Consider the following 144179-nt stretch of genomic DNA (forward strand, 5'->3'; position numbering starts at 1 on the left):
ACCCAACAGTTGTCATGTGTATACGCCCACCGTAACACTGTTCGCTAAGTTTTTCAAGATAAAACACGGCAAGGTTAAGAGCCCAGCATGGCGGCACCGAACTCCGTCCGTAAAATAGTCTATATATTAGCGAATTATATAGTACGTTTATAAGAAACACCTTTTACGTAAGCCAACGCCGCTATCTGTATACACGTTGGCGCGCTGTAACTTTGTCACGAAACTTTATGTTGAAACTAAGCGGACGTTCCGATGACCGTGATCCCGTCCTGCCAAGTCGTACACTAATGTAGAGTACAAGACATATTACTACTCACATTAAAAATAAAAAAGTTTCAATATATGCCAGACCGCTACATATGGGCACAACCGAAACCCTACTAACCAGTGTACTGACAAGTCCATGACGAGAGCTTAAGTTGCATGCGTAAATACTCGTGCCAGCATTCTGGTAACACTCATATTTGGCCTAGATATAAACTGTCAATCACCTGTGGCGCATACCCGTACACCGCGGCCCGTGGTAAACGAGTATGTGCCACACGTGTCTAGTGGAAAGGGTTTGACGACGTACACGACAGGATTTTACCGTTATTCATGTCATGACCCGGCAATCATATTCGTCAAATCATCTTACCCTCCCATGCAAATTTTGGGCTACACCAAGTTAAGGAGGCGATCATGAGAGCACCCAGACGTAGGCGGCTAGATAGATAGATAGATAGATAGATAGATACGTAGATAGAAACGCTCAAAGTGCCAGAGGTTCGCTAAGAAATGCTTCGCATTTAAAACCGATATTTTTGACCGGAACGAAAACGTAACCGAAACGTTATTTATTATTTCGTTCCGGAGTGAAACCGAAATTTTTTCAATCGTTTTTCGGTTCACGAGAAAATTTTGCAATCCGGAACAACTGAGCTTATGCAATATGAGCATATCTCAGGGTATAGTATTAGCGTGTACCTCAAACAGGAAATCCAAAGCAAAGATATGTTGAAATTGTGCGAAAAACGAGAACAGTGGCAACCAGAGATGTTTATATTAACGCAAGTGGACTTTTGCGCGCCTGTCACGCAGGTCAAAGTGGAAAGGGCATTGTCGGCGCTGAAGTTTGTTACAGCGAAAGCTGTTATGAGATCACAACAGCCGATTTTGGCTCCATAGTTGTCCGCAGCCGCCGGTGTACGTGACCGCTATCGCGTTGTATAAGAAAAAAATAAATGAGAAACAAATTTCTAGGATCCGGGCCCTCTGCGTGGCAGTCGGGTCTTCCACCACAGTGTCACGCTGGTGCTTATAACTCCATCGCAAAAATACTCTACACAGGCGTCATGTCGGGCAAGGAATCGCGTTAAAATATGTAATATAGCAGAAGAGTAAAATAACAACCAGTCATCACACAATGCTAATAGCGCAAAGAGTGTGTGGTTTAATGCTTCCCACCAGTGTTGCGGAGTTACCACTCCTGAATTGGAATGACTCCGGAATCATTCCACATTTTCGCGACCCCGAAATGGAATGGGGACAACGCTCGGAGGAATGGAATGGGAATGGAATTACGTCTTTTTCCGAAAATAGAGGACGTTTTCGTCTACGTGCTGTTTTTCAAGCTTCAAACGTTAGTAAGTCAGAGCCTCGCAAGTTAACACTAAAGCAGTATTTTTAAAAAGGCTTAGCTGATTACAAGCACGGTACATTTATAAGCAACGCGCCTACTACAAACGGAGGCATAAGTTAGTGTACAAACAAATGCATTATCCCAGCAGATACCGAAAGTGGCGAATACTCTATGCACAGCCTGATCTTTATCTCACGAGCAGTTTAGCACCTGACACACGTAAATAACCTTTGCGACAAGGAAGACATTGCATACCTGCGCACAGGCGAACACAGGAAGTTCTCCTCACCCCCTCCATGCTTGCGAGGCGCGCGTGACAAGCGTGAGTGCTGGCCAGTGCGGCCCAGTGTTCCGTATTCGATGCAAAGGTGCTTTTGTCACCATAAAAATACGCTATGTCATCATTTTAGCATTAACAGATTTAAGCTTAAACAATATTGGAACACCACCATTCGTTCAAACATGTTGACCACGCAAATACTATCGGTAGCGGGAGAACTGCCCCTATGGGAATTAGTAGGGTGGTTGTACTGCACGAGATGTGTCACCAAGCTACTATTCCTCGACCTTGGCAGCGTGTTATGCGTACTTTTGCAGTTCCTAATGTATTTGATGACATCAGCTTTAGGGGGCGTTCATTCTTAACTCGATAAAATTATCAAGATGCCTTTCCTACGTTCAGGAATTACAGGAATGGAATCGGACTGCCAGGTCATTCCCTGAGTGCCAAAGGGCTAAGTTTTTTTTTTCATTCCGAGGAATTGAAAGGAATGGAATTGCGGCAAGTTCTAATTCCCCGGAATGGAATTGGAATCGAATGGAGGCGCCCATTCCACAACACTCCTTCCCACCCACTGCAAAGTGCTCAGCCATAATTCTTCATTATCAGCCACAGCACTAAGTGCAGATAATGCCTTACAGATGGGTAGCGGGTACCGCGATTCTCCGAAGAATGAAGAAAAATGGCATAGTGGGAACTTCGCTACTTCAGAAAAATTGCGACAATTTATGACGTAGTGGTAACGTTGCATGTTTACTTGTATTAGTTGCCCCAAGAGATAGCAACGGGCTCTACAAAGTCCGCTCTTCTAGCTTTTGCTGTGACTTGCTGCGTGTTTCACGCAGGCCTGGCGATCTTTTTATCAGAACAGTGGTCTCGCACATCAGAGAGTACACTCAATGACGTGCTGCTTCTGAGATCGTGTTCACTCCCTTGACACAAAAAATTAAGCCAACTAAAAAAATTCGTATTTGTCTTTGAGAAAATAAGTACTATGACTTTGAAATGAATTCTGGTTTGTGCTAGTTGGTAGGAATACGTGGTACAGTTACTTCCGCTCCTCTGAAGAACGTGTTTTACCCTTGTCCCACTTAAGAGGAGGGCAAGCAACTACATCACAAATCCAATGTTTCTTTTAATGGTTGCCTCACCTTTTTCATACTTCCTTTTTTTATACAAAGAAAAAAAACCGTTACGAACCGTTACGGAACGTTTTTTTTTTTTTTTTCGTTCCGGAACAGAACCGAAACGGAACTTTTTGCGGTGAAACGAAACTAAAACAAAACGAAAAACATTTCGTTCCGACACCCTGGCCCGTATTACTCGCGTCCTATACAAATCTGTGCGAAATTGTGACGGGCGAAAACATACATGGTGGTGCCGTACATTTGTATTTCCTGCGCAGAAATCGAGGCCCGAGCTGAAGCACGACCCGGAGCAGGTTGGGAAGGAAATCAGCGTGAGTATGTGGTACCTATGTGGACCACCTGTCATTGGGTGAGAGCACACCGCGCTAAATGGCCAATTACAAGAATAGTTTTCTTCCTCACGCTAAACGTTATTTGGCTTCGGTAAGCTGGTAGTTTGCTTACTTAGTCTTTATATACGAAACCAAACCGCTTCAACAAAGAACAATCGATGTTATGGCACGTAAGTTGTATTCTGTGTTGTATTAAACTGCACCTACAGGGCTGCTCTTGGAATCCCGAACTAGGCACTACAAGCAGCATGACTGCACTTGTAAGAGGCTATTTTTCGTCCCCATTATTACGCCCAGCCCTGTGTGTATTTCCATAACGAAGTAGTTACCTGAAGTTAGAGATATCTTGTGAAGTCCCGTAATGTTAGTTCTCCCCACTTGACGTTTACGGCCTTCCATATTAGTGCCCCATTATTTTTTTTCTGGGCGTACCTGCTAGCTGCTACGATCGCATACCCATGCTGAGAAATTGTGCAGTGGCATTTCCCCCACGCTACTCCTTATTTGCGTTGTCCTCGCTTTGTGAATGAAAAAAGCGCAGCCTCACCCGCATCATCGATGGAATCAGGCTGCCATGAGCGATCTATAATAAGGTTAACGTAAAATCAAGCAGAATACGGGAAAACAAAGCAGTAGAGCTTCGTATAAATGTTTTCAGCACCTCAACCACTTCTTTCAATGCGCATTATCAATAAAATGCTTACATAACACCGTCACATGATATATGTAGGAATTTGAAGTTACTGCGGGTCATCACGGAATGATGAATACCGGGGGCGAATACCAGGACTACTGGGTCAATTACACAGAGCGAAAGAACTGACGCTTGTCATGGTCAAAAGCAGTTAGGATATTGAGCGAACTGTACGACAGATTACGCATCTATCTATGTGTGTATAAGGAGTTAACATAATGACAGATTGTGTTATGTAGACTCTCCTCTTTGCATCCTGGTCGGAAAAAAACTAAGCAGGGGAGTTATCCTACCATAGAATGAATAATTCGGTGTTTCTGAACAAGCGTTACAACTTTTGTATTCAACATTTTTCTCTAGAGTTCTTATTTAAAAAGCTCATTAAGCAATTTTTCTTAATTGCCGAGCTTTGCGGATTGGAAAAAAAATGTTCTGACGCGTTCTATAGGGCTCAGACCAATACTGCGCTAATTGGACATGAGGAGCGCCTATGCTTAATTTTTTATTACTTTGTGTTTTTTTACCTCAAACACCCTGCATATATATAACATTGCTGAATAAATTTATTGTTGCTTTTTCAGGAGTGTGTTATAGATCACATCCCACTTTCGAAGAATATGGGCATGGCTGTCGGCAAGTGGATCTTGAAGATCTTGGGGCACACCGAGTAACTTTCAGGCCGCGTGGAAGTCTGCAAGGAATGAATATTTTGGCAAATCAATCCTTGTAGTGAGCTAATAAAGCCCTTTATGTATAATTGATTCCCTATGGTTTGCCAGGCGTATGCTGTGAACACTGATAAATTCAGCTAGCTGTACACATCCGCTAGGACCACCAATTTAGAAATAACACAAGAGCGTCTACCACAGCATAGACACATAGATACATGCCGAGATGTAGATGGAGGGGGCAAGGGACGAAGTAAAGAGGGGGCCCCGCCATGGTGGTCTAATGGTTATGGCGCTAGACTCCTGACCCGAAGGTCGCGGGATCGAATCCCGGCCGCGGCGGCTGCATTTTCGATGGAGGCGAAAATGTTTGAGGCCCGTGTGCTTAGATTTAGGTGCATGTTAAAGAGCCCCAGGTGGTCGAAATTTCCGGAGTACTTCACTACGGCGTCTCTCATAATCATATCGTGGTTTTAAGACGTTAAACCCCAGATATTATTATCATTAAAGAAATGAGGGGGGGGGGGTAACTCGACTTTGTCCAGTTGGCTGCACAACACATGGGGAGAAGGACTTGGGTAAAGCAGAAAGCGAAAGCGTGATACTAGATCATTCGAATGCATCGAACAACGTATACAGAAACGAGCCCTGAAGTGCTCGTTTCTGTATACGTTCTGAATACCTTCAAGTATTGCACAATGGCTCATATGGCTTTCATGTCTGGCAAGCTGTCAAACCAGCCTTTGACCAAGGGGGTCGGACGAGTAAAAAAAATGCCAGGCCTGCGCGGAAAGCGCAGCACAGTCACAGCGAAAGCTGGAAGAGCGGCATTTCTAGAGCCCGTTGTAAACTCTCTTGGGGCTACTAATACAAGTACACTAGCAAGGTCCCCACTACGCCATAAATCACAATATTTGTGAAATTGGGAAGCACCTACAACGATATTATTCGTCATTGTGCGCAGAAGCGAGGTTCCAGCTACACATATGTAAGGCATTATGTGCACTTTGTTTACGTGACGACTGATGACGATGAAGAATTGTGGTTCAGCCCTTTGTAATGGGTTGGAAGCTTTAAACGGCTCACCAGTTACGTAATTCGCATTGTGTGACGCCCGGTCGCTATTTAACTCTCCCACCATGCAATATAACATACACTGACGTGAGAAAGAGAGACAGAGAGAGGGGGGAAGAACTTTATTGAGACCCTGAGGAAATGGATAATGGGCTCATCGGCTTCCTTGGCAACTAATGCAAGTGCACTTGCGAGGAACCCACTACGCTATAAATCATCATAATTTCTGTGAAATGGAAATGTTTACGTGACGACTGATGACGATGAAGAATTGTGACTCAGCTCTTTGTAATGGGTTGGAAGCTTTAAACGGCTCACCAGTTACGTAATTCGCCTTGTGTGACGCCCGGTCGCTATTTAACTCTCCCACCATGCAATATAACATACATTGACGTTAGAAAGAGAGACAGAGAGAGGGGGAAGAACTTTGTTAAGACCCTGAGGAAATGGATGATGGGCTCATGGGCTTCCTTGGCAACCAATGCAAGTGCACTTGCGAGGAACCCACTACGCTATAAATCATAATTTCTGTGAAGTAGGGCAGCAGCCACTATGCCATTTTTCGTCATTCAACGGAGAGGCGTGGTACCCGCAAAAAACATGTAAGGCATCATGCGCACTTTGTTGGTGTTGTGCCTGATGACGATGAAGAATTATTGCAGAGCCCCTTGTAGTGGGTTGGAAGCATCCAACAGCCCACTCGTTGCGCAATTCGCATTGTGTGACGCCTGGTTACAGAATTCGCGTTGTGTGGTGCGTGGTTGTTGTTTCACTCTTCTACCACACTAAATTACATATGTTAATGTGGTTCCTTCTGGACATGAGGCCTGTATAGCGTCGTTTTGCAAGGCAGTTCCAAGCACCGGCATGGCTCTGAGGTACAACACTGGGCTCCCACGCAGAGGGCCCAGGTTCGAACCCCGTTCCATACTAGAATTTCTTTCCTATTTCGTTTTTTTTTTCTTATTTCGAGCGATATTGATTACGGACACCGGCGGCGGCGGCGGCGGACAACTACGCCACCAAAAATGGCCGTTGAAATGATCTCATAACAGCTTTCGCTGTAAAAAAGATCTTGGACATGGTGCATGCAGTTATGTTTGAAGATTCATCTTGTTCAGGTTCGGAATAAATGTGCGATCTGCAATTCATGACGTTCTCTTGCTCCTTTTTTAGAAGCAAGGGGTTTAGTCACGGGTTTGCCCCTATTTGCGTAACAAGTAGCTGGCGTTCTGCTGTAATCTCAAGTATAGGTACAACCAGTGCTGGGCAGTATCGAAGATACATGTATCTTCGATGCTATCTTAGATACTCTTTGGGTATCTTGTATCTGTATCGCGATACGTCTTGAAAAACGAGTATCTGTATCTGTATTTCCGATACATTCAATAATGTATCGTGTATCTTAAGATACAAGATACTGCTATAGAAACACCGCCGTGCGAAACAGTAAACATCGACCGGAATTCCGGTTCTCAAGCTGATATTGCTGCCATAGAGTTTCATATAGATACACTAGAGGGAACTCTGTCGCTAGTGTCTATGGGAGCTGCAACGCATGGCGCTTCAGCCAGCATGGGAATGGTGGGCAGTACACGGATTTGTCAAGACTTCCTTCTTTCGGCTCCGTTTTGCTCCGCGTCGCCTGCATCCGCTTTGTCGCAAAACGAAGTTCAGCAAAATTCAGCTGTTTCACTTCACCACTTTAACTTTTTTAGGCTCACCAATTCAAATCTGGTCACGAAGTTCACAACGATCCATTCTTTTATCCGAAAGAAAACCAAAACACAGCAGTAAACAAAGCCACAAGTGCGTTCGAAGCCCGCAAGTACGAAGACTAGGCAAATCCGTGTACTACCCATCATTCCCATGGTGGCTGAACGATCGCAGCGCCAGAGTCCCCTCTAGGTAATTTTAGGAAACTCTATGATTGCTGCCACTAAGCCACCTGAATAAACTGACGACAGTAACATCCTTGTATATTCCCGCCAGAGCGCTCCAGCTAGCACAGGCCATAGAATAAAGAACCAGTTCAGAGAAGGGAAACTGTAGCCTTGACAACGGTACGAAAGATAAGCAGCGGTAGCGCATGGAACTACCGAAGGCACCCAAGAGATGGCGCTGCGTAAACAGGAAGCGGAAAACAAAATTTATTGTTTTTTTAGGTAGGAAAAAGCAAATGGCTGCCTTTTTTATTCCGTACCGGGTGCGTATGCGCATACGCGGGTGCCTTTATTCTATCCTTTTTAAACAGAAGTGGACGAAAGAGGCCGGGACTCGCGTAGGCCTACGGAGGTCTCGTTATCTTTCGCCCGCTTGTTTTGAGCGCGTCGATACGCCCAGCAGCACGCCAAAGCGCCCTTCGGAACGCAGTACCTGTGCGTACGAATGTTACATGGAACCGAAAGGCATACATTGGCAACTGGCACCAGTAAGAACAATTCACCAGTGAGTAGAAGGAAGGATAATCTTTATTGACAGTGAGCAAGCGGTAAAAGGCCCTTGTTGAGACATCGTGAGCTCGCAAACGAATAGCCTTCGCGGTACTTCAAAGAGACAAAACAAATTAGACGGCGTGTGTTGCCCGTTTCCACCGTCAGCTAGCGCTCACAATAACCAACTTGTATTACAGGACAGGCGTAAAGCATCAGCATTTTTTTGCTACAGTTTCAGTACTTGCTTTCAATGAGTACGCCTGAAGACCCCCGGGTTTGTTGTCATTGCAACATATTGCGGTCAGGCTGAGAACACCAAGCAGGTTTACGCAAAGAAATCGCAATATAGCGGATGTTGACAGAGTGGCAAAAAACATGAGGATTTCAACACGTGATACCGATGAAACAACCCATAAATGGGATATATGCAAGGCCTCAAAGAGGTGCAGAAATACAGAGAAGGGAGAAACGATTATCTATCCCGGTCATTCTCTTATTGTGACATCGCCACTGGAAAGTAGGCTTCATCAACAGTCTGGCCAAGTCATGCTCATGCCATCGCATAATTCACTCGTTCATTTGAGCCTACCAGACCTTGCAAGTACAAGTGAAATATCAGCTTTGTCCACTCGTGTTAGCATACAACTCAAAAGCGAGAACAGTGAAGTGTGATATGTTAACGAGGTCACAAAGCAGAAAGAAAAACGCTGAGCTTGAAATTACGTGTACCTGCCATCGTCGAGGAACCTGTGGGAACTGACGCCTTCGCTGGTATCGCAGCTCCTGCGGCACCATACAGTAGCACACCGACTGCCCACCATAATTGCAATATGATTACATCGGTGAATTAAACTTTCATGCGTATTTTAGACAACATTAACGATAGAATTCGCAAGAAAACGGGGGGCAACAAACCAGCTGCCAACCATCGGACGATAACTGCGCATATTCTGCGCGTTATCTGCGGCACCCGAGACGCAGCGGCGCACTTTTCGCGCTTCGTCACTGGTCACAGCGACGGCGCGACGGTCCGCTTGCTCGCTACCGCGCGCCGGCCGTCAGCGGTGAACGACAAGGCAGAGATGTTTTCAATGACTAAACAACAAATTTACTCATCATTGAAACATTAAGTTACACTAGAAAAAGCACTTTTATGCGGGAATGATAGCTGTATTTCTCTTAAATATTGCTTTTATTACGGCGCCTCTGGCGGATTTTTTGGCGTCGCCGAGGGCAGATTTGAACGGAGCCACTATGGCTTGTTTTTTAGCTGCGAAGGGGTCGATTTTTGCGCCCTCTTTCGGCGATGGCTGGAACTTGAGACTTTCCGAGGCCTGCACAGGCGATAATGAGTGAATACACATCGCGAAACTACGACGGGGACACAGGAAGGAAACACACACAGCGCTGATGTTTAAGCGTCCCTGTTGGTGGAGCAGAGTCACGTGATGGCGCTCGGGCCATCGCGACAAAAACACTTGGGTGCTATCGCGGAACGATTCTATTTTTTATTCCAATGCTTTTCGTGCTTTTCGCGCTTGGCCATTGGCCAGAACGACGGTCCGTCCGCGTTATCAACGCGATCTGCCAGCTGCGAGTGGTGGATGATAAGAATAGCATAGAATATGGCATTGGAATCGGGAATAGAATCGTTCCGCGATTGCACCCCAAGCGTGCGAACGTCTCCGCGCAGCCTACCTTTTTTTTCCCTGGATGTTTTCTTTCTCTTTAGTTGTGTTGATGTCATGGCACTTGTTCATAGACCCTGCACTCTGCTGCGTACTCCAATGCGTGCAGCATCTTTTGCACGAATTCTGATGCCGCTATACTGTCGCTGTCGAAGTTTGTCTTGCGTGATGCTTCGTTGCAATGTCTCAAGAATGCAAGAATCGGGCTGCTTTGCGTGTCGCGCCTTGAAGAGAAAACTGATATGCATTGAGAACATATTTAGGTTCGTTGCCGGAAAATCATGGGGACCATCCGTGCATTCAATGCTGCAGCTTTATACAGCCCTCTTTCTCGGATTTCTACGTACAGCCTTCCTGCCCTGTCCAACACGTGCAAGACTAACATCCGTGCACTACAGAGCGTGCAAGCCCAAGCACTTCGGACATGTCTTGGCCTTCCAAGATGCTCATCGACAGTTGCAACTATCGCTATCGCACAAGAACAGCCGGTCGCAACTCATATCATCGTTGAGACGCTGAGAGCGTACATACGGCATTTGTCACGGCTACCGTCACATCATTTAGCGTGTTTGCCAGCGCGGAGGCCCCATGCTTCATTCTGCGGTATTGTGACAAAACACTGCGACATATTACCACCTGGCTTCAAACCTGCGATGCGTCCGGCATCTGCGTTGTGGACTCTGCATCAACCTGACGTGTGCTTATCGGTTCCTGGAATCGTTAAGAAGGCACGCATGTCACCGCTAGCCCTGAAGCAGTTGTCTTTGCGTCTGTTGGAAGAAACCTACATTGATCGCAAGCATGTTTACGCCGATGGCTCCACTAATTCCAACAGCTCTACCGGAGCGGTGGTTGTTCCATCTGATGACGTACTGTTACAGTTCAAGTTTTCTCACATCACGACGTCGACAGCCGCAGAGCTCGCAGCGCTTCAAGGTGCGGTCAAGTACATCCTGCAGCAGCCACCTAATCGATGGGCCATCTTTTGCGACTCCAGGTCAGCCTTACAAACACTACGGTTTGCTTTACGGCACGGATTACACGAACAATCCGTGTACGAGATAAGGCACGACTACCACCAAGCACTCGAGGAAGAACATGATATTATATTTCAATGGTTGCCGAGTCATTGCGGAATTGTCGGCAATGATCGCGCGGATGAAGCTGCACGATCGGCTCATGACCAAGATCTGCGGACACCCATACCACTCTTGAGAACAGACGCCGCGTGGCGACTACAATCACTTGCACGCCGTATCACTCTTCTGCAATGGAATACGCCGGGTTTTTCCAACGCGCGCCTGTATTCGATTGACCCAAATTTGCAACTTCGTTTGCCATCAGGGCTCTCAAGACGCGATGCAACTTTACTGTGCCGCATGTGGTTGGGCGTGGCATTTACGAATGCGTATTCGTGTCTCATTGGAATGGCCAGCAGTGCGGCATGCAACATTTGCGCCTGCGAGGAGACGCTTGAACACATTCTATGCCACTGCCCATCATACCAAGCTCAACGACGTAGTATGGAAGTCAAGCTCCGTCACCTGGACTCAAGACCGCTGACAGAAAAGAAGATCTTGGGACCTTGGCCTACGGTCTCGCATACGCGCAAGGCCACGAAAGCCCTCTTGTGCTTCTTGAGGACCACCGGACTTCACGAGCGCCTGTGAACTAACAGCGCGAGTTCGTGTTGTGTAGTTCATCCATCCCTTTCTTGCTCTTCTTCTTTCTTCTTTACCCTTTCTTTTCTATTTATTTCCCCTTCCCCCACCCCAAGTGCAGGGTAGCCAACCGAGCCAAAGCTTGGTTAACCTCCCTGCCTTTCCTCTTCGTATCTCTCTCTCTCTCACACACACATTAGCGATTTGAAAAATCTTGTCGATGCAAGCTTGACTTACACAGTACGATCAGATCGACTTACATGCAAAGGAGATTCTAACAACCGTCCCACTATCGGTGCTGACGTTAGATGCAATAGAACCGGCGTTTACGTAACAGGAAATATTTTGACGTACTGTATCTTTTGCCATCTTCGACAAATCGAACCGGTGCGCACCGGGGCACCCAGGCGCTACGACGATTGGACGAAACGGCGCACCAGGGCGCCCCGGTGCGCACCAGTGCGATTTGTCGAAGATGCCATTTGTTCTTCCTGCTAAATTATTCGAGAAATTCTTTTAATGATCATTTGATGTTAGCATAAGCGCTTTCTTTGCCGTTTTCCGTTTGCATCCCATTACTCAGTCTTCTGCGTAGTTTCCGCCCGTCTGTTTATTGTAATATGCCTTCTGTAACCTGCTGCTAAAATACGTTCTGTGCTTTATTCTTACTTTTTAACTGTCTGCGAACGTGGTTTTATTTCATATTTCACGGGCTTTCTCTAAAAGCCCGAAAATATTCACCACGCAGCATGTACGCTGCCAAAAAAAAAAAAAATTGGGTCGGCCGTTTTTAAATTCGCTCTACGACGTGTCGAAGCGCAGTTGGCCCTAAAGTGAATATTAAAAATGTCGCAGTGTCGCATAATTGACCTTATTTAATTAACCAGTTAAGCTTAGTACAAAACATACCATAACGAGTGCCACATGACGGCAAACCAAATACCTTTGGTTTCATTCAGCGGCGGTTAACCACTTTTTTTTTTTTAATATTGGGTTCTACTTACGTGAAACACCCTGTATTCTTATTCACTTTGATTGTTTAATACAGAACCACCTTGCTATTTGACTTAACCCTTTGCGGTCCGTTGTCGGGCGCTGCCCGACAACGCAACACGGCCGTAGCGGTCCGCTGTCGGGCCCCGCCCGACAAGGGTGTTCGTGGTTTAAATTTTGCTGTTTTCTCACCGCGAGTCGCGCGCATTTTTTGTATACATGAAGGGCCATCTCTTGAGGAATAAGTGAGCTTTGTTTGTTGAGGTTTTACTTTTTTGACACTAGGGTGCAGCACTATGATCAGCACGGGGCCTAGAGCGTACCCACTCGCGCGCGCGGTTCGCTGAGAAGCATGGCCACGTTTTCACCGCGTGCGTTTTACGGCGGTGCTTTTAGCGAAAGCGAGGATGACTTTAGTGAGGAAGAGAATTACGTGCCTCCACCAGACAGTGATGACAGTGATTCGACAGAAGTGAGTGACGAAGACGACGACGGCGGCGGTGGAAACCTGCAGTAATAACCCTGGCCTGCACACAGGGGAATGCTTTGAGCGGTATCATACGTTGCCCAAATATCACTAAAAGAGTTGCCTGCAGAATGCAGGAGCAAAAATAAATATCCTGTGCGTTTCTCTTCCACAGCTTGTGTTTTTATTCGCGGCGCCAGAAACTGGCGAAATAGTTTCGGACCGCTAGAGCCGGAAAGTGGGTAAAGGTTTTGGACCGCAAAGGGTTAAATATATTCGTTTTCCTTTTTTTAGGTCACTTTAAAGTATTCTTATTGTTACAAATCCGCAGTTAAGCAGAGCTAGAAGTGGCAATAGTGTGAATACGTCTGATACGTTTAATGGCGGCTCAGGTTCTCCCGGAGAACAAGTGGCAAAAGATTGCACGTTAGTGAATATGTTGCTAACGAACGCTTTACGCCAACAGATAAGTAAAATATGAAAAATCACTGCAGTTTTATGTCCAATTAATTGTGAGCGCCGACTATGTAGTTCATCGTCTTTACACGACGCGTCACAAACAATATCGCTACCAACGTTGTTGGTGCTGTACACCTGTCGGTGGAGGCGGTATTACGAAGACAATACGCTTGCGGACAAGGTATGACTGCACAGCGGTATTTGTGCCATCATGTGGAGGCACTTGCAAGTAGATGGTAACCAGCTAGCTGGTCGCCAAGTAGGGCAGCGACACCAATAAACTACAGAAGTGTCAAGCAAAAACGACTAACAGCGCAGCAGTTAAAGAGCTGTCATGTCAAGCAGCCAAACAAATCCCAACAAGTCGTTTAGAAATGAAACTAATACGCCTTGAGCAAGAAAGTTTGTATCTTGTGATACAAAGAGGTATTTTGTTAAAATTAAACAAAGCTGGTCGCAGTTCAGATATTTTCAAGTAAACACATTTCTACATAGGCCTCTGCTGCGTTATTATATATATCTATAACAGCAAATTTGGAAATGTATCGAAGTATCTTAAGATACAATTGGGAAGTATCGTATCGGATACAATTATTCCGCGAGTATCTTGTATCTGTATCTCAAATACTTCTTGCCCGAGTATCTTGTATCGTATCGCGATACAATTTCAAAGTATCTTTGCCCAGCCCTGGGTACAACTGATTGGAGTAGAGGAGCAGTGATCAAGTACAACACATCATAGGATTATGGGAAAATACTGTACCAAAACCCATCTAACGATAATTGTCACAACCAGTGCAGTTTCGTTGATGCGGTGTCTCTGAAAGTACGTACCGGCACCACCGTTCAATTGAACGGCGACGCGACAAAACACTTCGGGCGTTGTGAAAGCTCTTCAAGCGTCTCTAAAAGTTGGCTTGCAAGGAGGAAATTCCCCAGGAACGATCAGCGCTACAGAAAACGCGCCAAGCGTCTGAGGCGGTTGCCCGCGGGCCACTCTTAAAGGCGTTCTATTCCACATGATGAGTCATGCCCTGTGACATAGCATTGGGTATTACGTACATTTTTTTTACATTTTAATTTATACGTGCGGCAAGTCGGACAGGTTGGTAACTATGCATGACTTAGAATGAGTAGCACATAAAAAAGGAAGAAAAAGACAGAGACGTAGACAGGACAAGCGCTAAACGTCGAACCATGTTTATTTGGGAACATACGTGAATATATACTAACCCAAATCACAAAGATCTCAGACATCACGCGCATACAATGACACTGCTGAAAAAACCATTATGCTATCAAGGAAGAACCAGTGACAATGCTTAGCAAAGAATCCCGTATACGTCGCCAGCAGTGGCACGCAAAGATGCAATACGCGAAAATAATACCGTAATTATATCATCGAGAAAGCCAGCAAAATCAAACTTCACACAAACGTTACTATTGCAAAGCGCGATATTATTCTTTAGTTACGTTGGTTTCGAACTTAATGCTGGCGTTACCATGACATGTGCGAATTAGGCACGTATGTTAAGGTATGGCAGTTTTTTTATCTATATTTATGCGGTATACATATCGCAGTGCGCTTATGTTACTCAAGAGAGAGAGTGTGTGCGTGTGTGTGTGTGTGTGTGTGTGTGTGTGTGTGTGTGTGTGTGTGTGTGTGTGTGTGTGTGTGTGTGTGTGTGTGTGTGTTCGTGCGTGCGTGCGTGCGTGTGTGTGTGTGTGTTCGTGCGTGTGTGCGTGCGTGTTTGTGTATGCGTTTGTGCGTGTGTGTTGAGCATTAAGAGCATAGTTAGGGGCCAGCCTGTTCTGATATTCTAATCTAAATGACCGTAAAACGTTTTCTTCCATTAGGCAGCCTCAAACATGGGTTGAATTTTTACCCACGTTAAGGAAACCATAAGTTCCCAGAAATATATAGCGGCTAGTGAAGCTAAAAAATGTCAGCTTCATCTCGTGTTGCCGTAGCTGGTTTCGCGGCGACGAGAATCTTGCGTAAGTGGGTAGCTACCTACTAAATGACGCCCAAACGCACTACTTGTTTCATAGAATTATTGCTTCCTCGACCTCACAAAGGAACGCAGCATGTATTTTGCTTCTTTGTCTTGACGTAGCAGCAATTAGTGCGCATTTATCTCAAACATACCGCTAGCCCTTATACGCATCTTATCAAGAAGAAGCTAACACACAGTAAAAGTGATTTAAAATATGCAGATTATTTAACTGATCTACGGCCAAGGAGTGACGAAGATCCGATAGGATGTATCAAGCAACATACAAGTAAATGCTCAAATTATGAAGCAATAGCAGGTTCTTTCTCCTTCGGCTTTGTTGTTTTTGGTGGCAGAGTCAAGTTTCATTTTGCAACTTTCCCCCATCCTGAATTAACTTTTTGCTTGTTTTCGCATGACGCCAGACGCAAGCACAGACGCAAGCAGAGTTACCGTAATGCTCCTTAAAAGTACTGAACGACCTGCTTCCGATAAGTTGCCTCGAGTGGGAATCGGGGCTTTGCGTAAACAAAGACTCGCGGACAATGCTCAGGCAAGTCACTGGCGTGGAAAGTGATACCAGCACTCCTGCTTACGTCGACAACACCCTGTTACCGCACGGACTCCCTCTCTTCAACATCACGTGTGCGCGTAACTACTGCTCCTTCAGTCTCCGCCTCCCTCGCCACGTCTTGTTTTTCAATCCTATGCACCCTTCCGCGTGTGTATCGCAGCGAACTGGACGAGTCTCACTGACCAGGCGTTTGCTCTATTTGCTCACTTCCCTACTTTCTTTTTTTCTCTCTACACAATTATTAGAGCAATTGCAGGCCGTGTAACCACAGTCGTCACTGAAATGTCCCCGGATACCTCCCTTATTCTGGCAATTGGGTGACGAAACTTTTCGGACAAATTGCGCTAAGTCACGCAAAGTTTGGCACAGCGAAGCACGGGCCCTTCGCCGCTCGTACTCCCAGTGGACCGACGCGTCTAGCTTCGAGATGCGCGGTTTCCTCCTCGGGAGACTGCAGCAAGGTTATGCACTGTAGAGCGGAGCTTCGTTGCGGCCTTACCGCGACAAACGTAGAAAGAAGAGAACCACACAGGACAGGCGCTAACCTGTGCGGTTCTCTTCTTCTCTTCTGCCTACGTTTGTTGTGCTACGACCACGATGAAACCTCACCAACTAGCCCAATTTGCAGTTCTCTTAAGAGCGGAGGTTGCGTGCGATGCCTCCGTCGGTGGACGTGGATTAGCTACTGCGCATGCGCGGCTTGGCCAGGTGGGTCGTTATTTGGTGGCTAGACGACGCGATGCTTGCTTCCTCCTTATTTCTCTCTTTTTTGCTCTCTCTCTACTTTCTCCCTCTTTCATTGACCTTCTCTCTGTCTTTTTTTTTCTTTCTGCATTTCTTTTTCTGTATTTCTCTCTTTCTCGTTCTTTCAGTGCTACGCTTTACTCTCTCCCCTACTCCTTTCCCTCCTCCTCGCCATCACATCTCTCCTCCTCAGGCTCACTTCCATTCTCCATCCCCTTGCTACACTATACTATACAAGGCTATGCTATGCTGTGCTAGCGTGCCTGGATAGCCGAATGGTTAGGACGCTCGCTTTTGAATCGAGGGTAAGCGGATTCGAATCCCGCCTGGTGAAGAATTTCTTTTTCATCAATAATTTTTCTCTTTCTCTTTCTTTATATCTTTCTTCCCGTCTCTCTGTTTGTTTCTCTCTTTCTGTACTCATTATCAGGGTTATTACAGACCACGCTGTAGCGGTGATAGCTGGTATTGCCCGAATTCTCTGGCACATACCCGTTCATGATGAAGATAGCTTTCGCGCACGGTCACACATTTCACATTCTTTACGCTGAGCTAGAACAGCTTCGCTGTTAAAACTTGTCTACTTGAGTTTTGTTTCCGTCTGTGTAGTGGCTCAGCATGAAACTAGACTTGATTAACCTGTTCCGCATTTGCATTTGTCACTTTGTCTCTGTCTATCTCAAACTGGCTGTGTATACCAAAAACATTGCACGGAATTTCACGGAAAAGCTTGTGGTGATGGTAGTCCAAACATGTATTAAACATTAAATGGTTGCAGAGAGGTGATTGAGTTGGGGCCGTATTGGCCTCCTCCCTTCACAGTACTAGGTGAAGCCCCTATTCCAGGACTTCATTGGCAACCAACGCCACCCGCGTCCGTTGAACCAGGGCCTTTTGGGCCTTGAGGTCCTGACAGCCGACCAGTGCTGCCTCCCAGTCCTCTTATTTGGGTTTGGGGGAAAAGATGGGTTTAATTGGCACGCCCAGACTATGTGAAAGGTGTGAGCCCCCTCGCCACAGAACTGGTACGCGCCATCCAAGGATGAATTGAAATGCTTTAGCACCGCCGGGTACAGTACAGTGTTGGTGAAAAGTTTTAAAAGGAGGCACTCGTCAGCGCAATCCAGTCCCTTACGAGGGTCCGGACAGCGCCGGTGCTCCTCCTAGTAGCAATCGGTGATGTCTTTGAATGAACGGGCCAAATTGTCTGTTTGGGAGTTGGCTTCCAAAGACAAGGATAGCCGGCCTGATCGGTCTGCTCATTTCCCTCTAGCCCTTGGTGACCGGGGGCACAAACCAGATTACGCGGAGTTGGATCGAGGTATCGGCAACGCTACAAGAGCAGAAATTCTTGCAAATACTATTTACGAGGTATATCTGCAACAGAGATTGTAACGGCGATCGCTCTATGTATCTGCTAGTTTCCATAAAGTTGAGTTTGTTGTCGTCTTCGTATGGATGACTGCGTTCTTTCTTCATTTTTGGTCGTGCTCGTATTAATGGTATGCGGTGATATACCAAACGAATATTTATGGTATGCAGTACGATTTTCGATTGCATCCAATCACAGTAATGCCTGTCAGGGCATAATGTGTTGACTCAGAATTCTGTCTAGCGCCATTCAAGTGGTAATTTCGCATCTAGACAACTTCGCGCACTGACCTAAATACCAGAGAGGAACAAGATTGAAGCGCTTATAAAATTCAGCCTTGCAATCTTCACTTTACATTTTATGAGAACTTATTCGCGTTGTTCGCCTAAGTTACCTCAGATGGTTGTGATTTCCGACAGTTGTCAAAATAGTGACTTTACACTATACTGTTGGACACCAATTATTAAGGCGCAAGTTTTATATGCCTCACCAGGAGTAAAAGGTGGCGTGCTCCCGAAACGGTACAAAAGAAAGCACAAACCAAAAAATACCGATGTTGTCTTTTCGAGCTGTGCTCTCATTTTGTCATTTTGCTAAAAAAATGTTTAAAAGCTAAAAGATCTCCACAAGAGCGATAAAGATACTGAAATGCATCGACACTCCTCGCCTCTACGCCTGCATTGTCTGGGTTCCGGTTCACGAGGGCCTCGAGGGAAATGACGCGGCACACGCCGCGGCCCGCAAATGCATCAACTGGGCTTCTCCACATGAAATTCGAGGCACCTCCCACACAAGAACACCAGCAGAAGAAACCGAATCAGTACCCTTAACCTACCACGGAATTGTTGCAACACTATCGGCTTGAACGGAGACTGTACCCTCCCACCCCATCCCAAACTTTCAAGAGACGAAGGCACGGACTACGGACGACTTCAAAGCAACACATTTACACACGGCTTTCCATTGCATCACCTAAAACTAACGTCATACGACTACATCTGCCCACACTGTAATGTGGCAGACACCCTGGCACACCTTCTGCTGCAATGCAAAGGCAGTAACCCAGCCATACGAGCAGCAGCAACAGATCCAGACCCAAACCTCCTTAGTGAAGTGTGGGAGGCTGCAATCTCCAAGCAGGACCAGGTCGACCAGCGCCAACTCGCCGCGCGGGCCCGGCAGGCGGTCCAGGCCAGAGGGTTCCTGGAATAAGGGACCCTCCCACATTCACTTACTGGCCACCTAGTAAACGTTCTTCTCTCTCTCTCTCTCTCTCTCTCTCTCTGCATTCCTGTGAAGTCTGACCAAGGCGCGCCAGCTGCGCGTTTACTATGTTTCTACGGCGTTCAAGTGAAAAAAAAATGCTGTCTTTAAGAGAATATCTGCGCTTCCACGCCGATAATTTTTTTCTGTGCTTGTCTTAGATGACTGCATTCGTAATCCCTTCCTCATACGTCCTTAGTGGGAATGCACAGCAGCGGCACTTAGCACCAACTCAACCAACTCTATCGCACGTTTGCCTATAGACTATGAAGTAGTGCGAAACGCTAGCCTAAAAGCTGGCTAGTAAAATGCGCGTACAGTAAATGTAGTCGGAGTAAACATAGTTTATGCTTAAAATATTTAATTGAGGATGGAAAGCGCACAGTTATTTTGTTGCCAACCGCTGCCTGAGTTTGCTACAAAGCATATCCAATGACCTCCACACGAGTAGAAAAATGATCCAGTTTCCATGCTGCTGAAACTCAAAAAGATATAAAAGATTTCGGAAATAAATGAGTAAGGCGACTGCGTGCAAGCTCGGCGTTGGCAAGCTGGCTTGTGCAAACGCGATGCCGCTTAATTACCTTGTTATTTCGTTCCTCCTGTGTCGATGCGTACCTTTTTATTCCTTTTTTTTTTCTGAGTACATAGAATGCACTCGTCGGGCATTGGACTAGTGTTGCGCTCATTAGTCATCGAGATGATCTTCCCGCACGTGGCGTGGCCTTCAAATGACAGAAAATATATGAAATGTCCATTTTTAACAACAAAAAATAGGTTTAGTATCCTTGGAAAAACTGTCTCGACTACCGATAATTTCTCATTTCGTTCGTGTACGCTCACAAGCAAAAGAAGCTGCAAAAAATTTGGAGTCCGCCCTCTATCGGGAATAGGGGGCAAAAAGAAGGTTGACGTGTGCGCGCCTGACCTACCACTTCTCTTTCTCTTTCTATCGATCGCATTGCGCAAAGCTTCCTCCTAATGGTTTCCTTTCTCCATGCTGAGAATTTGACCTTCATCCACGTGATTGGCAGCGACACACGTCAGTTGCTGCAGGCAACAGTGAGGGTCATGCCTTCATGTCTAGGCAACAATAAAATATGGGAACGTGAAATGGCAAGTTACTTTGATAAAATATCAGATTGCCATATCAGAAACGGCTGATCGTTGACGAGCCCACGATCGAGAGATCGCATCAAATATTGGAAAACAGCGCGCACAAATACACGTGCGACCGACGCACCTTCGAGGGACGCAGTTCTGTACACCCGCCGGCCCTTCGTTTTTCGACTACGACGTCTCCATCGCAGCCGTGACTGAAACATGTGTAACTCATAACAAGGTTCGCTTGATAAACTCGCCCCTGTTTTTTTTATTAGCAAGCTGCTGCTTGAAAATTTAGCTGCCATACTACGCGAATGCAGAGCGACCACATTAGACAGTCATGATTAGACTAGGTATACCTTAAATAGCAACAGCAGCACACTAGCGGCCGGCCTATGGTTTTCTTCTACCAAGCAGCATTGATATTTTGCGCAGCGTCAGGCAAGACCATTCATGCACTGAGTGGTCACGTCAGACGCCGCACTTTTAAATATTCTGATGATCATTTCTGCCTTGGAAACGACCTCATAAATCAATCAATTATTGGTGTCCTTATTGGTTAAGGACGTTTAAATGTAAAACAACCTCCTTAACTCCTAAACAGGAAATTTAATATTTTCCATTTCCGCATCTTACTAACCTTGTTCTAGTGCCTCGCTTAATATAATGTCACGTCTAGGGCCCTGTGGAAATTACACGTTAATATAACATCGTCGCAAACGCGAGACAAGAGCGTTACAATTTACAAACAATTTCAACAAAATATCCTTGCTTCACTTAATTGCATGTAAGCTATTTTTTAAGCTTTCGAGAATATGTAACTATTTTTGTTGGGTACCGCAATGTTTTATAAAAATGTGCGGTGTTCTGAAAAATCTTTAATGACCCCCCACGGTAGGCATTAAAGACTGCTGACCCGTAGGTTGCGTGTTTCGAATCCCGGCCGCGGCGGCCGCATTTCGATGGAGGCGAAATGCTCGATGCCCGTGTACTTAGATTTATGTGCACGTTAAAGAACCCCAGGTGGTCGAAGTTTCCGGAGCCCTCCAACACGGCGTCCCTAATATTCGTATAGTGGTTTTGGAACGTATACCCCCAACAATTATTATCAAAAATCTATAACGAACTTCGAACTTCAAACACCGAGGAACTTGCTAATTTTGCGTGATTGCTGAACTTGCACTATATGATTAGCATACTTAAGCGTCACGCGCCCAAATGTGAAATTCGCTTCCTCCATGCTGCTCCTTGTTCGAGTGTACTCAGTGGGAATGCAAAATGCAGTGCAAAATAAAGCAGCTCAATTCACTTTCGGCAACTGCGGCAGTCATTCAAATATTACAAGAATTATGGTGAACTAAAGAAGATGAATTTGTGGAGTGGCCTGTTTTGTGTTAGACACGATCGTATGGACCTAACTGATTATGAAGCCATGAAAATCATAGTGGGCGATATTTTCAGCGACAATGTAGCTTCGCCTTGGCGTAAGGAACCGGCATCTAAAAAGGAGATGCTCCTTTACGAGTGCATGTCCTACAGATGTCCCTTAGTCTCAATTCCTGTGGTGTACCCTTATGTCAAGGCTATTGTGTAGACTTGTCTAATTAAGTCTTGCGAAATTCTCTCTTCTTGTTATTAGGCCGTAACAAAACGTCAACGATAACTTTGTTTCTGCCCGTAAACTATGTAAAGACTAGTGCAACACACTACCCGCCGTGGTAGCTCAGCAGGTAAGGTGCCGCGCTGCTCCATTGACGGACGTGGGTTCGATTTCTGCCGACGGTGGCCGCATATTGATGGGCGCGAAATGAGAGAAACTCCGTGCACTTAAACATACCTGTAGGTTAAAGAACCCCGGGGATCAAATGCAATCCGGAGAAACCACATCGTGGTTTCTGCACGTATAACCGCCGAAGATCGTATTGCTGCTTTAAAAAATTACGCAACTTGCTTAAAGCCAATAAAATTAATTTGAAAGTAAAACAAGGCGAGGCAGAAGCTAAAGCAAGCTCGCGGGATCGAATCCCGGCCGCGGCGGCGGCAGTTCGATGGCGGCGAAAACGTTGGAGGCCGGTGTACTTAGATTTAGGGCACGTTAAAGAAGCCCAGGTGGTCGAAATTTCCGGAGTCCTCCGCTACGGCGTCCCTCTTAATCATATCGTGGTTTTGGGACGTTAAACTCCAGATATTATTATTATTATTAGTTAAAGCAAGCAACAGTGCAAAATTGTAAACTGCTGTACGCAGAGGAGTACTGCGCATAAGCGATAACCCCGATTTAGAGAATACCATTCGTTATCAAAAGCCATCTGATGTTCCCGACGCTTTTCGCGACTCATTCCGCATCGACTAACCCCAGCCGACAGCATCTATCGGCTACACAGGCTCGCGTTACCCGCCTTTCATTCTCGGTATATGGCTTCGCCCAATTATGTTTACGCCGTTATCGACAGCTTTAGGGATACAAGCGCTGCTTCGATGAATTTAAACTGCAAACATAGAATTGATAGCGTATTCAAGCTGTGAGGTATTCTGTAGCGTCGTCAGTATGAGACATAAGAAACAAATTTTCTTGTTTTAAGTGCCAAAAGCCCCTTATGATGATGAGGTGTGCCATAGTCTAAGATTAGTCGACATGTTGCACTGATTCTGCTGAAACTGGCATAGCTATTGAGATTTTATTTAAATTTAACCCTTTCTTCTGCTTTGATGTATTCTCGTCCTTTAATTACGCCCTCTTTCAACACCGGGGTTTTAAATTGCATGTGATTGTAGGGAAACACGTATATAGCCATTTATCTTCCGTGCAGTACCTTCACAATCAAGCAATGAAGATAACAACCCTCAACAGTTTAATTTGTAGTGCACTTTGTTTGCTATTTTGGTATGGCGCTCGAACTGTGATAAAATTGAAGCAAATATTGTCGGCCCTCTTATAAATGTGTTTTGTGTGAGAAGCAGAAACTTTAACCGACAAATCAGTTTTCTTATGTATAAAGGCATCGCTTAGCAAAATTATATAATATTTTCATACCTAAACCGAGGGCCAATTGTAGCAAAAGTTTCCATCAGAATCATTTCAGAATTATTTGCGTGCTGACACAAAAAAGTGTTTCTAATTATTTAAAAACACCTTGCGTATAAAGTTCATGAAATCTAAAATATTTCATATTATTCGAAGTAACTGTTTCAAAATTTTCACAATGTATAACTACGCTTCTCACAAGGATGCTTTTCTCAGGTGGCCAGTCTAATATGAAGTCTAGCTTTCAGTCTCATTGGTTTAAGACCCCCTTCTGCTTTTATGCATGTTGTGTGGAATGAATGACACGCATTTCGGTATGTTACGGTACCTACGAGCTGCATGCTAACTCGAGTTCAGTGCTTCACTACATCACCACACTTGAAACAGCCGCTGTTCCGGTGACTGTGCTTTTCTGCGCCTAAATAAGCCTTCGCGAGATATATAAGTTCTTTCTGTGAAACCATTGCCGTTATGTTACTTGTATCACCAAACTCGCGAATAACAGCGCACATCAAAAGGAACCTTAGTAAAGAAGACGTATTCTTTATAAGTCCTCTTTGTGAACTGTCACTGCTAACTTCTAATGGCTTCCAGACACTGTCAGGCAGTGTCGCAGATGAAGTATATATGCCTTACTGATGACCTAGTCGCACTTCTCGCCATCGTGAACAAAGCAAAGAACTTCCAATAATAAACTCTTCATGCGAGTATCGACCAATGGTGACTTTGAGAGGACTTGGTGCTTGATGATGCCCTAGAGGACATACACAGCGTTGGCAGCTTTGATATATTGACGTAGCTGCTGGAAAGCGGCCCCCTCGGGCCCGCCATGGGTTTTCAACGGGCAAGCATATATGTCTTCTTGGAAAATGACACTCTCCTCGGTCCGCATATTTTCACAGCTTTTCCAGACCCTGTGCTGTTCCTGGTTATCTTTGTCTCTACGACCTTCAACGTATTTTCTTTTTTTTTTGTCATTAGAAATATCTCCACTCTGGTGATATTAATGGTCATACTTGTCCTTCATGACAGTGTGATAGTCCACGCTGCGCAGTAATTTGGCCTTTAAAGAGAGTCGCTGGGCTCAATTCGACTACAGTCTGTGGGACGCGAGCAAGAAGTTAAGCACTAAGCGGCGACTTATCGGTAACAATGGCGTCACCCGTGCGGGCACTGGTCGTCTTGCTGTTCATGGGCGTCGCACATACATCCTATGCGCAACAATGCCTTAAGCCACAAGGTAACATTTCTCATTACATTGTCCCAAAGTGCTCATCTTTAATATTCTTCAATTGTTTCAATGTTAGTGAACCCCTTCAACGAGTTACCAAAAGCATGTGCACGTGGCTATTTAGGTTGGGCAACACACTTTATTATCGAGCTGCGTTGACATATGTGAACTCCAGGATGAGTAGAATATAGCTCACGGGATAATGCTAAGCGATAAAGAACTATTGCAATAACTGAAAGCAAATTGCATTATACAAAATATTTCTAGTGTCTTGCATAAGTCGATGTATACACGCGAATATTGTGAAAAAGTTCGCAGAAGCAATCTAGATATTTTGAAAAAGCCCGCTTCTTCCACATCATGAAGTGCCGGAACAGGTTACTCAATCTCTGCAGAAAACTTTTCACGAAAGTTAGATATCAGGGACTACCAAAACGATCAAGCAAGCACAACGTATACTTAAATTCAGGGCCGGTACTTTTTCTCTACTACCAGAAATTTGGGCTCATCATACACACTGAGCAGAAAACCAGCAGAAGTTTTTGTCTTGAACAGTTAAAATAGTATGTGGACGCCTCAGTCCTCGACACTGTTTTGCGTATCGCCGCACTCCCCGCTGGTTATCCCATTTGACACTGCTTCTCAAATAATGGCGCTGGCGCTCCTCAAATTTGCTTCTATTATCCCTACGTATTGTACTCATTAATATTGGAGTTGACCGACTAAAAGCCGGACAGACTATACTTGAACCTTTTCTAAATATGGCGAATGTAACGGACAATTTGGATTGCATGTCCTTCCCACATGTATACTCTGCATTTTCAGTTAAAACGTCTTCAACTCTTCCTGAGGCTTGTAGGTGATGGGGATTTGTATGGCAGATTGTGATGACGACAAATCGTTCGATGTGGGAAGACATTTCAGTGAGGAGTGTGTACCTTTGGCAGAGCTTTATTTACCTTCTTTTTGTTTGGCCGCGGCCATATTCAACACTCGTTGTCGTTTTAAAGGGCCCCTCACCAGGCCACATAGCAAATTTTAGTTAGACGTTGGAAGTTGTTGTGGGCCGAATGAAGAGCAGTATGCCGCAACAATTTTTCAAATCGGTTCATTACGAGCTGAGAAAAACAATAATTTGTAGCGGCGCGAAACCATGATGCGAGGAGGCGAGTTTCAAACCCTTGCCACTCGCCCCGTATAGCCTTCGCAAGCCAAATCCCTTCCCTGCCCTCTTCACTTGACACATACGCATGAACACGTCATGCGCATTCATGGTCACGTGAGCATGACGTGCCCGAGCCAGCCCGAGCACGCGAGCGGCGTTGCACGGTCGCTACCTTTTTTTTTTTTTTATGTAGCGGCCATGGGCGTTTTGTCGGCGTTCTCTGTGGTGTACTGCCTGTTTCTGCGGGACGGGCATGCAAGTTGAGACATTTGTACGGGCACGAGAGTGGCGGTATCTTGAGCCAGTGCTGCATTAACGTTTACTCGGACGCGGTAGAGTAAACGAGCATAATGAGTGCTCGAACGCGCCAGAACATTACTTTCGTTTCCAGGGCTGGCGTCTGCTCGATGCGCGAACCGCGGGGACACGAACGCATGGGAAAGGGAGGCACATTAGCCCCGCATCTCGCTGCGATTCACGAAAAAAAAAAATGAAAAAGACGCACACATTCCCTTTGTGTGTCTCATTATTTCTCTCAAGTTTTATTAATCTATTCAAGCAAAAAATTACACAAACTACACATGTCGTGTCAAATAATTATCGCAGCGTCACGTGCTACTGTTGGCGACGTCACAGCACTACCATCTACGTAGGGCCATTTTTTCATGTACGTCATCCCCTCATTCTCTAAAGCACGCGCTCGCGAGAGGAAGGGCAAGCAGCGTTCACCTTGAAATTTGACCCATTTCCGCGGCGCGTAGCGTTGCAAATTTTGGCAGACGTGATCGTGAACGCCCAGTGTATGCATTGCGCTCGTTAGCTCAAAATTGTCAAACCTGGTGAGGGGCCCTTTAAGTGCACGCTGCCTGCTCACGTCACGATTGACTTGTGGCACCTTTTTCCCGCACACAGTGATAGGAGCCGGTCGGGTTCTGAAAATGCTTGCACATCCCGATAGATTCGCATTGCGGCATCACTATCTCCTGTATTCACAAAATTATTAGGTGACTGGAGTATGTGAGCGGACTCCCTATGTATGTAAGGCACTGCGCGTCAACACAACCTCTGAGTTGTCGTGAATCCAGTCACTTTGGCAACTGTTCCAAATTCCTATACTCTATAACATGGGAATGCAATGCTGCGAGGATGTATCCTTTACCAAATTTGCTGAAAGCCATATTACCAGTCCAAGGAGTGCAAGGTAAGTGTCTTGTAACACACGTGCATTTAGTTTACGAAGCATGTCCGACTTCTCTGCCACTGCACTTTTCCAGCCTACGTGTGCTTTTCTTATTCTGTAGGCTTTCTACAGGCCCATACTTTCCTACTTACCCATGAGAACGTCACATAGGCTGGGCAAAGGAACAACGGATGTCTCTTACCAGCAATTTCCTCACATGAGCGTCTTATAGGGGTTTAGCAGATGCAGTCATTAACTTGATAATTTCCAGGAGAAGACGTGATGAAGAAGGCTGGCCAGATTGCAGCGGAACTGATGAAGCAATGCGTGCATCTCTTGGACAAGCACCCGATGCCTCTCAGTATGATCGCGGATGTGAGTACTGCCATGCTATAATCAAGATTGTTCACTTTAAAAGCATTCCCCTGGGCGACGCTGCGCATCGGCATCTAGTAAGTGAAGTCCTCTAGAACAAAAGCCTAATGAAACTCGGTTTAACTCCCAAAGCTTCAGTGGCGGCCCGTGTGTTCGCTTCTCCTTCTGTTCCAGTGAGTAGCGTGCTTATATATGTACTAGACTATCGTCACGTCTTAACAAGAGTAAACAGTCCGAATAGTCAAAGAAGGAAGCCGCTAGTGCAAGATTTCCTTTAAGTGGGCAAACTAGTGCTTCCGCGGTCGCATCGTCACAGATGCAAGTTATTCAATAAATGGCGTTTTACGTTGTAAAGCTGCTCGCGCCATGAAAGGGACTTCGTGTGTGGTGCTGTGCTTTGATTTTGGTCATCCGGAGTTCCACAAAAGATCTATGTAAATTATTTGTTTTCAATCATTCTTTCATGGAAACGCACCAGCCCCCAGCAGCCTTTTCAGCACCAGGTGCCCAATTCCCACCTGCTCACGCTCCTATCAACATCCCCACATGCGTTCAATTCGAATAGCTTCCTAGCGATTCCTGTTTGACTAGCTAATGTGACAGTTGACTCTCACTTTATTACTTTACTGCGTTTTTCTAGGCTATGAAAACCCTTTGCGTTGACTACGCTGGATGCCATGACAAGCATGCAGCTTCGGCTAATGTGAGTGCAGGTGCCATATGAAAGGCTCCACATAGTGCTCTGTTCTTGCATTGAATGGATGTGAACGATTTACTACACATGTTCATAATTAAACTAGCCTAACACGAAAAACTACAGTCATGAAAAAGGAATCTTCACAAAGTCATTTATTTATTAATTTCCCTACGTTCTGCAGATATTACAAAGTACGCCAGGATTCTCTGCCACATTTTTGTATTTTAGACTTCACAAACGGCCAAATAAGGCATGTTTCGCCACGATGTTAAGGACAAAACTTTTGTTTATTTGCATTAATTAATTGATATTATTTTCATGTTTTATTTTCGTTTTTTCTTGCTTTGTGTAGAAGCCGGATGAGTACAGAAAGCTGCTTATTACTTGCGGTCATCCACACCTCGTAAATTTCTTCGTAAGTACGATGCCAAAACAAACTATTCGCTTCCCAATATAAAAAAAATGTTCTAAAAAGCTCCCTTTGTAGAATTTTTTGATGCTGAGGAATGCTCGTTTCTATGTAAAACGTCTTTTGCTTTCCCGCAGAAAAATCAACCGGAATTCAAACATGATCCAGAAGCTGTAGCGACGGAGATTGGGGTAAGTCGCAAATTTTATATGCAAAGACATTTCATGATTTAGCACCGAAAGAGCAGTAGTATTTCCAACTGTTTGCGCCGAAAAAACACTCACACCATCCGCTACTGTTCTCCTAATAAAACGATGCTAGTGGCACTCTTACTGATGGATTTAACAGTTCTTTACTAGACCTTTCTTTGACTAGATTTCCTACATATGCCACTGGCCTAGTTGAATAACTATGGTAATAAAATTGTCGTTGTTGTTAACAATTACCTTGGTAATATTCTCACAGACTTGCATCATGGACCATATTCCATTGACCAAGGAGATGGGCATTGCGACGGCCTACTGGATCCTCAAGATCATGGGCGCCCACGAGTGAACAACTTTAGTCGTTTGTTATATGCAGGCGGCATGTATACTTGCAAATAAAGCTCCTCGTGGAAGCGAGATCTCAATTAACCGACCGAAATAAAAACTCTACTAACACAATTAATTTTCTTGGTATAAATGCTGTCTTGGAGGGCAGGCCTAAAGGACAACAAAACGTACACAACGACAACAAAAGATTTGTAATAAACCTAGTAACCTATTCACTTGTCTGTCACCATTGTCCAAACTGCAGTTGTCAGTTTTTAGGGGCGAAGCACTTAGGGTCTCGGCGTGTCAGCATGCATCGTGCATCGTCCTCTGGTGTCGCGGCGTGCATCATCATCTGCTATCGGGACTGGTCCATTTGCTTGAGCGCAAGAGAGGGCGCCACCGCCTCAGCGCTAGCTGTGCGGCGAGAGAGAGCGAACGGCGTGTGTTGACTATGGAAACGCTCCTTCTGCGACGAACGCTGAACTACCAGCTCGCAAGGAGCGATAACGCGCCCTCGCCCGCGAGAGACAACGCCGACGCAGGCCGCGTCTGCTAGCGAGTTTCTTGATTGAAAAAAATGCCCCCACCTCCCCGAAGGGAATCGTGAGGAAATGCGAATGCATTTCTTGCGCCGAGAGAGGGAACCGTTGCCGTCAGACATTCGCCTTCACCGACTTCTGCCATCGCCTTGAGAGGCGCCCAGCCAGCGAACGGTCGAGAGTGAGGCGCGAGCGGACGGGAGAGTGGGGCGCCAGCGTTCTTTGCTCGGCGTTGGCGTTTCACAGCGGCTTCTCGAGCGCACATTTCCGGATGTTCTTGAGATGCGCCCAGCCAGCGAACGGTCGAGAGTGAGGCGCGAGCGGACGGGAGAGTGGGGCGCAGGGAGGAGAGAGAGCGAACTGCGAGAGAAGGAGCGGCGAAGCACTGCACCTACCCTCTCCTACACTCTCTCGCACCACATGCTCCGGCTGCTAGGGGCGAGGGCGCCGCGGACAACGCCGGACGCCTGACATAGCCCGACTTAGAAATGCATTCGCATTTAAAAACCGAATACTCGCGCTGCACGACCATTGACCGACCACTCCGTATGTATAGCACTGGATCTTGACCTGCAATGTAGTGCCGGTGGGAGATTTCTCTTGTGCGTAGTTGAACAATAAAGATTCGCAGCGTGCGTTAAATAAAAGCGGACGGCGGGTCTCTGTGTCTCATCTTTCTTCTGTCTCTCACTGCCCATTAGCAGTGATTTTGCTGTGGGAAACATCGGCGCACACTGCATGCTTCGCCCCTCCCCAACTTTTTTTTTTTTAAGACGGGATGTAACACTGTATAGCAACATCGTTATCGTTAGAGTGATATTGGCTCGAAGAACATTTTCTGTTCGTCACAAACATCATGAAATAAATAGTGTTTATTTGCCAACGTTAGTTCTAATCCTTCTGCGACGTCACGATGTCAAACTACACTGGAGGAATTCTTTAGTTTAGCGAAGGCAAGCGTGGTGATAGAATATGTTGGCTATTGTTTTGATTCAATGGAGCTGAGCGAGATTCTTCACGCATATTTAGGCTCAAAGTCCTACTGTACTGTAGTTGTTTCTACGTTGTTTTTGTTGGTGGCGCGATCTCGTTTGGGCATCAGCAGTACACTGTTGTTCATTATTCTACTTCGTTCAGTTAAATGACGAACTAATCAGCCATGAACAGTTGACTGTTGACCTTCAGCTTCACAGTGCTGAGCGCTAGACTCCCTCGTCAGGTTCGCCAACCCTTATTCGCCACACTGGGCGCCAGTGAAATAGGGTCGACTAGCCTAGAGTTACTGTTTATGCTGCCTTTACGTAGCATAGTTGCGCGTAGGTCTGGCTAGCAAGAAAGGCTATGCGGTGAAGTTTTTGCAGGCGTCATGCCTACCGTGTCGCCGACTGACATGTTGGCCGTGTCGAAGACCGGCGATAAACTTGACTGTCGGTGATAAGTGTCAATCCAGTTCGCTGCAGTGGCGGTGTCGAAAACTAAAATAAAAAATTTGCAGTGGCTTAGCTCGGCTATGCCAGGATATACGTAGCGTTAGCTAAGGTTCAGGGCCCGTATTCACAAAAACGTCTTACGTTAAAATTTTCGTACGAGAACATATCAGCCAATCACGATGCGGGACATATCATTAGCGAAGCCGGATGACCAATGGGAAAACGCACTCACGAAAGAGAAGTTTCGTGAATTCGGCCCCAGCTGATTATTCTTAGCTTTCTTGGTTGTCATGCTTCTCCGCTTTTCTGCGCCGCTTAGCAGCATTTGCGCTTTCCTTCTTCGTGGCTATACCACACTGGCAAACGCCAGCCAGCCGGTCTGACAAATGGCTAACCTCCCTGTCCTTCCGTTTTTCTTTTCCTCCTCTCCTACTCGCTATATGTACACCCCTACTGATACTTCTGCGTATGCGCGCAAAATTAAGGGGCTGATATACTCTAGCGTAACGTCAACGCGCGCGCACGCTCGGCACAGCGACGCTACGCTAACCATGGCCTCAGAGACGGAGGGCACGCGGCGTGTTTAACTCCGGCCGTCCCAATCGCCGCGCTCCCCAGCAAAACCAACGTGTTCGCCTCGCGCGCGTCCGGCCTCCATCAGCGCGCCCCGGCTGCAGCCGGCGCGAGATGCGAGGTGCTACATTCCGCGCCGGCGACGTTACCCACACTGCACTGCGTCTCTTCGTGAAGAAGGGACGCCGTGTGCGCAGACAAGGCGTCCTAGCGCATGCCAGCGAGGCACGCTCGCGGCGGCGGCGGCTCCGGTGCGCCAGCTGTGTGCCGTGTGACATCACTGCTCTTCGCGCATGAGCAGCACGGCTCCTGTACGTGCACGCGAAACCGCTCCGGCTCGGCCAGTGTAGCTAACGCTACAAACAAACAGATTGGCCCGAGCATCACCTTCTCCGCAATGCATAGCTGCTAGCGGCATCTGTAAGACAGATGCTCAAGTCTACTACGTAAAGGTAGCCTACACATCAACTCTAGACCAGCCACTGTAAGCTAAGCAAAAAGAAGCGGTCTAATCTGAGACGCCGGCAGCACTCTCCCCACCCTTCGCTCTCCTACGTTTTCCATCGCTTTCCCTAACTTGGCCTAGAACGTCTCAAAGCATGTACTCAAGCTTGATGCGTGAAACAATTGTTATAGGTATCAGAAAAATTGAGTGTGCTAGAGTCGAGTCTCGAGTAACTCTAGCTATATACTACTCAATAAGTCCTTTGTATAGATAGCTTTCATCGCTTTCCGAGACTGTGCTTGTGCCTTAGCATTCAGTACTCGTTTCCATGACTCAGCTAAGCGTGAATGACATTTTTAGAAAATAGATGAAAGACTCAGATGCCACCGAGATAGCAATTTTAGGTCGACAATCCCGTGTTCATTCGATCACACCGATAGCTTAGCTAACGAGAGAACGTCTACTCTGGTATGGCGCTGTAGCGGCTGCGGATGATAGCCTCTCGTAATTTCGCTCACTTGATTTATATTACCTTAACAGCGAAGCTGTTTAAGCTCGCCGTAATTCGACTGCCGGAAACAGAAATGATCATCACCATGAACCGGCACGCGCTCTCTTCTTCATCTTCGTCCTCTTCTGCTGCGCTCCGAGAACACTTGGGCCGATTTCTCCGGCATGGCCTGCAATAACCCTGATGAGTGACAGAACGAGTACAGAGAGAAAGAAAGAGATAGAGAAAGAAAGAAAGATGCATAAACAAAGAGAAAGCGAGAAATTCTTGGCGAAAAAAATTCTTCACCAGGCTGGATTCACACCCGCGTACCATTGATCTAAAGGCGAGTGTCCTAACCACTCTGCTATCTAAGCGCGCTAGCAGAGCGTGGCTATCTTTCTTTAGCATTGTGTAGCAAGGGGGCGGGAGAGGGAACTGAGCATAAGGAGAAAGGAAAAGAGGAGGGGGGAGAGTAAAGCATAGCATAGCAAGAATGAAAAAGATAGAAACAGAGAGAAAGAAATGCAGAAAGAAAAGGAAAGGAAGAGAAAGAATCAAGGAAAGAGAGAGAAAAAAATAATAGAAATAAACAGAGGAAAAAATAGATAGAAAAACAAAGAGAAAAGAGAGGGAAAAAATGAAGAAAGGAAGAGAATATTTGCAAAACTAATCAAAACAGCAAAACCCAGGACTACATATGTGCCATCAGCTCCGCTGTGTCTTTAGCACTGTGCCTTAAGTGCAAGTGCAAATTTTTTATTTTTTTATTATATAAACAAGAACCTGCATGTAACAGCGCTCTATGAGCCAAACTTTGTGCAAAAAGAATGCGTTTATTTTCAGCGCATATGTCACGGCCGAAAAAAAAGAAGGGAATAAAAAGGAACGCTGTCAGCGTATCAATTTCTTGAATTGACACTATTCCAACATCTCAACTTCCACGTTACCTATCAGTGATGGTCACGCTTGCTGTAAAGCACTCCGTCGTATCCCGCTGCTAAGCCTATGTTCATCCTTCATAAGTATACATTCGTGGAGGACTCGTCAGATATTATCGCAGCTATGACAATTGTGAGAGAAAATAGTCTATGCAGTGTGTCGTCGGTATATAAAATAAAGGACTTCCAGCACCGCCTTGTAACTGTGGCTTCATTCAATAGATCTTTAGTTGTGAGGGGTAGGCTTCTTTCAGCTATTTTATCCATATAGGGGCGTGTCTGGCGCTGTGAAATTTCATTCAAGCAATGAAATATATAACACGCTTATTCTTAATCTCCCTCCTATTTGTATTCTATGTTGTTTTTTTCTAAATTTCTCAACAAATCTGCCATCAGAATTTGATGAAAACATAATTATCTATTCGTGTGGTCCTAATGTAAGCTTCCCTCGCACAAATATTGATGATGATGATGACTGCCTTTATGAATGGCTCCCACCCACTCTGAGAGATTGGATTCTTATTTTCTTCTTATTTATTTTCTTCTATCTCATCAAGTTCATTTTTTCCAAGTTTTACTTGTGCGCAGCCATTCGATTCTTGGTCCATTCCTCATTGTGGGTATATACCAAGTTTTTAAAGAGGACACTGAGATCACCATCAGCAGCAGCACGCGCCATTCTTGCGACGAGAAGGAAGACTCGAATCATCGCGATCCAGGTGAGCTGCTACCCGCTCTCGCCGAGAGGATTTTCTTTCATATTTTTGTAGAAAAACCGCTTGCCTTGACGTTCTCCTTGTCCCATCCGCATCTACAGAACTTTGTTTTAGCTTCTACAAAAATACACAGGAATCGTTTTGCTTGCTTCTGTGTTAATGTTCTCACTAGGCCGCTAGGCCTCGTGGCGCGTCACCAGCTGTGGCGCTGTGGCACCAGCTGTGGCGCGTCATACTTGCATCGTAATTATGTGTATAGGCACCTAATTTAAGCTGAGGACCCTAGGTTGTGCTTCACATGCTCGATCATGCCCTATTCTAAGCCCTTTTGATTAATGCAGCTCCTCAGCCGAAACTTCCTGTGTCCAATGTGACGAATATTATCTGTTGCACGTGTAGCGTGCTGCTCCCCAGTTGACCTCAATAACAATACGCCCCCTTTCAAACAGTCCTACGCTTAAGCCATCCTATGGCAATGACAGCACTACGCTATACAGTTGTAGCTAATCTACTTCGGTGCTATTTCTTTCACGCTTTCTCACAGTCCCCAGCGGTGTTCTGCCTACCCTATCGCGAGCCTGGCATCTGAGTACTTTGTCCTCAAATTCCGAGGATCTCGGACTGGGGCGCAGTCATGCAGATGCTGCAAGCGTTGGCCGTCGTGCTGTGGAAGAACCTGTGGGTGCAGCCGTTCCGACACCACTACATCAGCACGGCGGCCGAGATGGTCATCGTGGTGCTGTGCTTCGGCGTCCTGTGGAACCGCGAGAGGCCCGCGCCGGGAACCCTGAGGCGCTCCACCGACGCCCTCGTCTACAACGAGGAACCAGCTCTCGACGAGGCCTTTGTGCATAAGCAACACGTCGTCGTCTACGGGCCACCCTTTCCCTACGCGAACGAGATAATGAGCGCCTTCCAGCCTACGTCCAGTACGTAAATTTTTGATCGTTGCTGCACTTTCCTGTTGGAGAATTCATAACTATTGGCAAACAACTAGTAGCAAAGCTGGAGATTTTGTTCATCTGAAGGCTATGGAAGGTATGGGTGTGGACGTTCTTGTGTGAGCGTTCATATGAAAATGCTGCTCCTTACTGAGTTTGACCTCAAATGGCTGCCGGTAATACTCAAGGTTAGTAAAACGAACATGAGGAGAAGCACATGTGCACCACAGCGCAAATAAACACAGATATGTCGATAGAAAAGAACGAGACCGTTTCCCGTCTTTTTCTGTTAGTGTGCGTGCGTCTTTTTTTTAGTTTTTTTAGCTGCAGTGTATATTTTATCATAGCATCTGGCCCATAAGTCTGTCATTGGGATGGGAGAGCTCTACGACAGGAAACGACAGTTTACGTAAGTGGACTCATGCTGGGCTAGTTTCTAAGGCAGCCCTAGCAGCGTTAGCGATGACATGGAAACCAAGCAGCTATTCGTAGCAACAGAGGAAATGCTTTGCTCCGGAAACCTTTGAGGGCATTTACAAAGACGTCCGTATTATATCAGGCGTTGTTATGTAAGTGCGTTCTTACTACGTAGGGATACGAATGAGGCGTACGGGGTAATCCAGACACGACGCTAGCATGAGGCGAAACATGACGCTTGACGGCCTCAACACGAAGCCGCGTAGCACGCCAAACCTTTAGCAACATCGAATTTTTCAGCTCTTCCACCGTATCGAAGAGGCACGCTCGACCCTTTAAAGTGAGAAACACTCCTGGGTGAGCAGGGCGGGTAAAATAGCTGAGGAGGAAATTGAAGTTGCAGTAAAAAAAAAATTTTGTTGTTGTGGCCGCCTAGCAGACCCTTGGTGTAGAAGCGGTGCACATACTTTTCATTACGCTTCAGGCACGTTGTCATTTTCACTTTTCGCAGGTAAACAACAGACCATAAGCGCTAAGAGCGCGCCAAAACCTCAGAAGAAAATGCGTTACGTGGCTGAAAAAGCTGCCGAGGTGGCCTTGACGTGCGCCGACGTGCGGCGCCAGTTTCATGGCGAGAATCAATCCGTGATTTGCATCTCATTCGAAGAAGAAACCTTGGGTACGTTGCTGCTCAACTACACGGTGTACCTGACCACCCATTACAAGGGAGACTACTCGCCCGGCCTCAAGTTCCCCTGGACGTTCCGCAAGCCACCAGAAGACATCGATGTTTATGGTACGACGATCCCTCACTTCTGTGAACTTGTAGATTTCTGGACCGAGATTATCTGGCAATTTACGCCACCCCGGTTCATATCTTGGTGAGTCAGTCGGGGGGTATACTTAATGTCACGTCCCCACAGGTGCCGCTAATAAAATAAATGCCCAACTTGAAACATCGTCGAATGAATCATTCCTCTAGGACTATCTCAGTAGGACTGCAGTGTTACAGCGTAATTAGCAATTTACAAGCGTAGTAATCACGCTCCACAAAGCATTCAAAATACATCCTTGGTACGACAGTGCCACGACTTCACTGACTTGTAATCCCATGGCCCTCGCTTTGGTACCATCCCCTACGTCGAATTATACTGCAAGGTGCAACTTAAAATGGGACACACCTTTGAAGGAACGAAACCCCCTGATGTAGATGTCGTTAAAAATATCCCTCGTCCGCGATGCGAAAACGTATGTTCGGTATGCAACCGCTGAAACACCGTAAGCCTCCTTTGCGGGCTCTTTGAACCAGACATACTCATGATGTCTGATCTTTGCAGTTACGAACGCTGCTGTACTCATTCGCAGCATTTGGTCTTCAGTGTTATGGGATCGCCCCGCCATGGTGGTCTAGCGGTTATTTCGCACCGCCTGCCGACCCGAAGGTGGCGGGATCGAATACCGGCCGCGGCGGCTGCATATTTGATGGAGGCGAAAATGTTTGAGGTCCGTGTACTTAGATTTAGGTGCACGTTAAAGAAACCCCGGGTGGTGGAAATTTCCGGAGCCCTCCACTTCGGCGTCTCTCATAATCATATCGTGGTTCTAGGACGTTAAAACCCAGATATTAGTAGTGTTATCGGATTACGGCAAAGCTGCGCTAGTGTGTACATGCTCCCTTGATCTTATGGCGAAACGGCTCCCGCTGAGACGTTCTTTCTTCCTTGCCTTGGACAAACATTTCGCGCTTGGATGCTACGTGTTTACGCTCATCTTACCGCATCTGATGAAATGAACATTTCTTCGGATCACTCTGTTAAGCAGTTTACGGATAGAAATTAAGCATCCTCGGCTTGTTGAAATTCTCTTCTCCGAATTCTAGGTGCCTCAAGGTTCTCCCGTGTTTTGGTCACACGTGCACTGAAAGGGAGGTATTCTAAGTGGTTTTCATTATAATTGTGAACAAAATTTAGACAGCCACCTACTGAGCCGCGCATGGCTCACAGCGCGTGTCTGCGTATATATGCAATTGACGTTAAACAAATTGGCCATTGAATGTACTGTGGCGCAAATGACTTTGCTTTTGTTGCATAAGCCGTAATACTTTACAGTCGTTGTCAGATCGCAGAGCGCCCATGGTGCCTTTTATTACAAAGTTGCTGCCACGCTACGTGAATGGCGTGCCAATATTTTAAAATTGATGGTTTCGCTAATGGCGCATGTAAGAGCGTTACGTAGAATTTCCTTGGGCACGCGTCCACTCATAATGTGAACAGCTTCATACTGCTTCGTTGAGGAAGCCAATCTCGCAACCGTGACACAGATCTTGTGCAGCCAGTTATGTGATGGTTGTTAGATAATGGCAGAGACGATTGGTCGTATTAGGATGACACTACCTAATGAATGCAACAGATAAATAGGCAAAGGAGAACATGTGGAGCATTTTTGCAGTTTTTAGTTGAAACGTGGCAGTTACGACAAACGAAAATTAAAAGTGGACGACAAACGAAAAATTAAATGTGGACGACAAAATAACTTGCCGCCGGTGGGGGCGAATTTAAAGCTATACAATGGCAGTCCCCCGCTACCGAAGCAGCTCGCTGCCTTTCCGTTCGGAGGTAACGGGAGACTGCGAATTAATTTTGACTTCCCGGAGTTCTTTAATGTACACTTAAATCCAATTGCACGAGTGTCCCTGCATTTCGCCACCATTCGAACCTGAGCCTTCGAGTTACGCCTCACCTGCTAACCTATCATGCCGCGTGGTCCAGACACGTTATTGTATAACCTGATACTTGGCACTACGATAGCCTGCAGTGCGCTGCTTAAAATTATAGTATGTCGTACAGTTCCTTAAGCAGTAAAATTACGCGGGGGGATGCAGATGTTATCGTTTCTTACGTGGCAAAGTAGCGTCGCGTTTAACTGCGCCATTTTTTTTTTTTTTTGCAGAAACGAGCACCTTCACAAAAGTCACCCTGTTTCGAGTCTATAGCGAATGACGTGAACTTGGCCCAGAGTACTAAAAAATTAAGTTCTAGGATTTGACATGTTAAAACGGCCATACGATTACGAGGCAGGTCATAGTTAGGGGACTCCGAATAATTTTTGACCAGCTGGCGTAAGTTTAACATGCACCTACGATAAAGTACAAGTACACGAATGCTTCGCGCCCCGCCTGTATTATAACCTGATTTCTGTGTGACGTCCTGTCTTATTCACTGCGCAGACCAAATGCAGAAGATAATGGCCGTCGTGGAGACGAGGCACATCGAGCTGCAGACGAACAGCGAATTTTCGTACGACGAGATTCACAACCAACGAGTGCATGTCGATGAGGACGTGGCAGACTCGAGCGGCATCGAAGGGCTCCGGTCGAATATGGAGAACAAGAGCAAGAAACACTGGCCACCTGAGGATGGAGAGGTTGGTGGAACAGGTCTTCCCAATGACTGCGTGACGGGTACGCCCGCCATGTATGCGGGAAAAAAAAAGCGCACACACCAGGCCGCAGGTGGTAAAGGGTGCCTCTATACTAGCAAGCCGTAGTTTTCTTTAGGGCGAAAGTCTTAGATGCCTCATCAAACGTCCTGATGACGTCATGTACAACGTCATCGCGACGTCACACATCGCCAAAATTTGTAGCGTCATTATGATTTTACGTAACATGCTGCCATATTATAACGTCCTCCCGTAGCATTGTCGCTTGGTCAAGGGAGGGCCGATCTTGGAGGCGGTGCAACGCCTCGACAGCCTAAAGCCCCTTTTGCTAGAAGAGTCATACTCATTAATCTACCTACTTGCTAAACCATTAGCTCGCCGGCGCGGAAGTTTTTCACACAGGTATCATTTTGTAGACACCTTAGTGTAAAGTTCCGTTTGATTACGATGCATTCTTGCCAATGAGTCTCGAAACAGAATACAAAAGGGAAAGAAATCATGGTTCAATATATCCCAGTATCTCAATGTCGTAAGCTCGTCTCTCTGCACGCGTTACGAACCTTAATTAGGACCCGTTTTTCTTCGCGTTTGGTTCTAGCGCTTTCGTGCACGTAGGGATGATCCTCAAAAGCAATTTCAAACTTATAGGGGATCATCGCGAACGTCAGCGTTCGCCGATTCCCGCATCCGAGCATGCCGGACGACGTGGACAATTACCGGGCGAGCGTGTCATACGTCCTTGGCATCGCCTTCCTGCTCCCCTTCTGCATGCGCCTCAAGGAGATTGTCCAGGATAAGGAGACCGGCATCAACGTGAGTGGCACCTTTTTGAGCGCGTATGATGATTGCTGATTTCATTCAGAGGCATCTATTCTCGTACCGTGGAAACGTTAGAGATCGATAGAAACTGCAGTAACTTGTATTCAGTCACGCCGCTAGCAATAATCGAAGTTCGCCGAGTTTGAGCGCGCCCACTTTGTGAGGGTGTAAAGCTTTAAGAGCCGGAGAAGCACCGATTTCAGAGTGCAACGAATCTCAGAACCCACATACATGTTCGTTATTATCGTTGACGTTCCCTGTTCTCCAGGTTTACATGTCTTACTTTAATAAGAAAAGACACTCTCACGCCTGCTATTCTGTTAACTAATGGGCTTAAGCAGGTTATCAGAAAACACAGTATTTTGAACACCACCAAAGATCATTGTTTCGATGCTTTAAGTAAACACCCGCTTTCTTCAACGTGTTTTATCACTGTACGTACGTTTATAACAGGACATTTTAATGGTGGTTATCTATGACTTATTAACTCACCTGAATAACGTAAGTACCAAACAGCTATGTAATACGGCATGTCGTAGGGGTATTTAAAGCGATAAATAAGAAACTGTATTATAGTTATGCGAGGGCTATGCACATCGCTAGGCTGTGATCGTATGGGAATCCTATTCCTAGTCGATCACCTTCGATGGAACTCTCTCTCCAACGCACCGTAACGTCCAGCAGCAGCGTATCATGTCCAGCTCTTTGCTGTACGAACGCGCTCAGGACTTTTGAACACTATCGCCAGTGTTTTCAGCAGATCACTAGCAAACTCAATAACAACGCCTATCCCGCCGCTGTATGCAAGGCGTCTAAATAGAGAGTTTTATTATTGGGGGTCCAAAGCTGAGTTGGGTAGGTTGCTCCTGTGTTCGGAGGAGCAGCAGAGTTCGAGAGTTGGGTCAAACGCAGGCTGTGTTGGGTCAAACGCTTGCTGCGCCACACGTGGCGAAATTTATTCGAGACGCAGGCCATACCGCTTCGTGGGCCGCGCTGCGTCCGTGTCGTCTCGCTGGCGACCCAAGATGCCTTAAGTACCCACGCTAGTTTTCGTTTGTTGGGTCTTGGGTCAACGCGAGCGCAAGAGCTCAAGGGCGGCTTCGGTTCTGCGCATGCGCCCTGGCGGCACGCAAATTTCTCGGGTCCCCAAGCTCCCTGGAGCCCCCGTTCTCAAACGCTCTAATATCAACCTAACGCTCGGCGTCGCATACCTGGGCGTCTAAAATGTCCGGACTTCTCTGAGCTCACGCCGCTACAACACTCACTCCAGAAATATCCTCCCTTTCAACACAAGCTGCAGTAAGTGTCCTTGTGCATACTGCCATGTGGAGCAGTGTTGCGCCTACCTGTTCCTTGCGTCGCCTGCGCCGCTATTAATCGAGCTTTATCACATTGTACAAACTGATTTCTAACGCTCCACCACGCTGTGCGAAGCCAACTTTATGAACGTGAAGGTACGACATGACATCCACGTTTCACATCTCTAGCCCTCAGGCGTAGCCGAGAAGTGACGCCACCACCAGCGAACATTCATTCCAACGTGCTAACTTTGGCTCCTGCGAGCGCGAACATTGCCTTTACCGGATAGCCGTGGAACGGAATGGCGGGCTAATGCGCCACTCCGCCCCCGTGTGAGCAGATAAGAGGGATGATAGCCGCAGTAGGCGCTGCTCAACATTTACCCCCCGCCTCCAAACACGATCATGAACCCACCGGCTCATGCCACCAACCCATTCAACTAACATTCAAATGACCAGAAACTATTTGTAGCGCAGGAAACACAGGCACAAAACACAGGAGACAATGTACGGGCGCTAACCACCAGAAAATGTTTATTGAACACCACATGTGGTTATGCGGTACACATCACCGCCGCACATGCGGCATTATTTTTTGAGAAAGGACAACTGTTTGTTCAAACCTTTGTTGGTATTTAGCGCTCGTATATCGTTTCCAGTCTTCTTTTGTGTCCCTGTGTCCTGCGCTAAAAATCGTTTCTGGTGCACAACGAACGGGCCCAAATCGCCACAATTCACATGGCAGTGTCCATTGAACACTGAGACAAGCATTCGGTGAGGACTCGTAGCTGACCAGCTATAGAGGCGAGTGCCAGACGATAGCATAGCAAGTAGTGTTTTCTCCTTGTCTTCCTCTTCTAGAGGCGTTAAAGTGAAGTTACGGCGTCGATCAAGTACAAGCGATACCTAGGTGTATAGTGTCGTCTAAATGTATTTGCAGGATCTGCAGATGATCATGGGCTTGTCTAGTCTTCAGAGTACCCTGGGTCACGTCATCACCGGAGTGGTGCTTACATTGCTCCAGTCTCTCGTCCCCGTGTTCTGTATGACCGTGCTGCCAAGTAGAGGGCCTGCAACCGACCACGCGTACTTGCAGGGTGCCAACGTGACGTTGCTTCTGTTCGTGTTCTTGATGTTCTCCGTGATGCTGTCGTTCCAAGCACTGCTCGTCGCCACCATTTTCATTAACAGTACGAACACAATGGCTTGTTTTGCTCATCGAATTTGGATAAAACGTGAGCAAATAACGTTGCATTGGAGTGATGCGAATACCAGTACGGTTCTTACATCCACCTGTAGCATAGTGGTGGTAGGTTTTTCAGCTTAGTGTATTTATTCCCGACCGCCCCGCCGCCGCGCTATGTTCTCACGGGCGCGTGATACAAGTGCGCTAGTGTGGCCTAAGTGCGTTACGTGCGCATTCAAGAACGCCAGGCAGCCTATGTTTATTCGAATCATTTCACTCTTCCTAGAGTCCGCAGCGGCCACTTTCGGGAAATAAAGCTGCATACTTCTATCATAAACCGTTTTCAGTTAAGCACTCGGAGCACGCGGTCGTCTATTGGAACGACAGCATCCTTGCAGGCTGCGCAATGATAAATAGTTAAATTAATAAAAATACTAACGCATTCCGCGCTTTCAGGGGGTTGAAGCATCCTAGAAGAATTATACCTGACTATGAAGCACACCGTAGGGTTTGTTTTCACCACTCGTGGTTATATAACATGTACTCTATTCGTGCTCCGAATCACTGCGTTTGCCGGGATCGAGCCCACACACTTGCGCAACGAAAGCGCAACGCCTCTATCATGCTTGACGGGTGTTGACTGAAGTAACGAGGCTAGATCGTGCGCGGAGCAAAAATGCTAACGCTTCAAATGTGCTCGTAACCATCTCACAGCAAGCATGGCGATCATGTTTGGCGTGTTCTACTGGGTGATCCTGACCCTGGCCGGGCCGCTGATGATCATCGATGGCCCCGCACCCTCGTTGGCACGTTACGTGTTCACGTCGGAGTTGACAAAGTACTACTCGTCTTACACTCCCTGTCTTGGCACTTACTGGATGCTCAAGATGATAGGCATCGCGGTTGACTTTGATGGTGAGTTCATTACACGTAGTTTACAGTGTCGCTGTGATAAGTTATCAATCGCGATAAATTAGCAGCACCTTACGCAAGGCGTCACTGCAACGGGCACCCGAAACCAGACGCGCCACATTTGAAGGCAGCGCGGATTGTATAATATTGCTCTGAAAATGTTTTCCACGCTTCAGTGATTGATGCTGCTTCAACTGTGTAGACCACCCACCGTGGTAGCTCAGGGGCTAATTGAACAGCTCTGTTCGAGGACGCGGGCTCGATTCCCGGTCATGGCTGCCGCATTTCGACGGGGACAAAATGCATAAACACTCGTGTGCTTAGATCAAAGTGCATTTCAGGAGAAACTCGCGTGGTAAAAATTATCTTGGATTTCCCCGCTACGGCTTGCTTCATAATCGTGCAGTGGATTTGGCAATTGAAGTCACAGAGGAGACAAACCACAGCGCTGCGCTTAATCTCCTCTCTTTTTCTGCCCTGTTTCTCGCGAAGTTTTCGCAGCCAGTCCAGAATTTAATATTGAACTCTATAGGCAGCAAGTATCTGCGTTTCAGGTCGCCATAAGTTGCCGGAGCTGGAAACACTTGCAAAAATTAACGACAAGAAACGCCGTATCTCTCACCTTTGACATCGCATGCTGGCCGCAAGAATGCACTCACTGCTGGTTTGTCATGGTCCTCGTCATTAGACAAGTGCGGAACTAGATTCGAGATTAAGTGCACTTGTTTTGATAGGGGTTGCGTGGTTGTACCATATCATCGTCAATATACTTCTCTAGCCCTAATGGCGGAATTCAAATATTACGGAATTTGGAAGGGTCTTGAATGCGTCAAGAAAAGTCATTGTATTGCGCTATTTTCTCCGTCGTAATCTGCAGATAAGCTTACTGACATTCGAGGACCCAGTTAATTCCTTGTCGGGGGTAACATAGCGCAACACACAGGGCAGAGAGCAAGCAAAATAATACCAACGATAATTAGTAAATATATTCAACTTCTTTTGTGAATTGTATAGTCTGAATCTAATCACTCAAGTTCCTCTGCATTTGATGCAATAATGGCATGTATGGCAAATTTCTACTACGCGCTAAAATGGGATAGCTGCATGGTAAATTATATAGCGATAACTTCGTTAAAACGAAAGCCGCGATGGCAGAGAGCTATACGATCCTGATAAATTTCAGGCTATCGTAAGCTTTTAGCGGTAATGCAGATGTTTGCCTCGTGATTCTATTGAATTAGCGTTCTTCCAGCAAAGTACGCGGAGTTTTTAGCTGTTCGCGATATATTGATAAGTGTCAGTGTCATTCTTCCTTGATAACGTCGGATCCACCCTATGTTGTAATCGTGTAACATGTATCGGAAGCGGATACTTTGAGCTTGCTTTCTTTCAGGAACTGCTGACTGGGATATCTTCTGGACGTTTGCCTTCGGCTTGGACAGCATCACCATCGGCTACGTGGTCACCACGATGGCAGAGAGCTTCGTCCTGATGCTCTTTCTCATATGGTACCTGTCCGTAGTCCTTCCCTGGAACAGCAAGACGCCGCGGCCTTTCTATTTCTTGTTTCAAGTACGTTTCTCCCATATGCCTAGCGTACGGAATGTCGGATTAAGCAGAAACTTTACAAAGAAGGGAGTTGGGCTTTCGTTAGTGCGTCGTCACTGAGCATTTGTTTGTGTTAAACTTTGAGAAAATCAAGAGGATACTTCTATGCACAACAGAGTTTCTGCCTTAACTTCGGTTATGCATAGCATCCATAGTTCGAACGCTCTTTTAACATACTCGAATGTGAGGGGAGGTAAATTACCTGATGGTTCGGTGAATGTTTACGCAGAAGCAGCTAGAAGAAAGTTTCACGCTAGCTAAATAATCGCATGAATTAACGCACGAATTACATTGTTTGCAGCAAAACGCTTACGTAAAAATGCTGAAGGGGATCGAGCCTTTCAGGAGTCTAGTTTTCATAATCCTAAATTTCAAAATCTCTACGTAGACTGGTATAACTGCCGTGATGCTATCTGTTCAGTTGCCTTCATCTCGTCTGTAGAACTATAGAATGCATTTTCGGTGTAGCGTTAGGCTGACCCGCTGTCCTTTCTCAAGACGTCCATGACTACCCATAGAAAGTCGGCTTTCTAGAATAAGATGTTGTTCTCAGTGCCTCATCGATACGCCTTGCAGATCAGCTACTGGATTCCCACCGAGCAGAACGTGAGCAGCGTCCGGTCCAAGTACAAGAGACCGCGCACTCACCATGAAGAACCACCCGATACTGCTTTAGTGGTGGCCAGTGTTCGGGCGGTGACCATGGTGAGCGCTGCGACGGGGGGTCGCGATCAGTTCCCCTGCTGACAAGGATATGGTCGCGTTATATTTGGCACATGCATGTTTATCATGTCATGGCCAATAAGTAAATTTACCTAGGCACTCTGTGTGAACACAAGCGTGGCACAGTAGGTTTGTCAACTTTCACACTTTGAGCAGCGAACTATAACGCGATTTCTTGCTGCGCAGAACTTCGGCAACTTGATAGCGCTCGACTCCGTGGACTTCAAGATTCTCGACAAGCAAATCACCGTCATCCTCGGTCACAATGCAGCAGGAAAGACCACGATACTCAAGACATTGGCAGGTGTGGACGCTTTCATTTTAGCTCACTGGCACTGTAGCAAGCATGATGTAATCTGGAGAATATTTCCCTTGGAGGTGGTTTCGCTAAGTGGTGGGATCAAATTTTTTATTTTTTACTTTCTTATTTTCTCTCTCTTAATCGAAATTTTAGTACATATTGATCTTTTATCTGATTTACCGATTTTGGCCTGCGATACTTCGGTGGTGCAGGCAGGGCATAGATATTTTTTTTTAATTTAAATTGCATTTTTTTCGCCCAACTCCACTTTAATGTAATGTAGCAAGCATGGACGCTAAGAACGAACAGTGAATTCGACAAACGTCATGCGGAAATATTATTCACGGGTTTAAAGCAGTGTTGAGAGTCGCCGTAAGCAAGCTTAGTGTTTCATTAATTATAGCACGACTGCGAGTGCATTTGGAATGCATAATGCGCAATCACGGACAGGTGGCCTTTTATAACCTACCTCGCAACTTTTAGAACTTTCAGAAGTCCACTCTTCCCACGTTTCTTTATATAAGTATTTTTTGTTTTTAGGGAGGTTGTAACACGTGTAAATGAGACGTTAACAGGATTACATAAACTTCGCACGAATCCCCTATACGTGTTATCGTAGTTCATAATGAAGTTACGTCCTACATACGCTCAAGCGTCGAAATTAGGCGGAAGCATTTCAATTAATTGCACAATCGTAGAGCACATGGTAACAAACATGCACCTTGCCATTTATTGTTGATGTTCACGATGCTACTATTGGATATTTAACTACCTTCTACCATGATAACAAGGAAAGTGTGATGCGGTACAAGCAGAAAAGGAAGTGCTTGTAGTTTCACTGTTGCCCTATTCTAAGGTTTTCCCCCTCTGAAACTGGCGGTTGTACATGACCGCACAATTACCGACTTGTCGGTATAACTATGTGACCTGTTGCTCGTAATCAAATGTAAGGTGCTTTGTGATTACGTTTCGAAGACTTCAACGATGCAGTCATTACGCACGTGTTCACGCGCGCTGTAATCTTAATTTTCGCCCTTTCGTTTACGCCGACGGTCCGCTTTGCTTTCACACCTGCGCAGGCATTGTGAGCCCCACGAAAGGTTTTGCCCAGGTGTGTGGCTATGACGTAGCTACCCATCCATCCATGGCCCGCAAGAACATCAGCTTCTGTCAGCAGGACGACGTGTTCTTCACCGACCTCACTGTCTCCGAACACCTTATCTATTTCGGACTGGTACGACTGTATTGTCCAAGATAACTGTTCTCAATAATACTGATAAGATATTGAGTTATTGTCCTCGATGATACTGCTTCTTCGCAATTGCATTCTGCGTCTATGAGAAATGATTCGATTATTCTTGTGATTAGATTCGAATTCAGCTCATGTTCGCCTCATAATTATAATAACTTTGGGGTTGTATACGTCCCAAAACTACGATATGATGAGGGACGCCGTAGTGGAGGGCTCCGGAAATTTGGCCTACTGGTGTTGTTTAACGTACACCGACATCGCACATTACACGGGCCTCCAGCATTACGCCTCTATCGAAATGCGACCGCCGCGGCCGGTATCGAACCCGCGACCTTCAGGTCAGCAGCCGAGCACCGTAACCGCTACACCACCGCGGCGGACTTCGCCTCATAATTAAACCTCGTGCGAAATATAATTAGAGATTTCGTGTCAGAAAACAAAGAACTCACCAACAACTCTAGCATGCTCTTCCACAAGATATTAACATGCATAAACAATGAGCCCAACGCCGCGTCAGATACACGGCCTCACAGGTCACTCGTGACAGCTGCCATTTGCAGCCCGAAGACTTCATTCAGAAATAGAACAACGTTGGTAGACTGGCGCTGTGTGTTACCCAAGTTCGCCAGTACATATCACGTTTCTAAATGCTTCGTTTTAGCTTATCTGTGCATTCTCTGCGCCATGACGTTTGAGCGCAGCCTTGATTGACGCAATCACGGCAGCACTGAATGGGTCTAAGCAACCATTTCTTTTATCAAAATAAACAGCAAATGACCTGAGTGAGTAATTCATAATGCATAACTTGTTCGTCCATCGCGGAAACGTGTAATAGGTACGTAACACAACAGCCTCGGATACGCCTTTTTGTTCACTGCGGTTCACTTGAATCATTACGAACTTCAATTTTACAGCTCCCCAAACGTGACGCGCGCCAGTTCTTGCACCATGCAACACACGTTTGATGTTATATTTGCTGTCAAACTTCGCTGCCACATTCTTTTGTGGCATCGATATTCTGCGCAGCTCAAGGGCGTTCCGTACTCGCTCATCAAGCAGCGAGCCGAGGAAGTGCTCGACGACCTTTACCTGACAGACTGTCAATATGCGTTGCCGAGCCATTTGTCCGGAGGCGTGATCAAGAGGCTCAGCGTCGCCATTGCCGTCGTCTCGCGACCCAAGGTAAGCAAAACCACCCTGCCATAGAGCGTTCCTTGTGGTCGTACATCATGCTACCCTACGTCCCGTTTGTGTTTCGTCGTGTTAAAGAAAGTCAACACATAGGGAGTAAGAGTTTATTCGTTCAAAATACAACCTTAAGTTTCGCGTTGCCAATGTTATTTTGCTCGTTCCAAGAACGAATATCTCAAAATCTCGTTCGTGTAGGTGATGAAGGGGATGTGGAAGATTGTGTGTTTTGATGTCTATTACGAATCAACCTACTTAACTAATATGCCAGCTTGGTAAATATTCGCTTCCTCTCGTATTGTGCTTTAAACCGTCTGGTCTTTATTGATTGCCTATAAAATTCACCTCAGATGCAACACTGCGGTTTCTTTTTTCGTACTAACCAAATCAAGAGGATGGCAGATTGGGCGAGTTGGTAACTGTTCATTTTAACGCTAAGTGCACATGGACAAGGGTGGAGCAAGAGAACCGGAAAACCCTTACTGACAACGGAAAGGTTTTGGACAAGTGAACCTGTTTATCGTCCTACATTTTTGCTCCGTCGTCCGCTCGCGCTTTACGTTAAAGTAACCAAACCATCGCAACCAATATCAGCCCAGAAGTTCGGCCAAGAGATGGCCTCAAGGACGTATATTACTAGCTCATAATCACTTTAGACAATCTAAGATTCCATTAAGCAGGAGCGGCAGTGGCTCAAGTCCAAATGACTACGTCAAAAGCTCCAGTGTTGACCACGCACAGGTGATCCTCATGGACGAGCCTACGGCAGGCATCGACCCCGAGAACAGGGGTGACGTATGGGACCTGCTGCTGGACCTTCGCCAGACGTGCGCTGTGGTCCTTAGCACCCACGACCTGCAGGAGGCCGACGTGCTTGCCGATCGACTCACTGTGATCGCATACGGAAGGGTGCTTTGTTCCGGATCGCCAGCCTTCATTAGAAAAAACTTCGGTGCGGAACGTCAGACAACCAATCGGATAACGCTGACACTAGGCCATGCTCGAATCGGGGCGCAAGCGCGCCATATTTTAATGCGAACCGTCATGTTTCTGTATATGACTCACTATACTTATTAACGTCATCGTAGAAAACGACGATTATGTTAACTCGCGCATGAAAGACTTCACGACAGCTTCAAAATATTCCTGAAAGGAATGCGCCCCGCCTGTACGCCTATGCGAATCGGCAGGCATTGTTTAGTTTTGTACTGTGGGTCATTTGTTATGCTCCCTGTTGCTCTCTACTGCTGCTTGAAACGGGGTTGGGTATCTAGGAAATTTAATGACGCCATTTACACTGAATTTTACCTGGACGGGCACAATAATAAATTAAGCTACTTGAAATGCCTTTTCACCGCTGCAATCAATTTATGCAAAGTCATACGTATTTCAAATCTCTTTTTTTTTTATTACGATTCTCATTGCTACCATTTTGACTCAAATATGAGGCATTTAGTTAATTATAGAATTTGTGAGTACCGATCTCGGATCGCGAGAGACGCATCTCAGACAAACAGTACACCTTCATACGCACAATAATCAGTCACCAGCTTTTCAATCCCGCACCACCGTGGTGTCATAGATTGTGTCAACTTTGTATAAAATGCAAAGTACGTTAATAAAAATGAATTCAACGAGAAACAGTGTCTTGCACACAACTTAATACTTCTCCACTAAGAAGGTTTCATGTCAACCACCGTGCTTTCAACGCATAACTGAAAAAGCGAAGTATCAATACATTTATTTAAGGTAGGACAATGGCTTCATCATCACCATCATCAGCAACAGCCTGCCCGATGACCATTGCAGGACGAACGCTTTGTTCTACGTCCATTGTGATACGAATGCCGTTCCCAATTTCCACTTTACCCTCCACTGGGCGAGCTGATTTCGTTGAATACCAGCGCACTTTTAGATGTGAAGCATCTTATAGCGGAGTTCAATCCGGTGGTGGTGGTGGCGGTGGTGTGCGGCGTGACCACCCTTACTGCGCATGCGCAAGCCCTCTCCACACACCCCCTCTCCCTCTCCAATCCCCTCTCCCCCTCTCCACTTCCCATTTCCCCTCACCCTCTCCCCTTCTCGCTCTCTCCTTCCCTTCTCCCATTTCCCCTTTCCCCCTCTCTCTCCTCCCCCACTCCCCTCCCCTTCTCCACTTTCCCTTTCCCCCTCTCTCCACTCCTCCTCTGAAACGCGGGCTCTACATGCCGAAACGCTGCTTCGCATCGCCTCATGGTCCCGTTCAGGGGGAGATGGTGTGATTTTAATTTCAATTCCCCACCTAACCTCTGCCGCCCTCGGCTCCATAACCCGTCCTTTGGTATTCATTTCGCCGCTCTCTAAGTGAACATCCATGATCTTTCCTGCGCATAACGTGATCCGCCCAGGTACACGTGCTTTTGCCTTGATAGCAAGAAGGATACCGGCAACCCCTGCTTCTTCTCTGATTCGTCCTTCTCTCGTGCTATCTCTTGCAACAGACCAATTCATAAGCTTTCATAGACTACGAGAAGCCATCCGGCTCGGTAGCGATTCCAGCAGTTTTGTAGGCGCGGTATCGCTAAAGGGTAATTGAGGCATATGTGAATACCACAACCAACATCTACAAAGCTTTCACGGCTGCTCTCCTCCATTAAGCAAGCAAAAAAAAATGTGACCAAGAAAGGGGTCTTAGTCGCAGTTTTCGATATTCGCGAAGTTCTTTGCAGCGTGCTTTGAAGAAGCATGCACTTAAACGACTAGATCGGTGAGTAATAGCACGAAAGATTACCGAATATATCTGCAACTTATGGTTTACAGACGACGTCGTGGTGTCCAGAAATTGTGATGAAATTGAAAAAAAAATGAACGCCTTAGCCGAGAAAGCGTAGTGGTAGGGTTAAAGGTAAATATGCAGAAGATGGCGTTGAATATTTGGGTGAGACAACGAGTTTCCGATTGCAAACCGCACCCTACAATCTGTTCAGTAGTACGTACAGTACATTTAGTTTAATTACTTATAAGGTAGCCTTGTCAAGCAAATGATTTACCGAAGCGCCCCGCCACGGTGGTGTAGTGGTTATGGCGCTCTACTGCTGACCCGAAGGTCGCGGGATCGAATCCCGGCCGCGGCGGCTGCATTTTCGATGGAGGCGAAAATGTTTGAGGCCCGTGTACTTAGATTTAGGTGCACGTTAAAGAACCCCAGGCGGTCGAAATTTCCGGAGCCCTCCACTACGACGTCTGTCATAATCATATCGTGGTTTTGGGACGTTCAACCTCAGAAAGGAAGGAGAAAGATTAACCGAAGAATAAGTATGGGATGGTGCGCGTACGGCCGACATTCTATATCATGGCCTCTAACTTACCGCTGTCCCTAAAGCGGAAAGTGTAAGATCGCTGCATATTGTAAGTACCAACCGACGGAGAGGAAACTTTGAGAAAACCGGGTAGCGCGCGATAAAACAAAAAAAAGAAAGTTAGACATCACCTTATTACTGAATAACGTGCCTGTTCTAGAAGCACTCATCCGGTAACCAGTGTGTGCCGGTTAAAATTTTCATATTGTCTTTCTTCATTTTATATGCTGTTCATTGTGTACGCTGTGTGATTTACTCTTGAGTAACTGTCGTCGTAACACGTAACACTTGTTCTCGCAGTGACCTTTACATGTATTCACAAAGACTCTAAAAGAAAGTTCTTCTAGGAACAACTTCTGTGTATGACAATGTCATCCGACGCTCCATTCGTCCGACAATGCCAACCAACGAATGAAGAATGAATGAATTAAAAACTTTATTAATGCAAATGAATTCTAATGGAAAGTAGCGAAGGAGAAAGCGAAACGAGCGAGGGCCACATTTCCATCAGCAAACGCGTGTGACTTTGCTGTTACAGCGCCATTTCGAAAAATTCTCGCTGCTGCATGTTCCTTGTAGGCTCGTGCACAACTGCGACACTGAACTGGGTGATTTAAGGGCCTTCTAATGTGAGTGCAGTCACACTGTCAGTTTCAAGCGGACATGAAAGTTTGGAGATGGTAGGGCAATACCGAATCGCTAGGATTCAATGCAAGTGGAAACAATAACCGCAAAAAGCAAGAAACGTTCAACGCGTAGGGGTAAATAACCACTGCTATTGCGGCTGCTGCTTTTCGATGGGGGCGACACGCAAAAACAGCCGTGTCAGCAGATTGATGCTCACGACAAGGTACCTCAGGTGGTCAAAGTAATCTGGAGTCACTCACCACGGCGCCTCCCTTAATCGAACTGTGATTCCGACGCGTAAAACCCTAGAGTTATTTCACACCTATCTGATGCGAAAGCATTCAACACCAACAATTGCAGCAATTCCCACAGTAATGCTTACTGATCTTGTGAACGCCTTGAAAGCGTCAGGACAAGCAGTACTTGCGTAGCATTAGTCTGCTATGTTTGTTTGTTTTTTTGTTTTGGTTTTCTTTCATGACAACACGGCATTATTTGTGTTCATCGGCGACACCAGGTCCTGGCTACCAGCTCGTCATTAACAGGAGCCAGGCGCCGTACAATTCGACGGAAGTGATGAAGATAATCAAACACACGGCGCCCGCAGCCGAGGTGAAGGAATTTCGCCAGGACGAGGTGGACATCGACCTCAACGTGGTCGGAACCGAGGGCTTGGACGTCATGTTCGCTTCACTCGAACGAGCATCTCGCTCGTTGGGCATTGAGAGCATTTCCGTTGCGGCCACCACTTTGGAAGAGCTGTTCGTCAGGTGAGGCTGCGACTGTGCTTCAAAGCGAAGCCGAGTCTATTTGCTATGCTGTGGCTAGTGCATTACTGTAAGCCGTTGCTTAACCACTGACTATCCCGTAGTGTCGCATTCGCCGTTACTTTGTGGTGTACACGCAAATTGAACCAGCATTTCATGCGTTTGTAGCACTGGGGGAAAAATAAGGCGCGGGGGGGGGGGGGGGAGAAGAGAATACAAAATCGAGAGTGAAGAACGCAAAAAACGAAACGAAATCGGTGATCAGTGAATGACCAGTAAATGTTTCTTAAATCGTATTAGTGGTACAAATGCGGAATGAAAAGACAATTCATGTACCGCAATTAAGGAACAAGGTTACACGTAGCATACACGTTCTGCAGAGGAGAACGCTCATAGAGACTTCTAAACGAGTGTAAAGAAAAAAAATGTCTTTGATGCGCTGTAATTTGGTGCATTGCATTGAGCCGTAACGCATACTTACATAAAATGAAAAAAAAACGTATTCTTTTTTCACCTTTGTCAGGATCAACCTAAGCGAGCTGAGCGAAAAGGAGATGGGCGCATGGTTGAATAAAGGTGAGTGCTTTTCATATTGGCTACTAATTCTAAAGCCCTGTATATCTCAAGATTTTAAAAAAAATTTCGCGTGGTGGGCGTCAACACGAGTGATGCTGAAAAGTCACGAACCAAAATGTCACGTGACATCATCAATCTCGTCATGTTGGGACGTCACTAAGAGCGTCATAAGCCACGTAAATTTCCGACATTGTCGCCTGGCCAAAGGTGGGCCGATCCCGGATGTAGTGGGCCGATCCCGGATGTAGTGCCACGTCGGTTTAGGAGCAGAAAGCTTCAGGGGTGATGGGGAAAGAGCGCTGCGGCACACTGAGAACGGCAAAGTGGATTCACGTGAGAGCATAGGCTCTCGCTTGTGCTCTACTTGGCGTTGCCTAAAGGGACGGTTGGTTTTTCAATTAATAGACGCACTATACAGGGTGCCCCAGCTAACTCTAGCCAGAGTTTAAAAATATGCCGACGTACTCCGCGACAACGCGGTCAAATGCATATTGCTGAACATCGCATGGAGTAAGTCACTATTTTGTGTGTTCCGCTTAATTTCTTAATTAAGCAAGATTACTTAAACCAACCTTTGAAGCAAGGAAGCTGGGCAAGAAATTCCACTGAGAAAGTTGTAGATCGGTTCGCAAAACATCTGGTTAGACAGTTTCTAACTTTCTATCTGTTACGTATTTGTATTTTTCGGCTTACTACAGATGGCCGCAAAATACAAAAATGTACCACGTAACATGCTCGTTTGCGTGCCAATGCGCGCCATAATTGCAGGGCTCCCTAACTTTGAGCATGCAAACAACCATGGTATTTGGCCAGATGGACTGCCGCTTAGGAGGTAACAGGGCAGCGACGATGGTGGTGGCTGCGCGATGACGCACCTGTTACTTGCGGCACAAGCGATACCAGCTGCGTCTGCTTATCGCTGTAACGAACCGCCACGAGGGAAGCATACCGTTTGTACGCGGAAAGTTAGGAAGAATTTCTGAGATCAGCTTCGGCTGTACGATGAAACACACAGTTAACCCAAGGAATACACTGGGGCACACGAGCGCCCACGTGAGAGTGCAACCACCCACGTGAGAGTGCAACCACCACAGACCTAAGTCAAGCATTAATAATAATATCTGGGATTTAACGTCCCAAAACCACCATATGATTATGAGAGACGCCGTAGTGGAGGGCTCCGGAAATTTCGACCACCTGGGGTTCTTTAACGTGCACCTAAAGCAAAGTACACGGCCTGAAACATTTTCGCCTCCACCGAAAATGCAGCCGCAGCGGCCGGGATTCGATCCCGCGCCTTTCGCGTCAGCAGTCGAGTGCCATAACCACTAGACCACCGTGGCGGGGCACCTAAGTCAAGCATTAGTGTCACCCTTAACTGTGGCCTCGTGGTTGAGTGTCCGCTTCGGCTGCGGGAGGTCGTGGGTTCGAATCCACGTGCCACCAGATACCCGCCGGTTTCACAAAATCGGCACAGGCGTACCCCGGCCCGCCACTCGGCTACTTTCAGGGGTGATATGCCTGGGAAGGGAGCCTGCGCTGTCCAAATCCCGTCAAAACATATGGGCACACACACGCCAACTAACCCAACAGTATCTATTAGGTACGCCAATACAAAAGTCAAAAACAAACTTGCTTTCACGATGTCTAGACTGCTATAACGTAAACTATTCCGTCCTGTTTCTGCGCATCCATATGTTCTTCCGCATAGTAATAAACAGCGCGCAAAAACGAGACAAAAGGGAAGAACTACACAGGACGAACCCACAAAACCAGACATTGTGTGTTTTCCCAGTGAAAGTGGTTAATTTTAACTTTGGAAGAATGGCCACGAGCTCGATGCCATTACTAGCAAGCATTAATAGAAGTAATTTTGATGACGATGATGATCCTATCAATGTTGGCACCTATGCACGGGGAGAAATTCGAATGGATAGCACAAGGAGCTTTAACTTGCAGGCATAGTATGTTATCAACATACTTCCAACATAGCATGAAGTTAACGAGAGCGAAATGTAATGCGCGAAAAGGAATCCTTCTTGACATCATACACGCGTCATTTTCTTCTCATGCTTCAAAGAACCAACAGACAAAACATACAAATATTTAGGGTGCTAAAACTTAAGCATTTCCACCACAGCCATGATCAAGAGCACAAATTGCCCATCAATGGCCTGGTGGGTGGCTAGTGGGAGCAGACAAGTACTCTATTTAGTGGTGGTATGCGTTGCCAGGTTGTTAACCATCTTTCCGATTGGAGTCGTTGGCTCACCTCACTCCGTTCGAAGAGAGTAGGTCAGGGCACAACAAAACACTTTCGCTCGCTGAGCCGTAATTAAGCTTGGCCGATATTGACACACATCACCCATCAAAGAGGGATGCCGCCGATATCGATTCAAGAGTGGCGCCACTTTTTTGTACAGCGAGGCTTTATATGACTAGGGCACGTGCGTAGTGTGTGCGCAACAATTTATGTGCCCCAGAATTTGGGCAAACCCTTATACTCTTGTCCACAAATATCAAGAAGGGAACACGGAACAGACGGAGGACAAACACCAATTAAGATCGTGCAGTAAACGCCAAGCGCATGCGGCAAGCCACACAAGACGCATCTCAAATGAGACATTTTAAAGGCGCATACTCTGAATTCAAAACGGACTTTCTGGACAAATTTTGGGGATTTAGTTGCAGGGTGTGCGATCGGCTATGTCGAAAATCTGTATCACCTTGGTACCGTGTGCTTAGCAGCTTTGCCAGTCGTCCAGCTTCGCAAACTGGAAGAACTGATCAGTTGTTATTTTTCCCTCTCCTGATATTTTTTTTTCTTTCCTGCGTGCTCCACTAATAGGGCAGATCCGCGTGGACTACCAGTGAAATAAAGAAGAAACAGAATTCTGCCACGCAATATTACATGTGCTAACGAGACTCCTCGAACTCTATAACGCGTTTACTTAAGCGAAGCTTGTATTGCCTTACTCTTGTCGGCGTCGACGTTATGTGTGTTCCCGAAAAACTCATAGCCCGTATGTGCCTCAGTACTCACAGGCTAGTAGCGGGGCAATTGAATGGTGTGAGTAATGGGTGCGCAGTGGGGTGAGTAGGGAGACTAAAAAAAAAGTCACAGTTTCGCCGCAAGGGCGAAGCAATGAATGCGATAGCAAGAAATTAATGCTATACGAAGTGAGGCTCGCCAATGGATACTCTCAGTTTGAACAGCGCTCCTATTGCAAAGGCGGCCGAAGCAGCGAAGGAAACTAGCGTGCTTCAAGTGTAGAGCTGTGACACTTGATAGTTCGCGCTCATCTTCTGTTTGGTCGTTTAGCCGCGTCCCTTGAGCTCGAGTGACTTTCGTACGCTCCGTAACATCAGCGCGGACATCACGGTGAAAGCTTGAAACATTCCTCTTCCCCTCACCACGAGAAAACCGCGCGAGCAAACAGCGGAAGGGCAAGGTTCTCCCTGCGCAAATATAAGAAGCGAGCGAGCTCGCCGACGACTTTCAAGTGCGCCCGTCGGGCTCCCAGCGCCATGTCGCTGGTAATGAAGAAACGCTTATTATCACCTGCCGTCTCTGAGTCCGTCCAGCGGTAAAGGGTGTGTATATTGCCGCGAGCCTTATATTTCATGAGTTGAAGCTTCACCCACAAAGACTGTGGGCAACGCGCTGTGCAGGCCTCGCCGTGATGTGTAGGAAGCTTCGCGATTGTTTTGGAACAATCCGTTAAGATTGCGCGCCGCACGAGAATGTTCCAGCTTTGTCGAGAGATAACGCCGCGAACAGCGATATCGCTGGAAAGTTCGATAGCGCCTGTATAAAAGCCGACGCGCTTGACTGCTTGTCAGTTGATCGACGGTCGACGATCTGTTCGCCGCTATCAGCGTATTGCTGTAGTTTGACTTTCAGTTTCCCGGCCACAAGTTCGGCCAAATAAACAGTTTCATCTCGGACGTGCTGACTGCTGTCTTCGTCGACGTCACGACCACGTGACATCTGGTGGAGGTGCGTCCCCGTCCATGCACCGAACACCCCCCTCCAACCGTGAGCCAAGCCCACACCGTCAAGGGGACTCCGGTGCCACCGCTGACCAGCGATCCAGCCGCAGACAGCAAGGTCTCCCACCAGAATACGGACTCCTACCGGACAAGCCAAAAGCCACGGCAACGAAGACAACAGGGACGATGACTGACGCAGTGCCCCCTACGGCGATCGTGATGCAGCCACCCAGGGAGCCGCCGACGTTCCGTGGTTCGCCATGTGAAGACCCCGAGACTTGGCTCGAGACCTTCGAAAGGGTCTCAACATTTAATAACTGGAACTGCGAGGACAAGCTGCGCCACGTATACTTCTACCTTGAAGACGCCGCGAGGACGTGGTTCGAGAACCGAGAATCCGCCCTACAAACATGGGATCTCTTTCGGACGACGTTCCTTAGCACGTTCACGAGCGTGGTCCGCAAGGAACGGGCCGCGGCTATGCTGGAGACCCGTGTGCAGCTGCCCAAGGAAAATATTGCCATCTACACGGAAGAGATGAATCGCCTGTTTCGACACGCCGACCCAAGTATGCCCGAAGAGAAGAAAGCGAGGTTCCTCATGCGGGGTGTCGAACTGGAACTCTTCGCTGGATTGATAAGGAACCCGCCGAAGATGGTCGCTGAATTTGCATCGGAGGCTTCCACGATAGAGAAAACGCTTGAGATGCATGCGAACGCGGCAACACAACCGCAGCTTCTCGGCTTCAAGCTACGCCGACGTTCAAGCCCTAGGACCCGCCGACCTGCGTGAGACCATTCGAGCAATCGTGCAAGAGGAGTTGCGAAAACTTCTACCTTCGTCGCAACCTCAAGTAGAGTCCATCGCCGACGTCGTGCGCCAGGAGATCCAGCATTCACTCGGCGCGCCTCAGCTAGCAGAGCCGCAGCCGCAAGCTATTAGCTATGCTGCTGCAGCCCGCCGTTATGCTCCTCCTCCACGCCCCCGTCAAGACGCCACATCGCCGCAGTACCGTCGCCAGACGCCGCCGCAGCCACCGACGCCCTCTCGGCCAGCGCAACACCCCGAGGAAGACCGATGTCTGGCGTGCCCCCGACAACCGCCCGCTCTGCTACCACTGCCGAGAGGCCGGCCACACGTACCGCCGCTGCCAGTACCGACAGATGGGACTACGCGGATTCGCCGTCAACGCGCCGCGCCCGCAGCCAGGCGAACGGCCGCGCGACATCGACGACTACCTCACCGGAACACAGTGGCAAGAACAACGACCTTCCCGCTCGCCGTCGCCCGGCCGCTACATGTCACCGCACCGCCGGCCGTACACTGGCCCAAACCGCCCGTACAAAAATATATGTAGATAGTCTATAGATTGTTTAAAAATGGGTTTAGACAATCTATAGACTGTCTAAATACATTTTTGTAAGGGCGGGGCCGGTCGCCTAGCCCGTATCCGGAAAACTAAGGGCAGCAACCGATGGAGGTGCGGTTGCTGTACCACGAACTACCGAAGATCCTCCGCCGCCGACGACGACGCCGCGACGAAACCTTCAGAACACGACGCGAACCAGACAGACCCCTGACGACGAAATCTCGCGGACTGAAGAAAACCCGACGACGCAAAATGGAAGCAGCGGAACACACCGACGCAGCCGTGACCCCACGCCACGACCTAACTGCAACGTGAGACGACGAACTAGCGACCTTGACGTTCTTATCGACGGCCACAGCGTCACAGCTCTTGTCGACACCGGAGCCGACTATTCTGTCTTCAGTGGACCTTTCGCCACCAAGCTGAAGAAAGTAAAGACCGCTTGGAGTGGACCCGAAATCCGGACAGCTGGAGGCCACCTGATAACGCCGATTGGTGTCTGCACGGCGAGAGTCACCATCAATACCGGACTTATCCTGCAAGCTTTGTAATCCTACAAAATTGCTATAGGGATGTGACACTTGGAATGGACTTCCTAAGCGACCACGGCGCCGTCATCGACCTGAGGTCTGAATCGATAACGCTAACCTCAGGCAAAGCGCTCCCGCCCCACGCGACGCCAGGGAACCATGCATTGAACGTGATAGAAGAGCAGGTGACCGTTCCGCCGCGCTCCAGCGTCATTATTTCCGTCGGCACCGAAAAACCTGCGAACCTTGAAGGCGTCATCGAGGGCGATCAGCAACTACTCTTGAACCGTCAAATTTGCGTCGCAAGAGGTATAGCCGAACTGCGTGACGGTAAAGCAAAGGTAATGCTGACAAATTTCAGCCACGAATATAGGCACCTGAACATTGGTACGACGGTCGCCTACATCGACGAATGTGTTGCCGCCAGCGATGCTTTCGCCCTCTTCGATGCTGCCGAACCTGCTTCAACGAATCGAGGCCCCGAACCAGATTTCGACGTCAACCGGAGCCTTCCGAAGGTCAAGCAAGACCAGCTGAAAACCCTGCCCCTGCAATACAAGGATTGCTTATCGTCGTCATCACGAATTCGACAAAGTCCGGTGGCGAAACACCGAATTATAACGGAGGAAAGTGCGAGGCCCCTCCGTCAGAGCCCCTACAGAGTTTCGACTCGAGAGCGCGACGCGATAAAGAAACAAGTCGACGAGATGCTACGCGACAACATCATCCAGCCGTCCAAAAGTCCCTGGGCACCCCCCGTGGTGCTAGTGAAGAAGAAGGGTTAGGACTCTACGTTTTTGCGTCGATTATCGACGCCTGAACAAAGTGACGAAGAAGGACGTGTACCCCCTCCCACGGATAGACGACACCCTGGATCGACTACACAACGCGACGTACTTTTCGTCGATGGACCTCAAGACCGGCTATTGGCAGATCGAAGTAGACGAAAGAGACCGAGAAAAGACCGCTTTTATAACACCCGACGGCCTCTTTGAGTTCAAGGTCATGCCTTTTGGTCTTTGCTCGGCACCTGCGACGTTCCAGCGCGTCATGGACACCGTGCTGGTCGGATTGAAGTGGCAGACGTGCCTTGTGTATTTGGACGACGTCGTCGTGTTTTCCTCGACCTTCGACGAGCATCTCCGGCGGCTTGAGACAGTACTTCATGCAATCAAGGCCTCTGGACTGACCCTGAAGCCAGAAAAGTGCCGATTCGCGTACAACGAGCTCTTGTTTCTGGGTCATGTGATCAGCAAGTCTGGAGTGTGCCCAGACCCGCGGAAAACGGCTGCCATCGCCGACTTCGCGCCTCCCACCGACAAGAAGGCCGTGCGCCGATTTCTCGGCTTATGCGCCTATTACAGACGCTTCGTCAAAAACTTTTCACGCATCGCCGAACCACTGACGCTTCTTACGAAGACTAACGTGGAATTCAGGTGGGAAACGGAGCAAGTGCAAGCATTTGAGGAACTTAAACGACGCCTGCAGACGCCACCCATACTTGCACATTTCGACGATTGCGCCGATACGGAAATACACACCGACGCAAGCAGCGTAGGACTCGGTGCCGTCCTTGTGCAAAAGACTGACGGGCTTGAAAGGGTAATCAGTTATGCTAGCCGGTCGCTATCCAAGGCAGAAACCAACTATTCCACAACAGAAAGGGAATGCCTTGCCATCATCTGGGCTACGTCAAAATTTCGCCCCTACCTCTATGGCAGGCCCTTCAAAGTTGTCAGTGACCATCACGCCTAATGTTGGCTAGCTAACTTAAAGGACCCTTCAGGTCGTCTCGCACCAGGCACGTAGCCAGGATTTTTTTTTCGGGGGGGGCCCAAGGCCTAATTGTTCGAAAGGAAGTCTTTCCATGGCAAAAACAAAAAAAAAGTTGCCTGGGAATATAGAAGGCTTGAAAAATTTCAAGGGGGGGGGGCCGGGCTCCCCGGGCCCCCCCCCTTGCCTACGTGCCTGTCTCGCACGATGGAGTCTGAGGCTTCAAGAATTCGACATTACCATCGTGTACAAGTCCGGACGAAAACATTCTGACGCCGACTGCCTCTCTCGTGCCCCCGTCGACACGCCGCCGCAAGACGACGACGATGACTGCTTCCTCGTAACTATAAGTGCCGACGACTTCGCCGAAAGGCAACGAGCCGACGCGGAACTGGGGGGCCTTATGGAGTACCTGGAGTCCAAGACCGCCGTTGTTCCGAAGGTATTCAAGCGAGGACTGCCGTCGTTTTTCTTACGGAACGGCGTTCTCCTGAAAAAAGTCACAGTTTCGCCGCAAGGGCGAAGCAATGAATGCGATAGCAAGGAACTAATGCTATACGAAGTGAGGCTCGCCAATGGATACTCTCAGTTTGAACAGCGCTTCCGTTGCAAAGGCGGCCGAAGCAGCGAAGGAAACTAGCGTGCTTCAAGTGTCGAGCTGTGACACTTGATAGTTCGCGCTCATCTTCTGTTTGTTCGTTTGGCGGCGTCCCTGAGCTCGAGTGACATTCGTACGCGCCGTAACATGAGCGCGGACATCACGGTGAAAGCGTGAAACATTCCTGTACCCCTCGCCACGAGAAAACCGCGCGAGCAGACAACGGAAGGGCAAGCTTCTCCCATGCGCAAATGTAAGAAGAAGCGAGCGAGCTCACCGACGACGACTTTTAAATGCGCCCGTCGGGCTCCTAGCGCCACCTCGCTGGTAATGAAGAAACGCTTATTATCGCCTGCTGTCTCCGAGTCCGTCCAGCGCTAAATGGTGTGTATATAACGCTCGCCGTTAGCTACGTGGAGGATCTGCGTTTCGTGGCGTAGTGGATAGCGCCGCTCGCTGCGGAGCAAGTGGTCCCTGGTTCGATTCCGCGCTTCGGAAGCATTTTTCTGAGTTATTTTTCTTTGGGGCCTTTATGTATATATACATACTTATACATATACGGTGCATGACGGCGGCGACGGCGACGGCAAAATCCAGCCGAGACTGTCCATATAATTGCTATCGCAATAAAAGAACTTCTCGCCACTGCGAATGGACTACCTTCTTGTCGTGCCCTCATCATTGCGACCAGAAGTCCTCCAGGCCCTACACGACGACCCGACGGCTGGACACCTCGGTGTTTCCCGGACGCTCGCCAGAATACAGGAAAATACTACTGGCCACGCCTTGCTGCCGACGTCGCCCACTACGTCAAGACTTGCCGAGATTGCCAGCGACGGAAGACACCGCCGACTAAGCCAGCGGGACTTCTGCAGCCAATCGAACCACCGCACCGGCCGTTCCAGCAAATCGGGATGGACCTACTGGGGCCGTTCCCGACGTCGACTTCCGGCAACAAGTGGGTCGTCGTAGCGACTGACTATCTCACCCGCTACGCCGAGACAAAGGCCTTGCCCAAAGGCAGTGCCGCCGAGGTAGCCAAGTTCTTCGTGGAGAACATCGTCTTGCGTCATGGCGCCCCAGAGGTCCTTATCACAGACACAGGCCTTTACTGCGGACCTAACTCAGGCGATCTTGAAGTACAGCGAGACGAGCCACCGCCGCACCACCGCCTACCACCCGCAGACCAATGGCCTCACCGAGCGTCTAAATAAGACCATCGCCGACATGCTCGGCATGTACGTCGACGTTGAGCACAAGACGTGGGACGCCGTCCTTCCGTACGTGACCTTCGCTTACAACACGGCCGTCCAAGAAACGACGCAGATGACGCCGTACAAGTTGGTCTACGGAAGGAGCCCGGCGACGACGCTCGACGCCATGCTACCCAACGTCACCGACGAAGAAAATGTCGACGCCGCCGCTTACTTACAACGTGCCGAAGAAGCTCTACAGCTGGCCCGCCTGCGCATCAAGACCCAGCAGCACACCGACAGCCGTCGCTACAATCTTCGACGACGCTTCGTCGAGTACCAGCCCGGCGACCGTGTCTGAGTCTGGACGCCAATACGACGACGCGGACTGAGCGAGAAGCTTCTTCGACGATACTTCGGACCGTACAGGGTACTTCGACGTCTCGGCGCACTCGACTACGAGGTTGTCCCCGACGGCATCACGAACTCTCAGAGGCGCCGAGCTCGACCCGAGGTCGTGCATGTGGTGCGCCTTAAACCGTACTATGCTCGTTAGCGCACCTGAGGACTCTAATGTTTGCTTTCTTTATTAGTTTTCTTTAGTATTGCATGTATTCATGTTCTGTTTTTAAGCATCGGGACGATGCTTTTTCAGAGGGGGGCATTGCCGCGAGCCTTATATTTCATGAGTTGAAGCTTCACCCACAAAGACTGTGGGCAACGCGCTGTGCAGGCCTCGCCGTGATGTGTAGGAAGTTTCGCGATTGTTTTGGAACAATTCGTTAAGATTGCGCGCCGCACGAGAATGTTCCAGCTTTGTCGAGAGATAACGCCGCCAACAGCGATATCTCTGGAAAGTTCGATAGCGCCTGTATAAAAGCCGACGCGCTTGACTGCTTGTCAGTTGATCGACGGTCGACGATCTGTTCCCCGCTATCAGCGTATTGCTGTAGTTTGACTTTCAGTTTCCCGGCCACAAGTTCGGCCAAATAAACAGTTTCATCTCGGACGTGCTGACTGCTGTCTTCGTCGACGTCACGACCACGTGACAATATAACTCTCACCGTTAGCTACGTGGAGGATCTGCGTTTCGTGGCGTAGTGGTTAGCGCCACTCGCTGCGGAGCAAGAGGTCCCTGGTTCGATTCCGCGCTTCGAAAGCAATTTTCTGAATTATATTTCTTCGGGGCTTTTATATATATATATATACATACTTATACATGTACGGTGCATGACGGCGGCGACGGCGACGTCAAAATCCAGCCGAGACTGTCCATATAATTGCTATCGCAATAAAATGGAGAAGGGGACACACTGGCGACAAACACCAAATCCAGTCTCGTTCAGAGGCTCGACAGTGGCAGAAATCGGGTTAGAAGGAATGGATGGGCCGAGCGCCGGCACCGGCGCTTGGCAGGTCCCCCTCCTTAGCCGCAGCTGGCGCGCAGAAGGAGGCAAAGGACTGACAAAAATTTGGAGGCACACAGGAACGAGGACAAGAAATGGCGGGACTGGTGCCACAGGAATGGAGGTGAAGGAAGAGGAGGATCACTCTGTTCGCACTGGGAGGCAAAGGGAGCAATGGCGTGTTCTCTCGCTCCACGCGCGCCGTTTTTTGCCAATTCAAGTCCAGATATGAGATGGAAAAAACAGTAGATCATGCACGCACACGCCAAGCTTCGCTTGCTCTTTTTTTACCGATTGGGGAAGGGCTCCTCGTTTTTCTTTCTTTCTTTCTTTTTTTTTGCAAAACCATTTGAAACATACTGAGCGTGAAAAGAGCACGCCAAGACGGGACAACGAAGAGCACACATAAACAGCGCTGACTTACAAGTGAATTTATTATCGTATTGGCATGTTGTTTCCACTCTTAGTATGTACCAACTAGCCCGCCTACAATCAATGTTGTACTTCAAGCACTAGCGTGGCTCTACGGTGAAACACCTTCTTACCACGCTGAAAGTCTGTGCTCGCTTCCGACTCGGCCCCTTGATTTTTAATATTGACATCCTTCGTGATTTGCATCCTTCGTGACACGGGTCACGTTGGGAAACAGGTTCCCGCTGCGAAATGCTTTCGGGACTCCCCCGTGGACGGTCGCCCTCCTTTCCTCTGAAAACGCTCGTTTTTCTCTAACGTGTGATTTCGGAGCCGGAATACTAGATGCACGGCATGACACACACATTGTCGATCTCGCTTTCCAGAGGATGACGTCACCACGGCTAGCTCGCTGGTCACCGTCCAGCCCAACTTGATGCGTACGATGCTGGCACTGCTGTCCAAGCGAGCTCTGTGCCTGTCACGAAGCTGCGTCGCACTGGCACTCGCGTGGGTCGCGCCTTTCACCATCTTCTGGGTGATGTTGATCTTCGAGAAGTCCGCCTTGCATGGAGTCGCACCGTTGCTCACCGATCGCATCCTCGTGCCCATAACGCTGGACAGCGTGGATAATGAGGAAACGAATGCTCTCGAGGTGAGTGGCAGATCAATGGCCGTGGCGGGTAATAAAAGTGTCCTTGAACAAGTTTTGTTGCCAGTTCTGTAATCCCAAGTTCATTTGGGCACCTCTATTCGCGCATTCAATTTCGATATAACCTAATTTCACCACCATACGCAGAAAATAATAATAATAGAACGGCACGTACAAGCTACACATAAGTGCGGCTTGACGTAATCGAAGCGCCTTTTTGAATTCATTTTGGTAGCGGCAGGTACAGAACTCTCATCAAATGATCACCACACTAACGAGATAGCATTTGCTTCACACCGGCTACTAAACCACTTCGCTTCGTACTTTCATGTAATCACGGATGAAATGTGCGCTGTCACTTCTTATACCTCTGAACCTGCAAAATGCGTTGCAGGTAAGTTTGAAATATTCTTTGTTGTAAGCACGCCTTGACGCCGTACGCACGCCTCGTGCAGGCTTTCGTGCAATTCGGTCGTGACCAGGCGATACCGGCTGCCGCGTATCGTGCCCTCGCCGAGCAGCAAGGCGCCACGGCCACCACTTTCGTCGATGCCCCGGAGCGGCTGTTGTTCCTGGCCAGCCAGAATTTCATTGCCTACAGTCAGAAGCTGGTCGTCGGGGCAGTCTTCGACGAGAATGGCACGTGCGTGCGATGTCACTCATTCCGTGTGTTCGGAAGCTCTTGAGACGTCTCTTGTGTAACCTTTAGAATTCTTGGAAAGTCCGCGAAAACGCTAAAAGGTCCTTCGACCGCTAACCACGCTGCTGCGCTCTGTAGAGGGCGCAAATGCACATGCTGGACGCATTAGCCCCATAGAAATTGCAATAGTAAGTTTCACATGGAACTATTTTGTTAGTAAGTCAAAAGAAGTGCGAAATATTGCATTCCAGCTGGCATAAGAACGAGGTATACACTTCTTCGAACTTTATACTTCTTAGACCTAGTTACAGCGAAAGCTGTTATGAGATCATTTCACCGGCCGTTTTTGGCGCCGTAGTTGTCCGCCGCCGCCGCCGCCGGTGTCCGTAACTAGTATCGCTCGAAATAAGAAAAAAAATTCCACGATGGAACGAGGTTCGAACCTGGGCCCTCTGCGTGGGAGCCCAGTATTCAACCTCTGAGCCATGCCGGTGCTTGAAACTGCTTTGCAAAAGGTCCTATACAGGCTTCATGTCGGGAAGGAACCACATTAGCATATGGAGTATAGCGTGGTAGAAGAGTAAAATAAGCACCAAGCGTCGCACAACGCGAATTCTGTAACCAGGCGTCACACAATGCGAATTGCGCAACGAGTAGGTTGTTGAATGCTTCCAACCCATTACAAAGGGCTCTGCACTAATTCTTCATCGTCATCAGGCACAGCATCAACAAAGTACGCATAATGCCTTACATGCGTTTAGCAGGTACCAACGCTCTCCGTAGAATGACGAAAAATGGCACAGTGCCTGCTGCCCTACTTCTCAAAAATTACAATGATTTATAGCGTAGTGGTGTCCTCGTAAGTGCACTTGTAATGGTTGCCAAGGAAGCCCATAAGCGCATGATCCACTTCCTTGGGGTCTCAGTAAAGTTCTTCCCCCCCCCCCCCCCGTCTCTCTCCCACGTCAACGTATGTTAAGGTACGTGCACACTGGCGGGAAGCATGCCGCGGCGGCGTCCCGCCCGTCGGCGCCTCCGCGCGGCAAGCAGCAACACGCTGTCCACATTGCCGGCGCGAGAATCACGAGACAAGAACGGGCATGTCGAGGAGCGCGCACCCGCCGGCCAGAGCCATATATGCCGCCTGCTTGCTGCCGGCTCGCGATTTCTCCCAGGAAGACGGAGAGGAGTTGCGCGGGTGTGGAGAACAATGTCTGGTTGCTATGACGACAGCCCGTGTGAGAAGGAAGAGGAGGTAAAGCAGGCGCTGATTGGTGGTTTGCTTGCGCGGCAGCCGGCGGTAGCGGCGAAAATAGATCCGCGAGCGATCGAGTCGGCGGGAGAAAGATTTTGACGCTCCACGGGAGAAAGAGAGAAAAGCGGCATCCAGCGAGCGGTGAGCGGCGGGCGGGAGTGCCGCGCCGCCAGTGTGTTCGTACCCTTAGGGCCCGCTCACGCTAGCGGCAAGCCCGCCGCAACGGCGCGGTGCCGCAGAACGTCCGCCGTCGCCGCACGCGCGAGAGCTGTCTTACTTGCACGGCAAGCTTCGCCGGCGAGACTCCGAAAAACATGGCCGCACTGCTGAAAGCGGTTGTCGTCCACCTCGAATCTATCAAGTGGCCGCCGTGCGCTCTGTAGCGTGTAAGCTCCGGACTGATGCTTCCATTTGCTTTAGATTCACGTCCTTAAGCTTCGACAGCAAAGTATTCGTGCCGATTCGGCCCTGTTGTTGAGAGCCGTGCTCAAATAATCGATGCTGTAGGCTTAGCGAGTCGAGAAGGGCGTTTCCGAATGCTCGGAGGACATAGATTACGCGTTTGTTAGTTGTTTCTGATTCTCCATAGCTGGCGCCACTTGACCTGTCGCCAGCTTGGGGACACTTTATTTGATCGTACGCGACGCTTTTTTTAATGCGGGACAGACGAAAACGCTTTATCGACTGCTGAAACCATGCCTGGAAAACGACACGGACGAAATACGCACTTCTAGCGTGAAAAGCGCAGAAAAAAAAAGCAAGCAGCTCGAAGCGTCCCGCGGCAGACGCAGACGACAAGGAAAGCCAAAAGCAGACGACGCGGCGCGCCGTAGTCATGGCAACCGCTCCTCCGTCGCTGATTGGCCACGTCGCTCTGCGGCAGACGGAGGACGGCGAGAAAATGGGTCTCGGACCTATTCTGCGGACGGCAAAGAACGGCAGACGTGCGCGAACGAAATCGCTTGCGCACGGCAGCCTGAGAACGTCAAACGGCAAACGGCGAGCTGCCGTGCCGCTAGCGTGAGCGGGCCCTACACAGCATGACGGGAGAGGGAAATAGCGACCGGGCGTCACCCAATGCAAATTACATAACTGGTGGGCCGTTTAAAGATTCCAACCCATTACAAAGGGCTGAGCCATAATTCTTCATCGTCATCAGTCGTCGCGTCAACAAAGTGCACTTAATGCCTTACAGACGTGTAGCTGGTGCCTCGCTTCTCCGCAGAATGACTAATAATGGCTTAGTAGGTGCTTCCCAACTTCACAAAAATTGTGATTTATGGAGCAGTGGGTACCTTTCTAGTGTACTTGTATTGTAGCCCCAAGAGAGCTTAACGGGCTCTAGAAACGCCGCTCTTCCAGCTTTCGCTCTCACTGTGCTGCGGGTTCCGCGCAGGCCTGGCGTTTTTTTTTTCTTGTGGCCGTCTTTCCATGCCTTGTTTCCTTCCACCATAACTTCCATGCGTTCCGAAATACTTCATTTGTAGAAAGTTTATAAAGCGTAAGCTTAATAACGGGTATAGAGTTAAGAAGGCCCATAATGCATTAATAATTGCCAACCTGAGAAGGTGCAACTATTTGTTGTACAGTAGGAAGCATCTCTTAGTGCCACATGCGTAAAGCGCGAATCAAGCATTTCCGATCTGGTGACTTTTGCTGCTGAGTAAATCAACTTCATACATCGAAATCGCTCGCGGGTACACTTTAACAACAATAACCAAATTGTAGGCTGAGCCTCGGTAGAACTTTTTTTGTTTACTCATATAAAAAGATTCAGCCAGTTCAACGCCGTGAAACCCGTCAGACACGGAAGATTTAATTGTGATGATGATGACTTTTGGTATAAAAAGGTCATCAGCACCATCATTTTGTTTTATTTATTCCTTTTTTCACTCCCCCGTCTGGTCGCGTGACCTGCGTGACAACTATTACTACTACTACAACGACGGCAACGGAGCAGGGTAGACTAAGCCGTGCTGTAAAAACATATCTTCCTCTACGTTACGTAGAAAAGAATTTGCCCTATTGGCCATTGAAGCTGTTTCTGTTATAGTATGCTTGAGAGCGATTTCGTTGGATAACATTGATTTCTCCACGAACAGAAATTACCAGATCGTAAATCTATTATTCGTTGCCCGCTACTTTACTACTGCGGTAGTTTTATCTGACAGCGCTGATTAAGGAGAATCATATTGTAATGAGTAAGGTGCGGACCGTCACTTTGATTCATGTACGGTGCGGTGAAGGAAGGAGCCGTGCACGATAAGGCTGGTATACAAGCAACATATATTATCAAGCAGAAGCAACTTTTGAAGACAATACACGCATAAGAGATATCCCCAAATACACTTCAAACGAAAATGTCAATACGCGTGGAATGTCCTAGAGTGATGCGCTCACATTCGTTGACATCCTGCTCACGTCCCGGGTAAACGTCTGCAGCACAGCAGGCCGACGGTCGACCGTCTCAGCATATAGACGAGACGTAGCGGCGCGGCTAGGTGAGCAGCAGGGTGAGTGGTGGTGGACCACGCGTTCAGGCAGGCAGACCGGAACCAGCAAGCGCAGGAAAGAAGCAGGCAGGAACCGGCCAGGTACCGGGCAGGACACGGACACCTTGGTCTCCAGCGCCCGCAGGAGCGCGACCCGTCAGGAGGCTGCCCAGCGGTTGTCCCGGGTAGCCCTCGCGAACGTGGCCTCTCGAACGCTGTGCCTCCGTGGCCACTCCCGCCAGCTCTCTCCTTCTTCTTCCTTTTTTTTTTTTTCGCCGCCACCACCACGCGCCCCATTTTTGTCCGCAACGTGGCGCATTCCTCGCTGCTGTCCTCGTCTTCTTCACTATTTCACCACACATATGAATTACTGAAGAAAGCAAAAAGCTTCTCGACGGAACAATTTACATTATTGTTGGTATTCGGTAATTCTCCTTCGATTAAATCTGCAGCATTGAGGACCTACACGACTTGATTATTCCTCTAAATGGGCTCTGCGTTGTCTGACTTCGGCATATCGCGCACCTCCACAGTTGCGTATCACAGACAGCACACCCCCGTAATACTAGCGAGTTTTAGTATAGCGGGAAACGCTTACGTTAGCGTTAGCGTGCGTCTCAACGCTAACGCTAAAACGGAACGCGCTGCGTGTCAACTGGTGGTCTTTTAGTACAGCGGAAGGCATTCCCGCTAACGCTAACGCAAGCACATACGGCGCCATCTAGACATAAAAACACTAAATGCACTGTAGAATCCACAAAAGCGCCACCAAGTCGAGCTGATCCAAAGTCACCACTGTTGCGTCTCCATGTCGCGTTTGCAGAAGTGTTGAGTTCTGACACATTGGTTTCTGTCGACATGCCGCGTTCGAGAATTCTTCAAGACCCGTATTACCTGGCCTTTTTAAGCTGGGACGCATCACGCGTCACATTCATGCACTGCCGCGAAAGGCATGAAGGGAAACGACGCCTGACATGTATCTGCTTGACTTGTGGCCGTATCTTGGAAAGAGGCGACTAAAGACAGCGTCGCCATCTCTGCGCTGCTACAGAAAACATGAGCGAACCTTGCAAGCAAATCTTGCTAAGCCTTCTGCAGCGCAAATGCACTTTGTATCTCAAAAACGGAGCTATTTTATCAGCGGTACACGGTTGGCGAAGCCTCATTACTCAAATCTAAATCAAACACGAACATTATTAGGGAATGAATAAGCTTAATAATGCAGGACGACGGCTACAAAGATTCGAAGTGGACGGCTCTCGCTTCAACAGGCACCGCCATCTTGCCCTACGTACGGGATCTCTTGCGTGCGTTAGCGTTGAACGCTATATTCCAGAAATAGCGTTCGGACGTAAGAGCTCGGGCTACGTTTACGTTCTGCTCATGCGCAGTTAGGAGCACGCAACGCTAACGCTAACGCTAAATCCTTGCGTTTGCTGTTATCCGCTATACTAAAACTCGCTACTTTTGTAGCGTGGAGGCCTGGTTCAATCCGTACCTGCGCGGTGGCAAGGCCATCGCAATGAGCATGGTGCACACGGCCCTACTGCGGAACCTGACCGAGGGCGGCAAAGTGACGCCGGGATTAGAGCCCGCCGCACTCATCTCCTCGTCGGAGACTGTGGTCGAAGGTTAGTGCATGCCGAATCTTATAGTCACATGGCCTACAAATTTATTCTCTCGGAGTCAGCGTTGTAAAAAATCGGACAAACGTGAAAACACTGATAACGAAAAGTTCGCGTGGTCGTTGTGAGTGGTAGCCCAGGTCGTCAAGGCGTCAGGTGTAGTAAATGTGATTACGCATTATTTATATTGTATATGTCGTGTCCATTTCATGGTCTTTAACTAACAAGTTAAGAGCTTGATACATGACAAAAGCTTCTGTATGGACAAAACGAGGTAACATCTGTCACACTCCAGCGAAAATTATTCTTTCGCGTTGTAGCCGCCGCAGTGGCCACGGTTACGGTGCTTGGCTGCTGTCCCGAATGACGCGGTTTCGATCCCGGCCGAGGCGGTCGCATTTCGATGGAGGCGAAATGCTCGAGGCCCGTGTACGTGCACGGTTTCAGTGCTTGTTAAAGAACCCCAGATGGTCGAAATTATCCAGAGCCCTCCATTACAACGCTTCTCATGGCCTGAGTGACATTGGGACGTTATCGCCATGAACACACCAACAAGCCAACCGGCTCGCGTAGATGGTTTTTCATGCCTCACTAGCGCTACCGGAGAACACAAAGAACAAATACAAAGACATAACACGACCACGAAGTATATAGTAACAGATGCTGGTGCTCCTTGAAATTTTCTAGACGTCATTTACCTGTTATTCGCATTCGCTTACGGGCTTTCCAAACATTTCTGCACTGGAGCCTTGCCCCCCTGAGTTTGACCCCTCCCGACATCAACATTGCTCTCGCAGGCACCTTGGCGAGCTTCGAACGCGTGGTGTCGGCGATGTCCTCCACCAGCGCAATCACGATGGCTGCGCGCGCCCTGTTTCTGCCTCTGGTCGCGGGTGTCCTGGTGGCGGCGTTCTCTCTATTCCCGACGGCAGAGCGCGCGAGCCGCGCCAAGGACATCCAGATGATGACCGGTATGTCTGGGTGCACATATTGGACGTCCAACTACCTGTTCGACCTGCAGACGTACATCACCGTGTGGGCGCTCATGGGAGTGCTTCACTCCTTCTATTACGCGGTCACCATGGAGACGTCCGGTGAGTATATACAGACATTAAAATGTAGCTGGGCTCCGAAGCTCGAGCAGCAGCTGCGAACTTCGATCAAAAGGGCGTGGTCAGGAGCGCTGGCGCACGCGCCATCTCGTCAGACATCGGTAGACGGCTCGCATATACTTGTACGTGATGTGCCCGCGTTGAGACGACAGACAGCACGAAAACCGCTTCGCCCCCTGGAGCGGCCGTATTTCCTTACGCCTATGTTTTGTGGAGTTACGTGACATTGGGTCCAAAAGAGTTAGCTGATCGTCTTACTTCGTACAACATTCCAATTTGCCGCTATTGCATTCATTGCTTCGCCTTTGCGGCGAAACTGATTCTTTATTGCGATGACATTATGTGCCACAAAAATCAAAATATCCCGCGTCCGTCCGGTGAGTAACTTTACCACCCGATGCCAACAAAACGTGCGTGATCAAGTGATGACGTCGTGGGACGCTGTCACGTGATATGGGCGTCGAAATAGTACGGACGTCGATATAGTCGTCACACCGTGACCCGTCATGCTATCGCATTCAAAGCAATTAAGGAGACTTGAGTATCTCTAACTTTTCTCGCGGGTGTTCTTGAACTTTGAAGATGTTTTTGCAGAGCCAACTATCCCGACTCGCCGTACTGAGGAGTTATGGTTAGAGCGATCGCAATAAACTCTTGTTGATTTTGATTATCTAAGCAAATATTACTTAACCCTTATTCATTCGCCTAAGACGGCTCGAAGGCGAACGTCGTCTATGATCGTTCCCCGCGCCCTTCTGAAAGCTTTCTGCATATAACGTGGCTTTGCACTGCCTCCCGGATCGTAGGCATTGCAAGCTTCTTGCACCTCACCTGGTTTTGCACCGCCTCCGTGATCAGCCCAACTTTGACCATGCGATGGTGTCGTGCGACATCATGCGGCGTCACGGTATGGGACGTTATAGTGACTTCATTATGACGTCACGATGACGTCCCATATTTTGGTGATCTCTGCGTCATGACGACGTCATTGGTGACGTCATCACGTGATTGTTGTTCATCACTGGTGTTGACGCCGATGCCGTGAGATGCCGACGATCAATTTTCGCGCTTGATGAAGTATCTGAGGCTCTCGATCGCCTTAATAAAAGGTCGCACGGTCCATTATACATTCGCCTAAGACGACTGGAAGGCTAAAGCCATCTTCTACTTTTTGATATTTTTCTTCTGAGTAGATTGTACTTATCCTTCCCCCATCCCTTCCCTTCCCCCTGGAAGCTTTCAGCCCCTCACGCGGCTTTTCAGTTCCTCCGGAATCGGCTCACCTTTGACAAAGTGGCGACGTCACTTTGTGTCGTTATGTTATGTCATGTGACATCATCTGTGAACGGGGGACTTTTTGCAATAGTCTTATTGATGCGGACCGTCACATTTCGCGTTTGATGCGCTATCTGTTCTTGTCACAGCGGCGCTGCTACTGGCCGTCCTGGCGTTCTCTATTGTCGGCCTGGCCAGTGCTTACACGGTGTCGCTCTTCGCCAAGACGCAGCCTGGGGCATTTTCTTTTATTGCGCTGACTTTTACGATTATAGGTGAGCTTTACCATTAAAGGATTACATTCTCTTGCTTGATGAAAATTATTATTTTTTCGTTACCTCCATATGAAACCCAAAAGAAGCTCCTTTTAGCAATAATTTTAGGATTAACAAGAAGTGCATAAGAAAGACATCGGGTCACACCTCAGCAATCCTCGTGGTAAGTTTGTTGTTTTCGTGCTTCAGAATCCATAGCGCACTAAATGAACACGAGATAAGATAAAGAGAGGACAAGCGCTTGTGTGGCGCTTCTCCTGATTATCTTATCTCGTGTTCATTTAGCGCGCTATGGTTTCTGAGATGTACGATGAACTACCAATGCGCCCAAGCTTCCTCCCTTCGGATTTGTTGTTATCGTCAAGCTAACGCAGTGTCCATTGTTTTAAGCATAACCGGAGAGAAGCTGGGCTTAAACTGGCTGCTCTGTGTGGCAACTAAGCTTTAACGAGTTAAATAGCTGCTCCATTACAATATGGGGAGCGTTGGACGTTATCCGAAAAAGTGTTAAAATATGTGTTCTTCGCTCGTATCCTTAATTTCCTGCGCTTCTTTTTTCATTAATGTTCTGAACGTTTCTACGTAAGCCGAAAATTAAACAAACCATGGTGAATAAAGCAATTATAGTCCATAACAAATAGTACGTGCTCCGCATCTGTCTTGTATTATTCTAGTGGAGCAACCAAGAGTTTGTAAATACTGGCGCACAGTGGAAGAGTAGGCATTGAGCTCTATGGCTTATGGTTAATGGATGCGTACATCTGTCGCCACGCCGAAACCAAACAACCACTGTTGAATCGTTACTCTGGGAGAAACTTTATATTACATTTATACAAGTAAACTTATGCAGAGCTTGGGTGCTAAGTATGGATATCCTAGTAATTATATTGCTTCGCTACAGATACACTTGTTCTTTTGTCGATCTATCTCCATTACACAACACGCTTTAAACGTTGCGTCACAATCCATTCACTGGCTCCCTGACCACGGCATCTGTTCTAGGAATACACTCTTAAATTTGACCTGAACCGTTAGCCGTTTATGCACCGACTGTAGAAGTCCATCAGCTAATCTCTACAGACATCGAACACTGCTTCTATAATGGACATTTAAAAACACAGCAATTAAACTCCCTGTTTTGTTATTGTATTTTCTGTTATTTACCTAATGCGTGCACCTCTGCAGCTAACAAATGGACTTGAGTTACGAAACATCAATTTGTCCCCGTCGAAGAGCTCGGAAACAAAGTATACCCCTCATAAAATTCACACGGTCCCTCGTGCCTTCACTTAACACGACTCAAAGGCGAAAGTAATCTTCTTTCTCATCTCGGTCGATCGTACCAATCAGCCCCGAAAGCTTTCGGCAGGCATTGGTCTGGAACTGCCTCCGGATCGCAGGCATTGCAAGCTTTCTGCAATTGACGGGGTTTCGCAGTGCCTCGCGAATAGGCCCACCTTTGACCTAATGGCGATGTCATGTGATGTCATGATGATGTCACAAATTTTGGTAATATTTGACGTCATGATGACGGCATACGGCGACGTTATCACATGATCACTCGTTTGGACGCCGACGCCGCACACGCTGACGGTCAATTCGTGAGTTTGATGAGGCATCTACGGCTTTCGCCTTAATATGTTTCCAGGCACCTCCATAACGCGGCTGTCAAACCTTGAAGCAAGAATGTTGCAGCTATGCTGTATAGGCTGGCACGCTTTTTCACTCGGCAGGCACAGCGCTCACGTGGAACCAGATGATCCTTACCGCGGAGCGACGCTACCACGGCGAAGACCTGGTCAAGCAGGGTGGGTACGAGTACGCGATGGCACTGGTGCCGGCGTTCGCGTTTCCGCGTGCGCTGACCAAGACGCTGGAGTTGGACCGCGAGAACCAGGACTGCCTGAACAGGCGCCACACGCTAATCGCCGGCCACAGCCTGCTCTGGCACTTGTGCAGCCGTGACCCCACGTACCGCTTGTTGGGAGCGGGCATCTACTACTGCTGCCAGAGTGAGTCTTTACGGATTGCATGTGATCAAGCTCATTTCGATTGCGGCAAAATGCTAGAGCCCCCGTTTACTGCGCGTTTTCAGAGCACATTAACGAACCCCAGTTAGTCGAAATGTCCGGAGTCTTGCTCTACAGCGACTGTCATAATCGTATCGTGGTTTTTGGACGTAAAAGACCGAGAATTATTATTATTTCATTCCTTGTTTGTCCAGACAGGAGCGGAATAAAACGGCTTGGTTGCCAACAGTATGCGTGTAACAATTCAAGGTAACGTCGAAAGGGTAGAAGGTGAGGTATTTCGCTGAGTCATAGTCGTCAAATGTAAGCGCTACCTGACATCGATAACTTCACGGAGGTAAGAATGGTTAGAATTTACTGGAAGAAAGGCCTAAGTCTAACTGCTTTTCGTTGTGTAGCTACCATATCGGATGGATTCAAGAGCCTTTGAAAGGCTGGAGTGCGTGAATGTTGTCATTAAGATATGACTCTATTTTCTGTCTCTCAGGGAATGAACTTAGACTGATAAAGAGCACTGAATTGAACGCGTTAGCTGACTTCTGTAGCTTTACGTCCTCTGATGAAATGTTGAAAATGTTCGTCTCCTCCCTGTTCCGGATACAAAGTGGAGCTGACCAACAGCACGGACTGGGAGCCCCTGAGCCCGTTCGGCTTCCACAGCAGCGGCATCCTGGCCGAGCTTATCATCATGGTGACAGAGGGCGTGATACTGTTTGTGCTCCTCGACCGACTGGACTCGGGTCAATTCCTCTGGATGCCGGGACCACCCGCTCCAGCTGGACAAGGCGCAGAGGCCACCGCTGCCGACGACGAAGTGCGCCAAGAGAGGAAGCTGGTCGACGCGGAGGTCGCCAAAAGAAAGTTCGCAGACGTCGCCATGGCCGCCAGGGGTCTGGGGAAGAAGTGAGCGAATCCACTCGGGGCTTTGCTAAGAGAGCAAAAAAAACTGTCCTCCGTATTCGAAGCGGTCTTCCATACAAAGTGATGATCACACAAATTTTATCGATCTAAAGAGAAAAATCTTTGAATGATTGGTTGGAGCCAGGGCCCCACTGGGCTCAGCCGACCGCTTGACCTGGTATATAAACGACTTTTGGTCATCCAACAGACAATTAGATGAAGTAAAGCATGGGGGGACATCAGTTGTTGTCTTTAGCTGTAGTGTAGTAATTACGACGGAAAGGGCATCGGGCGCTTAAGGCTGTGGGTTCGGATCCCACCGGCGGATAGGATGTTTTTTGTGGTGCACTTTATTTCATTGCGATCTGCTTCATAACGACTACACTACAGGTAAAAACAACAATTATTGTTCCTAACGCTTTCCTTGGCTTAATTGTCAGTTGGATACATTTAGTTGCCTCTAAAAAGAAACCACCCCCTCGAAAAAAATTCCCCTTCTTTGCTTTTGTCCTTCCAGGTCTGATCTGGCTAGCTGTGCCTCCCTTTTTCCCATTGGTGATACCTATCTGGTTTCGTTAAAGAGGTGTGATGTACAGTCTCACGTTACATGTTTTAGTGTTGGTATTCCACCACACCACGGGCAGTCAACCCTATAGCGCGTGGCAAACTTGGCGTTTAGCATTATTCACTCCACCGAGGTGAGCATAGAGCTGATACTTGGCAAAATGAAGTTGCTACGCTTCTTGGGGAATTCCTTTGGGGTGCCATTGAAACGCAACGGCCACTTCTTATAGAGCTTCAACGGGACCACAGATATTTTCCAAGTCGAGGCTGTGTTTGGAGGGGAGGAGCAGTCACGCGTTGTACAGCTTGCTTTTGCCTGATTTTTTTGTCTGGTTGGCTGACTTATCGGTTCGTTTAACGTCCGAAAGGACTCGGAGGCTGCCAGAGAATACTCACGGAAGGGGTAACATCCCACTAGCTCGTCTTCTTTATCGTCACTAAGAAGCCCAGCAAAGTTGTGGTGCTGCAGATATCTTGGAGATACTCTTGCTCTTCAGAATATTTATTTTGTTGCTTTAATGCACTAGACATTGACCGCAGAGTCATTTTTTCACTCTTATGCAGTGTCATGACGCCCAATGAGCGCCATTTAGGTAATCACCACTAATGTCCATATTTGCATAAGTGTTTCTCCCGAACCTTATTTATCATCCGCAGAAACTTCACGAAACTTACAGCTTTGCAAATATTTGGCGGTTGTTTTGATTATACTGACGGTTATTTTCTTGTGTAACCGCAGCCAAGTGACCACATAGAAGTAACCACCAATAATGTTTCTGTAAGTAGTTACTTCTCCAAATATAATATTGCGTAGCGCCACCACCCTCCTCTTACGCGGGCCAATCAATGACGTCTAAAAGAAACGTCACTGAGGTCTTCATATCGGTCACATTGTCGGATTTGCATTGCGAGCATGCGGTTACTCTGCGTCAACAAGTAATTTCAACATCTTTAACAGGACAGCTCTTGTCTGTATACATGTCCATGGTGTCCGGGCTTGGGGTGTGCGAATATTTGAAAATTTCGAATAACGAATCGAAAAGCGTTCGATTCGATTCTGTCCTCGAATTGAATAGCTCATATTCGAAGTACCGAATGTTTTTCGAATACTTTTCGAATAATCAGCACTGACGGACAAACTCCAAAGGAACAACACGTTCGAAGAGCAAAGGATCATTTTTTTCTTGTTTTTACTAGTTAATTACCAAGATGCGAGCAGTTCAAGTTTTTTACAGGACTATTGAAGCTTTAATCGTCACCAGGTGAAGGAATTCTTGCTTTAAACTCCACTGTTGCCGAAGGAAAAAAGGGGAAATTTAGGGGCTCGTTTTTTCTTTGTCAGACACAATATTTTCATTAATACAGTGTTGACGAAAGGAATGTGTCCTCAGTCCACTGTCATTATCATGAAATATTATCATGAAATATATGAAATATCATTTAGCTTTTAGGTCTAAGTGTTATCCAAAAGCTGGTGGCAAAGTACCACCTAGAATACTGAAGTAACTGCTGTATTCATCCTACAGCTAAAAAATACCGCCAAGGCTACACTAGTGCTGTATACAAGCTTACTTCAGTTTACATAATTATGGTATCTTATGCCAGTTAAATGTAACGGTAATGTTACTTTGTTAAAATTCGTGAATATTTGTTTGAAATAAAAAGTAGAATTCCAGGCCTTTCTTCAAAATGGTTGCCGTATTATTCGAAGTCTATTTGATTGGCATTCGTATTCGACTGGGTATGATCACTATTTGATACGCGTATTCGATTCGGTTATAACTTTCACTATTCGCACACCCCAAGTCCTGCCAGCCTCGCGGAATTTCGCGAAGTCAAACTACGTCCGGTACCGATCGACCGAAAATAGCGAACCTGGTTCGATCTTATAATTAACGCGGGCTGTGTGGCTCGCCATCGCCAACGTAGTTGATTTTCATGGTTCTTAGTGGTGTGCAATGGCGCAGTCAGCGACGTCGTAAGTTCCCTACTCGAATGTCATATATTAGTGCTCGGCCACGCCGGAAGCGGTTGCTGCAGATAAAAACGCGTCACGGTTGCCGGGTTCAGGGCACCACCTTACAGGTATATGGTATAACCCTGGCAGACCATTGACACACGGGTGGCTTTGCGCGCAGGTATGGCACGACCGAAGTGGTGCGCAGCGTGTCGCTTGCTCTGCGCAACAGCGAGTGTTTCGGCCTGCTGGGTCTGAACGGCTCTGGGAAGACGACCACGCTGGAGATGCTGGCCGCTCTGTTACCACCCACTAGTGGAGACGCATACAGGAGCGACCTCTGCATGTCAGAAGATCCCAGAAAGGTATAGTACATACTGTGAGGTGGGGCGGTTCCAAGGGCGGTTCTAGTAAAGACAGAGATGGGCAGCATAGAATGGAGCACATTCGGTTCTCATTTAACACAGAAGTGTTTTATACCGGGGCCCACCAAGACATCACTGATGTATTTCCGTCACGGATATGACGTTAGTAAAATGCACACTAGCGGATGACAAAGGAAAAGCCAGAAGAAAAAGTTCCGTAATTGGGAATCGAACCCATGACCTCTCGGTCCGTGACAATTCGTGTTGGGCGTTTTACCCATTGCGCCACCAACGCACAGGTACGATGCTTCACAAACGTGCCTTACATTTCTAACCAATGATCTGCCGTTCCGCTTTTCACGGTGAATGTATATATGCCTAGGTTCTGGCGGATCGCGTCCGCGGACAAAAGTCGCGTAGAACAAAAATTTTCAGCGAACCGCTGAAGTCGACTAATCCAGCGCTGTTTTTTATTCGAAGAAACGGATATGACGTAAAAGTCAACATTAAGGTCTGCGATTTCGTTGACATTGCAGAATGGCGTGAACAAGTTTGTCTCAAAGACCTCGCATACCCCTTGCTTGCACTTTATAACACATGGTGGTTTCTACGCGCTCCGCGAGGCATCTCTCTAATCACGCCGCTCTGTCTTCCAAATGCATGTGCGAAGGTACCCTTCCTTGAGAAAAAAGCCAATGTTTATGAGGGAAAGGCAACTTCTCGGGGTCATTCCCGCTGCCCGATGTTCGATATATCAGGTGTTCTGGCTATTGTTCTTCGATGTAGCCGTAGATTTTCCTATGCGTTGACGTTAAAGTATTGCCGTGATCGAAAATAATTCGATATAAAGGGTACTTCAATTTACCAGAGTTTGACGTAGTCGGGTTCGACTGTATAAAAATTCACTAGTGCTGGGTCTGGCATAGTGAATATTGCGATAGTGAATTCACAGCTTCACATGCTTCCATCTTCACAGTAGCGGATGTGCTGTGAATTCTATTTTCCCTTTTTAAGGCAAACGCATTTGAAGTCCCATCGAACCCGAAAACTGGCCGTCGGTGGCGTTGGCGTCCCGCGGAGTCGGTGTCAACATGAGTGATGCAAGAAATCATCAACTGATGACGCCATCATATGACGTCGTCGTGACGTCACAGATCGCTAATTTGGCGACGTCACCATGGCATTACATAATGACGTCATCACGTACCATCGTCGCTTGCCCGACGGTGGGCCTGAGAGTGAGAACGTCCGCATAACTTATGTTCTCTTTCAGATCATCGTGTGCCAAGTCATTCATGTCTGTTCAGGTTGCACCTTTCACATTTCCCGAACGCGCACCGCATCCAGGCGTCTCGAGCGAGTGTCGTCATCATTTCGCGATCAATACTCAGTAAAAGGCTATTTCGGCGTCTTGAACCTCGTGGCGTCGTGTCAGAACGTCGGTTTTAGGACTGCGAGGATCTAAATTCGTTTCGTGCGTTACACGAACCGCTTATTTGTATCGCATCCTTCAGTTTACACCTCCGATTTCAATGGATAAACTAGCCGTGATTTCAGTTTAAAACGCTTAGATGTCAACGTCGGGCACGCTAGAGCCCGACGACCCTGGAGTAGCGCCAGCAAAATAGTGCTCAAAGTGCACCTCGAAGCGGCAAGTGCAGTTTCACGTTCTCAGCACTGAGACGGGTCAAGCACTCGCGATGACTGGAATGCCAGTCATCTCACGTAGACCCAGTTTGCTTTCGAGGAAACCTGCACATGTTAGCAGATTCGCAAAAGTACCGCAGCAGCCCAGTACCTTCCCAGGCAGTTATAGCCGGTTACAAACTAAGACAATAAATACAAGCTCCGCCCGCACAAATTAGGCGCATCCTGCAATTCATATGCGCAAGAGAGTCGTGCTAGAGGCTTTCTGTTCTAACCGTAAGTACTTTTCCACTGGTAATGTAATTGAGATTTATTGAGATTGAGATAGCATATTGAAATTTATAAGTTCGTCGTCCCTGCCTAAAACATTACGTTTCCCCGAGCAGTGATGCCGGGATACTTGTTGAAATTTGCCAGGAAGTTCGAATTTCCGACCCGCAGTCATAGCTGCAGCTGCAAGAACATGCGTCTGTATAAGAAACTCACGTGCCTGAAGTACGCGAAACGTGTTCGACGTCGCGGAAATAAGCAAACGCATTTGGATGAAATTCTCCCGGAGTGAAACAGCAGCGGCTGCGGGCAGAGCTTACATTTATTATTCTGTTGTAACCGAATATAGTTTTAAAGCCTGCGGATTAAGCACTAGCTGCTGACCACGTATACAAGTATATTTATCATTGAAACAATATTACAACCTGAAATCATTTAGGTTCTCTAGAACCAAATACACTAGTCATGCCTCCTTAAACAGCCGCTCTTGAGAGATAAAAACATACAGTCCAGTTATGGCCAATTAGCCAGAGATGTGATTTATTGACGAAGTGATTTATTGGCGAGTCAGTCGCGCATTCTGAATGCATGTCAGCGCTGTTCATGCGTCATGTCGCCATTTAATGTTGATATGGAAAAGAAGCCTCATTTTTCTCCGGGCACAGTGGCAGTCGAGAGTGGGCTACTGCCCGCAGTCGGGCGGCCTGCTCGAGCAGCTGACGGGCTCGGAGTTCCTGCGACTGATTGCCAACCTGCGTGGCGTGCCCCACGAAAACGTCGACAGGATCGTGCGCAGCCTGCTGCGCGTGGTCGGCGTCGCTGACGATGAAGCTGAACAGCCGTGCGGATCCTACAGGTATACTGCACTGTGGACCAAACACCCCTCGCCGAAATTTTCCAATTTTTCATGTCTGTATATGCACGCACAGACACAAACCCACGCACTAACATACATAAAGTACGGCCGAAACCTCCCCCCCTCCCTCCGCCCGAAATATATTTCTGGCCACACCCCTGCCGAGTAATTACGCGGGGAATGTACCGAGTATTCATACACGGTAATTTTCATTCTTGCTATCGCGTTCCCGCTTTCTATTTGCAGCAATGGTGCTAAGCGCAAGTTATCCGTGGCAGCGGCAATTGTGGGCCTCCCACGGATCGTGCTTCTCGATGAACCTGCGGCGCGTGTGGACATCTTGGCACGCAGGACGATCTTCCAGGCACTCCAGGCTATCATCAGAAAGGGATACTCGTCCATTATCCTCTCCTCAAACTGGTATACAGTCTCAATTATTGAGCTTCGCTTAGCTAACTTGTCCTCGACATGTTGCCGAAACTGCACTTCTTGTAACGTTTGCTCGAACTGAGTTGACAAGAATATTTATTTTCTAGTTTTCGAGGCATTAAGAATTAATTTGTAAGCACTGAAAATCTTGTGCACGAGACGAAAAACGTAAATTCGGGTGCGCTGCTTCACGACAATGTACACAGCTATGGAAGGAAGCAAGCACCGCGGCAACACGCGGTGATCGTTTTGAGATAATTTTCCACGAATCGTTTTTGAGAGTGCGTGTTATATGAAAGAAAATACGGTAAAGTAATTTTACCAAATATAAACACCACTGCGCTTCTATAGGTTATGCGACAGTAACAGTTCATGGAGAGCAATTATACGAGAATAAAAATACGTAACTTAGAGTAAGGCCTGTTGTGATCATTATTGCCTACCCTGCAAGTAGTTTAATACTCTTATGCTAGACCGCGCGTTTACGGAAAACAAACTTCGTTGTAAAGCTGAAGCATTCCTACAGTACATGAAGAAACGAAAAAACCAGCTTACTGGTGCGTGCACAAGAAGAGAAGACGACAGACACGAGCTGGAACCAGCAACAGGTTTTAATGAAATCATCACACATAACGTTCCCAGGAAAGCCAAGCCCGCATGCGTCGTACATAAAGCACAAGTGATTCACAAGAAGAGAGACTGACATCAGTAATCACATTTTTCTAAATAATCAATCTCTTTCTTTGATAGTGATAGCGAAGGTACACTAATGCCTTTTTTCGAACCATGTTTCCAGATTTGATAAGCTTCTAACAGTTCACGTTCGTATTGCGTGGTTCTGTTACCAATGTAGGCATCCGTAAGCTGGGGTTTTTTTTTTTTTTCGTTTCTTCAAGTATGTGCCAACAGGCCCAGCAACATTTTCTCCTACAGTATAGTTCTGAGTCTTGAATTCCTCATTTTCATGAGGGTGTTGCTAGGTTAAATCATAGCCATTTTTGCGCCCAATGCGTAGCAAAGGAAACACCGTATTTGGCTTTGAAGGTAACACTTCAATCCGAACTTTCATCAGAGAGCACAGGAATCTGCCGATTCGTATGTCGGCAACCAAGTGATCGATTTAACAACTGACTGCTTGAATAACATAAACATCTAAAACACTTACCAGTATCATGCTCTTGCGTTCCAGTAGGACCCTCTCCGTAACATGTGATTTCCTCAATCGACACTTGGCAAAGTCCTGATATTAAAGGGGTACTGACACGAATATTTTCAGTTCTTGTTTTTTTGCGTCAAATGATAGGTCAAGCGCTCAAGAGCCTAGAAATAGTAGTGCTAAGCGGGAGTGCGACCTGAAAAAGCAATTACAGTATGTTTTTAAAAGCTAGTTTCGGTTCCTACTGTACGCTGACGTCACACCACGGTATGAGCTTCTCGTCACGTGTTCGCACAATATATAGTGACATTTCCACGGCCGCTCCGCACCGTGGCTCCGTTGGTGACGCACAAGCGGCCATTTTGGAAGTTTTGATGACGCACAAGCGGCCATCTTGGAAGTTTTGGTACTTAACGTCTTCACAACTAGCCAGACTGCTGCGTGAAGTCACCAGAATTTGTACTGTAGCCTGACGTCAAGCTAGTGTCGATGTCAGTAGGTGCGTCATGGAAAAAATGACTTTATTATCAAATTAAAATATCTTATCAGCATTTGCTGAGCTTCACACTTCCTCAGAGCAGTCTCTGCATACAGGAGATAGGTGTGACAGAGTAAACTCGCCTTCGAAAAAAGGTGTCAGTACCCCTTTAAAAAAAACAAATGCAGTTTAGTGCAAATACGATTAATGGCGCTCGTCTTTTCTTTCTTGTTTCCATAACATTTCTCGTACAAGTGCCAGAATAACCACCGATCTCGCGTAATAAGTTTTATTTTACCTGTGGCGTTTGCGGGCAGTGCTGAGTCGCCAAGATAAAAGCGACAAAAATTATGGCAACACTGTATTGGCTACCAAACGAGCAGAAACCAGCGAAAAGTTTTTTTCTGCAAGAGCCGTGTATTATTTCTGGTATTTGCATTTGTATGCAGTAATCAATGCATCGAGAAACACGCATCTTTACCTTTAAACGAATGGCATTAAGCGTGATTAAGGATGACACGTCTTTGGTATTCTTGAGCGATGGCTGTATTATTCGCTTTTTCGGCATATAGAGTTACACTGTTTACGCTGCTATTTCTTTTCGGCGTTCCGCTAACACTCTGCTTATAAGACGTAATAAAGCAGCAGTGATCGATAGGCTTTTTGCCCAACACGATTATTGTAACCATGTGTCCGTGATCGTGTCTGTATGCTCCGTTTTAAGTGCTTTAAAGTTATTTATAATCAAGTCGTGCCAACTCGCCCGATTTTCGTATTCGGCTTATGCGACTAACGCTCGCAACCTCGGGCTGTGTGTCTTTTCAGCATGGACGTGTGCGAGGCAAACTGCAACCGCGTGGCCATCCTGGTGTCGGGCCAGCTGCAGTGCCTGGGCAGCGTAGATCAGCTGCTGTTGCGCTTCGGCCACGGCTTCACCCTGCAGGTCAAGTGCGTCGCCAAGGACGCGGGCAACGCGACTGCGCTCGAACAGGCCGTGGTCGCGCTCTTTCCGGGTATTATCCTCACCGACGTGCACCCGGTACGCATCTCGCCACATTGGTAAACCGTGAGATGGATGCATGGACGAATTTCCCCACGCTATATCATTTTGGAATACCTGCTGACACCGCCACCTGGTGCCTTGTGCGTGTTATTCCTGTGTGTGCGTGCGTGTACGGGTTGCTGCATCATGTATACCCACGTAATTCATAAAGCGTACTGCTTGCTAACAAGCCATTGTACATTATACAATGATTTCTGCCTTCTATAAGCAACGTTTAGACACGCTGCACTTACGGTGCATATAGTTATAGCCAACGATCAATCCTGTATTAAATTAAGTATTGCCTTTGATAAGTAGATTCATATTATGTCACCTGTTGGTAACGACCTTTCGTAGCTTTAGAAGCGAGCTCAGTGGCGTCTCATCATGCGATATATTTAAAGGTTTCCGGCAAGCAGAGCTGCGCTAAAATCATCAAAGATTCGCTGCTTGTTTCTGGGAGCGAGTCTTCGCTGCTAGTTTCTAGACCATAGGGCACTTTCTCACGCTGAGCGTGTAATCACATGCACGCTGGTGGATCGCCTCACTATGTCCATCTTGAGAAGAATGTGGACGCTATGTATCTTTCCCTTCGTTAGTGCACGTTAACGCTCGGCCGCGCTGTAATGCGCGCACTGCCGTGAGCGTTACTCAAATATGACCGTAAACAAAGTAGCAAATGGGGTGGCCATTTTGGAGATTGACGGTCACAACCATTCGACCTTTTTGGGGAAGAACAAAGTCAGTCCTCATGTGGTTACACTGGTAAGAACTAACTGTTGCTATTTGGCGACAGTGATCACTGGAGCGAATACTACACATCCCAATGCACTTCAAATGCGCAATTAACGGCAAAGCTATTCACGAAATGATAAATAAATATTGCGTTAGCAAACAAACGTCTCCTAAAGCACCCCTACGACTTGCTGATCTTTTATTCTCGAGTCTTGCGCATTAAGCACGCAACCGTTGCTCGGTTAGCGATATCGAACAGTACCGGCGTGCTGTGCAGCTCGAAACACATCCGACACCATAACATGAACTCGTCATCTTGAGTATGCTATGTGGCGCAAAGTCTGGTGTTACGTGTGCTTGCAAGCGCACATGCAACCGCATAAAAGGGTTGATTCCTTTCATGGAGATGAACGGGGAAACTTTAGACACGTCGCACCCCCCTCCATTCCCCCCATTCTACGCTGCAGGGCCTGTTCCAGTTCTCGATGAAAGAGATGATGCAGTGGAGCGTGCTGTTCGCGCGCGTCAACCAGCTGCAGCGGCAGTTCCAGCTCGAGTACGTGAACGTATCCAGCACGGGACTCGAGGAGGTCTTCGTCGGCTTCGTGCGCGACACCCGCCGCCCGGCGCTCTCACCCACGGTTACCTCGCCTCGCGGTACATCATCGCCCGCTGCGCCTGCAGCAGCCGTGATTACTCCCGGTTCACCGGCAGGCGCAGCGAAAGGGACCGCCTTAGCCCCGGCCAAGTGAAGGGTGCTGCTGCATCGTCCACTGGGCCGTCCACCACTGCCAAAGGAGGCGTGGGCGGCGCGGCATTGAAAGTTTAGGGGCTTGAGTATGCGGCAGCGCGTCCTCAGGACCTAAGGACCTCATACACGTGTAATAGCTCATATGTGCTCGCGGAACCTGGCCGCCGACAAGACGATAAAATGAATAGATTTTTTTTTTTGGTCGTACAAGTACATAAGTAAAAATTATTCGGTGACATTATTCTCTGTGGCTTCTTTTGATTTTATATTGTGCGAGAAAAAATTGGAGGACGTTTGAGCTTCGCCTTCAAGAGCAAAACGCGATAGCGTAATCGGGCCCCGTGCGCATCGCCTTCTCAACTGCTAGCCTCGCTTCGGTTCTCGGTGCGTGCCCCAACCGTGCCGCTACGAAACGAGCGTCTGTGCGCGTAATATTGGCCGTTTCAAACAATCCTAGAATGCCTACTGCAAGTACAGTTGCGTTGTGCCCACCACGCCTTAATTCTTCCTTTTGCAAATCATCGAAGGGCCCACTACGCGAAGGCAACACGTGAACCTACGCAGTTGCTCCCTTTGTTGATGCTGTTGCTTCTGATGAAGAATGAATATGTCTCAGCGCATTGTAATGGGTGGCCCTTTAAAACATCCACTCGTTGCGCAATTCCATGTTTTGACGCCTGGCGCGATTCTACGCTTCTGCCACGCAGTAATTAGGTGCGCTAAGGAGAGTCCTCCCACTACATGACATTCATATAGTGTTTTTTTTTTTTTTCCGAAGCTGTTTCAAGCCATGGCGTGGCTCTGTGGTAGAACGCGTGCTTGCCACGCAGAACGCCTGGGTTCGTTTCTCACTCGAACCGAAGAATTTTATTATTTACTTTATTTGCGTCTCTCTCTATTTTTCGGTCACGAACAACGCTGATTTTTCGCTCACAACCAACGAACGACGCCGACACCGAAATTTCCGCTAAACGAGCTCCTCAACGCTATCGCATTAATACGTGGAACTAAAACGGTGTCGTTATTCCGTATGCCAGTTTTTTTTTTATTATTTCATATTGTTCCAGAAAGCTCAACCATGGCGTGACTTTGCAATGACCCAACGGAGAACGAAACACAAAGGGCCCTCACTGCCATTCTCTTGTTGTATCATTATGCTGTCCAAACTAGCCATTAGTTCACCAGTTATGCAACACCAGCTAGCCAGGATTTCTGTTTTTCGACGAATATTTTATGCGTGAAGCTTACTTATCTAGGCGCTGGGTGAAAAAGAAGTGTTCCTGCATCGTCCTGGAGCTCCGCAGAGACGGTACTACAGCTGAAGAAAATTAATCGGTGCCGCAAAATGCTGACCTATGCCGAAGTGCGCTGTACTTCCTGGACGAGGTTCCTGGGATTTCGTTAGCCGATGCAGCAAATATTATTGTGCACCTTTATTCCAGCCTTGTGCATTCTTCCGCGCAGTGCCGAATGCGTCAGCAGCTCTAAATATACACGTCGATCAGCATAACAGCGTCCAGTCTGCCCTCCCCGTCTTTATGTTGAGAGAAAGTCCTGGCTTGGCAGTTGATGCGTGTACAGTGACTTTCTGGCTGACCAACATATTCTTGTCAAGCCCAGCTTCGTAACGTCATGAGAATTGGATGTAGGAGGCTTCCGTCCGCAATGCAGCTTCAGTGGGCGAGGCAGCATCAGCAGCGGCACAATTCTCACGGGGCGCTTCCGTATTGTGCAGGTATACTACTTAGGCAACGCATATTGTACCCGTTCAGATAACCGTTACTTGTTAGTCTACTTGGCCACATACGAATGTTTCGGTATAAGCATCTGTTTATGCTCAGCTTGTGTACTGTGTGAGTTACTTGTGCTTAAGCTGAGACGTAGAGCTAAACGTCGGCCCCATGGGGTGCAAGAGTAACTGAGATGTAAATCCTAGCACTGGCTCACGATTGCATGCGTCGTTATCAGACGGAGATGTTGGGGGTTGGGATAGTGACATGGCATCCTCGCATGGTGAAGTTTCAGTATCTGTCATGTTTTCGGGGCTATTCGCTGGCAAATAATATAACCAAGAATAATTCTGAACTTCGTTCTTTCCGTAAGTTAGCGTTTCGAGCCGTGTCTCTCTGGTCTTGAGTCGTCTACTTGTACGTCTGGTGTATCTAAAGAATGATGTATTACAAAGCACAATTAATTCTCTTAGTGACATGGTAATTCAGTTCACGGCTCGTAATGGTGACTTGAAAAATAGATGCGCCGTAATAATTTGATACAACATGCAATTGCCGAAACTACAAATGGTGATAATGGGACATCGGTTAACGAAATTTCTAAATTATTTACGGGAACACTTTGCATAGATTGCCCACAAATCCGAAGGCTGTGCAGGATGGGCAGACGTTACACAGTCTGTACTCGCCCCATCAATTTGAAACTTCTAGATTTTCGCGACAAAGCTCCAATACCTAAAAACGCGTTTAAGCTGAAATGCTGTGGTCAACACATACGTGAGCACCATTGATACAACTTAAGGTCTGTCAGAAGAAAACTAGGGGAGGCAGCCAGACCTTGTCGTAACAATGGCTTTTCTGCGCGCATAGTATAGTATGACCACGTGTTTATCGATAACGTGCGCTACAAGTGGGATACGCATACTGAAGTGATTGTGAAGTCTCATAATCGTGACAGCAAGACGTCTCCTATAGCTGCTTTTCTAGCTTTTGATGAAGCCCTATTGATATCCCCGATAATCTTCGCATTTTAAATATTAATGCCAGTAGTTTAGTCTACAAATTTCGTAATGTCTTGTCGTTAACTTTGTCCTCCTACCCCAACCTAATTGGAGTCATGGAAACGTGGTGTCATAGCGAGATTTCTAATGCTGAAGTATCGCTACCAGGTTTTTGCGTCATAAACACTGACAGAACTGAAGGTGGAGGCGGTAGCGTTGCGTTGTCTTTACACTCTGACTTGAAATTATCTGTACTTTATGCACCATCTCAAATAGAGTGAATTTGATGTAAAGTTCTTTTTTTGATTCGTTAAGTTTTATTATTGGTGTCATTTCCTCCCACCTAACTTGATTGTGGACCCTTTGATTTTCCTTGATTGCTTTCACCTTAGAAATTGGGCTCGGGTGTGGTTCCTCCTTGACTGATCAGACAGAATGTTTTACTAGCGACATTGTTATTTCGAATCAGAGTCTGTTGAACTTCATGTTAAAACTAGTTTCCAAGAACAAATGTGGTCCCGACAACATACATAATGCATTCCTCACTAGATATTCAATATGAACTAGTGCTATTTAACCTGTTATTTTCCGGAAATCTCTTTCAACCACCGTTGACCTTTGACCCTCTCGCCTGGACATTGTCTAAAATTTCTCCAGTGTTGAAATCCGGAAACAGATAGTCCTTATTGAATTAAAGGCTCATCTCCCTTACATCTCATTCATGCAGAATAGCTCAACACGTGACACAGAAACTTATTATTCAATTTCTAGAGTCAAATAATAAAAAAAAACACTTGAGTTCAGGGCAAGATTGGAGCTCGAAGACATGAAAAATTTGTGAGCACCGGGTCTCGCTGGAGCCGACGTTTCGCCAAGAGGACTTGTCTTCTTCAAGGCTGCAGAGTCAAATGATGTTTTATCTGGTGCTCGGTATGGACTTCATAGGTTCTCAGAAGCTTTTGACACTGCACCCTATTCTAACTATTGAAAACGCCCACTGCAATCCTTAACAACAAAACATTAGTTCACTGGATTCCTTCTTTCCTCTCCAAACGGTCTCGTACGTACACTTTAAGTCTTTTCAACTAGCCAATCCCGGTGTAGTGCCTAGCCTCCCTCAATGCTGAGTCAAGTACTCTTTTCTTTTTAATTTACATAAATTGTCCGCCACGTAAAATTCTCGTTAAAATCTTCGTGTACGCTGATGATTGTGTTCTGTGCCATACGATTAGATCTCCTAATGATCACATCATCCTTAATTATTCATTTGCATCGGTCCAATCATGGTGTTATACTTAGTAGATGCAAATTAACTTCCGTAAAAAAGTTTATATGTCATTGAAGAAGGGTTATTTTCCTCCTTATTTTACCTTTTCATCTAACGGTGCTTCTCTCGTTTCACATTGAACTCTCGTGCAACCGTGTGCTGAGAATGCTAGGGTACCTGCGATGTGCAATATGTTCTGCCCCACCTAACCATAGGAGGCGTTGACTTAACGCACGACTTTTAAAACTCGGGTTTGTCCAATACACGAGCATGGCATACGAGGAGGCGGCTTGAATTTTTTTTTAAACCTCCTTGTTTGGAACCCCCACAAAATACGACATCGAAAAAACCGAATCTATCCAGACGAAAACTATACGCTGCGTTTACCGTCGTTATGACAGGTATTTTTTGCCTAGTTCCCATCTTCGTAGTCCTCAGCTGACCAGTCTGCCTTCTCGTCATCACGTTAAATGTTTGAAGTTTCTTTATACTATGATTCACGCTCTTAGTCGAATTAACGACTACAGCGCATCCGCTAAACCTACATCCATCCCGACATCATCATAAACTGAATATATCTCCCTTTCATCAGCGCACTGATACCTTTAAATACGGTTTCTTGTGCACACTATTGAACTGTAATATTACTTACCCGGGCGTGTAAGACCTTTATCACATGCCGAAATCATGTTGTGTATTGCTAAACATATATATTCAGGTTCAGTGCATCTTGTATTTTTTGCAATTTTTTGTATTTGCAACTGCCCACTCCTGCTATAGCCCTTCAAGGCTGAATTATGTTCACGAAAAATGAATAATTAGGTAACTAAATAAATAAACAAATAATGGAGAACGACGCCTTTGTGTGCAGATATACCAACAAACATGAAAACTTAGAAGGGACCCGTATTTTCCCCAGAATAAAGAATCCCTTGTCTCTTTCATCAATTTTTTTTTATTCGTCACTCCTTGCGCCGTGATTGCGGTTGTTGACTGCATAACCAGCCACTGGAACCATCATGGTCGCTTAGGTGTCTTGTGTTTGTTTTTCACGATGACTCATCTCCTAGTTGCATCTGCAGACAAGAACAAAAATGTTAACAGCATTAAAATAAAAATTATCTATTTACTATGAGCATTACGAGTACTTCCTCTAAGAAAGAAAGCCACATTGCTTGTGTCATTGGAGAAAATATTCACTTGTTAATTGTTCACAAAAACAAATACTAATTTGGTAGAACAATTATTGTTTTGCTGAAATAACACTTGCATTACCTTTTGGTAAGAATGTATTATCTATGTCCCGAAATAGAGTTGAATGTATTGTCCTAATTTTTAACTGATGAATGAGCGTCCGAGTAAGTCGAGTTGTTTTTAATCTGTTTTGAAGCTTGACTGAAAAGTCTGCCAAGATAGCAGCTGTATGTAAACAGTGCGACAATAAACGCTCACGCGCGCATTCGCGTTTCAATTCGCCAGAGGTACTTTGATTTGTTACTCATATAGCGTGTATATGGAACACCGAGAGAAACAGAAATACACCAATACTTCATTCACAGGAAATTCGTCTACTCATACTGTAAGAACAGGAGCCTATCAGTCTGCATCATAGAAACATTACTAGTGATTGGCCGATGAGAGCTAGACATTACAAAGCAACAATCTTAAGCATCTGAACGCCGCTGCTCGCAGTGGAATGCACGGCAGTGCAGATGCTCCAACTAAGAATACTAGGTTAGGTGTGAAATAACAAACACTGTAATGTTGATTAGTTGGGGTTCTAGGCAACTTATTCTTGTCACTCAGTGAAATAAACTGCGAAAAGAAATATTGCATAATTTCCAATTTCTGAATCATCGCATCGACGTATTCGCCATTATTGCTGCGTGAAAGAAACCATACAGCCCTTAAAGTACTCGAAAATCTTGAAACCAGCGCAGAAATTATGTCCAAGAACGATTGAATATGTTAATGTTAACTGCTAGCCCAGCTATCAATTGTACTACAGCCCTGAAAGCTAGATTGTAGCTTTGCTCGAAGACGACACACTTTAGTCCGAATATGACGGCACGTATTTTTAAACGCTTAGATGCCGTTCACCGGATCTGGGTGTTATTTGCCTCGGAGACTTCGCGCTGTACTTATCATTAAAATAACGTATGCAAGTGATTGTATGTGGCATAGGAAACGGAAAGGATTGGGAGTGCGCGTAGATAAGGTTCGCAGTTCATATACCAGTAAAATCATGTAGTGGAATCAAGTAGTGGAAGTAGTGGAATATATTATTTAAACCACCAAGGTGGTTTAAAGAACGCAAGAGCGTCATTGTGTTGCGGCTTTTCTTGAGGAGCCTCGAACTCTTGCTAAATATTATTTGGGATCATTTCATCAGCACTCCTCTGGATGCACTATTTCCTTCGGAAACAACGATATCGTATTTTATCATAAGGCCTTTTTGACACGGTTGAGTGTCACCCGGAAATTCTTTGTACCCGATGCCAACATCCTTTATTGTCGTTAAAAGACACCATGAAACGCAGCTGCTCCTCGGCTTGGCGATTTATGGCAGGATACAACGTCTCGCGCACCCCACAATCCTTTTTTTCTGTCTCTTTTTTGTTCTAAATGTGCATGGTTGTACGTCTACTAGCGCCAACGCGGGCGGAACTGTCAACGCAGTGTTCACGCTTGCGCCCGTGTGTTTCAGCGCGACTAGAGTGTACTAGAACAGGGGAGTGCCCGGAACGAGCTTCAAAAAGTGAAGCCCAAAGAGGGTCAATCCGCTTGTAGCGCTGCGATCGGTAGTCTGCAATGTGTCGTTGTTTAAAGAGTTGCGCGCGGCTCCACGAAAGTGGTGCAGTGGTACGATCCCCGCTTCCCACTCAAAAGGCCCGGGTTCGAATCGCAGCTGTACAGGGTGGGTTTTTATTCGTAGTGTCTACCTTCATAGCTGTATTGGTTTCCCTTGCTTTCTTAAAACTAGCTTCAGTTGCTATGTATTGCTACAAAAAGTAACGCAAAATGAGAAGTAAAATAGAAAAAAAATTCACAGTGAGCGTAGTTATTTGTAGCGCCATCTCGTGGGATTCAATCTCGGGGGCCATACCTTATGTTTTTGTTGAATTCCGCGGGATGGCGCTTCAAATAACTACACAAACAGGTCGGCACGATGGTTGAGCAGAAGCGTCCAGGTCTATTTTATGCTGATGATATTGTCTTATTTGCGGACAGTCAAGATGATATACAGCGACTGGCAGATATATGCGGAAGGGAATGTGAGGCTCTAGGACTAGGATTTAGTGCAACAAAATGTGGATTGATGGTATTCAATGATCACGAAGACCATGCGGTCTTCATACAGGGCCAAAAAATACCGAGGGTAAGCGAGTACAAGTACCTCGGAGTATGGGTAAACGAAGGGGATAGATATATGGAGGCACAAGAGAAAGCAGCGGTAGCAAAGGGAAAGAGGAATGCTGCAATTATGAAGCACAGAGCTTTATGGGGATACAATAGGTACGAGGTGCTTCGAGGGCTGTGGAAGGGTGTGATGGTCCCGGGGCTTACATTTGGAAACTCAGTGGTTTGCATGAAGTCAGAGGTACAATCAGGAATGGATGTAAATCAAAGGATGGTGGGCCGCCTCGCGTTGGGCGCTCACGGGAAGACGACAATTGAGGCTGTAAAGGGTGATATGGGATGGACAGGCTTTGAAGTGAGGGAAGCTCAGAGCAAAATGAGATTCGAAGAGAGGCTGAGGAAAATGAAGAAGAGTAGATGGGCAGAGAAGGTTTTCAGGTATTTGTATAGAAAAAGCGTTGACACGCAGTGGAGAAAGAGAACTAGGAGGCTCACCAGTAAATATACGGCTAGCAGTGCGGGCGATATGGCAACAGGGAGCATTAAGCGGAAGGTCAGGGAGGCGGAGAGGACTTATTGGATGACAGCGATGGAAAAGAAGCCGGCTCTGAGTAACTACCGAAAGGGAAAAAACGAAATAAGGAGGGAAAGGTTTTATGATAATTCAAGGGGAAGCGCTTTACTGTTTGAAGCAAGGTCGGGCTGCCTTAGAACGCGAAGTTATAAAGCGAGATTCAGTAACGAAGACGAACACTGTACATGCTGCGGGGGAACTAAGGAAACGATGGAACATGTACTGATTGAATGTGGCGATATTCACCCAGGTATACTTGTGGGCACGAGTCTACAGGAAGCCTTGGGTTTTAGGGACAACAATGGAAAGCTGAACACGTCCGCGATAGAAATAAGTAAGAGACGGTTAGAGTATTGGTGGCAGAAGAGTAGAGGTAAAGTACAAAAATAAATAATGGGGGGGGGTGGGGGAAATAAGGTCATTCTGCCTTAAGAGGCAGAGAGATAGACCGTACGTGAATTTATAATTTTTTTTTGGTATAATAAGATAGATTTAATCAATGTAGACAAGGTATTAGGCCAGCATGAAACAAGGAAGTTTTTTTTTTCTTTTTTCTTCGAGCATGGTGGCAGACATGTCACCGCCCCGTTATAAAGGGGACGCTCATAGCATCCATCCATCCATCCTCACTGTGAATTTTTTTTCTATTTTACTTCTCATTTTGCGTTACTTTTTGTAGCAATACATAGCAACTGAAGCTAGTTTTAAGAAAGTAAGGGAAACCAATACAGCTATGAAGGTAGACACTACGAATAAAAACCCACCCTGTACAGCTGCGATTCGAACCCGGGCCTTTTGAGTGGGAAGCGGGGATTGTACCGCTGCACCACTTTCGCGGAGCCGCGCGCAACTCTTTAAACCACGACACATTGCAGACTACCGATCGCAGCGCTACAAGCGGATTGACCCTGTTTGGGCTTCACTTTCTATACATTGGTGCTGCGGCCGTTCCGAGCACTCCCCTGTTCTAGTACACTCTAGCGCGACGCAACAGGTCGCACTTCTTTTTTTTATATATAGCGGCCGTGGCTGTGCTTTCTATACAGGATTACGCATGGCGCAACCGTAAATGATATAAAAACATTCAGCGTATACAGGCACACAGGTGGCAACTACTGACTGTTTAATAACGGAATTGTTTGACGACTGTACCTTCATTATGAATTACTCTGTTATCTCTTGTTGTTGCTCTGTAATGCGCAAAGGTATGCCTTCCTGCGTACTGCAGCACAGCTGTTAGGGGGAGTTTCGCTTCATTCTCGGGCGTCAGCGAAGGCGAACGTGCCGTGAAGAGCACGATTTCAGAGGCCGATGAAACTTGTTCAGAAACGAAACCTGCGTTAGAGTCCCGAATTTTCGCTTCTATACGTATAATATTGATTATCTATAAAATAAAAGTAACTTTGCCTACGTATCATTGCAATAGACAGTAGGCTTCTCGGACTTTCTTTTTGTATTATTTTTTTCGCCATTAATTAGTCGTCATTTTTATTGCCGGATTGCGTTGTATACCGGCTGTCCTGTGTACACCTCTGAGTTGATATAACGCATTTTGGTACAGTAAAACAGCCTTTACGGACCCCCGAATCGGCGGTATGAAGAGTGTGATGAAGGTAAACGATAAGCAAGAACGGAGAACCAGAAAATACCTATTATTTACGAGTGACGTGAAAACTCCCTTCGGCTGTCCTACATGTGCCAGCCTTTCAGGTTAGCGAACGTCCACGGAGAATTCTTTTTCTATTGAACGTAACTTCCAAAACGCCAATGGACTTATTGCGTTTTTTCCTGTCTTACCTTTTTCCCCGCATTCCCCGCATGAGGCGTGTGCCCTACTTGCATCGTCCGCAGCCGCATCGTCCCGAGCCGCACTGGCAGGACGATGTGCATCGGCAGTTGGGGTCTGCGGGTCAATCAGGCAAAAGAGGCGCACGTTATCGCATGCGCACCGACTCTGTCGCATTTATTTCGAGTGCCCCCATGATATTTGCGTGCGTAAATATTCTATTATTCAGTTGACTGTGCAGAACAAAACATGACTACCAGAGTCCGGCATCGGATAAGCGTCGGCATAAATGGGGCCCACGGAATGATAATAGTAAGGCCGATAGGCACTGGACTAGGACCTGCATTCGAGTTATAGTTGGTATACGGTAGCATACTGAGGTAGGTGAAGCGCAAAGGACACGGACGGCGAAGAACTGACACGGACAAAGCGCTCCCGTCTCACTCGCTGCACTGTCCTTGCCTTTCGCGCTTCATCTGCCTTAGATACGCACTTCTTTCAGCGGTAGCTCACAAAAACTCTGCTGAGGGTTGTTATAGGTCTTCTGCTTTCGGAAGAATCGGCCTTGGTTTAACTTTTGTAAGTGTTGCCGTATGCCTTCAACGTGTTTGTCGTAGAGAGCGCAGATTCGAGCGCTACCTTGTTTGTAAAGAAACATACGTGTTGTTCTTTCTGCCAACCAGCAGTGCATGCCAATGTGTCCTCAGTCGCACCATTTGTGCCGGGCCGATGAGCCAGCCGATGAGCTGTGTTTAGATAATTGTTGGTGGTTTAACGTCCCAGAACCACGATATGATTATGAGGGACGCCGTGGTGGAGGACTCCGGAAATTTCGACCACCTGGGGTTCTTTGCCATGCACCTAAGTACATCGGCTTCAAGCATTTTCGCCTCCATCGAAAACGCGGCCGCCGCGGCCGGGATCCGATCCCGCGACCTTCGGGTCAGCAGTCGAGCACCATAACCTAGACCACCGTGGCGGTAAAAATGTTTAGTAAAAATGGCGACTATTTACAGTGCTATTTTTACTCTACTACGGGATAGCAGTGCGCTTGCCCTGGCTTGTACGGTTCAAAACTGCGATAGACCTCCCGAGGATCGCCAGGGCTTGGTTCAACGGGCCCGTATGGTCGCCAAGATCATTCAGGGACACCGGACTAGGGTTCTCTCCCACATGCTTAGTTTACAATTTTTCTCATAAAATGTTTCTCTCTCTCTCTCTCTCTCTCTCTCGAACATAGAAACATTCATTCTCTCCGTAGTTATCACTTCTTCTTGAACCATTATCCAAAACCACCTAGCCCTTCTTTCTCTGATAGCATCAGCCGAATATTCCTCCATCACATACACCGATTCGACGAGTCTCCGTAAGCAGCACATTCTCTTTAGGTAAAACCAGCAAAATATTGGGCCGTAATTTATCAGGGTTATCTAAATGAAGACTTTATTTTCGCATCGTAGTCGCATCTAGCGGTAGCCTGTTTTGAATTGAAGACAAAGCTTATACGCAAGAACAATCTGAACAGATAAGATATTTTACAAAACATGATCATTTGCCCGACATATTCGTAAATAATCGCACAACTAGTCAGTAAAGTGGCTCAGTCTTACCTCCACACTTGCAAGGGCCGTCCATGTCTCTGGTCTGAAAGTCAAGGGCTCCTAGAGGCTTCCTACGATCAGTGCCCACAGACGTCTGATAACCGCATCTTCGGCGACGACCGCTTATTTATACTGCGATGCCATTTGTTTTTCGAAAGAGAGTGAGAGAGAAGGAGATGGAGGAAGGGTGCGTCTACGGGTTGCCGTGCGCAAACTCAGCTCTGATTGGTTTCCCCCTTTCCCACTCGCCTTTGCTGTTGTCTGTCTACGCCACCCAACCATAACCGTCCACTGCTAGCACCAATGAGCTTTGCGATCGCGCGCCTTGGCAGATTGCCGCCTACGCGCACGTGGTTTATAGTTGCGCGCTTGAAAGAAAGCTTAACATTAACAAAAATAATAAGGAAACTGAAGCGACGGCGGGCGCGCCAGCGAGTAAACATCCGCGGTAAGGCGGTTGAGTTCGAGGAAGCCCGTGATGCGCTAGAAATTGAATTCAACACGGCAAAAGAAAACTAAGAAACATTTGCTATCAAAGTGCCGCGGGGGAAAAAAATAACGAGAATGATCTTGCGGGTTGGGAGGTGGTTTTCGCAGAAGGGGCTGCCATTTTTCTTCGTGGCTTGCTTCGGACGACGTAACTTTGGCGAAGGGCGAGAAGACAAACGACGCGTCTAAAGTGAGTCGAGATGCGGTGGGGTTCGTCGACACGCTCCATTGGGGGCGTGCGTCGGGAAGGTCAATGTGGAGACCTCACCCACGCTTATATACCGTATCGTCGCGAGTACAACCATCTCTTCCTCGTTCTTAGTTGCCAGCAAAGCGCGCGTTTACAACGTATACAAAGCACGTCCTTGCACGATCCGATCATCATCATTGTGCTTCTACCACTCATTGCATCTGTCCGCAAGCTCCTTGGAACATTGGTCAAAAATAATGAGCCATAAAGGGTCTTTCCGGTAAGTAGCTGGTGCAAAAAGGGATACTCTATTGCGCTTTCCCCGGTAAACATTTCTTTTAAAGGGTACTGTCGCTAATTTCGTTGTTAGCTCTTTATTACAAGAAGAGTATGTGTAATCTAATTTACCTCTTTACCAAACTTTATTTCTTACATATAAAGCTAGGCGCTCAACACTTCCTAGACGTCAATCTAATGTCTTGTATACTCAATTGGGTGTTGCTATCGCTGTGGTGCACTGAAGTTTTTCAAAGCATGTTAACTTCAGCCTTGTTTGTAATGCAACGTATAGTTTTCAGCTATGGGCAAAAACATTACCCGGGACGCAGCGGACGCCTTCGATATTATTCGCGTCACGATCGAAGTGACGGTGAAGGAAATTAAAAGCGACGCTGTCTTCACGTGCTTCGCATTTGCGCTTCTTGTCGCCAATCAAAGTTCATCTCTAAGTGCTAATAACGTTCTATGTATTATACCGGGACCGTTAATAATTAAACCAAGAATATACTAAGGTTTTAGTTATACAATATATTGCAATTCTTAGAATAAATGTGTATTTCTTTTAATCCTGTTATTTTCATAATTGAAGGCTTAATTAGAACCTATCACCCGGTTGACTTCTGGTCTTTCGGCATAAACATAAGCAATTTGAACTTCCGCAATCCAGTTATGGAACCAAGCATAAAAACTTTATTGGTGTTCACGTAAGTACAGCCTGCGCTACGTTCAGTGCATTTTCCTTGAAGTAGGTGTGCGTGTGTGCGTGTTTTTTTTTTTTTTTACAGAAACGGTAGACCGGACGTATATTGCACATGAATTCCTGCGAAGGCTTTCTATCTCATTTAAGCTGTAATTAAAGCCTAATTACTAGTTATTTATTTAAGATATGCACCTGATTTCCACGTATGTCTGTGTACCGTACTTGCGTGTTTGTGTTGTGGTAAGCTCTGAAATCTTTGTAACCAACAGCATAACACTGCCTTTGATAACAAAATTAGCGTAGATATTGTTGTTTGATTTGCTTTCCAACGCACAACGATTGGGCAAACCGTACACTGTGACCGTCGTAATCATACCCTAAAACGGCGTGTATTGATTGCCAAACAAAGTTTTCTTGCTGTTTGCTCTATATTGTGTACAACTGTGTACAATTGTATATACTGAGTGGTCTGTGAGCAAATTCAACTTGTTCGTATCGTGTCATCCCTGCATTTAAGGAACCTCGTTGTTTACTCAATAAACAAGTAAATAATTTTGCTCGGTTATTCAAAAATTCGTGAAGCGACCTCTCCTGGAATATCTAAAGCGGCACTACTTCTGCGTATGCCCTAACGAGTGCTGCCGCGAACACGTATCACTGATATCGGTAAGACTTACATTCATGTTAAAGAATAATCCAAAGCCATCGTCTGAGTGGCACACATTATAACCACATTGCTGGTCCTGGCAAAGACTTGAGCTTACTGTTCCTGTTGATGTTTTTGTTGCCTCTTAAATGGGACGCGCACTGACAGCAGCGGTGTTCAATGGTTATACAGTATCTGAAACAAAATACAATATTTTTCCCCTTCTGAGTTACTGGGAAGCAGTACGTTATCAACATTTGAAAGTATGAAACACACGAAATAATAAAGCAAACGGGCCTACTTTTTAGTGTTCAACACCCCTTGTTTACGTGTCCTAATAAAGTAAAGCAGACTTGCATACCGTGGCCGATGAGTGTTTCCAAAGGCAAAGCAAATATAACTAATAAAGCACTTGGAAGTGGCACATTGGGCTTCCAAAGCTGAATGTAATGGTTTGTGCAACTGTTTATGGTTTGCCATAAACCGTGATTCCGCGAACCGCAAAAGACTCAAGTATGAAACACGGGGGAATGATCACACTATTACGAAATGTAACCACTCTATTCTCATCATCGTCATCATCGTCATCATCATCAGCCTGGCTACGTCCACTGCAGGGCGAGAGGGCCTCTCCCATATTTCTCGAATTAACTCAGTCCTGTGCTTTCAGCGGCCCCGTTGTCCCCGCATCTACCCACCTTACTTCTTGCCTGCCTCTCGCACGCTTGCCTTCTCTTGGATGTATTCCCATCGCGGGGTCATCAGTTCTAACGACATATGCAAAGTGCAAGGTTCAGCTTCAAGTGATCGTATTCCATCATGAATACGATCACTTAACCACTACACCACCGTGGTGGGCGAACCCGCCACGGTGGTCTAGTGGTTAGGGTGCTCGAGTGCTGACCCGAAAGTCGCGGCATCGAATCCCGGCCGCGACGGCCCCATATTAAATGGGGGTGAAAATGCTTGAGGCCCGTGTACTTAGATTTAGGTGCACATTAAAGAACGCCAGGTGGTCAAAATTTCCGGAGCCCTCCACTACGGCGTTCCTAATAATCATATCGTGGTTTTGGGACGTTAAACCCCGACAATTATTATTAATTAAAAGTGGGCTCGGCATGCAAACATATCGGTATGATGATGGCCCGGGCCTTCGCAATATGTTACACAGAGCACTAACCTCAGGTTTTGCACCGTTTCATTTTTGTCGCTTTGGTGACAATAAACCCAGAACTTTGCCATCGCCATCAACACAAGATGACGATGACGTCATCGGTACCTAAGCAGCTTGTACGCTTGGGTTTGGGAAAGGAAATATCAACCATCGTTTTTTTTTTCTTTTCGTAATAAGCGACTACTCTCACCTTCGATGAGATTAGTGCGCTTTTCAAAGGTATGATATAATGCCCTGCCTGTCTGGCGCCTCCGTTCAAAGCGTGCATTAATCTTTCTTGCAGTTCTTTCCCTTCCCCTCTTTTCCTTAGAGAAGATCCACGAGATTACGTTGCCCTACAAGGTAAGCGAACCCCTCGATGATTTCGGAGGTTCTCGTGGCCCCGGATTTCTAGGGGTCAGCGTGCGCAGCCTTTTTATTTTCAGAAAGATAATAACCTCGTTAAAGTGATCATATAATGAATTCAAATCAGTATTGCAGTCGAGATATATAGTGCTCGATCTTTGAGTTATTCTGTAGAGTATAAATTAACTGACCAGCGTGCGTGTTGCCGTGCTCACTCAGTTGTCGAGCGGCTCCAGCGATGGTGTGGAAAGCACCGACCTGGAAACCTTTCCCGGAAAGCGGCGCTGCCTTCGCTTTAACCAGTGGAACATGTCGAGCCGCGGCGCATGCGCGCGGAGTGCACGCATGCGCAGCAAACCGCCACGCTCGAACACGAACCGCTCTCGCGCTCACTGTTTGTAGCATGGGTTGTCACTTGTGGTTACGACTTCACATTCGCCGCAGATAGAAAAATTCTGATTTCAAATGTTTCGCGGCGTGTTCCACGTTACCGTTCCGTGATTAGACACTCTCACCGGTAAGCTTTCCGTTGCGCTAAATAAAATGGGCACCATAAAAATTGGTTGTAGGTCCCTTTAATACGTAATAATGGGCTCGTTCGTGAGCTATGATATTGATGAAGCAGCACAAAAAAGACACGATCACGCCCATATAAAAATGAGGCAAACACAAGCGCTGATTGTGTGCGCATCATTTTATGTAGACGAGCTTGTGTCTTTTGTGGGCTGCTTCATCAATTTCTGCAATCGGTTCTGGCGTATGCAGCACGGAAAGGCAGAGCCCTCAAAATTTGTTTACGATAATTATATGGAGATATTTCTTGTTCACTCCGAGTATTCGACTCAAAACCCGCGTATGTACAGGACATGAGGTTACGAAGGCCATGCTTTTGTGCTGTGCAGGAACGCAGGCACGAGTGATGACTTGAATAGTCGTAAATATGTCACACACATCAAGTACATACGTGTGCGTGCGTGTGTGTGTTTTCGTACTTCGCGCGCATTACAACCATATAGTGCAGGGAAATATGCTGGGATTTTTTTCGAAGTATATATATGCGGGGGAAAATGCCCGAAGTAGGGAATTTTCATGCCTCGAAATGGGAATTCTTCGGCTTAGGAGGGAACATCACTGAGGCGACGGAAGGTATTTAGGCAAAAGTTGTGATTAGGCGCCGGAGGTATATGCTTTGTGATTGTGGGTGTGTCGGAGCGGAGAAGTCACTAAACGGTCTCGGCCACAAATTCGTCACAACAGGTTGAAAGTGAGGAAGTGCTCCGTCCACGAGGTAGCTAATATCAATGCCTAATTTCCGCTATGCACTACATGGCATGCGTACAAATACTCGCGCACCTAACGCACACCGTGAGGACGAATTGAGGCAGGAGCCGAGTCCGCGCAAACACGGTATATGACCGCGCCGCTATCCGCCGGCTCGAAACGGGTTAACGTCGACCTGCCGCGGGCGCATCGCGAAGCGCGCAACAACGGCCGGCGTCAACCACAATCGAGGCGTGGTGACGTCACGCCCGCACAACATACACAGTTACTACAGTGCGGCCGCTGCGTGCTGAGCGGTGGGACGCCCTTGGACGATCAGCAGCGATGCGCCTCGTGTGACGAATAGGGAATTAAGTCAGCGCTCGCCGCGGGGAGCGCCTGCATGAACCGGCGGCAGCGTTCACTCGACAGCACCGCATGAATCTCTGTGCCACCCATTGCGAAGCCGGAGCAATGATTCTCCAGGCACTGCGTAAGAACTCGAAGGGGCTCGAACTTTTCATCATGCCGAGCACATTAACCCACGACTACCCTCTCTCATTTTTACGGTCGTGTTCGTTCTCATGTGCACATACCTCATCACACCACTAAAAAAGAGAGAATAAGAAAGATAGTTTTTAAGTCTAGGGAGGAAGGTAGGAACAAAGAATAAGCAAGGAATTCAGGCTTTGTGAACCCTTGGTTATATTTTTAGTGCTAGCGTATTACTTTCTTTCGGGGTTGCGGTTCTCATGTTGACGCTTTCAGTTAATTAATTTAAGAACAGAAATGCACAAACACAGTTCCATTATTTGCAGTTTTACATTATATTTATCGGGTCTGATTTCCCAATTACTCAATTCAAACGACAGTTTTACACCTATAAGTTAAGTTTTTGTAAGTCATTCATTAAGTGTCAGTTCAGCCACCCGATTCGTTGGCTACTACCCGTCGACAGCACATGTCCATCATCATCATCGTCATCATCGTGCTTGCAGAGCTGCTTTCGCGTTGCTGTTCTTCCTGTCTGCCCAAGTCCTCGTCGCCCATTCGTCGCGCTGTAACCCCCAAGCACGAGTATACCGGCACAAACTGGCACATACCGCCCGACCACGGAGACCGCCAATTCCCTTTGAAGCTTCGCAGCGGATACGCTTTCATTTATAACGGCATCATTTTCATGTCTCATCCTGGGTTTGCTTCCCGTGCGCTCGTCCGCGCATATACCACCTCGCCTTCTATTGCCGGAAGCGTGGTAAGGCGAGAGATGTACGTCTGCGTCTGGCGAAGACAATGGCGTCCGTCCGAGCCTTCCCACGGCTGGAGCGACTCTGGAACAAAGGAGTGTGCGAGCACAGAAGCGACGTGTACCAGTGAGCGCCGTCACGAAAACGATTTCTTTTCTTCTTACACATTTTTTTTTCTGCATACCATCATCGCCTATTGCTCACACGCGTATTGTACGTAGTTCACGTGATACACCGTGAAGAATCTAAGCCCGTCGCTTGCCATATTTGGGCACAAATGGTGCAGCAGAACCTGTGTAATTACAGAACTGTATCACGACGACACAACTAGCGACTGTTTGAAGGCAGCGGCTGCAAGAGAAATTATCTTTTTACGATCACTAATGCAGCAGCTCGCAGGACATAATTACACACTTCCAGTGCGATGAAAGCACCATAACAGCATTGAAGATTCAGTCAACAAATTTTGTATCGGTTTCTTCACAAGTTTTTAAAAATTTTTATTATTCTTATCATTTTTTTTTCTTTTTTTTTCCTACGTTGGTCCACCAAACGGGGAAGCTTACCAACGTTACAAGGTGCAGAAAAGACAACGATCAACGACGGTGCATTTTGCCTTATTTTTATGTTTTTATTTTTCGGACACCGGGAAATCCAATTTATATGAGCAACGACAGCGTAACGTTGCTTGTGTCACCAAATCATTGCGAAAATAACGGCGCAGGCTCTGAGAGGTTGTCGTGTCTCCACTATTCCTGCGCAAGCGAATTTTCGCGGACGATGACGCTCGCTGCGAAGCGTAGTAACATCCATATGTGTGTTCTACACCACCTAATGCACGAAATTTTTCACGTGTGGTTCGCTGCTGCCTTCGTTTTGCTCGGTCGCATGATATTTTTAAAGTGATCACATTTAGCGCAATCTATAGAAGTTATGTTGTCTCATAATAGGGCACGATTACTAGCTTAAATGGGGACAGGGGTGAGAAAAAGGACCACGGGACCTGTCCCTTCACGCTGATGATCGTGTCTTATCGTGCTCGATACTAACTTTCAGCCTTACTATCTTGTGCCTCACTATAAGATGCCGGGAAAAAAATTGAGGACATCATGGACAACTAACGAATGTCCTGTTGTGTTCGTTCTTCATTTATGTCGTCATTTCTTTTTTTCGCGCTGTTTAAAGTTTGATACAAGATGAGCCGACTCGCCCAAACCGACAAGCTGTTGCTGCGAGAAGTTATCTTTCAAACAGATGCGACGGAGTACTGAGCATTTCTAATCACTCACTGCACAAAATAAAAAGGGTATGTCTGTATCCATGGCATACGAAGCCCTCTTAAAATATTATACAGTATTTTTAGACAATACGATTTTTTGTGCAATTCCATGTGACAGCTAGATAGCTTTACTGCATTTTTAAGCTCAAATACTTGAAGCGCTAGGTAGCACTTACACAAAAAGATCGGAATACATAATCGATCAATTCCCTAAAATTTTCTAACTTCTTTTTTTTTTATTAATAACATTGCGATCAGCGAATTCTAACATGTCAGTTTGCTTCTACTTCTAACTTGGAGCGAAATTTCAGGAGTGAATTTCAAGATGAGCGCCGTCGAAAATGCCGCAGAAAAGCACTGTTCCAGCAACTCTTTTCACTGCACAGCTGTTTTGTGCACTGAAGTACAAACGGAACTGGAACGCACTCGTGCTTCGTCGCAAAGTATGAGAATTAATACCTCTAAATTCACAGTACGCGGAAACTTTGTTCAGAGTGTTACAAATTGACGGGTTGAAATTCGTAAGTTGCAATGTGTCACGTGGAACAATCAATTACAAATGTAACGAGAGATTTTTGTTGACTACTTGGACATTTACCTGGATCTCTGGCGCATGTAACGTTCACTGCTAGGAAAGACTGCAATTGTGATATATGTTGAAGGCTTTTCTCAAGCTTCTTTATTGTCTGAAACAAACAGCAGCGTGTTTTATGCAGGTCCGCGCAACTGCATCAGTTTCATTTGGCTGGCGTGTTATCAGTGCATACTGTTACGCCCCATCAGGACATCCTGTTTGGGAAACCAGTACGCTTGTCACTGGAGCGCATTGAATGACCTCGTTGGAATGCCTCGATAACACACTCAATTAGGCAAGCAGCAGCGGTTTGTCTTGCGGCCACATGTACAGTGGTGACGCGCAGCGGCGAGTACCGCAGGTAGGCATAATCACAACCTCTCTTTGCCGGAAGAGCGGCTTGAAGTATAATCACCTCGCTCACAATCTACCCGTCATGCGGTGCGGCCGCTGCAACTTTATCTAGGCAGCTGTGTTTTCCATTGGCTAATTCGTTTGCGCGCGGACCCACAATCGTGCGCACGGCCCCACGAACGCCACAGCCAATCGGGCCCTTTTCTTTGCACGCGGCACCACGTAACCCCGCGTTGTGGCTATAAATGCGTTGTCGACCTGGTAAACATCATTAAAGTCCGTAGATTAAGAGCGAGAAGAGTTTTGAAGAGTGTCGAAGCTTTTGGAGAGGATGGCATGCAAGTGCGGAGGTAAGCTACATGATTTTTAAATGTCACTTGGACTTGGTAAATGTACAAAGCAGACGCCCTACGAAAAGTGTTGTTTTTTTTATAGAAGTTGCGAAATGTGGTGCGCTACCGTGTGTAGCTTTTGCTTTCTTCATCAAACTTGCCGACAAAGGGCCCTTTCTTCATTTTAGCTTGCCTATGCTTTTCTTAATGCGCGTTGTGTCCGGACTTCCACTGCGTTCGAAACTTTGGCTTTCACGGAAGAATCGTAGTCACACATGAATGGCCGTAGTGGCATTAACACTAGTCGACATGACCGCATGCACTGACCAGTGGTGGCTACACACAACAGACGCTGTAGGAAGCGCCGTAGGACACTTATAAACAAACCATCACGACTCACAATTATCACCGAAGTGAAACGTGGAACTCACTTCACCTAAAAACTGAAATGTCTTGATCATTGCGTCACCGAAGAAAAGCGAACACACGTCGTCATTGCTGCCAGCATCCAACACTGCCACTTCATCGACTCTTAGAAATGGCTAGTACGCAGTAACAGAAATCTCATGAGTGGCACGCTTTTGCCGCATTTTCTCCTCACATCAGAAGCCTGGTTGAGCCATTGTCACTCGAATATGCGACAAGCGCACGGTTCTACCATCGCTTCGAAACTGCCGAGCAGTCTACTGCAGGCATCTCGCCAGTGCTTATCATCGCGTACACACTAAACACTTTTACACCCTTAAGGGTGTAAAAAGGGTGTTAATGACATTAACACCCCTTTTCGCATTGTACAACACCCTTTTTGCTCTATGTACACCCTAAGAGAAGGGTGTGCGCGGAAAAAGGGTGTTAATGTCTTTCATAAGGGTGTTAACGGAAGAACGTAAGGGTGCACATTGAAGCATTAAGCTGCATCCATGCATGCATATTAAAATCGCGTGCATTGCGCAATGCGTCTGTTGTTGTACTGCCTTTTCTAAGGTTACGATGTCAGTGACATTAGAGAAACAAGGAAATGGTGGAGCTATTGGCACAATGTTAGTTCTCGTGATATTTTATTTTCACATAGAGAAATGACGAAGTATCATTGCTTCACAAAATACTACAAGACTCGAGAAAATGTACAAGAAAAGCAGCAAACACTTCTTTTGCACAGGCTCGAGGTGTGCCCTACCGTTTCATATTTTCCACAATATATGCCAACCGCATGAACATTTATACGAGCTATTGCCAGCGATTATACAAATGTAGAAGCAATTTAAAACAAATGTTGAATTTATACAAAGCCTTTCTGGATATAAAGCTGTAAGTGGGAGAGAAAACTTCCCGCCGGCATGAACACTGTTTACAAGTTGCGGTATGAACGCTTTTAATTACCTGTTCACTTATCCAATAAGAGAGACAAAAAAGAATTACTTTGAACAGACCAAGATATAGGATAATATAGTACAATTGTACATGTGGAATGTATACAACATAGAGCACGCAATTCTGACATACATAAATATATACATACATTACACACTGATGCATAAAGTTTCACGACTCACTTGTTTAAGCGCGTGCATTGGGAAATGTATCTGCGCTATGAATTTTTCTTCCACAAACATTAGAGTAAGCCGAGGCCTCACTGAGGTTCATTAAACAAGATGGGACACAATGACACTAGCCTTGCGGTATTATTAGCCAGCTAACGTAAACATTATGGAAGCTAACTTTTCGACACCCGAATTCGTACCACTCATCCATGCATGGGAAACCTGCAGGGAAATCATTATCGGTTACATATACCATGCCAAGAACTGGCCGCACAATTCCTCCACGTTAATGATTTCCGCACAGAAGCACTTGGAAAAGGAAAGCAAAGATTCGGAAGGAATTGAATGTCACTTTAAGGGGACCCACATGAGTAGCAATAATGTTAGCACCTCGCTACCGAACGAGGAAGATGAGAACATACGCGTGCTCAGAGTTCTCCATCAGTGGGGGGGGGGGGGGGGGCATGTCTCACCACAGCAACCTCTTTGTCGAGTCCTAAAAGAACAAAACAAGCTCAACCATGGATGCAAAAATGAAAATGAAGCGATGGCGTGCTTCTCCCGACGGCCTCCGGGGATAACGGTAGGAAGTAAATTGTGCTTCGAATTCAACGTCGAAGGTCCTCGGTTGCTATTATTGTCGAAGAGCATACGCAGCCGTAACCCTGCGCGTTAAAGATGACGTGAGAGGTTCGACAGAGTAAATGTATGGGACAGAATTGGCGTCCGCTTACGGATTACTTTGGAAAGCTGCTGCCCCCCCCCCCCTTTCCTCCCTGCTGCCATCGTGCGCAAACCTTTGGTAAGAGAGTTTCTAGGACACCGCGAACTCCATGCATGTACACATGTCGCCTCACATGCTGCACCGATTAAGCGTAGCGCGCGCATGACCGCGCATGCTCGTAAAACTTACGGCATGAGAGTAAGTGCAAGTCATATGCTGTAAACCCAATGATGCCTGAATGCACGGCACGACGAACGCACTGCCAACTCCCATCCCACCGCTCAAGAGGGAGAAAAGACGACGGCAACTACGGGAGAGAGCGAGACCTACGCACTAGTGATGCAAAACTATCGGTAAATTGACTATCGATAGTATCGATAGTTTTGTTTAAACTATCGATAGTGTAAACAAACTATCGATAGTGCTACTATCGACAAACTGTTGCAAAAAGTGCAGTCGGTAGTACCATCGTAATATTACTAGCGATGTTACTGCTACGCGTGTTTGTTGCTTTGTTTTGACTTATTCGGGTTTCACCCACAAGGACTGTTAGCAACGTTTGACGCAGACCGCGCCCTAGTGTTTGAGAAGCTTCCCAATTGTTTGAGATCATTCTGCTAAGATTACGCGCCGGACGCGAATAGTCAAGTTTATTCGAGAGCTTACGCGAGCGCCAGCGATATAACGCTGGAAGGTTTGATGACTGATGTATAAAGGACGACGCGTTCCACCGATGATCAGATTACTCAACAGCTGACGACTGCTCCCGCCGCTATCAGTGCGCAGCACGTATCGCTTGTATCATGAGCTTTGATTTTCTGGGCACAAGTTCGCCCAAATAAAGAACTCCGTATTTCCCAGTCTTGCTGCAGCATTCTTCACCGTCACAACCACGTGACGATACTATCGATAGTGGTGTGAATAATGATGTGGTTGCTGGCCGGCCATATTGCGAAGATATTTGCGATAGTCTACTACCAGCTGCGCGTAATTTATGAGCAATTTTTGGCAGAGAAATTAATTATTTCCGCAGTGAAAATGGTGGAATATATCCATCAATAAATTCGTATCCAAAAGCAACCAGTTACACCTTACAATTAACTTCTTGATATTTTTTTTTATTGAAATCATAAAATGCAATATCAACTTGAAGCCGCGCAGTCCCGTCACATGTGAAGGCTTCCTTTCCACTACAGCTGAACAGTTTGACTTTATAATCATGTATCAGCAAAGCACTCTGGTGAAGAACTCAATCATGTCAACTTTCTTGCCCTTCAGCCTGCTCCTCCGGCTCCCCTATGTACCACGAGAGCGGGGAACCAAGTTTACTCTGCAGTGAGTCCGCGCTGTTGATTTTATACTATCCATAGTACCATCGAATGTTTTACTATCGATAGCGCTATCGATAGTATTTTTCACTATCGATAGTTCGATAGTGACTCAGCTATCGATAGTATCGATAGTACCATCGATAGTTCTGCATCACTACTACGCACGCTATGACATCGTATTTGAAGTGAAGCTACACACACAGAGCGCCACTTTCAACAATGTTCATTTCGAAAACATCACAGTTTATATGCCCATCATGCGCTGTCACAAGTGTGTGTGTACTGTCCGTTGTCGTTGCCGCGCCTTACACTTCAAATTTGCTAAACCAACAAGCCCAGTCTGCCATTCTTACAAACTATGCCATCGCCTCCGAGATAGCGCACCGTCCATCTCGGAAGCCAAGGCTGTGCGCTCCCTTCTTTGCTCCTAGCGCTCCCGGCGATGAAAACGATCGGCAGTCACGTGACGGCGCGTAGAATCACGTGGGGTGTTTTAGCCTGGAAGCCGCGCGCCGCTCCGGCCGCGCTATGCTCCGGCTTCGTTCGCGCTTGGCTGTGGTTGTGCGTCGCCGTGCGGTATAGTTTGGTTTTCGTTCGTGTGCAGCGATGTGTTAATTTATATGTTGCGCAACTGTGATTGATATGCGCGTGGTGTGGTCTAAGCTGTTGCCCCTACGTTGTGCGTTAGCCATGCGTCTTCTCAGTGAAAGTGGCTGTACGCTGTCGAAAATGGATACGTCGAGATTCAGCCGTGCCATTGTGACGCCATTGTTGGCGGTATGGGATCTTGTCATTTCGAATGTTCCAGGCGAGTACCTGTTTCTTCTTTTATGTTGGTGCTTAGCGTTTGTGTCAGGTGTCATTGTATGTATTGAGCGGTTCACTGCTAAATGGAACATGGAAGCTCGGCGGCCGCTGCCGCCTGCGACGAACATAGCGCAGGCGCAGCACGCGCTGTTCTGAACTCTTTCGTCCTTTCGTTGTTTGCTGTCGCGCCGGCCGCGCTTCGATTCCGCGCCTTGTTCTCTGCCTTCGTGAAGCGAAACGTTTCAGCGTCGAAAGTGCGCCGTCCGCGGTGTCGGGAAGCGGCTGTTAGGCGCTTCCTGTTACATTTGGCTGTGGACCGCTGCGCACAACCATTTTGTCACTATCACAAAGTGCGTGTGTAATACTCGGATGTAAGTGAATGTGTGCCTGAGCTCGCACAATGCGGCGGGACACCTACCTAGGTTTTATAATGCAACAGGGTCTACAGCTGGGCTGCTTGGTGACTCATAACGCCTGTGTTAAGCTGCACGCTTAACAGGAAAAATCTGTAAAGAAAACTTAAATAAACGAAACACTCGCTGCCGCTACTTGTTCGTGTTTTCTCCGCGTTGGGCTGTTTCGGGTGTCGCTTCCCGCACACACACATCATGATCTTTGACACGTGCAGTTTCACGTTTTCCAACCGGTTGGTCCTCCCCTTTCGGCCTGTGCAAGACCGGCAACTTATTTTGACGGCCCATGTACTCAGCTTTATGGACGGTTTGCAGTCAAAGCGAAGGAATTCATGGAACGAACAATGATTTACAAAACGAATAAAATTCACGTTTGTGTTTAGCACGCATCTCCTAAGGTTTCAGTTTACAAACAATCGTTGTAATGCCAACTGCAAGCAAGTTTTGTTCTTGTCTAACCCCATTTATGGTCAAAACTGCCATGTCGGCCCTTAGATAGGTGGTGAAAAGAGGAGGGGGGAAGAGATCCTGACCTTGTGTCGGGGGCCACATAATACTGCCCCGCAGGCCTCAGGATGTCAACCCCATGTTGTAGAATATTCTTCGTACCCGCTCCTCTCCTATCAGAGCGCAGGTGCCGCGGGTGTGGAAAGTATCTTGCTGGGTCGACGCCGCGAGAGCCAGCTGTTTTAGTTTCCGCGACGGACGCGCACTTCGCGGTTCATCACAAGGAACGAAGGTGGCAGCCAATGGCGGTCAGGTGCATTTGGCTCGTCACCTATTTAAGCCGTGCAGCACGCATACAACAGCGCTGTGGCAGATGGCTTCATTTTCTGATGGTGATAGGGCTGTGCCGTACTGGCAAGTTCATATATGGCCGTAATCGTGTTTTTCGTGCTTTCCGGTGTTTATCTGTAACGGTGTTGCCGCGTGCATTGGCGCTGAAGTCACACTTAGTGATAGTCCTTTCGCTTTCCCAAAGGACGAAAGACCTTTTCCGTGGCGTCGGCCATATCACGAGTTGAGGGGCGCGGTTAATCTTTCCGCGACAAATCGTGATCGCGGCATGCGCCAAACGGTATGCATACGGCCAGCCACTACGACAGGGTATAGTCTTGGTTGGCGATTCGTCGCAATTACGTTTTAACCTTAGTAGGCTTAGAACGATTACGTGTTAGTGATGTCTTACTTGAAAAACAAAAATGCGTAGACTGAAAGGTCTTCATTTGTCCCGGAAAAGCGCGATTTCGCATTTCTTTAGTCCATTATGCTAATAATTAATATATAACGGAAATATTCGACTCGTATTCGAGATTCCGAATACTTGCACACACCTATGTACTACCGATCAAGCACACAACTATAATTGTTATTAAAGGAGAGTAGTTGTTCGAGGGCTAGTTTCTTTGTTAGACAGAACCAAATGAAACTAACAGCCAATTAAATCAACCTTCCTTCGCTTAATAAAGCAGTTATTACTTAATAATTGTCTGTTGGTTTCATTTGTTGCGTATATGAAAGTTATTACAGCACAATAGCTCGCCTAGGTAGATCACATAGCTAGTAGGTGCTCCATATAAACAATTTTTTCCAGCTCGGAAAACAAAAGCAGCTGTAGAAAAGCTTCACCACTGTGTGCTCCTTCTTTTTCTAATGCACAGGGAGACCAGTAGCGCCCATAGCATCAGCTTTGTTCCCTTTGCCGTTTGTTCCCTGCGCAACTGATTATGCATGCCATCACACTGCCACACAATTTTCTGCCGTGTACATGGACATTAATGAGCGATATACTGTAGTGAACGGGTCTGAGGAAGTTTGTGAGTATTCACGTTGTATTAGTGCGCGAACACACAAGGACACAATAAATAGCGAACACATGTTTACCATTGTGTTTGCGCTGCAGTACGAGGTGCATATGCAGTACACACTCACTATGCCTTTTATTTTTCAATGCAGGGTGACATTCTTGCAATCCCTTGTGCTCCATCTACTGACAGTGGTATTTCAGAGGTGTCATGTGCTGCATCAAGTAGACAGTGGTGTTCCAATGAGTCCAAGTGCATCTACGTGCGGTTTTGCGGATTTCCCCTATCTCGAGGTCAAATATGAACATTTTCTGTTAAGGACGATGAAACCGCTTGCTGTATGAAAACGCCTGTTTCAGTTTTACAATTTTTAGTACAACGGGCGATTTTCAGCATCTGTTTGCTTGGATTATATTTTTAGTGCTTATATCATGCGAAGGTCTGTTGTTAGTTTTCGAGCACAGTAAGAATGGTTTAGATTTTTTTGCTATTCAAGACATCTTAATAACGAATTCATTATTTTAATTGCTGGGTAAATTTTGTGCTGGTGAATTTTAATTCTGATGTTCAACTTGCACTCTGTGGTGAAACTGTTTCTCTTGAAAATTATGTGCAACATTTACGACAAGAAGTTCTGCTTTAAGAACCGTAATGATGCTGCACTAGTATCAAATCATAGCACAGAATGTGATGTCTGCACTGATACACTTATGGACAGAGCAGCAGAGCGCTGTTATGTATTTCTGTGCCTCTGTGTATAGGTTTTCGTTAAAAGCAGCGCAGTACCAAGAAACACAAGCTTCAACTCCTGTCACCTCTAGTAATGTTCGCCCAAAAATTTCAGTATTTTGTACCACTTGAAAGAGGCGTTCAACTTGCATTACTGCAACTTTATGCAAGAAGTTTAAAGTTTGGTGATTTATATTCACTGGGGCTATAGTGCAGTTGTGCTCTTGGTTGATTTTGGGTTGATTTTTTACTTCATCAAGAGCAGAATACAGGGTGTTCAGAAGTCAGCTTTATTGCTTTTTTTTATTTCAGCACCGGGAGGTACGTTATAATCACCTTTGCTGATAAGTTATGTATCCATGGAGTCACAGTGAGACAATAATTATCGCTGTCAGCCGCCCAGTTAACTATGATTGAATGAAGTACTTCTTAGTGACTTCAGCATGCGGGCATTTTTGTATTGAAAAGTTGGAGGCGGTCGCTTTTCTACGCAGTTCCACTTAGAAGAATTCTTCTAGCATGTCTGTGCTGCGAGATATCTTGCTGCAAATTTTCATTGCGATTTGTATTATTATACATGCAAGACGGTGAGCGCTGGCGCTAAGCCCCTCCCCCTCCCCCCACGCTGTTACTACCGACTGGCGATAGCAAGCAATTACTGCTCGTCACATCACGGAGGAAGATTGCGCCGGTCCACACCGCCCTGCATGCGTGATTATGCAATCCGCCATCAAACTTTGCAGCGAGATATCTCGAGCACAGACATGCTGGAATTCTTTCTAGTGGAACCGTGTAGAAAAGAGACTGGTTCCAACTTTTCAGTACAAACGTGCCCGCTTGCTGCAGTCACTAAAATGTTCAGTATTGAATCTTAGCTAATTTGGTGGCTGACAGCAATTACAATTGTCTCACTTTGTGTCCCCCTGGATACATGTCTGCAAAGGTGGTTTTCACATTCTTTCCAGTGCTGAACTTTAAGAAAACCATCAACCATAACTTTGAACACTGGTATAGTAACGTAAAGCTGTCGTTTCACTGTACAACTCCCCACAGTTGACGTGATTTTTTTTTATATTGTAGTTGTGCGTTGACATTAGAAAACATTTTAGAAGTATATAGTACTGAAATGCTGGTGCAGAGATTTCCATTGATGGGATCAACCTACTGAACAAAATATTTACAATGCAATGAAGCTACTGGCTCGAAAACTATTTTGAAGCAAAGTTGTATTCTTGGAATACTATTTCGTCCTCTCCATTATATTCAGTATCGAAGCATCACATATACTTTGCACAAGGCCCGTATATAGCCAGGAGGCAGAGGGGGCCACACCTTCCCCCCCCTTCCTGAAATTCTGACGGAGGGGGATGTTTTACCGAAAAAAATATGAAAATGAGTGTTTTTCAGGGCTTTCAGCAAATGCCTCCTCCCCCCTCCCTCCTCGAAAAAAATTTCTGGCTATGGGCCTGCTTTTCACAATGGCTTTTTAATACAATGCTATGTAAAAAAATGCATAGTAGGATTCAGTTACCGTATTAGAATTCGAGTTTTGGTATCGCCTTCGTTAAAGTTTCCATTGTGGTTTTTTTTTGCAAGGCCATAAAAACTGAAGTTTACATTCTTTCAAATTTATTTTTCATACACAAACAAATTGTTTTCAAGTGTCAGGCACCCTCATTGGCAGGTTCGGTCAGTTTATGTTTGTTTGTTGTCAAAGTGCACACAACATGCAAATTTTGTTGTACGTAAAAGAAGTTTGATAATTACCCATGTCTGTTTTTTTTTTCCAATTTTTCATACCTTTCTGTATCACAGCAGACAATAAATATTTTACTTTTTTTTTGAAAATCAAGCGTTATGTCTGGCAGACCAGTGTGACTGGATGTGCAAGCCATATTAGGCATTCCTTTGTACATATGCTCGTACATGAAGTTGTATATACATATGTATATGTGTGTGCTACTTCTGATTTCATTTCATGATCCTTAATATGCAGCACAAGTGGGTGATGACGGAATTTGAAGCTTCAGATGGACACACGAGGCTTATGCATGGACCACTGCAGATTCCACTAATTCGGGGTGTCTCTCCAACCAAGCCTTCCTTATGCGAACACGACCTTTGCCAAACCAATATGAAGACGCGTTTGTGCAAAGGAAACAGACTCGGTAGTACACCCCGAATTAATGATATCCGCAGGAACACATGCATGACGCCCTTTGTGACCACCTGAAGCTTCTGTTTCGGCCATTAAACATCACGCGAAATGAATGGTGTACACCCTTCCAACACCCATACGAAAGGGTGTTAATACGAGCTAACACCCTAACACCCCACAAAATTTTTGCTGAACACCCTTTCTCTAGGGTGTTAAATTAACACCCTAATTGAAGGGTGTTGTCAATAACACCCTAAGGGTGTCCGTCTGGCGACAAGCCGATTTACACCCTTAAGGGTGTAAAAATGTTTAGTGTGTACCTATAGACTATTCAAATTCCAGGCGGTATTATCGGCTCATCTGTCTAATGATACCCACACAATGGACGTTGATACACCGACCGCCTCAAGTGGTCTCGCGATCCGTTTAGCTCTTTTTTCTCAAGCCGACATATAGGCGGCTTGCTTTGGCAAGAACTGCTGTCCCCACATGCTGCCAATGTTTCCGTTGCTTCCACTGGGGATATCGGATGGTCATTGATGAATGCACTTAGAAAGGAAGGAGAGTTGCTATCGGAATCACCTTGCAGAGACGTGCGCTTAATTGAATTGGAGGAGACAGATCCACTTCGACTGAGCCGCAAATGTAGAACAACCACCCGCATGTGTCACAAACCCTGGCAAAGGGTGGGCGGCTCGGTCTCAGCCGCTACGTTGCTCTTCCCAACCTAAAAGCACTTCACGCTTGCACACTGGGGGATGGCAGAGGAGGCAAGAGTCACGCGTTTGCATAGCCTTGCGAATTAAGCACATGAATACCACTTCCACTATCTAGGCATTCTTCTAAACGCGCATAGAAAAATTTACATTGGGTGTCGGACAACGCATTGGTTATACGGTTAGCATTACGGTTAACACAACGCATCGCGGTTGACGGCTTACATTGCTTACGGTTAACAAATGTCAATCTGTTGCAATACTCAAGCGCAGGAGCACACTTAACAGAGCCGCCATGCGCGTCATTGCGCGCATGCTCAACATTCAGGGCAGCCATGTACTCGCCGAAGCTGTCGGCGTCTGAGTAGTGGGAACATGCGGTTAAATGGGTGCGATTCTGAGGTAGTGCATGTTGCACAAACTCTCCACCGCGTTCCTATATTAATATTTATACTAAATATGCTATGACGTGGTTATAGTACGAGTACAGGTGCATCGGCGACAGTATAGAAATCAAGATGCAGCAAGGGCTATTTTACGAGCTACCTGAAAAAAAAAATATGTTCTGAGGACGTAGAAGTAGCTTAGTCATTTGACATAGAGTACACAACGCGGCCGCCGTGACTCGTTAATTTTTTCACTTGAAGTACGATCGACTAATGTCGCGAAAAGCATGAAAAGTAAAGTTTTCAAGTATACCGTGACAATAATAACGCCATCAATACTGTTTTATTGAAATATCACACGAGCTGCAAAACGGAGAAACGGCGCAGTGCCTTTGATCTAGGGTGGCCCCCGCGGCGTCTGCATATATCTCTATGGACATTGCACAAAGTCCTTGTCGTATTGGCTAAACCGGGGCTCGTGTGATTTGTTAAGGTGCTCGATTAAAGGCTATAGCAAAAAAAAAAACTGCGCAAATAACGACCCTGTGCGTGGCTTTGTACAGCCACCTTGATATAGTGTAAAGCATCTATTTAACTATATTTACTACTACCAATTTAGCTCATGTGACAATGCATGTTGGTCTATACAGACCAACTGCCATTCCCGTTATAAACATGCATGCATGTCGACATGTCAAAGGGGCGGCATTTTAGGCACTATTGACGCTCTTCTTAGCGGCAAGATAAAGTGAGCTCAATAACCGCGTAGCAACACGGCTGAAACTGACAGAGGCTACATTCCTCCCCACTTATTTTGCTTCATTCGTTTGACGTGAACGAGAGTGATACTCGCACATAATTACCTCTCCTGCTTTGCACTCAAGACGAAGGCGAGCGCTTCTCCTACAAATGATAAATGAAACTTCAGCCTTATTCGCCTACACATTGCACACCCGCAAAACCCTCACAATTCGAAATTGTCAGCGAATTTGGACCCACCGGACATGATAACGTTTGGACCACACACACTGTACCCCCGGTCATTATGACAAAATAGAGCATACAAAACAATCTCGTGCGCTTCTGTTTCAATTCCGCGAAGCAGCGCAATATAAATTACGCCCTATACAAAGCCCGCGTAATGCAGGTACATACGTTTCCATAGCGCCTTATCTATCGCTTTATCGGTTTTTGCTATATGCAGTCAACTTCCAACAATACATGTATCTCCGGGGAAACACAATATGAAACGATGACGTGACTCACGGACCTGTGATTGTTTTGGCAGCACGCACTGTGTCTTATTGTTCGTTTCCGTCCTTCTTTACTCGTCGCAGATCCCAGGTGCGTGTGTACCACGCAGTGCAAGTGTGCCCGCGGCGGATGCCCCTGTGACAGGTGCAAGATGTAGGACCTCGCACTGCGGGAGGTGTGTATACCCCGGTCTATTTCGTAGAGTTTATATTTTTGAGTGTCGGCTAAACCTCCGTAGGTCACGCAGTGTGAAATTCGTTAACTTGCGCGCAAGCACTCAACTCTGGTTGTATGCACTGCCGATATGTACCCGTAAGGTGTTTCTATTTTTCGTCGTGTCGAAATCACGCGACTTGATGACGCGCATTGCGTGTTCTGCGTAGTCTACGTTCAGCATAAGCCTCGCTTTCGCAATTACAGGCCCAATAATTATGGCTTATTGCTATGCAGAAAAGCATTTCATGCGAGAGCGAGAGGTTCCTGTATTCAACCCGGCACTGCTTACAATCGAGCTGCCCTCCGCCTTTGGCCTCATGGAGGGTAGCCAACCGGACTGCTGTCTGGTTAACCTCCCTGCCTTCTCCCTTTTGTATTCCTTCCTTCTTCGTGCCGACAAAACTGCGTGCCTTGATTTCGTACATCTCTGAATATAAAACCGCGTTACTTCAGCTAACAGTCATACTTGTGCGTTATATATGCTAATCAATCAAGCGCACTTAACCTACAGATCGGAGGTGACATCACTTCTCCCGCTGTTAATTTATGCCCTACTTTATGGGCAGAGAATAGTACTGCGGAAGGCTGCATTAACGCGAACGTAGATACACCAGAGCACGCCTGTCTCGCACCCAGGCTGCTGGCGAGCCGAGCGGATACTCTCGCACCCAGACGCCGGGCTGACCGGGCTGCCGAGGCGCGCGCCGGCTGCACTAAGTAAACAGGGCAAGCTGCAGTTCTGAAGCTTTAAAGTGCAAAAAAGTACCCGTTCACGCCGCTTCAGCGTATAAGAGCTCGTCTGGGCACTACTGCGTCGTCTTTGGATGCCAAAACAAGCAGCGCAACAAGAGGATAATAGCGTTGTCTGCGACGATTATACGACGCGCCACGGAAATAGTGCCGGTGCGGTATTTTCAGCTTCGCCGCGAGTGGATAACTGTGATTCAAGCAAAAAAACTAGGAGCCGAGTGAAAATGCTCGAGTAAGTACACTAAATGCGTGTATTCTGCAGTGTGGTGCCCACCTATTTCGTTTTGCGAACCTAATTTGCGTGACACGCAGCTGGGTTGAAGGCAGGCGCGAGCTTTGTGTGGGGGTGCACTTCATACCTTCGAGCGTTTCCTTTGACGAAAATGTAGTGCAAGGTAGTGCTTTCAAGCACAAGAAATCAGCATGCTTTGCCACTTTCAACGTAGTATTAAGCTTTAGTGCTTTTGATGGCATCCACGCCTTCGAGATTTCGTCTTCGAAAGGTAATAAATGGCACGGTGCTCCTCAACAGCTGGCCAGAATTTCGTGCTTTCACTGCAGTGTTCGATGTCCCCAAATTTATTTGGACACGACGCATCCAGCTGCACATAATACATATATTGGCACGTAAGTAAAGAGTACTCGCGCCAGTGTCCTTTACGTCGCAGACGTAGCTAACCGGCTTAACTAATAGTAGCACAGTTTCGCTTGTAAAACACCATCGTTACAAGAATAAAATCGCGCAGATAGCTTCCAAAAGGGATCGATGAACGTCACTGCAGGTGATACTCTCTGATAGCACGCTTTTGTGAGCAAGACGCATTATTGTAAGAGCGCTCGTGAAACAAAAATTACGTTCCGCGAAACTACCCGTAAAGCGTACTCTAATTATTACGCGATGAATGCTGAAATGATGAGCTTTCACAAAACTTTGTGCACAACTTGTAATATGGGGCAACAAAACATCGTTTCACTCTTTCGCGAGCTGCACTGCGATTACGATTCACGCGTACTACAGCGAGAACGTTTTTTTACAAATGTAACAGCGTACGTATCCGACGAGGTTGCTTCCGCAGCCCACTCAGCACGTACTGTATACATTGTGGACTTGCATGAGCAAGATGTTCTTGATGTTCCAATAAAATCAGCGAAAATGTCCAGGCCAGAAAAGACGCGAAACACGCTCTCCGTAGGGCTGAGTTTCGGGAGTTTCACGTTTGCTCTGTGCGGCGTCTGCTAGCGTGGCAGCCCGCGCACGTTGTTTCCTCGCGTGTGCGATAGATGGCGCGACGCGCGATGCAAATATGGCGATGCGCATGGAATTCGCTGTGTTCTGGTCTATACACGGAAGAGAATTTAGTCACGCCGAACAGTGTGGCATGAGACTACAGAGGGAATGCTTGAGATCGCTTCAAAATAAATGTTTTCCATTTTAATAAACGCTGGTGCTGGCATGGAAGTCAAACGCGATACGAGAGCCTTTCCAGATTGTTTGCTTTTTTTAACGCCCGGCATAAAGCTAGCAGGCGGCAGAGCGAGGACGCATTAAGCGTCTCATTGGAAACCTCGGCACACTGGTTCGCGAAGTAGATTCTGTGAATGCAGCCTATAGAAACTTTGGGCGCTTTTCGACTACTCACATTCCCTGAGCTTTAACGTATGAACCTAACAGCATGTTCCTCTTTTTTCTTTTCAGTCTCTGGTGCTTGAGCCATGGAAGCTTCCAGAAAGCCTGAAACATGAAAGGCCGCGGCAAAAAAAAAAAAAAAAAAAAAATGTCGGAGCCGTTTTCGCCTTTCGGTGCCAATAAAAAATTTGAAAAATGAACTGCTCTTCGTTCCTGCTACCTTTTTACAGTTTAGAATACGATGAGGATATCATTTACAGTGATTGGCTCCGCTACTATAGCTTTATTACGCCACGAAATTGCGAACTTTCCTTCACACCGTCTTTCAGCATTTAGGACAAATGGTTTGCGTTTGCCAGCCACTATTGTACAAAGATAACCAACTGTCTTTTAACCCGTCTAGGCAAGCAAATACAGTTCTGAGTGTACGCTGAACTATTTTTAAGACCTTTCTTCGTGATAGATGGCGTTTTGTCTGTATCGACCAAGTATCCTTGGGAGATTGATTGATTGATTGATTCATTCATTCATTCATTCATTCATTCTTCCACGCTCCCCTTTCTCACGCACTTCTTCACATGTATAATCAAAAAACTACCCTGCAGTTCCATTACATATCGTAGAATTTTCAGGATCATTTACACTTACAGTTGGCGTTCAACATTTCTTCATTGTCAAACCCGAGTTGTACACATTGAAGTTCCTGCGCTATTTGGTCATTTCTTGCTCAATTCGTGTTCTCATGACAAGGGCGGAGGGAACTTACTGAAGCAAACAGTTTTCTGAAGTAATAATAACAGTATCAGAAAAAAACGTGATCGATGCAATTATCATTAAGACGAAGGACTTCACAAAGAATCTACAAATCCGCTGTAGTTACCAAATCTTTGTGAAAAGCCTGGCTCACGGTACGATTGACTCTTTTGGCTGAACAATTCATCTGCAAGCGAACGCTGTGGATGGCGACGCATGGGGTGGAGCAGAGTAACGTCAGACTTTGTGCTCTGCATTGTGATGTAGCCCGATATTATGCACGTATGGTTCGTTCCGGCCTTCCTATTAGAAAGTAGCACTTAGCCGCCCGTTCTAGAGTCACTGTATATGCTACCTTGTATATGCTACCTGAAGGTAGCATATACAGTAACTCTAGCCCGTTCCTGAGTTGAGCGCCATCTCTCGTTGGCTCACCGTAAGCGAGCGAATGAGCACACCGATGATGATGATGATGATGTCCTCGACTTGATGGCGCTCACCCACAAAGGGGGATGGGCCAAGAACCGGGCGGCAGGATGCTTAAGGTAATCACCAATTATACTAAACAAATCTTTAATTTAGGTTAAAAAATGTAATTGTTGAAGGAGCAAGCGGACAGACTATCGTTTCGGTAGTTTCTAAGATAAATAATAACAGATTTCGAATCAAGATTATGTACAGAGATAAATAGATTAACACGGTAATCTTTTTGTTTCAGTGATGTAATCGAACACAGCAGAGCAGACATCCCTGTGGCTATACCCTAACAAAGTGCCGCCAAATGATAAAATTTCTGGAACATTCAGTGCTAATCCTAACTTCTTAAATGGCGCTACAAGGTATCTTTTTCTCTGATTAGAGTAGCGGCGACAAAATAAAAAGAAATGATCTGTTGTTTCAATTTCATTGCAAAACATGCATAACGAGGACGCCTTGAGGCCAGCTTTATGTAGGTAATAATTCAATTGCGGAATCCTACAACGCAATCTGGTGTATGAAACTTCTAATTGTCGAGATAAACACCATTGTTTATTCCAGCCATATCTTAGATGTTCGAAGTCTTTAAATTTATCCAATGAGAATCTTCCTATTTCGCTTTGCAAACAAGCATTTCTGAATCTCAATGCTGTCGCGTAAGCCGTATCTGGTAAAATTGGGATGAGGGGTCCACTCAGGGCGATTGTGGCTAATGAGTCAGCCATTTCGTTCAAAGATAGTCCGCGGTGTCCTGGTACCCATAGCAACTGAACTTTTTGTAAGTTTGCCGGTATTAGGTGACTAAACAAACGAATGAGTGTTAAATTTGTTGTCGCAGAAAGTGCAGTACATACTGAGAGAGAATCTGTAATTATCACTGCTGTTGATTCACTTGAGGGAAGTTTGCGTAATGCTAGAACAATTGCCAATAATTCTGCAATGAATATAGGAGTATAATCTGGAAGTCGAACCGAAAAAGACCAGTCAAGAAAACCGAAAGATCTACTGGCTAGCCCAGCTCGAGCCTCGCGACGCTCTTTTTTTGCCCTGCCATGCGCGCTACTGAAGCAGAAAAGAAAAAAAAAACATATTAAAAAAGAGAAAAGTAAGAAGTAGGAAAACAAAAATTAAAATATGAAAATTACATAAAAGCAATAAAAATACGGAGTTGTCTGTAACTGTAAGTATGTACATGTCTCTCTAAAATCCTCTGCCACAATATATCCGCAAATGAAAACATGCTTGCAGATGCGCTCATAAGGGAGCATCATAATCGTCGGTACCTTTATTTTGTCTGTCATGTCGTTCCCAAAGTGCTCAGATTTAACTCAGTCTACGCAAGCTTTGTTTCAAAGAGACGCCACCGAGTACTAAGCATACCTCATCACTCACTTCACAATAAATAAAACTGGTGTATGAATATAGCCATGGAATACCAAGTACTCCTAAAATATTAGAGTATTTTTAGACAATACAAAGCTTTTTAAAAAATTTTCCGTGAAAACTAGATATCGTTACTTCCGTGCTTCAGCTCGATTACTTGGAGCAGCAGGTATTACTAGCACGAAACTTCGAAATACATAATCGACCAGGTGTCCACAAGTTTACTAACCTCACTTTTTAAATTAATTACATTGTAGTAGACATTGCAATCAGCGAATTGTAACCGATGAGCCCACTAGGTACATAAACTTGGAGTGAAATCTGAGGGTGCTGCGAATTTCGAGATATGCGTCAAGAAACTTGCTGTAGAAAGGCACTGTTACAGTAAATATTTTCAACAAAACGCACTTTTGTGCATGCAAGCACCAACGGAACTGGAATGCCCTTGTTTTTCGTAGCACACTCTGAGAATTCGTATCTCTATATTGATAGCACCATGATCATTTGTTCATAGTGTTGCAAGCTGACGGGTAAAAATTCGCAAGTTACAATATGTAACGTGAAGCATTTAATTCCGAAGTTAACGAGAGATTTTTGTTAATTACATTACCATTTAAATGTATTTCTCACGCAAGCAATGTTCACTGCTAGGAAAAACTGCAATTGTGATATCGGTTGGAAGCATTTTTTTTGCAGACTTTTTTACTGCCATAAAAAAAAAAACATCAGTGTGGTTTATTCTAGCGCGCCCCTGCATCAGTTTACCTTAGCTTACGTGCTAGCTACTGATATAGTTACGCCCCATCAGGACATCCTCTTCGTAAACCTCAACGCTTGTCACTCGAGCGGTCTAAGTGACCTCGCTGGAATGCCTCGATAACATTCTCAATGAGGCAAGAAGCAGCGCGGGTTGCCTAGCGGCCACGTGTATGGTGGTGACGCGCTGCGGCGAGGACTCCAGGTAGGCATAATCATTACCCATAGATGCCGGAAATGCGCCTGAAACTGACCTGCTCGCTCACAATCTACCACAGGTCATGCGGTGAGGTCACTGCAACTTTATCTAGGCAACTGTGTTTGCCATTGGCTACCACGTTTGCGCGCGGCTCCATCCTCGTGCGCACGACACCACGAACAGAGGAGCCAATGGGCCCGTTCTTTGCACGCGGCACCACACAACACCGGGTTGTGGCTATAAATGCGTTGTCGACCTAGTAAACGTCATTAAATTCCCAGTATACTAAAAGAGCGAGAGGAGTTTTCGAAGAATATCGAAGTTTTTGGAGCAACATGGACAAGCCAGCATGCAAGTGCGGAGGTGAGTCGCATGCTTCCTGATTCTTTTTTCCCTTCTCGATAAATCTATAAAGCAGATGCATCACGGAAAGTGTTCTGTTTGTGTGTGTGTGTGTGTGTGTTTTTTTGTTTTTGTCGCAGCTGTGATTTGTGGTTTCCGCCGTTTCTACCTTCGTTTTGAAACTTGCTCACGAAGGCCCCTTTCTACAGTTTAGCTTGTCTATCCTTTTGTTAATGCGCATTGTCTCCGGACTTCCGCTTCGTTCGAAGCTTAAACTTTGGCTTCCACGGATTAATCGTAGTCGCACATGAAAGGCCGGAACGGTAGTAACATTAGTCCATATAAGTGCAAGCACTGCCCGATGGTTACTACAGACAACAGTAGGAAGAACGCAGGACACTTACAGACGAAGCACCACTGCTCACAATTGTCACCGAAGTAAAATCTTCATGTAACTCACTTCTGCTAAAAAGCACAAAAATCTTGATCGTTGCGTCACCGAAAAAAAAATGTGGACATACGTCACCATTGCTTCAAGTATCCAGACTGCCAGTTCATCGACACTAAGAAATGGCTAGTACACAATAACATAAATCCAATGAGTGTTACATTTTTTCCCACATTTTCTCATTTGCATCAAACAGCTAGTTTAACCGTTGTCACTCGAATATGCGACAAGCGCACGCTTCAACCATCGCTTCGAAACTGCGGAACAGTCTACGTGCAGGCATCTAGCTGGCGCTTATCTTTGCGCACCTCCGCAGTAGGCGAATTCCATGCCGTATTATCAGTTCAGTTGTCTCATAATACCAGCACAATGGACGTTGATAAGTCAATCGCCTCAAGCGAGCTCGTGATCCTGACGCCTATGTTTTTTTTTTTCGCTTAGCTCTTTGTTCTCAAGTCAACATAGGCGACTTGCTTTGGCAAGAACTGCTGTGTCCACATGCTGCCAGCGTTTCCGTTCCTTCTTAACATCCGGCATATGAGGTAGCCATAGAAGATTGCACTTAGAAGGGAACAAGACTTGGCATTGGAGTCACGTTGCAGTGTCAAGCAGCTACTTGCGTTGGATCTGACGCATTCACTTCGACTGAGCTTCAATTGAGAAACAACCGCCCGCATATATAAATAAATAAATAAATATATATATATATATATATATATATATATATATATATATATATATATATATATATATATATATATATATATATATATATATACGTCCCGAACCCTCGTGAAGGGTCGGGAGATCGGTCTTAGTCAACAGGTCGCTCTTCCCCACCAAAATCGCCTCACGAAAAATCATAGCACACCGGCAGCCTCATTAGGTCAACTGGAGATGTACGCGAACGCCGCCACATCGCGCTCCGAAATTGGGGGATGGTAGGGGAGGCAAGCACCATGCGTTGGCGAGCCTTCCTTAACTTTAAGCACATGTATATTCGAACCACTTCCGCTCTCTAGGTCGTAACATTCTCCTAAACGTGCATCCAGAAATTCTCACCGGATGTCGGGCAAGGCGGCTGGCATTGGTCGCTGTTATGTTTGTTGCAATACACAATCACGGGAGTGCACTTGATAGAGCCGCCATGCGCGTCTTTGCGTGTATGCTCAACATTCAGGGCAGCCATGAACACTCCTAGGCTGTCGTCGGCTGAGTGCTGGGAATAGCCAGTTAAATTGGCGCAATTCTGAGGTGGTACGCGTTGCACAAACTCTGAACCATGTTCTTATATTAACATTCGTACTACGTATGCTGTGACGTGATTATAGTACGAGTACAGGTGCACCAGTACTCGTATTGAAGTGGTGGTACCGCAAGTTCTGTTTTAAAAGTACGCGGCAAAAAATATTTTAGCCACGTAGAAGTACCTTAGTCACTTCACATAGAGTAGACAGATGGGCTGCCGTGATTTTATTTTTTTTTTGTAAATTTCCAGTACGATTGCCTAATGTCAAGAAAAGCTTGCAAATTAAACATTTCAGGTAATTTTAAGAACGCCGCAATTGCTATTCGCTTGAAATGTCGCACGAGCCGAAAAACTGAGAAATGGCGCGCGTTAGCTCTGCGCCCGTGGTGTATGCATATCTCTGAGTCCATGGTACGGAGCTTTTCTGATATCCCCTAAACCAGCAACCACGACAATTGCTAAGGTGCTCATCAAAGACTATAGCGGGAAGAGCTGTGTAAGTTATGTCCCTGTGCGCGGCGTTGTACAGTCGCATCTGTATATAATATAAGGCATCTATATTTACTACTACCAATTTAATTAATGTAACAGTGCGGTTGGTCAATAAATACCAACCGCAGTTCCGATTATAAACGCGCATTCATATCGACATGTCGAATACGCGGAATTTCAGGCATTATTGACGCTCTCGTTTCGGCGATACAAAGTGAGCTTCATATCCGCGTAGCAAGACGGCTAAAACTGACAAAGCTATATTCCTTCCCGCTTAATTACAGCTCTATTCGTTTCACGTAAACAACAATAATGCTGGCTGATGCTTATGTCTCCTGTTTTGCGTTCATGACAAAGGCGAGCAGCTATCCTACAGATAAGAAATGAAACTTCCACCTTTTTCGCTAAAGCACTGTACACATGTAAAGCTCTCCAGCATTTAAAGTTATGTGTGGATTCGCACCCCCGGACGTGATAATGACCAGGCCCAGTAACGGGCCCACATTCACTGTATATCACGAAGTTATAGGGACTATGTAGCCGTTTCGTGGGCCTCTGTGTTATTTCGGCTGAGGAGCACAACCTAATGGACACTCTGTACAAAGCAGAGGGGAGGCGGGGACGTTTCCACGGCGCCTTATCTATCATCTTATCAGTTCTCGCTGTGCAATCGACCTCCAGCCATTTTATATATCTCCAGGCAAACACAATAGAGACAACGACGTGACTCACTGACCTGTGATTACTTTTGGCGGAACGTACCCGCCTCTCATTGTTCGTCTCCGTCCTTCTTTGCTCGCCGCAGATCCCAAATGCGTGTGTACCACGCAGTGCAAGTGTGCCACCGGCGGATGCCCCTGTGACAGGTGCAAGAAGTAGGAGCTCACGCTGCGGGAGGTGTGTATACCCCGGACGATTTCGTAGAGTTTATAGTTTTCAGTGTCGGCTACAGCACCATAAATGAGGCAGCATATATTCAGTAACCATCGGTGCCACGTACACGCCACCATTGTTATGTGCCCTGCCGATGTGTATCCGTAAAGTGCTTCTATTTTCACCGTTTCCAAGTAATACTCTTTAGCACGCCCGTAGCCAGGAACTTTTTTCGGGGGGGGGGGGGGGGGGTCACTTGCTGAAAGCCTTGACTATTTGATAAAAACGCCTATTTTCATGATTTATTTTCGATAAAACACTGTGTCACCAAAATTTCAGGGGGGGGGGGGGGGGCTGGGACCCCCCCCCTGGCTACGGGCCTGCTGTTTAGTGACGAGTGTCAGGGTTTGCTCCGTAATCTATATTCAACCCTGGCCTCGCTTTCGCAACTACGGGTCCAATAAGTATGGCTTATTTAGAAAGGTTATGCAGACAGCATTCCAGACGGGAGCCAATGGCTCCATTATTCAACCCCCCATTGCTTCCAATCGAATGCCCTCCACCTTTGACCCCGTTGTCTTGACTTAATTGCTTGCCTTGACTTAAATACAGGTCTTAATTTAAAGCCGCGTTACCTCCTCTTATAGTCGTACTCGTGCTCTAAGTATGTTAATTATTCAAATTCAATTAAACTACAGATAGGAGTGAACGACGCTTCGCCCGCTGTTCATTTCTGCGCAACTTTGTGGGCCGACAATAATTATGCGGATTACCGCATTAAGGTCAATATAGACACACGCAAAGGAATTTAGCCACACCCAACAGTGTTGCGTGGAACTACAGTGGAATTGCATAGGGTCCCTTCAATGCAACTTTTTTTAATTTTCATGTATGCTGATGCTGGTGTGTAAGTCGCACGCGATACCACAGCGTTTCCGGGTCATTTGCTTTGTTAACACCCGGCATAAGGCTATGCAGGTGGCAGAGCAAGAGCGTATTATTGGAAATTGGAAAGCCTGGCACATTGGTTTAGCGTAGCATAGATTCTGATGATGTGGCCTAAATATTCGAAGCGTTTTTCGGCTACTTTCATTCACTCAGCTTCAACGTATGAACTTAACCGCCTGTTCACTTTTTCTTTTCAGTCTCTGGCGCTTGAGCCATGGACGCTTCCAGTAGGCCTCAAACGTGAAAGGCCACGGCAAAAAAAAAAAAAAATGTCGGAACCATTCTTGTTTTGAGAGCCAATAAAAAAAGTTGAAAAATGAACTGCTCTGATTTCTTGCTTCCAGGGCTTCACGTCAGGTGGGGGGGGGCTGGGGGTCCTGGGGGGCCCGACATCCCCTCTATTATTTAAGGAGGTACTCGGCCCACCCCTCGTCAGGTGAACTGCAGCACTGCAGCACCTATTCAAGAAGCGCTGGAGTTGACTTTTTTTTTTTTTTTGGCAGTACTACCTTGTGTGGGGAAATTCTAACCTCCAATTTTCTGAATAATGATTTATCGCAATTATTCGGTTGATGTGGTGCGAGCAATACAGGAAAACAGCTATTGTTGTACTGCTGCATGCATTTACTCGAGGCAGTGTACACGGCGGGTCACCACAGAGTTCGACTAAGCTTCTTGACGCTGCAAACTCTTTAACGAAGCAGCTAAACGTGAAGCTACCTGCTCGTGAATTAGTGATGTTTCACCTTGGTCCCTTTACATTAACACTAATTTTTAATTCATTTAACTATGCATAGGGCTCAGTGTTTTCGGTTTTATCCGAAAAAATCCGATAAACATTTGCCGGTAAAGTTTTGGACAATTAAGATTTATCCGATAAACTCCGATTTCAATGGCCAATATGACATGGTTGCGTTCTTTATCGAAAGGGCAAGTTCTAAGCGCTCGCTGATACACCTGGTTTGACCGCTTTAATGTTTACCGCGCGTAGCTGTATTAGGCGACGTAGCTGTATTGTGCTCCGACCCAGCTTCCTACATGCAGAAGCTTCACAGGCACTTGCAACTCCCCAACTCCGAATTCAAGGCGCTTCGCTTCAAGGATCTGTGCCACCTACGCAACAATGGTCCGGAGGATGGAATGACGACGAGCTCGTTTAACGTAGTTCACGATTTTGTTTTGCTCTTTGCTGCCCTGTTGAAGTCTTCGCGGGAGCTGCGCCGTAAGTTTGGTCTTGTGTGCTTGGCCATGGGCATGTCCATCAAGTCACTGAAAACCGTATGTCCGTCGAGGTGGTTCTCTTTTTATGAAGCTCTAGAAGATATTTTGGACTACTGGCTAGCCGTTTTGTCTTTCTTGAAAAGCGACGAAGCCAAGGGAACGAAGTGTGAGAAGCTCAAAAGCCTTATTTCATCGCCTGAAGCTTTGCACGACTTGCTCGTTAAGATGAGGTCTCTGAAGACCAATTCGTGTGCCGTGCTCTCAGTCATTAAGGAACTTGAGGCAGAGTATACCATGGTATACACCAAGTTTACCCCATACTGGGGGTTCGTTTGCACGCACTCATCAGTCAGTGGCGTGGTCCAACCGAGGTATTCGCATCAGATGTCACAAGTCTGTTGGACCTCCTTGACGAGAATGACCGCTTAACGACTGTCGCAGACATTCACGGTACTACGCTGCTGTCGCCGAAAAGTGGAGACAGACATCTGAGAGGAACCTGTGCGATAAACTCTAGTACACCAAAGAATCGCTTTGGTACTCTGTTCAAAGCGTGAATCCCAATGTGAAGCATGAGATGCCCTGCGCGTTCCAAACCTACGCGCCTATTTTTCAATTAGTGCTTCTTGAAACTGACGACATGAGCCAGCTCCTGAATGATTTTGCGAACTATCAGTGCTATGAAATATGTAACATTTTTGAACCCCTGTCGTTTTGGAGACTTCACAATGTCCAGTGGTCAGTGCTTCGCGCTGCGCGCTGCGTCCTGGTCGCTGTGCCCTGCGTCCTCTGGCGCTTCCTGTTTCTAGCGCTAACGTTGAAAGGGCATTTTCAAAGCTGAAAGTCGTCAATCGAAAGGAGTGCGCTTCGATCACTGACAGCAACCTCTCAAAGTATGCTTGCGTGTTTTACAATAAGCTTTAAGCTAATGTTGTTATACGCACAAATACAGGTGTTTTGTGTTCAAGTATTTCGCTGTGCATATATTTTTGTGCATTAATTCATACCTTCTGGAAAAAATAAAATGTGCTTCGTGTGCTTTGATGTTTTTGTATTCAGATAGAAATGATCTAAAATATGTAAGTTTTGAGAATAATGCAAAACTCCGAATTTCGGAGAATTGGGGATTTACGAGAAATAAACTGCGATAAACGCCGAATTTCCGCCAAAAATATAAACTCCGATAAGCACCCACCGATTTTTAAGTAATATAAACACCGAAAACACGGAGCCCTAGCTATCCATTACATGCCTGATGTAATGCCAAAGATGCATGCATTTTGCCTACTTTTTTGGGTAAGTAGGCGTGAAAATAAAATGTATCTTTGTCTTGCCTGAGGTTCTCAATGCAGTGAGTAAATGTTATGCGTTGCAGCTAGAGTTATTAAATGCGAAGCATTTCTTAGCGAACCTCAGGCACTTTGGTCGTTTCTATCTACGTATCTATCTATCCATCTATCTATCTAGCCGCCTACGTCTGGGCGCTCTCCTGGTCGTCTCCATAACTTGTAATATACAAAAATTGGCATAGCATGGGATCAGTGTATGACGAACACGATTCACTGGTCATGACATGTATAACGCAAAATACCTGTCGCGTACGTCGTGAAACCCTTTCTCTCAGTCATGTGTGGCACATACCCGTAAACCAGGGTTAATATTATGCGCGTATGTGCCACAGGTGATACAGAGTCTCAACCAACACAGTAACCACGAACATACACATTGACACGTAAGGAAAGTGACGATAATATTAATTGTTGGGATTTCATGTCAAAAAGCCATGATATGATTATGAGAGACGCGGTAGCGAAGGGCTCCGGAAATTTTGACCGTCGGGTATTCTTTAACGTGTACTGAGATCGCCAGTACACGGGCATCTAGCATTTTGCCTCCATCGAAATGCGACCGTCACGGCCGGGATCGAACCCGCGACCTTAGGTTCAGCAGCCGAGCACCGTAACCGCTACACCATCGCGGCGGACGGAAGGAAAACGAGGAAGCTGAAGACAGAACACCCCTGAAAGACGCTCAACTACCATCCACTCGTCCACGTGGTCCGCAACGTGGACCACGTGGACTGAGCATAAACCGGGGTCAGTGCTTCCTTGCAATAAATCTGCTGAGAGAACCAGGCCTTTCATCATTACCGGTGACTTCAACATTGATTTATCAAGACCCAACAACAATTGGTCCTTATACGGCGTGAAAGACTGCTTGGATGTGGACAGGGCATCAAAAGACCTCGCTGCCACGTCCACGACAGGAGGCATCAAAGATCATGTCATCGTAAGAGGCATCCAGGATTTGCACCAGCTGCACTATACCTCGCACTTCACTACACTTAGACTCCTCATAGCGGCGATCACGAACGGATCCTGTTAACAAGTCAGATCCAGTTGCTGGTACTGACTTATCACGGTGATGATGACCTTGTTCAAGAGCTGCCGAGAAACCCTTCTACACATACACACGTGTTCGTGAAACGTGCGTGCATTCTCCGTCATAATGGACAAGTATAAGCATAACAACTGTAACTGTGAGTGTAAGGTACGTGAAGTGCGCCTGCGCGTGCCACTCGGCTGTGTATATATCTAGGGAAACCTTCCTGAATGAAGCTTAGTTGCGAATAACTCCTGTCCTGTGCATCTGTGTTCGTTCTTTGTCCTGTTCGGATTCGCGCTATCCAGTATTGAAGAATATAGGCACTACATATCAGCTTACCGTGTCTGGTGTTTGTAACAGCCATGCTGCTGTTCGTATCGTCACGCAGCTGTAAACTGGTTATATAATACATATGCGACAGTTTAACACATCAATGTGCGTATACCACCTCCACATTTATCTAGCCTCATTCCGTTACGTTTCGCTCAATGTGAAACATTACGCCGCAGTCACCAACCCACGCATGGTTCTCATAACATCTGTTCCCACGGTACGTGGGATCTGCCGAATTTTTTTTCTTTTTTGTTTCAAGCTCATATATATCTAGCCCTTTACATCCCGAGTTATTTTTGAAAAGTTGTTTCCAAAATGTCAATTTTCAATTAGCTTTTTATTGGGTCGGCACACTAAATGTATGCCCTAAATATACTCTGAATAACATATTTCTTTGCATAACGTGTAACATTCATAACCATTTATTGTTCAATTCTAGCGACAGTTGGCTTCACTTCACTGTGATCATCCCAAACCTTTGTGGCCTGTGAGAGTTGTGACGAAACTGACTGTTACACAGAAGAACACTTAAGCTATAGTGTGTGTGCGTGCGCGTATGTATGTATGTATGTATGTATGTATGTATGTATGTATGTATGTATGTATGTATGTATGTATGTATGTATGTATGTATGTATGTATGTATGTATGTATGTATGTATGTATGTATGTATGTATGTATGTATGTATGTATGTGTGTGTGTATGCATGTATGTTGGTTGCCGCCTTTGAGGGCCGCCCTCCAATTAAGGGTGACTTTAAGCCCTGCTTGCTTCTTTTTAAGAGCGTATAACACGAGAAAAGTCATTTACAGTGGTTCACTAGCCACTACTGTAATATCATAAAGCCACTAAATCCCTACCTTTCCATCGCGCCTTTTTTCAGCATTTAGGACAAACGGTTCACGTGCGCTTACCAGGCACTGGCCTTCGAATAAATTTCTATTCCTATCATACTTATCTTCCTTGTGTTTTTGCATCACCTATACCCAATTCGTCGTTCGCAATTTCTTTTCATTTTCAGGTTCATTAAGCTTCCCTTTGCTATTTCTGAAATCAACTGCCTCGGAATAGTTTATGATGACCATTTAGTATCGTAATGACAATGATAAAACCTTAAAAGAAAGTGTAAAAAATTGCAAATATTACGCGATTGCGCAATAGGACCAGATAGCTTTATTAATAACCTTATTGAAACAATTTAGGATAGTGATACTGCAAGTTAACACATCTTTTATTAATGCTATAGGATATAAAGCACATTTTATTGATGCACCTCTGCTACGTGTGACGAATGGGTTAATGCGACATTTATATAGGCGCCGAAGACGCAGCGAACCGACCACATTCAATGTATATATCACAGACCAGTCCCCACAAGCGATTATGATTAAGAACTTCTCATTAATATGAACAACAACGAAGAAATGCCTAATAAAAACCCCATAATATCTATAAAAACGTGGTATTAAAATCTCATATGTTTTTTTTTTGCTTGAATAAAACTCCAAACAGCGTCAAAGACATCCCTGTTGTAATATTCTAGAACCGAATAACCGAAATTGAGTACGGCTTCTAATGTCAACGCTGAATTAGAAAGCGGAATATCAAGAAAGCGTTTTTATTTTTATTAGTAATAAATATCGGCGACAAGAAAAAAAATAATGTTCTATTGTTTCTGTTTGCGCGCAGAATAGACATAAGGGCGACGTCACCAGACCAGCCCTGTGTATCATTATCTCTTCATGGTCGTCTAAATAGGATAACGGTCAAATGTAAAAGGAATACACCGACCAAATACGAAAATAACGTTAACATGAAAGACGTTTCGGCTCCAGTACAGGGGCCTTGTTCACAATGCTGAACCATGAGCATTCCCGACCATAGGAGTCTTCGTCAAACTGTTGATTTCAGTAAATAGGGTAATGCAACATGCCAAAAACACAATATGCCCCATGGTTGGCATGCCACGTACACAAGTAATGTAATCGATACTTGTTCTGCTATGCAGCGCCTCGACCTCAAACATCGTGATGTAACTCTTCATGGAAACGTCGTGATGTAACCACTTACAAATTATAACAACCCTGCTGCACAATGAGCCTCTCAGTGCAATCCACGATATGACTGCACTGCACGTGATGCGTCCAATGGCTGTTCGTAATAGGAATTAAAGCTAGTACGTGTTGCAAAAGATGTCGAAACCCCAATATATACTTCTGACGCCCTCGCTAACACTTCTCGGAGCACTGCTGTACAGGTGCTAACATGACAAAAAAAGAGAAGAAATTAAATAGAAAGAACTATGGCGTCATACTTAGGAATAGGAAGCGGCGGCATGTACCGAGAGCACAGTAAATTGACATTAAATATAAATCTCACAAAAGGCCGCACCTTACATTAGTTCGCGTCATTACGGCATCGATATATCCAGTTCATTTCCTCGACGTGTACGATAAAAGGACGATTGCTCACGAGACCATTCTGCGTACCCTATGCGCAAATCTTCATCCAAATCTATTCTTATGGCAAGCTAGAGGTTCGATTTCTTTCAGATTTTTTAATGGAGAAGGTGCACTAGTGTGCGTGCGTGCCTGCGTGCGCGCGCGTGTGTGTGTGTGTGTGTGTGTATGTGTGTGTGTGTGTGTGTGTGTGTGTGTGTGTGTGTGTGTGTGTGTGTGTGTGTGTGTGTGTGTGTGTGTGTGTGTGTGTGCGCGTGTGTGTGTGCGTGTGTGTGTTCTTATTTTCTTTTTTTTTGAGGGGAGGGGGTCTCTAGGATTTCCAATAGTTACTTCTCCGCTACATTTCTTAATTAATGCGCACGTTCCATATCCTATACAGCCATCATCAAATTCATTTTATTGATAAAGTATAGCCGAGCCAACGCGATAAAGGACACGTCTAACTACGACCGAGCACTCACAAAATGAGACAGCATCCTGAGTTCAAGCGTCTGTTCTAAATTTCTGTTCTCACAGCTTTCTAAGGCAACCTTGGTAGGCAGACAACCAACAGTTGTTCTTTTGCGCAATCCATCCACGTAACTATTTAGCCTTGCACAATACGCAAGGTGATATAAGGATGCACCACTGAATAGCATGTTATCACTTTAACAGCGACTGGTAGACAACCGCTCGAATTCGAAACTTATTCCTGCGTGATCGTCATCGCTATCAGTCTATTTTATGTCCACTTCCTGAATAAGGCCTCTTTCGATGAAGTAATGCGACGAAAGGGGCTAGTTTGTTCATGTTGGCTTGGTGATGCGCTTACGGTAGGGAGACCTGTTACGGCGCTCGTCCCGTTAACACTGTGTCCTGTGTACTTTGTAACGTCTCCCTACTGTAAGCGCATCACCAAGCCAACGCTCAATGAAGTCCAACTATCATGAGCACGGAACGCAAGTTCATACTGGCGATACTGGTTTGGGCTAGTTTGGGCCCAAATCAGTATCGGTTTGGGCTAGTACTGGTTCGGGCTAGTTGGTAACGATTCATGTCCAGGTTATTCGCGCGCTCTTTGAAGAACGAGGACAATAAATGACCAAGCACAGCGCAAACTTTCAACCACTTGGCCTGGGTTTATAAGTGGTGCTCAGATAACCATAACATAATAAGAATAACTGTAAGCACGAGTTGCACCACGGCAGCATTTATACGAAGCAGCCACCCTCTCCCGCAGTGTATCGCATTTAAAATCCCGCATATGAACGCTTAATATAGTTGCCAGCCTACAATCATGCAGATGTTGTGTACTGGTTTTTTTGTAAGAAGACATTATATGAAGTGTGGAAGTGAATAGGCGGCTATTACGCACCTGTGAGCTCTAATTCAATGCCTGCTGCTTCTTGCACTTGTCACACCCGCATCGACTAGTGACGCACTTGCAGTGCGAGATGCAAGTGCACTTGGTATCTGAAAGAACGAAAACCGAATCTTGTCACAAACGGTTTCATTCAACCTCATCCAGTTATAAGTCGTTCAATACGTTCTTCCCACGTCAAAATTTTAAAAACATAACAACTCCACCACCGCTAATAATAATAATTGATAATAATAAAATTACTATAGTAATAATAATAATAATAATAATAATAATAATAATAATAATAATAATAATAATAATAATAATAATAATAATAATAATAATAATAATAATAATAATAATAATAATAATAATAAAGGGCAATTAAAAGAAAGGCAAAAGAATAGGGGGGGGGCGCATTTCTCGACAACGTTTTCTTTTCTGAATTTTCGATTCTTTTATTCTCTCGCATTGTCAAATGACCCACGATTCCAGCGCTTCGTCCGCTCCACTAAGTTGAGCACAGCCCCACCTCTAGATTTTCTTTATTGTGAGGTATGAAAAAAAAAAGGGAATAAAACCTCGGCCCGCACCATAATAATATAGCAGGCATATCAGGCCCACCTCTAGACTGAAGATTATGCGCTGAGCTTCTCAAGAATAGCTGTGGATGTGCCGATGAATAGTGGTGGCCACGTCTGTGAAAGCGCGGCGCTGTGCCGTTCACTTTCTTGGGTCCACGTGGAGTGTTTAGTCGAGGGCCCTTCAAGAACAGGGGGTTATCAGCTGTCCTTTCGAATATATATTGTAAAGCAACAAAATCAGAAATGCTGTGGCTTGTGGACTCGCCACCAAGAGGGATAACAACGCAGAGCTACGTGTAGAAAACCGAGGAGTATATGTTTATATCTCACGCAGAAAATACGAACGAAATGCTGGGACTACATTGATTAGCGGTAGGATACGCACGATTTGTCTCATTAGCATTCGCTTCATTGCCAAGAAAAGTTGTTTGCTAGTATAGTATAGTATGTCGGTGTACAAAACGGGAAGCCGTCCAGGGCACGTGTTTGTACACGCTGAAACCGCCTATATTGCGGACAACTTTTCTTGGCAATGAAGCGAAGGCTATACAGAGCCAAATCACGCGCATCCTACCGCTAACGAATGTAGTGCCACAATTGTGCCTGTATTGTCTGCGTGAGATTTAAGAAATACTTCTCTGTTTTCTACGTGTAGCTCTTTGAGACAGAACGCAGCTCACACCAGTGACATATTTGCATTTGCTTGACTTTTTACGCTGTCACTTCGCGTTTTTGCACGCTTGAAAAAAGTCGCGCCTTTTACATGTGCTTGAAACGCTAAGCGGCATCTGCCTCGATATGAAACGTTCATGGCGCGCACCCACCACTTCCCACAGCGATAAGGAACACGCGCCATACCGGACTACTTCGCGTAGGAGTACATCTCCCGAAGCTTCGCCCCCCCCCGTAGCTTTTACTTCATTGCCAAGAAAAGTTGTCCGCGAGTATGCAGCCGAACACGACTATATCGAACGCGGCTAAATTGAATTATCCGTTATATCGAACTCTTTTCGAACACCACAATGCTTTAACGTCGAGGCATAAGAAAATATACGGTTACATCGAACAAAAACAGCCGGCCCACTTGATATATCGAAAATCGGACAGCGTGAAACGCACCAAGAAGTTGGCCTTCCCTCGCAAATATTTCGCTTTTCCTCCCGGGAAGATACTTTCCCGAAGGTATTTGAGAGGGTGAGCGGTGTAATTAGGAGGGCGCCGCGCAGAACTAGTGGAAATTACCGCTCGCCATCACGTGCTTTTCGCCATGATTTCTCGTCACTGCGCTGCCGGTCCGTCGTGCGGGGTCGCCGTTCGCTTCTCCGCTCCCTTTGTTAAAGCGATGGACGCCGTAAAACTTAAGAAACTGCTGCTTTGCCTATCGTGACCTTTGCTTACCTATCGTGACCTTTGCTGCTTTGCGCAAAGGTCACGATAATCAGTACAATCGAACGCGGGGAACAGAAATCTTACGTTGTCGCTGCGTACAGCATCATAATAAACACGCCAAGTGTGGTAAGGCCGACAAGATGCTTCCGGCGCCCGACGCGAGTACGTATACAGCCGCGTATGAAAATTCTGAGGCGTTATTGCATCGATGCCTTATTTGCTCGCGTATATCCTCTTCCTGCCTATAACCCCGCATCCCCAACTACAAACTTCGGAAAAATACAAATTAAAAAGAAATCCACCTTTGGCGTGATGGCGTGTTTCTTACGTTATTGTGAAGCAGTGCTGTGAAGCCAGCTTGCTCACTGCCATTCGCACCGAAAATACAATGATTTCATTAAGAGTCGTATATCGAATTATCCTATATATCGAAGTACTGCCCTATTTTTTGCGAGTTCGATATATGTAGGTAGCGGTCGTCCCCGGAACGCTGTTTTCGGGCTGAATCGGCACGCGGCCTTTCATGTCCTTTCCAGCGTTCGTCAGCCTGTAGAACGGCCCAACGAAAGGACCATCACGCGGTCATGGAAACGCGGGTTAGGAATTCGACTTTCTCGAAGCCGCAATTTTCCTGAAATGTGCAATTCCTGATATCGACCTTACGCGTGGTCCCGCAGATCGCTTTTGGCCCGCCAACACAAATTATTTCAATGAATCGCCCATGGCAAGTGTACTGCTTCCCAACTGTTTTTTGCATCGTCGGTAGAACGCATTCGCATGCTTTTTCACTCACGACCTAAAAATAAGTGGGAAGTGCCAGTACTGTGGTGAAGTGGCCGACATTTGCCATATGGTCTGGGCCTGCCAACTGAACCCAAGATTAACCCCCGTCCCCAAGCCCACCAGACAGGACTGGGAGGCGACCCTGCTCAATAGCTCAGAACTAGAGGAACAGCGAACTCTCGTCCAGCGGGCTCGGGCGGCGGCTTCGACTAATGACGTCCCGGAATAGGGATGTCGACCAGCCCGGTGGGGATAAGAGGTATCTAGCATCACTATAAAAAGACAGGGCGTGCAAACAAGGACACAAGAAAGAAGTCAGGACACCACAAACGCCGACTAACAACTGAAGAGACGCACAACGGCTGAAAAGGAAAGAAGGCACGAAAACTTATCTGCGCATGCCCATGCAACAGGCGAACCTATCAATCCGGCACGCGTGGCGGTCTACGTTGAAGATAACTGTTAAGGCATTTGATTTCATCTTTATGCAAGTTAATCGACGGTTGGCTCACGCATGCGCTACCACTATTCTCGATATGCCAAGCTTCAATCATCAGGCGTGTTTCTTCATTTCTATGACGGTACAACACTGCGCATTCATCGAATTTTGGCGTGCACTTGCAATCTCGACAATGTAAAGATAGATTAGAAGGTGAGCCTCCTGTTAGCGATCTCTTATGTTCCAACAATCTCTGGTTAATGCATCGGCCCGTTTGTCCTACGTAGAAGCGACCGCAGCTGAAAGGGACCTTATACACCACACTCGTACGGCAATCAGTGAATTTGTTGGTGTGTTTTACGAAACAAATATCGGTCCGCTTCTTGTCTTTTACTCGCTCATTCTTCCTCTGCACAGCGGCACAAATCTTACCTAGCTTATTGGCAGCCGTGAAAACAACCTTAACGCCGTATCTACTTCCTACTTTCTTTAGCCTGTGAGACACGCAATGAATGTACGGTATACCTACGACACGTTTCTTCCTATCGTTTTCTGCAACCATGCTCGGACTTAACACAATAGACTTCTTTAAACGTTCAGCGACCCTGGCCACTGCATCACGAGGATACCCTACATCTAAAAGACGTAACCTGTGCGTTAAAGCTATCACTCATTTTGTGCTCACACGACTTGGTGAGGGCTGATTTAAGGCAAGACATGGCGATACCGTTTTTTACAACCTTCGAGAGCTTCGACGAAAAATTTAACAGCGGTTTCGAAGATCTAGGAGAATACTGCCAGCACACGTGGTTCTTCTGGAACGTTAAGGAAATGTCTAGAAATTGTATTCCATTATTCTGAGGCACCTCTTTAGTAAAGCTCAGCCCACCTCCATTAATTTCAAATTTTTCGCTCACGGAAGTTACCACCTTTTCAAAGTTCTCACCACTACAAAAGATCAAGTAATCATCCACATAACGAAAAACCTTAATAACCGAATTACCTAAGGCGCCTTCCAAAAGATTGTCAATCTTGCTAAGGTATAAATCACTAAGGACCGGAGCAACCTTAGAACCAATACATATCCCTGATTTCTGCACATAAACGCCTTCCTTCCAACCTACAAGCGTCGACTTTAAATACATGGAAAGGATTTCTAGGAATGCCCCGGTAGAAACACCACATTTATCGGTGAAAACCGTCTGGTGCGCTTGTTCGTTAATACATTCATTAACACAATTTAACAACTCCTCATGTGGCAAAGAATAATACAGGTCTTCAATGTCCATACTAAAAGCTTTACAACAGCCGGGGTTCTCCTCTGAGAGGAACTGAACTAGCGCCTGAGAATTACGCATACGAAAAGGGTCTGAAAAACTCAAAGTGGTTAAGCAGTTCTGCAAATAACTAGATACAGCGACTTGCCAGGTGCCTTGCTCTGAAACAATTGCTCGAAATGGGATCTCGTTCTTATGTGTTTTGGCTGAAAAAAAACAATTCTAAAGTAAGTGATTTAGCCTTAGCGTTCCCACTGCATTTCAGACTGCGTTGCTAGCATCAAGGGTTGTAATATGCATCTCAAGTGTTCTGATCCTGTCCGGCCTTTGGTTAATTACTGTGTCGAAAAGAAACTCCGGCCAGTAATTTCAGATAAGGAAGGGTATTTTGTAATTATGCCGGACAGTTTGTTCTCAGAAAAAGCATTAACAGCCATAGAAAAGAATTTTAGGACGGTAAAACTTAAGCCATCGGTAGTCAGGCAACGTGCTGTCGACCTTTTGTTAAGACATAACCTTGAGAGAATAGCTTGTAATGTCAAGAAGGCTAAATCACTTACTTTAGAATTGTTTTTTCAGCCAAAACACATAAGAACGAGATCCCATTTCGAGCAATTGTTTCAGAGCAAGGCACCTGGCAAGTCGCTGTATCTAGTTATTTGCAGAACTGCTTAACAACTTTGAGTTTTTCAGACCCTTTTCGTATGCGTAATTCTCAGGCGCTAGTTCAGTTCCTCTCAGAGGAGAACCCCGGCTGTTGTAAAGCTTTTAGTATGGACATTGAAGACCTGTATTATTCTTTGCCACATGAGGAGTTGTTAAATTGTGTTAATGAATGTATTAACGAACAAGCGCACCAGACGGTTTTCACCGATAAATGTGGTGTTTCTACCGGGGCATTCCTAGAAATCCTTTCCATGTATTTAAAGTCGACGCTTGTAGGTTGGAAGGAAGGCGTTTATGTGCAGAAATCAGGGATATGTATTGGTTCTAAGGTTGCTCCGGTCCTTAGTGATTTATACCTTAGCAAGATTGACAATCTTTTGGAAGGCGCCTTAGGTAATTCGGTTATTAAGGTTTTTCGTTATGTGGATGATTACTTGATCTTTTGTAGTGGTGAGAACTTTGAAAAGGTGGTAACTTCCGTGAGCGAAAAATTTGAAATTAATGGAGGTGGGCTGAGCTTTACTAAAGAGGTGCCTCAGAATAATGGAATACAATTTCTAGACATTTCCTTAACGTTCCAGAAGAACCACGTGTGCTGGCAGTATTCTCCTAGATCTTCGAAACCGCTGTTAAATTTTTCGTCGAAGCACTCGAAGGTTGTAAAAAACGGTATCGCCATGTCTTGCCTTAAATCAGCCCTCACCAAGTCGTGTGAGCACAAAATGAGTGATAGCTTTAACGCACAGGTTACACGTCTTTTAGATGTAGGGTATCCTCGTGATGCAGTGGCCAGGGTCGCTGAACGTTTAAAGAAGTCTATTGTGTTAAGTCCGAGCATGGTTGCAGAAAACGATAGGAAGAAACGTGTCGTAGGTATACCGTACATTCATTGCGTGTCTCACAGGCTAAAGAAAGTAGGAAGTAGATACGGCGTTAAGGTTGTTTTCACGGCTGCCAATAAGCTAGGTAAGATTTGTGCCGCTGTGCAGAGGAAGAATGAGCGAGTAAAAGACAAGAAGCGGACCGATATTTGTTTCGTAAAACACACCAACAAATTCACTGATTGCCGTACGAGTGTGGTGTATAAGGTCCCTTTCAGCTGCGGTCGCTTCTACGTAGGACAAACGGGCCGATGCATTAACCAGAGATTGTTGGAACATAAGAGATCGCTAACAGGAGGCTCACCTTCTAATCTATCCTTACATTGTCGAGATTGCAAGTGCACGCCAAAATTCGATGAAT

General features: G+C 46.5%; 3 protein-coding genes and 3 long non-coding RNA genes across 8 annotated transcripts in view; 5 read left to right on the forward strand and 1 right to left on the reverse strand.

The window, feature by feature from the left end:
• The window catches only part of LOC119388861 (uncharacterized), a 40996-nt gene extending 36164 nt beyond the window's left edge, over window positions 1–4832 (forward strand). For all 3 annotated transcript variants that reach the window (XM_049414833.1, XM_049414832.1, XM_037656239.2), the window contains exons 5-6: window positions 3307–3360; window positions 4657–4832. In XM_049414833.1, the coding sequence (XP_049270790.1) occupies window positions 3307–3360; window positions 4657–4746 (144 nt within the window). In that variant the 3' untranslated portion in view covers window positions 4747–4832. The remainder of the gene's footprint in view (window positions 1–3306; window positions 3361–4656) is intronic.
• Window positions 4833–24625: 19793 nt separating this feature from the next.
• On the forward strand, window positions 24626–29244 carry LOC119388862 (uncharacterized). The gene is made up of 6 exons (XM_037656240.2): window positions 24626–24835; window positions 27443–27546; window positions 28187–28249; window positions 28596–28658; window positions 28790–28843; window positions 29118–29244. Exons 1-6 carry the CDS (start codon window positions 24748–24750, stop codon window positions 29205–29207), a joined length of 462 nt encoding a protein of 153 aa, XP_037512168.1. The 5' UTR covers window positions 24626–24747; the 3' UTR covers window positions 29208–29244.
• Window positions 29245–45695: 16451 nt separating this feature from the next.
• Window positions 45696–87493, forward strand: LOC119391386 (ATP-binding cassette sub-family A member 17). The gene is made up of 18 exons (XM_049415269.1): window positions 45696–45713; window positions 45851–45968; window positions 47045–47199; window positions 48244–48399; window positions 49147–49366; window positions 52888–53140; window positions 53661–53713; window positions 65373–65641; window positions 66094–66281; window positions 71499–71656; window positions 72448–72744; window positions 74187–74312; window positions 76948–77245; window positions 79945–80128; window positions 82711–82901; window positions 83148–83321; window positions 85790–86003; window positions 87209–87493. Exons 1-18 carry the CDS (start codon window positions 45696–45698, stop codon window positions 87491–87493), a joined length of 3357 nt encoding a protein of 1118 aa, XP_049271226.1.
• Window positions 87494–92432: 4939 nt separating this feature from the next.
• On the reverse strand, window positions 92433–98964 carry LOC119388863 (uncharacterized). Its single transcript, XR_005182870.2, has 3 exons — window positions 98821–98964; window positions 97222–97327; window positions 92433–92566 (listed from the first exon to the last, which is right to left on the reverse strand). It is a non-coding gene; the product is annotated as an uncharacterized LOC119388863 (long non-coding RNA).
• An 8503-nt stretch (window positions 98965–107467) lies between these two features.
• On the forward strand, window positions 107468–122255 carry LOC119390406 (uncharacterized). The gene is made up of 3 exons (XR_005183309.2): window positions 107468–107698; window positions 119628–119719; window positions 122207–122255. It is a non-coding gene; the product is annotated as an uncharacterized LOC119390406 (long non-coding RNA).
• A 3631-nt stretch (window positions 122256–125886) lies between these two features.
• Window positions 125887–130374, forward strand: LOC119390405 (uncharacterized). The gene is made up of 3 exons (XR_005183308.2): window positions 125887–126068; window positions 129042–129133; window positions 130255–130374. It is a non-coding gene; the product is annotated as an uncharacterized LOC119390405 (long non-coding RNA).
• The last annotated feature ends 13805 nt before the right edge of the window (window positions 130375–144179 follow it).

Source organism: Rhipicephalus sanguineus, chromosome 4, assembly GCF_013339695.2.
Source record: "Rhipicephalus sanguineus isolate Rsan-2018 chromosome 4, BIME_Rsan_1.4, whole genome shotgun sequence".
NCBI lineage: Eukaryota > Metazoa > Arthropoda > Arachnida > Ixodida > Ixodidae > Rhipicephalus > Rhipicephalus sanguineus.

Coding starts and splice junctions, on each gene's coding strand:
- LOC119388862 (XM_037656240.2), top strand. CDS start 24,748: ATGGCGTCACCCGTGCGGGCACTGGTCGTCTTGCTGTTCATGGGCGTC. Junction 28,250..28,595: donor AGCATGCAGCTTCGGCTAAT/GTGAGTGCAGGT, acceptor TGCTTTGTGTAG/AAGCCGGATGAGTACAGAAA. Junction 28,844..29,117: donor CTGTAGCGACGGAGATTGGG/GTAAGTCGCAAA, acceptor ATATTCTCACAG/ACTTGCATCATGGACCATAT.
- LOC119391386 (XM_049415269.1), top strand. Junction 47,200..48,243: donor ACCTTATCTATTTCGGACTG/GTACGACTGTAT, acceptor TATTCTGCGCAG/CTCAAGGGCGTTCCGTACTC. Junction 66,282..71,498: donor GTCTTCGACGAGAATGGCAC/GTGCGTGCGATG, acceptor CTACTTTTGTAG/CGTGGAGGCCTGGTTCAATC.